Source organism: Lactuca sativa, chromosome 2, assembly GCF_002870075.4.
Source record: "Lactuca sativa cultivar Salinas chromosome 2, Lsat_Salinas_v11, whole genome shotgun sequence".
In the NCBI taxonomy this organism is placed as follows: Eukaryota; Viridiplantae; Streptophyta; class Magnoliopsida; order Asterales; family Asteraceae; genus Lactuca; species Lactuca sativa.
Genome location: NC_056624.2, coordinates 154,452,624 through 154,596,802, shown reverse-complemented (window position 1 = coordinate 154,596,802; position 144,179 = coordinate 154,452,624). Strand labels below are relative to the sequence as shown.

General features: G+C 37.3%; 5 protein-coding genes across 5 annotated transcripts; 2 read left to right on the top strand and 3 right to left on the bottom strand.

The window, feature by feature from the left end:
* Positions 1-61,866: 61,866 nt before the first annotated feature.
* Positions 61,867-69,890, bottom strand: LOC111883428 (potassium channel SKOR). The gene is made up of 11 exons (XM_023879760.2): positions 69,391-69,890; positions 64,631-64,855; positions 64,501-64,564; positions 64,072-64,411; positions 63,705-64,000; positions 63,420-63,599; positions 63,112-63,333; positions 62,835-63,023; positions 62,691-62,766; positions 62,401-62,608; positions 61,867-62,307 (listed from the first exon to the last, which is right to left on the bottom strand). Exons 1-11 carry the CDS (start codon positions 69,621-69,623, stop codon positions 61,938-61,940), a joined length of 2,403 nt encoding a protein of 800 aa, XP_023735528.1. The 5' UTR covers positions 69,624-69,890; the 3' UTR covers positions 61,867-61,937.
* A 23,096-nt stretch (positions 69,891-92,986) lies between these two features.
* On the top strand, positions 92,987-97,358 carry LOC111883402 (sporulation-specific protein 15). The gene is made up of 18 exons (XM_052768466.1): positions 92,987-93,279; positions 93,836-94,057; positions 94,128-94,223; positions 94,305-94,357; positions 94,449-94,545; positions 94,618-94,691; positions 94,793-94,910; positions 94,990-95,100; positions 95,194-95,270; positions 95,348-95,414; positions 95,507-95,572; positions 95,664-95,771; positions 95,867-95,997; positions 96,113-96,179; positions 96,324-96,391; positions 96,477-96,576; positions 96,655-96,725; positions 96,798-97,358. Exons 1-18 carry the CDS (start codon positions 93,130-93,132, stop codon positions 97,174-97,176), a joined length of 2,055 nt encoding a protein of 684 aa, XP_052624426.1. The 5' UTR covers positions 92,987-93,129; the 3' UTR covers positions 97,177-97,358.
* A 3,407-nt stretch (positions 97,359-100,765) lies between these two features.
* LOC111883400 (DExH-box ATP-dependent RNA helicase DExH18, mitochondrial) lies at positions 100,766-103,782 on the bottom strand. Its single transcript, XM_023879729.3, has 2 exons — positions 101,320-103,782; positions 100,766-101,064 (listed from the first exon to the last, which is right to left on the bottom strand). Exons 1-2 carry the CDS (start codon positions 103,572-103,574, stop codon positions 101,013-101,015), a joined length of 2,307 nt encoding a protein of 768 aa, XP_023735497.1. The 5' UTR covers positions 103,575-103,782; the 3' UTR covers positions 100,766-101,012.
* Positions 103,783-107,056: 3,274 nt separating this feature from the next.
* On the bottom strand, positions 107,057-108,096 carry LOC111883472 (uncharacterized). Its single transcript, XM_023879797.3, has 2 exons — positions 107,946-108,096; positions 107,057-107,701 (listed from the first exon to the last, which is right to left on the bottom strand). The coding sequence occupies exon 2, from the start codon at positions 107,652-107,654 to the stop codon at positions 107,247-107,249; it is 408 nt and encodes a 135-aa protein (XP_023735565.1). The 5' UTR covers positions 107,655-107,701; positions 107,946-108,096; the 3' UTR covers positions 107,057-107,246.
* Positions 108,097-120,322: 12,226 nt separating this feature from the next.
* LOC111883480 (potassium channel SKOR) lies at positions 120,323-126,532 on the top strand. The gene is made up of 13 exons (XM_023879805.3): positions 120,323-120,917; positions 122,190-122,414; positions 122,622-122,685; positions 122,938-123,277; positions 123,370-123,665; positions 123,749-123,829; positions 123,924-124,022; positions 124,107-124,328; positions 124,433-124,621; positions 124,723-124,798; positions 124,894-125,188; positions 125,293-125,414; positions 126,026-126,532. The coding sequence occupies exons 1-13, from the start codon at positions 120,670-120,672 to the stop codon at positions 126,277-126,279; spliced, it is 2,511 nt and encodes an 836-aa protein (XP_023735573.1). The 5' UTR covers positions 120,323-120,669; the 3' UTR covers positions 126,280-126,532.
* Positions 126,533-144,179: the final 17,647 nt, after the last annotated feature.

The window sequence follows — 144,179 nt, the reverse complement described above, 5'->3', positions numbered from 1 at the left end:
TTTATTTGCAAAGATACAATTTAAAATTTTTAAAACAAAGGAATGTTTTTTTGTTTAATTGCTAAGCGTTTATACACTAACATTGCTCAATTACATTTAAGTTGTGAGATAGGAAAGAAGATTCATCAGATGATTTTACCCTTCCTTGAATTTAAGGAGGATGAGGTCATAGCAGAATGTGAATTAGTAGTGTCAAGCCAACACCAAAACCAGGAGATGTAAATAATATGAAGATGGGCCAAATAGATTCAACACATCTCACTGTAATGTTTATCAAAGGCGAAGCTCACAGATTTTTATTCGCTCTTGTTGATAAACATTTATTTTCAACTGACTGGTTGGAGCACATCATCAACATTATTCATCGGTGCAAGCAGAACTCAAAAGAGGACAAAAAGAACTTCACGGACATTCTTCAGTGGTACATAACGTTCCGTTATCATCTTTTGGCTATCATTCCGAAGGTGTTCAAAACAATAAAGAAGTCTTCTGCAGCTCAACCAAAGTGAGCTTTCGGTTCCATTGACGGAAAGGGGGAGATTGTTGAGTTTAAATGTGTTGCGTCATGGGCTTTATATTTTGTATCCGGATTGGGCCTGTCCATCCGTGATTATCTAGTAGGGTTATACTATAAGTATGCATGCATGTATGCATTATACGATGTCGATTATTACGTTTATTGTTTTTTTGTAACCCTAAACACCTCTACAGTCGAAGTTCTTAATCGAGCTCTTCTGAAGTGTTGAAGTATCAATCATACGACATATTCAAAGCCAAACTCGTGTTCATATTTACGTTCATAATTGTTTGCTTGCATAGAATCTAACGATCCTAATTGAACTTAGTTCTAACAAGTTCGTTTATGTTCATTCATTTAATTTCATTTTATGTTCATATTTGTTCAATTGTTTTTAGTACATTACTATATTATATGTTCATTATATTTAATTATGGTTTTTTATCTTCGTTCTCTTATGTTCGTTTAACATGTTCACGAACATAAACAAACGAATATCAATAATTTAATTTGTTAAACGAACAAATATAAAGAATATAATTTGTTAAACGAGCGAACATGAACAAGAAAACTCGTTTGTTTATTTGTTCGTGTTCATTCGTTTGTTTGGCTAACTTAAATGAAAGAACACAAACAAGCCCTCTTATGTGTTCGTTCAGTTCATTTACCATCATAGTCATTGTGTACCCGATTCGCAAACATTTGTTGCATTCCCTTAGAGGTGTTAGGGAAAGGGATAATAAATAGACAAAATCAATAAAAATAGTATGTTATTTTTCAATTTTAATATTGTATTATTTTTTTATTTTTGAAAAGAAAATTATATTTTTCAGTTTGATTTTTATTGTTTTATCGGGACTTTCGTTAGCCATGTTGAGTTAGAACATGCGATGTCAAAATTGTCAAAAGATAAAATTGTATAAATGGTCTATACGGTTTGCTCATTCCTTTGGGAAATGTGCAAAAAAAAGTTACTATAAAAAAATCATTTTTGGTTGTTTTGTTGTTTTGATCCTTATCTCGTTAATATATAGAAGTTATCATTTTTAAAATAATAAATTTATCTTTAGAAACTATTTCTAGGAACATTTCTTTTCATTTCAGTTTTATGGAATTATTATATATTAATTCTTTTGTTTAATTTTTTTTATTAGATTAGATTTTTTATTGAATTATTATATATTAACAAATATTATTTACAATATATATATATATATATATATATATATATATATATATATATATATATATATATATATTACTTTATTGAATTATTAATTTGTTTTAATTAATTTTTTTATTTTAATATTGGAATAATTCTTTTTATATTGGATTATCACTTTTAATTTATTATTTTCTTTATATAATAAATAACATTTTATTGGATATTTAATTTATTTTTAATGTATAATATTAACTTTTTTTAATATTATTGGTTCCACCACAAAGTCGTCGTAATGCGCAAAAGCGATGCCTCCCATTGTCAAAAATCATTGCGACCACTGCTAATCGCCTTCATCGGAGGTCCCACAGAAACCCCACCAACCTGTTCCATCCAATGCCGCCAGAAGACACCTGCGGGAATCTCTTCACAATCCGCTGGAAACCTCCATATATGCCACTAATCTATCTATTTTACGCTACAACCACTATCATTCGTACGACAAGGAGGTCCGATCAAAACACTCTAGGTCAATTCTTCCATTTGTTTCCTTCTAGCACCTTGCATCGCCGCATTATCTCACCATAAAACTCCGATCATCGCATATAATCGAGCATTTTTTACGAAAACTACACCGGTCGACTACCCACATAATATGCAACAAATCCTTGAAAAGAAATTGCCTCCATCTGACCATTCATTACCGACACCGTCATCGATGTCGACAATGTAAGATATAGGGTTTTCAAACCACCTAAGTTGTCACCAGAACTTTCTGATAATGCAGATTTGAAGCTTCAATATTATAAGGTTGTGTAGGGGTTGTAATGAAGGACGGCACATGTTGTGGTGGTGGTGGTTTCGAAGCTCCGGCAAAACAAAGAATAAAGAGAGATTCAATGGAATGTTTATCAGTGATGGTCTTCTTACCTATAGCATTTTAATATGGAGTCGGTCCAACGATGGAAATGGTAAGTTGGAGGTAGTTCGCCAGTGGTGGTAGTGAATAGGTGATGGTGATGGTGTTGTCCAAAATATGTTATCTTCCAAATTTTTAAAATCAATTAGGAAAGGTGGGTGTTAGGGAGCATTTTCAATTCCACATCGGTAAAAAAAGAAACTACACGCCAGCATATAAGACAATGGGTAATCCCTTCCATCACTAATTGAATTTGGAATTTATAACATCATTGTTTGTCACAACTAGCAAATTAGGGTTAAGATTTCTATCCTTGTACAAGATAACTTCTTGTGTAACCCTGTAACACTACGTTTAGTATAAATCAAACTTCAATACTATTTAAGTTTATACAACCAAGAATTGTGATTCAAATCAAAACCACCTCGTATAGCCCAAAAACCTAACCCAATAAGCTAAGTTCACTCAACTTTGGGCATTAGACCAAGCTTTCTCGTCCCAAGCCCTATTTGGGCCAAGACTCTCTCATTGGGACCTAATGGGCCGATAACCTCTAAAATTGGACCTTTTGGGCCAAAAACTGTCTTTTGGGCTCTGTTGGGCCGAAAACCTCATTTTTAGCATTAATGGGCGACAATTCACTATTGGACTTTCCATTTGGCCGAAAACCCTCTAATGGGCCTTGTAAGGCCGAAAACCATTATTGGACCCCCTATTGGGTCAAAAGTTCTCATCGAAATTCCATAAACTCATACTTGAGCCGAAAACCCCTTAACTGGGCCAATGCCCTTTCTAGAACATTATTGGGCCACAAACTCCTTGGACCAAGTCAAGTTAAAAGCCCACAAACATTTTTTTGGGCCAACCTTGGGCCGAGACCCCCCTTGGGCTGGTTAGGGTTTGGTTAAACAAAAAAAAAGGAAAATGAGAGGAATTACCTAAGCATGCCACCTCCATATTACATATCATGTAACCATGTTAATTACCCTAAATACTTCCATGCAAGAGATTAATACCCAACATGTTTCAAGGTTAAGCTCTCTCTCTCCTCTCCTCTTCATCGGCCGACCCCCCCTCCTTCCCCTCTCTCCACAATTCATTTCAAACTTCACACTTTCATATCATCTTCTCTCAAGCACCCAATAAATCTCGCATCTTGTTTTGAAAATTTGTGGGTTGTGTGTATGTTCTTCCAAGGAGTTTTCTTCAAAGATCATAAGCTTGGTAAGTAATAAGTTAAACTCCCTTGCTTTGTTTCAAGTTTATGTAAGATCTTTCCCTTACTCTCTTGTTTTCGTGAATAAGGATCTTAGAAAAACCATCATTTCGAAATCTCTTCAAGGCACAAGTTAGGATTTTAAAATCCTTCATCTTCTTCCTTCTACATCTCGAAAAAGGCCCCAATGTGAACTTCATACCCTACGTTTTCGAGTTTTCATTCTTTTGGGGGGGGGGGGGGGGGGGAATACAAGTCAAAATCTTGTTTAAATCCTTGAATATTTGCCTGTATGTGTATATTTTATGTGCTTATGTGTGTTGAAATGTTGTGATCTCATGCTAAAAATCCACAAACTTAAGATTTGTACAAGTCTCAAGTTGTTGAAACAAAGTTATCTTGTGTACCTTACATATTTTGTTGTTATGTTAAAATGTTTTCTTTAATGTGTGATAAAATCACCATGTTGTCAAGGAAAATGTTAGAACAAATTTGTTGGTCATGAAAGCTTGAAAAAAAGGAAAAATATGGAAATTTACACTTAAAATGGTAAATTTTTTAATATAGATATTTTTACCACAACATTTGTAAAAATGGGTTATTTGTGAAAATGTTGGCAAAAATGGGTCATTTATGACAATTTTGGTAAAAATGGATCATTTATGACAATTTCAGTAAAAATGGGTCATTTATGACAATTTTGGTAAAAACTGGTTATTTATGACAATTGTGGCAAAATGGGTTACTTTTGACAATTGTAGTAAAAATGGGAAAATTCATCTTTTTCCACAAAAGTTGTACAAATACATAAAATAAAATAAAACTTTAAATTATATATGTTTTATGGAAAAATCGAGATATGTAAAAATTATTATTATTATTGTTTAAAACCAAAGGTAATACGTTATTTTTACACCTTTGAAGGTTATCAAGATATTAGAAAGCATTCATAACTATCGTTATAAATAATTTAATATAACCGGTAAGCAAAGAAGAGTTTTTACGACAAAACTATGCATGTGTCACAACCTGACTATCAAAAAGTTGTTAAAATACAAGTGTTAAATTGTATGTTATAAAGTTGTAAAACGCGAGTCATAAAACCGTAGTTATAAACTTACTTTAAGAACATCATATACATTATTCCATAAATTCGCGTAAATTTGGTTGTGGCTCTTGTGAGACTGTAACGACCCGTCTCCGGTATGAAGATTCCATAGTATTTAATTAGAAGTTTGCAAGAGGGACTCGGCGAGTTCATGGCCTGACTCGCCGAGTAGGGACGGGATTTTATGCACGTGTTAGTCGGCGACTCGGCGAGTCCATATTCGGGACTCGGCGAGTCTGCCTGCCTGGAAGAAACCCTAAATCCCCGGGTTGCTCACTATTTAAACCACCTTATAGCCCCCAATCTCGCCTCCTTCACCCTCATAGAGTTGTGAGAAAACCCTAATCCATCCTTGAGTGATTTAAGTGTTCTTGTGTGAAATTTTGAAGGCTTGAAGAAGAAGAAGAAGAAAGGAGCAAGGAGAGGAAGTGTAGAGCAAAGATCCAAGGGCAAACCAGAGTTCATTGAGGTATTCTTCGGATTTCCTCTCGTTTTATGCTTTAAACCTCCATTAGAACTCTTCTAGAAATAGTTTGATGCTTTTCTCAAGCCTTATGATTGTATGGATGCCCTAATAGGCCGAGATATCCTTAGATCTGTTCATTTAGGAGTTGTAGAGCCCGGATCTATTGCCTTTTTGAAAATACTTTGCATGAAAACCCTAGATCTAGCCTTTATTATGCTTTTTGAGCCATTTTAGCTTCATGGATGCATATGGGCACGTAAAGATAGAATCTTTACGTGCTAATCGAGTTAAGGGAGCCCAGATCTATAAGTTTTATACACTGGATTCAAGCATAATCGAGTTTAGAGTTGCTGCATGCAAGCGACTTGGCGAGTCGGAAGAACGACTCAGCGAGTCGAGTCACGAGTCCCCGATTTTTCCCTTTTGGAGTGATGCCGAGTGGGACCAGTGAGTGGTAGAGTGGACTCAGCGAGTTTGAGGTCAAACTCAGTAATGGAGGGACTCGGCGAGTTGTTCATACAACTCGGCGAGTCCAAGGTAATCTTCTTAGCTCGAAGAACAACTCGTCGAGTTGTTCATACGACTCGGCGAGTCGGATGCAGATTGCATGAGTTTTAGATTCGAAAGGAGACTCGTCGAGTTGATGCCATACTCGACGAGTAGCAGCGAGTAGGGTTGAGAAATGAGATTAGGGACTCGGCGAGTTGGCGGCCCAACTCGGCGAGTCAGGTCAACTGTAGGTTGGCTTTGACCAGGAGAGTTGACTTTGACCAAGGGTAAAAGAGTCATTTTACCCCAGTGCAGTGATTAGCATTGATTGAGTGTGTTTATGGACTTGTAGCCGGGGAGATACCGGAGCAGTAGCAGCTAGCTTCCAGAGCCATACATACAGCAACCAGTTCACGAGGTGAGTTTCCTTCCAGTAGGAACGGGTCTAAGGCCACAATGCCGGCCCGTTCAGTTAGCAGTAGTCGTGGACTTCGGTCCAATGCAGTAGTTAGTATGTTTGACGCCTCCGTGGCTCAGACAGGATTTATGTGTTTATGCTCAGATGAGATGTTATGCTATGTTGTGATCAGTTAGTCCGGACTTCGGTCCGATGCAGGGGACGGGGTCCCAGTCAGCCTCGGGCTTCGGTCCGATGTAGGGGATGGGGTCCCAGTCAGTTTCGGACTTCGGTCCGATGTCGGGGACGGGGTCCCAGCCAGTCAGCTTCGGGCTTCGGTCCGATGTAGGGGACGGGGTCCCAGCCAGTTAGTCTGAACTTCGGTCCGATGCAGGGGACGGGGTCCCAGATAGTTAGTCCGGACTTCGGTCCGATGCAGGGGACGGGTCCCAGTCAGTGGGCAAGGCCCAGTATGTGCTTTATATGTATTGTATGGTATGTGGTAGTTTGGGGGAGCTCACTAAGCTTCGTGCTTACAGTTTCAGTTTTGGTTTCAGGTACTTCCGCAAGCAAAGGGAAGAGCTCGGGATGATGGCATCGCACACACAACAACTTCAGTTTTTGTCCTGGGAGTTGATACAGTTTTCTTAGATATGTTTTGATACAGTTGTGACTCAGTTTTCTCACAGTATTTGAGTATGGTTTGAGATACATAGTGTATGGTTTTATTATATGATACTCAGATTTATGATTTTCGGTTATATTAAAAATGAAATTTTCGGGTCGTATTTTTGGGTCGTTTCAAGTTGGTATCAGAGCCTTGGTTTGAGGGATTCGGATACACTTCCGAGTGTATCTGAACTCAAACTAAGGGGAAGATAAAAAGATTTTTTTTAAAGGAAAGTGTTTTCTAAAGAATTTTGAAAGCACTTAGAAAGAAAGAAATTTTTAAACAAGATAAGGGTGTGGTGCATGCGATCAGCCGAGCTCAAGTAAGTACTCCCAAATTACCCATACAAGTTAATTGTTCAGTTCCAGTTTCAGTTTCAGTTTCTGTAGAACCGCATGCTAGTATAGGACTAAGGATCTAGGAGGATGCCTTATGTGCCTGCTATATGTGTTTCAGTTTATGAGTATTGCATGCTAGTATTGAGTAGACAGCAGTAGGATAGCCTGTTTAGGTTATGCCTGATAGTATGAGCTTAGCATTGTATGCTAGTACAGTTTCCTTGTTATGGGGATAGAATTGCTTGAGTAGTTCTTGTGTCTGAATGCTGCTTGCTTTATGCTTTGTGGGACTCTGAGTGATGGGAGTTAGCCATTAGTTGAATACGTCACACCACATGCGATCAGGGTTGAATAATCTTAGAGTGATGGATTTGGCCCTATTGCGCAACTCTTGTTTGAGTCCAACCGTTGTAGGGACGAGTCTTTTACTTGAAGGATTATCTGAGCCTCGTCGCATGTGATGGTATTCAGGTGGTGGCTAATTAGCATTATAAGGAGGCCTTCAGCAGCTGAGGACTGGTTGAGTGGAGTCAGAGATTTCCCTAGGGCAAGCCTAGGATGAGAGTAGCAGAGATCAGTAGTAGTAGAAGTGACTTGGTGGAGTCAAGGCAGTTCTGGAGGAAAGTACGGATAGATGTGGAAGGTAGTATGGGCCCGTACTATTGAAAGCAGAGGGTCCGTACTCGAATCAAGGAAGGCCGAGACGAGACCAGGAAGCTAGTTGTAGCATCAATGATCCCTCGAGATATTTCAGTTTTCTGATGTCGTTGTGATGTGTTTCAGAATGGTGGTTTTGCGTTCGAGACCAGCAGCCGGCAGTGGAGGTGCCGGGGAGGGGTCAGGTTCAGGCTCGGGGGACGAGCGCATGGATGAGCAGACCAGAGAGTTTCTCTCTTCGTTGATTACTCGTATCATTGTAGAGCATACTCCTGTGATCTTCGGTTCGATCAAGGAGGGTATCCTAGAGCTGATGGATGAGAGATTGGGCACCTTCCGTGCCGAGGTGGTGGCCATGATGGGGTCGCGTACGCTTACGTTTAGGGAGTTCAGGGCATGTGGAGCTCCGGACTATCATGGGGCGCGGGACCCCATAGCGAGTACTAGATGGTTGGCGGATGTGGCCAACGCGTTCCGCACTAGCAGGTGTCCCGAGGTCGACAAGGTTAGATTGGCGTCCTGTCTTCTGAAGGACAGGGCACGGGATTGGTGGGAGGAGGTCGGACACACCACTGGAGATGATGCAACATTGGATGCCATGACCTGGGCTGACTTCTCTACCAGGTTTAGGGCGGAGTTTGCACCAGTTATTGAGGTGCAACAGTTAGCTAGAGAGTTTCAGGACCTCACCCAGACTACAGAGACCGTGGCGGAGATCACCGCCAAGTTCAGGGAGAGGGCTCTTCTCGTTCCTCAGTATGCAGCCGATGAGGAGATGAAGAAGGCCCGTTATCATGAGATGTTGCGGAGCGATATCCGCCAGTTTGTGAGCCGGTCCAGCTGTAAAGCGCTGGATGACATGATTGCTAGGGCTCGGGAGAGGGAGATTGATCTCGAGATGGAGAAGAAGAGGAAACCGGAGGCGGTTTCGGGTACAGGCAGTTCGGGCAAAAAGCCCAAGGTTTCAGATCACAGGTCCAGGATTCAGCCGAGCCACGGTCGATATGGCAAGTGTGGGAGGATGCACGATGGGGTGTGCAAGGCAGGGAGTTCCGGCTGCTTCAAGTGCGGTCGGACTGGGCATTTAAGCAGGGATTGTACGACCCCTGCTATTGCCATTGCAGCATTAGATCTGATTTGCTTTCAGTGCAATCAGAGGGGACATAAAAAGTCCCAGTGTCCGAGTTTAGCTGCAGCAGGGAAGGTGGCTGCACCTGCCCCTGCTATCTTGAGGATTACAGATGGCCGGCAGGGCCGAGCCGAGGCGCCAGTGGCGAAGAGCAGGGCGTTTCAGATGACAGCAGAGGAGGCGCGAGCGACTCCTGATGTGGTGACGGGTATGTATCTTCCCTTCATCTCTATTTTTACTGATTGATAGTTGCTTATGATTATATGTTTTGTATAGGGTCGTTCTCTATGAACGGCATTTCTGTTATGGTATTATTCGATTCGGGGGCTACCCAATCATTCGTATCACTTGCGCTTAGCAAGAGATTTAGTAGAGATCCAGGGGAGCTGGATTGTCCACTAGAGGTTGAGATAGCAGACGACAGGACCGTGAGGGTCGACAGAGTATACAGAGGGTGTTCGCTTGAGTTGTTTGACGAGCAGTTTTCGGTGGACCTGGTTCCTATTCCCCTGCGAGGGAATAAGGTTATAGTAGGCATGGATTGGCTGAGCCCCAATGGGGCGGTGATTGATTGTGAGCAGCAGTTAGTGAGGGTTCGCACTCCTAGTGGGGGAGAGTTAGTGATTCAGGGCGAGAGGCCACAGCGCGGACTGACCTTTTGTTACGCCGCGAGAGCGAGACGTTATTTCCAGCAGGGTTGCGCTGGGTATATAGCTTACGTAATAGACGCCCGGGAGAAGGGTAAGGTAGCAATAGATGATGTTCCGGTAGTGCGAGACTACCCAGATGTATTTCCCGAGGATTTACCGGGAATACCTCCTGAGAGGCAGGTTGAGTTTAGGATCGACCTGATTCCTGGTGCGGCTCCGATAGCCAAGGCACCGTATCGCCTAGCTCCCCCTAAGATGCAGGAGTTGTCTACGCAGCTGCAAGAGCTGCTAGAAAAGGGTTTCATTCGGCCGAGTAGTTCGCCTTGGGGAGCGCCGATCTTGTTTGTGAAGAAGAATGATGGGTCGCATCATATGTGTATAGATTATCGGGAGTTGAATAAGATAACGGTGAAGAACCGTTACCCACTCCCGAGGATAGATGATTTGTTTGACCAGCTTCAGGGAGCGTCTTGGTTCTCCAAGATCAATCTACGCTCCGGTTATCATCAGATGCGGGTTAGAGATGAGGATGTGCAGAAGACTGCTTTCAGGACCAGGTATGGTCATTATGAGTTTGTGGTGATGCCATTTGGGCTCACCAATGCTCCAGCCGCGTTCATGGATCTCATGAATTGCGTGTGCAGGCCGATGCTGGATCGGTCAGTGATAGTATTCATAGATGATATTTTGGTGTATTCCAAGACGCAGGAGCAGCACGAGGAGCACCTGAGGGAGGTGCTGGAAGTTTTGAGGAGGGAGAGACTTTTCGCAAAGTTCTCCAAGTGTGAGTTCTGGTTGCGCGAGGTGCAGTTCCTTGGTCACCTCGTCAACCAGAAGGGTATTTTGGTAGATCCGGCCAAGATAGAGGCCGTGATGCAGTGGGAGGTCCCGAAGTCTCCATCCGAGATTCGGAGCTTCCTAGGGTTGGCAGGGTATTACCGGAGATTCATTCAGGATTTCTCCAAGATAGCGGTGCTGCTCACTCGACTGACCAAGAAGTTGGTGGTATTTCGTTGGGGGCCTAAGCAGCAGGCAGCGTTCGAGACCCTCAGACAGAGATTGTGCGAGGCTCCGATTCTTACCTTGCCAGAGGGAGTAGAGGACTTCGTAGTTTACTATGATGCCTCGATCACAAGTATGGGAGCAGTGTTGATGCAGCGAGGCCATGTGATAGCCTACACCTCGAGACAGTTGAAGCCCCACGAGGCTAATTATCCTACCCATGATTTAGAGTTGGGGGCAGTGGTGTTTGCCCTCAAGATTTGGAGGCATTATCTTTATGGGGCCCGTTGTACTATCTACACAGATCACAAGAGTTTGAGGTACCTTATGGATCAGCCGAGTCTGAACGTGAGGCAGAGGAGATGGTTGGATGTGCTGAAGGATTATGACTGTGAGATCCTTTACCATCCAGGGAAGGCCAACGTGGTGGCCGACGCCCTAAGCCGCAAAGTGTCGGCAGCCCCTATCAGATATTTTTGTCTGAGGATGACAGTGATCACTCCATTGTTGGAGCGGATCAAGGAGGCTCAAGTTGAGGGCCTCAAGGAGGAGAGGCAAAAGTGCGAGAGGATAGTGGGCCGAGTAGCCTCGTTTGATTATGACAGTCGGGGGTTGCTGACGCTTCACAGGAGGGTGTGGGTGCCGTAGTGGGGTGGAGTACGGCAGGTGTTGATGGACGAGGCTCATAAGTCTCGATTTTCTATCCACCCAGGTGCGACGAAGATGTATAGAGATCTTCGACCCGATTATTGGTGGCCCTGCATGAAGCGGGATGTCGCTTGGTACATGGAGAGATGCCTGACCTGCAGGAAGGTCAAGGCGGAGCACCAGAGGCCTCACGGCAAGATGCAGCCATTAGACATTCCCGTGTGGAAATGGTAGGACATCACCATGGATTTTATCACCAAGCTTCCCAGGACCGCACGAGGAGTAGATTCGATATGGGTAGTAGTGGATCGATTGACGAAGAGTGCTCATTTTATCCCGATCCAGGAGAGTATATCGGCAGAGAAGTTAGCCAATATCTATGTGCGTGAGATCGTGGCACGTCATGGAGTGCCGGTATCGGTGGTGTCAGATCGAGATGTCTGTTTTACATCTAGACGAGATGGGTATTCGTCTCCATTTCAGCACCGCTTTCCACCCTCAGATGGACGGGCAGAGCGAGAGGACGATCCAGACCCTCGAGGACATCCTCAGGGCATGTGTTCTGGATTTCGGTGGCAGTTGGGATACGTATCTTCCGTTAGCGGAATTTTCGTATAACAATAGTTATCATGCGAGCATTGATCGACCTCCCTTTGAGATGCTTTATGGGAGGAAGTGTAGGACCCCGATTTGTTGGAGCGAGGTCGGCCAGCGAGTCATCAGGAGCACAGAGGTGGTGCTCAAGACGACCGAGTTGATCCAGCAGGTCCGTAGTAGACTGCAGACTGCACAGAGTCGGCAGAAGAGTTACGCCGATAGGAGGCGTTCAGACTTGGAGTTCCGGGTAGGTGATATGGTCCTTCTGAAGGTCTCACCTTGGAAGGGTGTCATCAGGTTCCGGAAGAGAGGCAAGTTGGGTCCCAGGTTTATTGGTCCTTTCAGGGTTTTGGCCCGGGTGGGTCGGGTTGCTTATCGGTTGGATCTTCCTGAGGAGCTTAGTCAGATCCACAACACTTTCCATGTGTCTCAGTTGAGGAAGTGTTTGGTGGATGAGTCAACAGTTGTTCCCCTAGAGGACATTCAGGTTGATAGCAGCCTGAATTATATTGAGAGGCCAGTCGCGGTTCTGGACCTGAAGACAAAGACCCTGAGGAACAAGGACATTCAGTTAGTGAAGGTGCAGTGGCAGCACCGGAAGGGGTCTGAGTGGACGTCGGAGGCTGAGGAGGAGATGAGGGAGCACTACCCGGAGTTATTTGCAGATTCAGCCGTAGCAGACTTCGAGGATGAAGTCTGAGACAAGTGGGGGAGAATTGTAATGACCCGTCTCCGGTATGAAGATTCCATAGTATTTACTTAGAAGTTTGCAAGAGGGACTCGGTGAGTTCATGGCCTGACTCGCCGGGTAGGCACGGGATTTTATGCACGTGTTAGTCGGCGACTCGGCGAGTCCATATTCGGGACTCGGCGAGTCTGCCTGCCTGGAAGAAACCCTAAATCCTCGGGTTGCTCACTATTTAAACCACCTTATAGCCCCCAATCTCGCCTCCTTCACCCTCAAAGAGCTATGAGAAAACCCTAATCCATCCTTGAGTGATTTAAGTGTTCTTGTGTGAAATTTTGAAGGCTTGAAGAAGAAGAAGAAGAAAGGAGCAAGGAGAGGAAGTGTAGAGCAAAGATCCAAGGGCAAACAAGAGTTCATTGAGGTATTCTTCGGATTTCCTCTCGTTTTATGCTTTAAACCTCCATTAGAACCCTTCTAGAAATAGTTTAATGCTTTTCTCAAGCCTTATGATTGTATGGATGCCCTAATAGGTCGATATATCCTTAGATCTGTTCATTTAGGAGTTGTAGAGCCCGGATCTATTGCCTTTTTGAAAATACTTTGCATGAAAACCCTAGATCTAGCCTTTATTATGCTTTTTGAGCCATTTTAGCTTCATGGATGCATATGGGCACGTAAAGATAGAATCTTTACGTGCTAATCGAGTTAAGGGAGCCCAGATCTATAAGTTTTATACACTGGATTCAAGCAGAATCGAGTTTAGAGTTGCTGCATGCAAGCGACTCGGCGAGTCGGAAGAACGACTCGGCGAGTCGAGTCGCGAGTCCCCGATTTTTCCCTTTTTGAGTGATGCCGAGTGGGACCAGTGAGTGGTAGAGTGGAGTCAGCGAGTTTGAGGTCAGACTCAGTAATGGAGGGACTCGGCGAGTTGTTCATACAACTCGGCGAGTCCAAGGCAATCTTCTTAGCTCGAAGAACAACTCGTCGAGTTGTTCATACGACTCGGCGAGTTGGATGCAGATTGCATGAGTTTTAGATTCGAAAGGAGACTCATCGAGTTGATGCCATACTCGACGAGTAGCAGCGATTAGGGTTGAGAAATGAGATTAGGGACTCGGCGAGTTGGCGGCCCAACTCGGCGAGTCAGGTCAACTGTAGGTTGACTTGGACCAGGAGAGTTGACTTTGACCAAGGGTAAAAGAGTCATTTTACCCCAGTGCAGTGATTAGCATTGATTGAGTGTGTTTATGGACTTGTAGCCAGGGAGATACCGGAGCAGCAGCAGTTAGCTTCCAGAGCCATACACACAACAGCCAGTTCACGAGGTGAGTTTCCTTCCAGTAGGAACGGGTCTAAGGCCACAATGCCGGCCCGTTCAGTTAGCAGTAGTCGTGGACTTCGGTCCAATGCAATAGTTAGTATGTTTGATGCCTCCGTGGCTCAGACAGGATTTATGTGTTTATGCTCAGATGATATGTTATGCTATGTTGTGATCAGTTAGTCCGTACTTCGGTCCGATGCAGGGGACGGGGTCCCAGTCAGCCTCAGGCTTTGGTCCGATGTAGGGGACGGGGTCCCAGCCAGTCAGCTTCGAGCTTCGGTCCGATGTAGGGGATGGGGTCCCAGCCAGTTAGTCCGGACTTCGGTCTGATGCAGGGGACGGGGTCCCAGTCAGTGGGCAAGGCCCAGTATGTGCTTTATATGTATTGTATGGTATGTGGTAGTTTGGGGGAGCTCACTAAGCTTCATGCTTACAGTTTCAGTTTTGGTTTCAGGTACTTCCGCAAGCAAAGGGAAGAGCTCGGGATGATGGCATCGCACACACCACAACTTCAGTTTTCGTCCTGGTAGTTGATACAGTTTTCTTAGATATGTTTTGATACAGTGGTGACTCAGTTTTCTCACAGTATTTGAGTATGGTTTGAGATACATAGTGTATGGTTTTATTATATGATCCTCAGATTTATGATTTTCGGTTATATTAAAAATGAAATTTTCGGGTCGTATTTTTGGGTCGTTTCAGAGACACTCCTTCACCGTACCTACCTAGCATACACTGTAAGTCCTGTAAGTTTTAACCAAAGTCTCCTGGCGGGAGAGCGAGATAATTGTGTATAGATTTATACGGGGTTGACACCCCCACACCTGAGCTGATCGCTACTGCTAGACGGGTCAGTCTAAGGTGACAAGTATCTTTAGAACTTGATGCCTGAAGAACGTCAATACAAGCACGTTAGTCATATTAGTATGGTTATAACGACTCACATAGAGAATAACAATATTATTTGAATTTACGAAGAATATGCACTCTACTAGTTTTATAAAATACACAACCATGTTTCATCTATTATGTAAACTAATTTCACCACTCCGGACTTAGGGTTTGAAGATCCACAACACTTTTATATACAGAAAATATAGGATTTTCTGGAGTCATACTCTTTTTAAATACAAACAAAGAAAAACAAAGAACATGCATGCAAATACACACGGTTTTGGAACATGATTCCGGAACTACTTTTATAGAAAATATTAGATTTTCTGGAAGTTTACAAACTATAACCAAGTTTTCTTATAACAATTCTTATGAACTCACCAACATTCTATGTTGACGCTTTTTAAAAATGACTTGCATTCTCAGGGACACGGTGAACAGGTACTCGAGCCTTAGATTTGGATATTTTGCCATCTTTTTGAGACATCATACTTATTGTTATTTTTGTGTAATTGAACAACAAGTACAATTTGTAAACAATCAATTTTGGTATATTGTAATGTATGATGTTTAGTTACTATGTATCATTTATATTCAACTGCTATGATATTACACTATGACGTCATCTACCCCGGACGTTTCCGTCGTCCTGGTTCAGGGGTGTGACATTGTTCTTTTATGTTAAGTATGGTTGGGCTAGTAACGGTCCTTACAAATGGTATCAGAGCTACCGTAATAGACCGAATCACATGGTCGGCACAGATGGTGCAATCCCCAATAATTCCTAGTTGTTATGGGAATTACGAGTTTGTGTTGATTCCATTTGGGCTCCCCAACACATCGACAATATTTATGGATCTCATGAATCATGTGTGCAGGCCAATGGTTGATCAGTCAGTGATCGTTTTTATCGATGATATATTGGTCTATTTAAAGACCAATGAACAATAAGAGGTGCAGTAGAGAGCAGTTCTTGAGACTCGAAGGAGGGAGAGGCTTTATGCCAAACTCTCCAAGTGTGATTTTTGGTTGCGTGAGGTCCAATTTATGGGGCACCTCATCAACCAAAACATTATCTTAGTAGATCCGACTATGATTAATACAATGATGCAGTGGAAGGTTCTGATATCTCCATCCGAGATTCGAAGTTTCACTGGGTAGGCTGATTATTATAGAAGGTTTATCTAGGATTTTTCGAAGATCGTGGTACCGTTTACCCGGTTGACGAAAAATAGTGTGATTTTTCAGTGAGGGCATGAGCAGGAGGCATCGTTTGAGACATTGAGAGAGAAGTTGTGTGAGGCACCGGATTTGATCCTTCTTGAGGATGTTAAGGATTTCGTGGACTATTGTGATGCTTTGATCACATGATTAGGAGTTGTGCTTATGTAGCCGAGGAGAGTCATTGCGTATTCTTCGAAGCAGTTAAGTCCTCATGAGGCTAACTATCTGAATCACGATTTAGATCACCACCCATCACCACCATCCACCTCCACCACTTATCACTACCACCCCCACCACTATCCCCACCCACCACCTACTAAAAACACTACCCACCACTACCACCATCACTCACCACCACTACCCATCACCACGCACCACCGCCTACCATCACCACTATCCCGTTTCTACCACCCATCACCACCACTTGCCACCCCACCGACTACCTATAAAAACCACCACCATTCACCACTAATCCATGTAGCCACTTCGTAAAATACTAGATCTTGGTCATTTAAAGGTCCAAGGGTATAAAGTTGGCAACTTTATACCTTTGCGTGCTTCATGGGAGCCCAACATCCCATTTTGTCCATTAATATTTACTTTAAGAATTTAATCCAATGCATGGTGCCATATCGACCATCAAGATAGCATTTGTATGCTTCTAACATGCAAAAGGGACTTGGATCTAACACTTCTAACCTGTGCAGTTGCTCAAACTCCAAAAAGAGGATCCATGGACCAAAAATGAACTCACTACCAAAACCTAACTCAACCTAGCAAAACGATTAGAAAGATATGAAATTTTTACCTCCAAAAGCTTCTTAAGGTGAAGTAGATACAGGATCTCGAAGCTCAACCACGTCCAAGACTTGATCACCACCTTCTCTTTCTTGAAAACACACCAAAAAGGGCTACTTTTGACACTTTAAGCTCAAAGATAACCTCCAATTGCAACTTAGCATTTTTAGAGACCTTTAGAGGCAGTGGAGGCTGATTATAGTGAGGTCCAAATGTCATAAGTGAGCTTAAATAGGGATCATTCCCTAAGATTAGGGTTTATTCTCAAGCCACATACGCCCCATGTACACCATAGTACGCCCAGTGTATGTGGTACAAGCCCACGTCCACTACACCCCAGTATTCTAAGAGTACACACATTTACGCCCAATGTACGAAGGGATCACTTTGCAAAAAATAATCTTATCCCAAGGGATAAAAGGTAACATACCTGGATTCTGAGTGTTACAAATCTCCCCCACTTGAATTAGACTTTGTCCTCAAAGTCTGTTGTCGTGAACAATTCTGGGTAGTGCTCTCTCATCTCTCCCTCTAGTTCCCACGTCCACTCATAGCTCTTATGGTGATGCCATTGCACCTTCACTAGACTCACCATCTTGTTACGAAGAGTATTAGTCTTTTTATCCAGAATCGCAATGGGCTTCTCCACATAATTCAGGCGCTCATCCACCTGAATGTCATCTAACGATATCACTACAGAATCATCGGCTACACATTTCTGCAACTGAGATACATGGAAAGTGTTATGGATCTGACTAAGCTTATCCGGAAGATCCAGCCAATATGCAACCCTGCCGATCCGGGCAGAAATCCTAAATGGACCAATGAATCGGGAACCCAACTTGCCCCTCTTCCGAAAACTGATGAAACTTTTCCAAGGTGACACCTTAAACAACACAAAGCATCCCACCTAAAAATCAAGATCCAAACGGCGTCGGTCATCATAATTCTTCTTCTGACTATGTGCGACCCACAGTCTGTCGCGTACCTGCTAAATCAGCTCGGTGGTCTTAAGCACTATCTCAGTGCTTCCCATGACCCGATGTCCGACCTCACCCCAATAAATCAGGGTCCTACAACTTCTTCCATAAAATATCTTGAATGGTAGTCAATCAATACTAGCATGATAAATGTTGTTGTAGGAGAACTCTGCTAGTGGCAGCTAAGTATCCCAACTCCCTCCAAAATCCAGCACACAAGCCCTAAGCATATCCTCAAGTGTCTGGATCGTCCGCTCGCTCTCACCGTCGGTCTTGGGGTGATATGCGGTACTCAAAAGAAATTGAGTACCTAAATCCTCATGGAACTTCCTCCAAAATCTGGAGGTGAAACAAACATCTCGATCCGAGACCACAGATACTAGCACCCCGTGCATAACTACCACCTCCCGAACATAAATATCCGATAACTTTTCTATGGATATGCTCTCGGCCATCGGAATAAAAAGCGCATTCCTGGTCAGTCTATCCATAATAACCCATATAGAATCAACATTGTGCGCCGTCTTGGGTAACTTGGTCCCATTTCCACATAGGGATGGGTAACAGTTGCACTTTTTCGTAAGGTCTCTGATGTTCGGATTTGACCTTTCTAAAAGTCAAACACCGCTCAACAAACCAAGAAACCTCCCTCTTCATACATGGTCACCAATAACTCAACCACAAATCTCTATACATCTACATGGCCCCCGGATGGATAGAAAACTTGGACTTATGTGCCTCCGCCAAAATCATCTGTCTCACCCTACCTGCTTCTAGTGCCCAAATCCTACCATACTGAGTCAATAATCCCTGACTCTCTCTAACAAACAATGGAATCTGCCCCCTAATCCGCTCAGTCTTCCAATTTTCCTTCTATCTAAGCTTCCTTGATCAAATCCATCAAGGGTGAAGTAATTGTCATTCTCAAACAAATATTCTGAAGCGGTGAGCACACCGCCTTACGGCTCAAAGCATCGGCCACCACAATGGCCTTCCCAGGGTGATACGAAATCTTGCCATCGTAGTCTTTCACCACATTTATCCATCTTCGTTGCTGCATATTCAAATTCGGCTAATCCATCAAATACTTCAATCTTTTGTGATCGGTTTAGATGGTGCATCGGACCCCGTATAAATAGTGCCTCCAAATCTTGAAGGCAAACACCACCGCCCCCAATTCCAAATCATGCGTGGGGTGATTCGCCTCATGAGGCTTCAGCGGCTTCGAGGCATAAGTAATCACATGTCCTCTCTACATAAGGACAACTCCCAAACCCGAAATAGAAGCCTCGTAATAAACCACAAAATCATCCAATCCCTCGGGTAACGCAAGAATCAAGGCCTCGCACAATCTCTGCCTCAAAGTCTCAAAAGGCAACTACTGATCTGAACCCCACCGAAAGGTCACATTCTTCTTGTTCAGGCGGGTCAAAGGCACTGCAATCTTAGAGAAGTCCTAAATAAATATCCGATAATACCACACAAGACCCAAGAAACTCCGAATCTCACATGCGTTTTTCGGGACCTCCTAACGCATCACAACCTCGATCTTAGTCGGGTCCACCAAGATACCACCCAGGTTGATGATGTGCCCCAAAAACTGCACATCACGCAATCAAAAATCGCATTTGGAGAATTTGGCATAAATCCTCTACCTCCTCAAGGTCTCCAAAACCTCTCGCAAATGCTTATCCGGTTGCTCCTTAGTCTTAGAGTAGACCAGAATATCATCAATGAAAACAATCACAGACCGATCCTGTAACATCACTCAATTTTCAACAAATCTAAACTTTTCAAAACAACCCATTTATTAACAAAAGTGTTTACAAAGACATTATCTACAAAACATGATTTAAAAATCAGAGTTTCCCAAGATTTGATCCGTTGTAAAACCGAGAATGTGTACGGTCATGCCTTGGCCTTGCCACGAATCATCTGAATAGCCTAAAACCACAAACAAAACTATAAGCACAAAGCTTAGTGAGTTTCCCCAAAGTACCAACACACAAGCAAATATCATATATAAATAACAGTATGGAATGGGTCCATAACTAACTGACTGGATTACCCCTGAGCTCACAATATGAGTTTGGCTTGCCTAACGGGCCCACAGCTCATATATGGCCTGCTCTTGAGCCCACATCATAATTTTGGCTTACCCCCGGGGCCCACAGCTTATGCCTGTCTTGCTCCAAACTAATCAGTCATCGGACTGGAAAACCAATGCTTAGCCCTCAATATGAGTCTATTATACCATTCAGGTCCTCATCTCGTATCAGGAATGCTACTAAGCCCTCAGTATGAGTCTGGCATGCCCACCTCATATATGGTTGCCTCCATACCCTCAAGCCCTTAATACAAGTCTGGCATACCAACTAGGTCCTCAGCTCGTATCTGGAATGCTATTGATCCCTCACGATGAGTCTGACATGCCCAACCCGGCCCTTAGCCATATCTGGATTGATCGAGGGTTTGTTGGCTATAACACAAAGCAGTACAACCTCAACTCAACACCATATACCGACAACTAACAAACATATGCAGCTAATCATGCAGACAGAATCATAGGTAGTCCTACAGATCCACCATACTAACATATCGGCAACTAGCATAATCATGCAGATCTATTCCATACTCAACATATTAGCGATATCAGGTTATCAACCCAAAGGGGTCGGCCTTGGTTCCTTCAACCCGAAAGTACACGGAGGAAAACTCACCTTGAATGCAGAAGCTCACTGAAAGAAATCCCTAGCTGCTGCACTGACGACACTTCCGACCTATTAGATCAAATAACACCCAATTAGCAATTGGGTTCCATTCTAAGGCCCACCATCCATACTTGGGGTTAAATGATCATTTTACCCCTGACCCAACATGAACCAAAATTGGGGCCCAAATCTAATAACCAAAAAGCTCAAAACCAAAAGATCCACAAAGGCACACTAATGGCCCAATTTCCAAATTGGGCCCAACCCCATATGGGCCTTATCCTAAGCCTATTAATTTCCTTAGTTACAATTCAAATTACCTCAAGAACCGCTTAGGGCATACTTGGCCAAGGACAAAAGTCAAAATTCAAGATCAACAATCCATGTTGACCCAACACGCCGTGTTTCTCCATCAGCTTCAAATCGGAAAAACCCAAGCCAACACGCCGTGTTAACCAACAAATACGTTGTGTTCGCCGAAGACCCAACAGTTTAATACATTAAGTTGCCTTCATCGATTCCAAGAGCTCCAAAGATCAGATCTCGACCAAAATGAGATCTAGAAGGTTAAAGTTTCTAACTTTACCTCTAGGAACCATCGAAATGGGTCCATAACCCAAACCCTAGACTTAAAAGAGTGAGGGCTTAGCCATTAAGCACTTAATATTCAAAGACAAAACCGCCAAAGTGCAGATCTGGCACCCTAGCCCTGGAAGACCATGTAAAGTTGCCAAATTTATGTTCATGAATGCCTAGGAGAAGCTTAAATGCTCAAGAAGGGCTTAACAAGGGACTTAATGCATATAAGAGGCCTAGAATCTTATAAAGCTTGCACCTTTTTGCCAAAGGAGTCCATGAAACCCCTAGATCTGAAAGAATAAGGCCTTGGGATGCCCTAATCCCAACATCCTTCCAACCCATGGATAAAACATAACAATTTAACCCAAAAGAGAGATCTAAGCATCTAGCAATCAAGATAAGAACTTGATACCTCAAGCTCCTTCCAAAATGGGTAGTTGTTATGGATCCAAGACTTCCTTCTCCAAGCTTAGAAATTTCAAGATCTTCTAACTCCTTCACAATGCATAAAATGAACACCAAACTTTCTTCCAAGGCTCAAATGCTTGATAGTGGAGGATACAACTTGATTTAGGGTTTTGACAACAATGGGGGCTGATAAGGAGGCCAAAAAAAGGGACATAAGGCCTTTAAATAGGGTGTCACTCCCTTAAAAAGTTAGGCTTTTCCTCCCAGCTGCCAACACGCCATGTTGGGTTATTTAATCTTCGCGATTATTCCATTCTAGACATGCCGTGTTAGTTCCTCCAACACTCCATGTCCAACCCAAAAAGAGGCTTTACTCCCAAAAATTTCTCCTTAATATTTTGGGTGTTACAGATCCATTATTGGCCTGCAAACATGAATCATGAGATCCATGAACGTTGCTGGTGCATTAGTGAGCTTGAATGGAATCACCATGAACTTGTAATGCCCATAACAAGTTACGAAGGTCGTCTTCTGCACATCCTCATCCCTGATCCTCATCTGATGGTGTCCTAACCTAAGATCAATCTTGGAGAACCAAGATGCACCTTGAAGCTAATCAAATAAATCGTCGATCCTCAGAAGTGGGTAACGGTTCTTCACCTTCATCTTGTTCAATTCCTGATAATCGATACAGATCCTGTGTTACCCATCCTTCATTTTCACGAGCAGCATCAGTCGGGGAACTGCTCGGGGGAATAAAACCCTTGTCTAGAAGCTCTTGTAGCCAAATAGACAAATCTTGTATCTCAGGTGGGGCTAGGCAATACGGTGCCTTGGCGATCGGAGCCAAACTAGGCATCAAATCAACCAGGAACTCAACATTGCTCTCGGGAGGCACCCCCGACAACTCCTCGGGAAAAACATCGGGAAAATCCTACACACCCCGCTCAACTCTGTCATGGTCTCATCCCATGTATCTGAAACATAAGCCGAAAATCCAGAACAACCCTGCTGAAGAAACCTCCTAGCCCTCGCAGTTGAACAAAGAGTTGGCCCATGCGAAGCTTTCTCACTAGTAATAACCACTTCTCCCCTACTTGGGGTTCAAACTCTCACCAACTGCCACTAACAATCAACCATGGCCACATTGGGCCCCAACCAATCCATCCTGATGATCACCTTCAATCCCCTCAAGGGAATTGGTACCAAGTCGATAGGAAACCTCTCAGTGAACATGTTCAAAATATATCCTCGGAACAACCTCGCAATGCTCACAGTACGATCATCCGCAATCTCCACCTCCAGATGGGAATCCAAAGTCCCTGGAGCGTCTCAAAACTTCTTGAAGAGTGCAAGAGATACAAAGGATCGGGTAGCCCCCGAATCAAATAATACATGAGCCGACAACCCACTGACCAAAAAGGTCCCTATACAAGATTATAACAAATATGAGCATAACAAGGAAACAATAAAAGATAGGGTTAAGACACATTCCAGTAACTATGTACGGCGTTGCTCAGGCCTTATCAGTGGTCAACTAAAATGCTTTGCTCTTCACCGCAGGAGCCTTCGCCTTACCTTATCGGCCATCAGTAATCCTCAAGGTGGCCCACTGCTGTCTGCACTTGCTCCAGCTTCCGCCTTGTCCGAAGCTCCAACTCCATCTCCCGCTCACGGGCCTTCTCAATCATATCGTTCAGGGTTTTGCACCTTGAAAAGCTCACGAACTCTCGGATATCATCCCTCAGCATAGCATGATAGCTCTCCTTTCTCATCTCCTCGTCCGCAGTGTATTGTGGAACAAGTAATGCCCTCTCCCTGAACTTGGTGGTAATCTCTGCCCCAGTCTCTATAGTCCGGTGAAGGTCCTGGAACTCCCTCACCAGCTGTTGCATCTTAATAGCCGGTACAAATCCCGATTAAACCTCCACATAAAATCCTCCCATGTCATTACCGTCACACCTACCGTCGCTACCTTATAGGTAACCTCCTCCCACCAGTCCTGCCCCCAGTCCCTCAGCATACAGGACATGAACCCACCTTTTTCGCCTCGGTGCAAAAGCTCATGCACTGAGCATTCTCCATGTCAATGATCCAGCAACGACTTTTGATGGGGTCCTTAACCCCAAAGAACTCAGGCGTTCCACATGCCTTGAACTCTTGGAATGAAGGAGTCTGAATCCCAATCTGGCCCGCAGCAATCTCGACTCAAAAAGAACTTAGACGCTCCTCCATGATCTCCATAATCCCCTCCTTGACGGTACCAAAAATCAACGGGGTAGTGTCAAGGATGCCACACATAACCTCGACTATGATAAGCACGTTCAACCTTTCATCAATCGACTCAAAAAGAACTTAGACGCTCCTCCATGATCTCCATAATCCCCTCCTTGACGGTACCAAAAATCAATGGGGTAGTGTCAAGGATTCCACACATAACCTCAATTGTGATAAGCTCGTGCAACCTTTCATCAATCGATTCCACGCCGGAACCCAAAACTGAACCAGAACCCGATCCCAAACCAGAACCTCCACGTGTAGCCATCACCATCCTTAAACTGAAAATACAACATGAAAACAATCGATAAAGAAGTTTGAAGGGATTTCTCCCCACTGGATTCCTTAGATTCCCCAGGTCTACTCTTGTCTTGGGTATAGGTCCTCTGCTTCCAGTGGTATGAGCCCAATTCTACCTTCTGCCCCTACCTGTACCTTCCTCAAGGTTATACCTGATACCTCTAATTTAACCAACTATACTCGAATATATAGATCATATAACATAGCACATATACATTCTAGACTCTTCTAGGATTTTTCAATCCTCATCTAACCAGAAACCTCAATCAACACCGCAGGTTTCCTTATGCATGCAAGTTATACAAAAATAGGATCACATACACTGTCAAATAAAGTTGCTACCCTAAGTCCACAACGAAACAAGGAACAATAAATGAGGGAGAATCCATCATTCTAGGGCTATGTACTCCTAAGCATATATAACTTTAAAATCATACACTTAGCAATAACAAAGTCAATATTCATTTCAAGAATATATAATGTCACACTTTCCTAGGTTATAAGGCATCACACAGAACATGCAATTTTTCAGATAATCCTTGAAGGTATCCTTAGCCCTACACTAGCATACACTTCTCATATCAACATACTAGTTGCAATACATAAACATGGTTAATTTTAGGAAACATCTACTTGAGCTCGGCTAGTTGCACGCATTGCACTCTCCCTTTTACTTAAGAAAACCCTTTTCCAGAAAAAAAAAATTAGATTCCTTTTCTTTTGAAAAGGTTATCATTTCCTCATATTGAGTTCTGACACACTTGATGGTGTGCCCGAATCCCTCAAACCAAGGCTCTGATACCAACTTGTAATAGCCCAAAAACCAGATAAAAGTATTCATTTTAAAAAGTAGGAATTGCAATCAAAGTTTGTTTCCAAAAATCCATTACATCATAACATGTCAAACTATCAGAGTATCCAAATCAATGAGTGCGGAAAATGTTGGAGAGTGAGTGTTGCGCCATCAAGACGGGCCATTCCCTTTAGTACCAGAAGCACCTGAAACCATCATACAAACTGGAAGCAAAATCTTAGCGAGTTCCCAAAATATCACATAACATACAATCACAGAATACCATGCAACATACATATAATTGTCATGGGCTGCCCCTATGGTCTTTTCCTGGAATGCCATGGGCTACCCCTATGGTCTGATATACAAGTGCCATGGGCTACCCCATGGTCTTCCATGCCATAGGCTACCCTTATGGTCTTCCATACAAGTGCCACGGGCTACCCTCGGGGTCTTCAAACAATCAAATACATAAATAACTACCAATCCACATGTCAAGTAATACAACGACATTGGTGCCTTTGACCCATAGACACAGTGAGAAGACGCACCTCAGTCTGCTGATAAATAATACTTCTCGGCTACCGATCCAGAAATCTCACAGTGAATGTATATAAATTACCTTAATTAGAATTATGACACAAACCCAATCATGGGCTCAAAATCCTAAGTCCAAACCCGTCAAACAAGGCCTAAAGCTTTTCTCTTTTAATGGGCTCAACAATCCTTGGTCCAAAAGCAATAACGGGACATAAGGCCCAAAAGGCCCAATAATGCCACCTAAGGTCCATTCCATGACACACAAGTCCCACAAAAGAAAATTGGGCCCACCTATCCAAATGGGACAAGGCCCAAAACTAGATAAGGCCCAAGAGTCCCAAAAGTCCAAAACTCGCCCCATCAACCTAGAGGACGTACATGTAATGTTCACCATCGGTATGCTTAGCGTACTTGCTCTTAAGTCAGTACGCGCAACGTACATCCTAGTACGCCCAACGTACTAGGCTACTAAGCATAATCAACCATAAAGAGCTTAGTCCATGAAGCCACTTCGTCAAATTCTAGATCTTGGTCATTTTAAAGGTTCTAGGGCATAAAGTTGGCAACTTTATGCCTTTGCATGCTTCATGGGAGCCCAACATCCCATTTTGTCCATTAAGACTTACTTTAAGAAATTAATCCCATGCATGGTGCGATATCAACCATCAAGATAGCATTTTTATGCTTCTAACATGCCAAAGGGACTTGGATCTAACATTTCCAACCTCTAAAGTTGCTCAAACTCACAAAAGAGGATCCATGGACAAAAACTGAACTCACTGCCAAACCCTAACTCAACCTAGCAAAAGGATTAGCAAGGTATGAACTTTTTACCTCCAAAAGCTTCTCAAGGTGAAGTGGATGCAAGATCTAGAAGCTCAATCACGTCCAAGACTTTCTCACCACCTTCTCTTTCTTGAAAACACACCAAAAAGGGCTACTTTTTCACTTTAAGCTCAAAGATCATCTCTAATGGCAACTTAGGGTTTTTAGTGACGTTTAGAGGCAGTGGAGGCTGATAAGAGTGAGGTCCAAATGTCATAATTGAGCTTAAATAGGGCTCATTCCCTAAGATTAGGGCTTTTTCTCAAACCACGTACGCCCCACGTACACCTTAGTACGCCCAATGTACGTGGTACAAGCCCATGTCCAAAACACCCCCAGTACGCTAAGCGTACGCATATGTACACCCAATTTATGGAGGGACTGTTTTGCAAAAATAATCTTATCCCAAGGGCAAAAAGGTAACATACCTAAATTTCAGGTGTTACACACCGCCACCGCCACCACCTACCTATCAACAACACAACCACCCACTACCCACCAACCACCACTACCACTCACCATCCTTCACTAATGACCACCGCCCAACCATTTATCACCGGCCCTCATCACCACCACCCACCACCACCACCACTACCACCCACTAACATCACCACCACCACCACCCACCCCACCACCACCATGCACTACTACACCACCACCACCATATGTGATTAAATTCATATAATCACATAAATCTTATATGATTAAATATGTATATAATCACATATGATTATATGTATCTAATCGCATATGATTTATATAGACAAGATTTGTTTTAATATTCCTCATTCAATAATTTTTCTCATGTATATAATGATACCTAATTATATAATATTTAATCATAAATGATTAATATGGACAAAGATTTGTTTTTGTGTTTTTGTTTTTCGATTCAAATGTTTTTCTCGTGTTTATAATCATATGTTCTTATATGTATTGAATCACATATGATTATATGTATCGAATCACATATGATTTGTATGTGATTAAATACATATAATCACATGTGATTAAATACACGTGATAAACTAGTGAATCGATTATGCGAAAATAAATATTGTCCCCATAAATCATATGTGATTAGATACATATAATCACATGTGATTAGATGTATTTAATCATATATGATTAAAGTTAAAAATAAAAAAGAACAGTTATTGAATCGAGAACGCAATAATGAATCATGTTCACATAAATAATATGTGATTCAATAGTTACTCTTGTGTATTTCAATACATATAATCATATAAATCATATGTGATTATATGTATCTAATCACATAAAATTTATATAGATACGATTCATTTGTGTATATATAAATCATATATGAGTATATACATATAATCATATGTTATTAGATTTATTTAATCACATATGATTAATGTTGACAAAAAACAATTATTGAATCCAGAACGTGGCAATGAATCTTTCCACATAAATCATATGTGATTCGATACATATAATCATATGTAATTATATATATATATATATATATATATATATATATATATATATATATTCTAATATGATTTATGTGTATAATATGTATTTCGTGGTTTCGATTTAATAACTGGTATCATGTATTTAATCACATATGATTTATATGGACAAGATTTGTTTTTGCGTCTTTGATTCAATTGTTTTTCGAGTGTATATAATCACATGTGATTATATGTATCTAATCACATATGATTTATATAGACAATATTCTTTTTTGAAAATAAAATCATATATGATTAAATACATATAATTACATGTGATTAAATGTATTTAATCACCTATGATTAAAAGGGATAATGAACAGTTATTGAATCGAGAACGCGAAAATGAATCTTGTCCTGATAAATCATATGTGATTAGATAAATATAATTACATGTGATTATATGTATCCAATCATGTATGATTTATATGAACAACATTCATTTTTGCATTTTTGATTTAATAATTATTCTTATATATTTAATCACATGTGAATGCATGATTAAAGACATATAATCACATGTGATTAAACCAAACACCTACTACCCACCCACCCACCACCACCTATCACTACCCACCACCAAGCACCACCACCCATTTTATTCACATTTGATATAAAACACATATGATTTAAATCATTAGAAAAAATTATTGGATCAAGAATGGAAAAACGAATTTTGGGTGGTTGAAAGTATTGGGTGGGTAGTGGTAGCTGATATGTGGCGATGGTGGGCGTTGGGTGGTGGATGGTGCATGGTGGGTGGTATTTAATCATATATGATTATATAATATTTAATCATATGTTATTAATTTGGAAAAAGATTTTTTTTGTGTGTATTTTTGATTTAATAGTTGTTCTCGTGTATATAATCACATGTGATTATAAATATATATATATATATATATATATATATATATATATATATATATATATATATATATATATATAATGTATGATTTATATTGACAAGATTCTTTTTTCTCCATATAAATCATATATGATTAGATACATATAATCACATGTGATTAGATGTATTTGATAACATATGATTAAAATTGACAAAGAACAATTATTAAATAGATAACGTGATAATGAATCTTGCCCACATAAATCATATGTGACTGGATAAATATCATCACCTATGATTGTTTGTATTTAATCATATATGATTCATATCGAAAAGATTTGTTTTCGCATAATTAATTCAATAGTTGTTCTCGTATATATAATCATATGTGATTATATGCATCTAATCAAATATGATTTATATGGATATGATTCACTTTTTCCAAATAAAGTTGTATGTGATTAGATGCATTTAATCACATGTGATTAAATGTATTTAAACACATATGATTAAAGTGCACACATAACAATTATTGAATCGAGAGCGTGGAAATGAATATTGTTCACATAAATCATATGTGACGGGATACATATAATCTCATGTGATTATATGTATTTAATCACATATGATTTATTGAAGTATATTTATTTTCGTGTTTTTGATTCAATAATTGGTCTCATGTGTTTAATCACGTGTGATTATATGTACTCACATATGATTTATGAGTACAAGATTTATTTTACGTTCTTGATTCAATAGTTGTTCTAGTGTATTTAATCAATGTGATTTTATATATATATATATATATATATATATATATATATATATATATATATATATATATAATCACATATGATTTATACGGAGAATAATCAATTTTGCGTTTTCGGTTCAATAGTTGGTATTGTGTATTTAATCACATGTGATTATATGTATTTAATCACATATGATTTATATATATTTGTGTGATTAGTAACAACCGTGCATGAATTCTCAACCTTAAATAACCAATAAATAAAGTAATTACTAATTAGTAAGGCTTTCGTGTAATAATAGAACGATTGTCATCATTAAAAAAATAATTTTGTTTCTTAATCACCTTACTAATGTTATTGTATTACATATAAGATATAGTTAGTTTTAAAAGGTCATTTTCCACTTGGATCAAATCCAAAAGCACACCACCAAATTCATAATTTAGTCAATTTTATTATTAAGCTACATTTTTTTTCTTTTATAGACAAATTAATTGCAATAGTTTATAATCTTTTACATTAGCAATCTTATTTTAAAATAATCAGTAAATTTTTATTAATCATATAAAACTAACAAATTTGTTTTTAATTGTACTAATAATAAGAAGATAGAAAATGTAGGTAACACCTAATTTTGTCAAAAAATAGAAACCACGGGAACTAATACTTAAGTAGTTCGATTTCATGACACAATGACCAAAACTGCAACAAAATGAAACCACAAAGCAAAATTTATGACAAAAACAAATGAGTATACTAAGGGACCAAATTTGTAATTTTCTGTTTAACCATACAACACTAGAATAAAAAAAACAGTAAAATTGGGCTAACCTTGTCAAAAGAAGATGGATTTCCTATATCTCCTTTATTTTTATCATTCATGTTGGCTCTAGAAATGACAGCATTCGGTAAGGAAGAAGAAACATTATGGTATGCTTACCATCTATAGGTGTCACATTTGGGATTTGACTAGTTTGACCAGGCTTCTAAAGTTGACGAATTGAGAAAGCTTCTCTAGATCATAGCAAAATACTTCCATTTAGAACTTTTGATTTTTTTTCTTGTCTTTAATGGAATCAGGACACTTATAACTACCATCAAAAGGCTCATCCGATGACCCTTCATCCACATGCTTTCCAAATTGACAAATATTATGTTTTGAACCATATGCCCATGACCAAAAATCAAATTACATTTTATAAAGTGTGTTAAAAAATAATAATTCATTACTAAAAAAGACATATTATGTATGTTCATTCCACCAACAAATGAACTGAAGCTTGACGAGCCCACCTTTATAGAAAAAGAGTCACATTTTCTTTTAGGAACTTCGTCATGTCTCCTATCACTTCGTTTCCAAAATATAATTGTTTCTGTTTAGCTGCAAGTATTAAAAGTGAGAAACAATATGGGGATAATTACTTTTCTTGATGACTTGTTAGTTCCTATTTTACCCTTTTATATAAAGAAAAAAGATAACCTAGATTATTTTATTCTTTAAAGCTTCATTGTCTCGTTTATATACATGATCACAACTGTCAGGTCTTAAACCCTTGAATCGAATTCGTATCAATTTTATTGAGAAAAACATTGGACGTACCTGATGAGGTTGGGATGGATAGAACCAAATTGGTTTACATTTGAGGTGATTGCAACAGGTAAGAACATCCAAACCTGATAATGCATGACAGTCCGCCAAAATGCTTATTGAAATGTCTCAAGGAATTGCTTCAAAACCAGTGTCATGAACTGAGTTTCGACTGCATCTGATAGCCAGTAGTTAAGTTTAATCCTTTTCAATTATTGAGCCAACAAGTTAATCACCATTGAGTAATGTTGTCAATAAGGTCGACTATAAGTGAGAGAACCAGGAATAGTGAACCAAGAAGTTAGCTTCTTTTGCAATTGTTATCAGCATGACGATATATGCTTTGAACTTTTGATCGGAACAACAATTTGTCATCAGCATGATAAGGAGAGTGAAAAGGAAATTGTCAGAAGGGCATAGCAGGAGGGGGCGGTGTTGGGCGGAGGGCAGATCTGAGTGGGTGTCGTTGATTTTCTACGAGAAGAAGCAAAGCATATGTAATCGTTAGGTTAAATTATACATAATCACTTTAATTACTAAAACTTAAAAGATACATATGAACCAAGTTTGTTCTCAATTTAAGAAATGTTCTCATTTGAATATATATTCGATTAAAGATGGTCTAAATTTATATTCAAATCACCTTGTAATTATTGGGGAGAGATAGTGATCTCATTTAAAATATTTTTGATTTTTATAGATAAAAAATTAAAAAAAAATAAAAATAAAATAAATTAGAGAGCACGAATATGAGCACTTTTTAGTGTTCGTGACGAGCTCCTTGACAAGAACCAAACCAAGGAACCGTGTTTGTGTGAGGTTGATGAGTCATATCTATTAGTGAAATAACGATTCAAAACTTTCCGATTAGAATGCTAGTTTCAACTACGTGTTTTCTTTTGATCATTTGTTGTATTATACATAGTGACATCAATCATAGCAGGGATGAAAGACATGCTTTATTGCTTCCAACACGGTACGATATCATTTTTCCACCAATATCTCCACCGTCGACATTTTCCATGGGTCTTTATTTTTTGCTTCTGGCAACGAACCTTAAAACACAAATAATTTCATGAAGCAAACTAGCAAAACAATAAATGTGTAATAAAAGACCGACATAAAAGCTAGCTGGCCCAGAACCCATAACCTTTTAAACAATTTTTCCTAGAAAAATAATAATAATTAACCATAATATTTTGGACTTCTTTCCGAAATGGGAACGGCTATTTTATAAAAAGTGATGGACTACTAATATAATCTATGCAAACCTTATCTCAAATTTCCATTTTATTTGCTTTATTCTTTTGGCAGGAATCAAGTAAGACCATGACTTTTGTCGTGAAATAGAAATTATAAACAGGATTTTAGTTGTTAGCGTAGAACTTGATTAGGAATCAAATTAACTTATAACTGTTACAATAAATAAACATTAATAGATACCTTTCGGTTGTTTCATGTTTGTAAATGAGATGAGATGGCATGAGACCACCCTTCTCACGAGACATAATTTGTAAAAATGACAAATCTAAATGTTGGTGGGTCCAATTGTTGCTTCACTCAAACACACAATGTGGCACCAAAATCCAAAATTTACCACAAGTTCAATGTACCATATATATATATATATATATATATATATATATATATATATATATATATATATATATATATATATATATATATATATATATATATATATATATATATATATATATATATATATATATATATATACACACACACAAGTAGGTTCATGCGAAAACATAAATATTTTACGAAAATACGAAAAAAGATTTTATCTTATAAAAATCAAACACATGTACTATAGAAATTAAATTTATTAGAAAATATAATAAGTTTATATGGAAAACTGTTATGATAATACAGATTTAAAGGTGGTTTTAACAATTGTTTTTTTTTTTTCACGTCCTAAACTACTTTTAAATTCATATTTTCATAAGAAAAAAGTCAAAAAAATATGTTATACTAATATAAAATAATTTCTCATTTATCATCGATTATCATCATTCACTTCAAAAATTGGAAAAATTATTGTCCAAAATATAAGATTGATGTGGCACAGTCTCATAGGTTTTCTTTGTTTTCTCATTTTCGTAAATTATTTGCATTTTTACATGCTCTCCCGTATGTATATATATATATATATATATATATATATATATATATATATATATATATATATATATATTATTAACGTTAAAAATAAAATTAGTAATTTATAATGATTGACTGCTAACTGTAACACAAAGATCATTAAGGTTAAAATATTATTTTGAATTTTCATAAAACGTTATTAAATAAGGCAACACTTTCAGGAAAATGAGACTTACATTTTCTAGTATCTAGAAAATTCTCAATAACTCTTTTACTTTTCAATTAGAATCACTCATTTCAATTTTGGATGTATCCTTATATATATATATATATATATATATATATATATATATATATATATATATATATATATATATATATATATATATACTCTTCAATTAGAATCATTCATTTAAATTTTTACCTTTTTGATTTGTTTAGATTCAATAGTGTGAATCTGCACAGGTGACGAGAAGTGGGTGGTGGTGGTAGTAATAGCAGCAATGGTAGGTGGTGGTTGGTGGTTGGTGATAGTAGTGGTGGAGGCGGTGGTGGTGTTGGCAGTAACGATAGCAGGGATAGGTGGTGGTGGTGGTGACAGTAGGTGGTAGTGGCGGTGGTGGTTGATGGTGGCATAGATAGGTAGTGGTGGTGGTTGTGGCAGGTGGTAGGTGACGATGGCACTAGGTGGTATTGGTAGCGGTAGTTGACGATGGTGGTGGTGGCGGTGACGGTAAGTGGTTGGTTCTAGCAATGATGATGACGGTATTTGTGGTATGTGGTGGGTGGTAGTGTTAGTGGTGGAGATGTTTTGTGATGGTGATGGTGTCGGTGGTAGGTGGTGGTGGCGGTGGTGTCAATGGTAAGCGGTGGTGGTGGTGGCGGCGGTGGCGTTAGGTGATAGTGGTGGTGACAGTGAGGATAAGTGGTTAGTGGTGGGAATGACAATGACGGTAATGGTAGCATGTGGTGGGTGGTAGGTGGTGGTGGTAGCGGTGGTTGGTGGTGTTGGCGGTGTGGTAGATGTTCGTAGTATCGGTGTCGGTGGTAGGTGGTGGTGGTGATGACGGTAGGTGTGGTGGCAACAGTGTTAGTGGTCAATGGTAAGTAGTGGTAGCGGTGGTGGTGGTGGTAGGTAGTGGTAGAGGCGATGTCGGTGGTATGTGGTGGTGGTGGTAGTGGCGATAGCGGTGATAGGTGGTGGTGGTGGTGGTGGGTATTGGTGCGGTGGTAGTGGTAGGTAATGGGGGTCGTGGTTATGTTGTGAAATAAAATAAAGGTAATAAGGTAAAAGGTCACTTTCTTTCCTAGGATGGAATTTATTCCATCATCTTCTTGAAGGAAAGTGTTTTCCCTTATTTGAAGGAAAGTTTTTGCATTTAGGATTTCAATCCCATCACACAAAGTGGAACCAAACACTGGAATGTGGTGGAATTGGAATCCTTTTCCCCTGAATTCCATTCCATTCCAGCGAACCAAACACACCTTGAGAATTTCGTTGATACCATGTTGTATGGTAGGACAACGATCACTGTGAATGATTTGATGGATTCCTTGATGTCCATGGAACCGAAAAAAGAAAAGTTTCAACTGGAGAAGAAATTTCAAGTTCTGTTGCAGAGGAAGAACATCTGATAGAGGTGGAGGTAACAAAGGGAAATCAAGTTCCGAATATAAAGCCAACATCAAATTTCATAACTGCAAGGAAAAGGGGCACTTCAGAAGATATTGTCCATTGTTGAAGAAAGGGGATAATGGTGTTAGACCAAGTAACAACAATGTTGTTGTTTTCAACGAAATTCTGATGAAGGGGATGATGGTGAAGTTTTGACAGTATGTACATCAAGTTCTGTTGATGCTTGGATCCTGGACTCTGGAGCATCTTATCATATGACATGCAATCATGACTGGCCCGACTCCTTCAAAGAGTGGAATGGCACATTCAAGATGGATGATGATTGGATGAGCAGTATCAAGGGTAGTGGCACGGTGCAAATCAAGATGCACAATGGTATGGTCAGGAAACTGGATTGTTGGTTCGTCCCAAAGCTTCGAAAGAATCTGATTTCTCTTGGCACTTTGGCAAAGAATGGAATGAAGCATTCTGGAGAGGGTGATTAGTTAAGAGTCTCCAAGGGTGCTCTTGTAGTTATAAACGACGATTGTATCCCAATCCTTGGATTAGTATGAGGATGAAAGGAAGTTGTGGCATATTAGCGAGAAGGGTTGTTTCGTGGAGATGCAACTGGAAATGTTAAACCTAGTGACGCTTGTGTTCAAGAAATAAAACGCAGGGTGAAGTTCAGTTTGATTCAACACTCAAGCAAGGAGATCCTCGATTGTGCTCACTCAAATCTATGGGGTCCCTCTCCTGCGAAGTCTCATGGTGGATGTCAATACTTTGTGGCTTTAATCGATGGTTACTTAAGGAAGACATGGGTGTACTCTCTGAAGACAAAGGACCACGATGAAGTGTTTGGGCAGTTCAAGGAATGGGTGATGATGGTTGAGAAACAGACCAGAAACAATGTCAGGTCACTTAGAACAGAAAATGGGTTGGAGTTCTGCAAGAATTCAGTTGACAAATTCTGTAAAAAACATAAGGTATAGTGAGGCATCGTAGTGTACGGATAACATCATAGCAAAGCGGGGTGGTAGAACAGATGAACCAAACACTGGTGGAGCATGTTCAGTGCATGCGATATTCTGTTGATTTATCATAGCAATTCTGGCTGGAAGCAGTCAATACTGGTTTCTATCTGTAGAGTAGATCTCCATCAACTGCAATTGATTGTAAGACTCATCAAGAGGTGTGGTCTAGAATACCCTTTGAGAATTCTAGTTTATGAATGTTTGGATTCCCTGATTACGCTCGTGTGAATGATGGTAAACTGGAGTTGAGGGAAAAGAAGTGCATATATTCTAGGATATGCATTTGGAGGCAAAGATTATCGTCTGTGGTGTACAGAAGAGGGAAAGACTCCAAAATTCGTTATTAGTAGAGATGTGACCTTCGAATCTGCTATGTGTAACCAAAGAGCAGGTGGTTCAAGTGTTATAGAGAACGATCTGGATGCTAGCCAGAAGGTGGAGTTTGAAACAGAAACCCCACACAGTTTTGTGATAAATGTGGGATAGCAGGGTGGCATGGATCAACATAGACGTGAGGAATCGCTTGACCAACCCAGGGAAGAAGTGTCTGGTGATGTTGATGCCAGGAAAGACAACTTGAAGAAGCTTCTTGAGAATGATCTTATGATGAATGATTTAGGAGCTGAAAAGAAGATAACAAGGCTAGAGATTTGGAGTGATAGAACGGCAGGGTGATTATACATTTCTCTATATATTCATAAAGTCTTGCGGTCATTCTATCGTTATCAGTCCAAACATGTTGGTACTTTTTTTGTGGTTCAAGGAAATCGAGGAAAAGCTCATTGGGAAGTGGTCAAGTGGATCTTGCAACACTTGAAGGGAACACTTGATGTTTGTCTGGTGTATAGTGCTAATTCACGACATACGAACTTGGTTGGATTGATAGCCTTGGACCAAGAAAGTGATCTGGAGATAAGAACATCATTGGTGGTTGGTCTCGTTCAGAGTCTTCTTTTGAAGGTGGAGAAACCTATCATGTTCTATGACAGGTTACACATTCAAATGTCTGGTGCCAAGGTGAATCCGGAAGACGTGGTGACAAGGTCGTTGCCCAAAGAGAAGTTCAATATTTGATTGGACTTAGTTGATGTTCTTAGGAGGTAAGCCCCTTCGGAGCTTGTAGGTAGGAAGGAAAAGGAAGCTCTTATTTGAGGTGGAGTTTTGAGGATGCTCAAGTCAAGGTGGAGATTATTAAATGGGGCTTAAGCATTTAGAGCATTCTCATGGAGTAATTGACTTTAATGGAGCACTTGAGGTTCATGGAGCATGTGACAAAGGAATCGATCGTCTGAGAAAGGAATGGATCATCTGACAAAGGAACGAATCTTCCAAAAGTGGGTTTGGAGCAACTTGGAGTAGTATGCAACAACTTGGAGTGGTTTGGGTCAACATGGAGAAACATGGAGAATCATGTTGCGCCATGTAGAGAAAAGTTGCGCCATCCTTAGGGATGTTGCACCATGAAGGGAGGATTTATGCCATTTGGGTTCATGTTGCTCCATATAGGAAGGAGTTGTGCCACATATAGGAGATGTTTCTCTATAAGGAATTCATGAAGGAGATGTTGTGCCACATCTAAGAAAAGTTACACCAAGAGGATGAAGTTACGCCATTCAGAGGAGAAGTTGTACCATGGAGTAGATGTTGCGCCATCACGGACCATCTTGGTACATGATATGCCATCTTGATTCCTTTGATGTTCCATGTTAATCCACATATGCTTAGAAGATTATCATGCTTAAGAAATACACCATGTTCTGCCACCACGATGGATGTTGCACCATTAGTGATCATGATGAGCTACCTATGCATTATGATGCTCTACTATGATCAAGGTTCTCTATCATGTGTGCTGCCGATAATCATGGGTTGTATGACATGGAAGAATGTTCTAGAAGATGCTACATGGCGGAATATGATTGGTTGTCACAATTCATGGGTCTATAGGCCAATAGGCTTGGCCCATTAGGGTTTTAGGTCTGATCCCTCAAATATAAATAGGGAATTTAAATCTCTTGTATCTTGTATACCTAGTAAGAAAACAAATCTATGTTGAGTTGTACTTGTAACCTTTGTTTGAGAACTCTGAAATAAAGAAAACTCCCCTCCTGCTCGTGGACGTAGGTCACCTTGACCGAACTGCATAAATACAATGTATTTGTGTGATTTTATTTTTGCTTGTTATCCACATTACTTCTTATCAAAGTTCATTAGAACATGGAAAGTGGCATCAAATTTGTTCTGATTCTTGACAAGTATTGTCTGATTTCCTGATAGTACTGTTGAATTCCTTATTGTGTATGAGAATTTAGGATGCACATATGCTAAATTCTTATTTTGATATGAGAGGTGTGTTAGGTCCATAATATAAAAAGAGTATTGTGTTGATTATGTGTGATGTATGCATTCTATGATTTCTTGGAATTACTTATCTTTGATGATTAGGAACAAATCCGGTTAGTGATGTGATAATCCATAATGATGATTTATGCATGAGTCTATATGTGATGTAAAATGTTTTAACTTGTATTTACTAGTTTTCATGTTTACATAAGCAGTAACTTTGGATGTAATGTCTTTAATTATAATCACAATTAGCATGATTACTTAGTGGAGGTTTATAGCATATTTCCTTGAGTAGCAAGTTAATAATATATTAATAAAAATAGGAATACACTTAGAATGGTTAAGGGTAGCAACCTAGACATGGGTGTGTAAGCTATCTATTTTGTGAGGTGGCCTAATAGGTTGGAATATACCTATAGGATAAGAGCTTAAGCCAAAATAGGCGTCGAGTGGTTCTTCTAGACAATCGCTCGGGACATGGTCCTTGCGGTGGGTGGACTGGAGTGATGTTGGCTATGCAGTGGGGCCAACGCAAGCATCATGTGGGATTTGGGAGGTGTAACACGGTGGAATTAGCATCGCTTGTATCCTTAATAACAACACACGTACTAGTATATGAAACATCGGATTAGCGAGCACATTGAATCAGAAGCAATGTTACGGGTGAGATTCGTGCCTCACTTAGTGCATTGGGTCGTGTCGGTCATGTTAGTAGCGAACAATATACTTGCCTTGGAGTTTGTGATGAACATATAGACCCATCATAGGAAATATTATTATAATAATTATAAAGGTGATTGGACGAGAGTAATTATTAATGATGAAAATAAAGATTAATATTATCCCATAATATTATAGTGATGAATGAAGTAATATTTAGTTACAAAGTTCAATAATGAAAAGTAACTAAAAGGCTCTAACAAATAATTATTACAATGACCATTATTGTTATGGTTATGTGATGTATTTGCTGTTATGCTATGTGAGTGATTAAATGCATGTTTATGTGAGGTTTCGTTTGACCCATTTGGGATATATGCGTTCTATAACATTATATAATGATTGACTCACTTAGTGTACGCTAACACTAGTTTCTTTGCTTGTTGTTTTTATTGCATTGGAACATGTAGTATGATATGATGCCTTGGAGAGGATGGGGCTTTTGGGGTAGTTACATTTAGTGTATTTTAGTGATGATACCACTTTTGACTTGTCATTGAGAGGTTTTTCAAATAAACTATTAATAAGACATTTGTTGCATATTCTGCTAAATGTTTTTTTTAAAATAAAAAATGTTGGATGAAAAATCATGAGGTTTGATATTGCCATATTTATATACATTTTTAGACAATAATTTAATACATTTTTATTTAATATTTTGGTTATTTGAAAAGATATGTGGTACTTATGAGATTAAATTGAATTTTGCAGCCAAAAGGAACACTCTTGAAGATAAAGGACCAAAATTGACAAAAATTGGAACTTTGGAGAATTGAAGCTTAAACGAAGGAAATTCTAGCTGAAAAGTGAATCTCACGACCAGAGGGATCAAAGCTCACGACGTGAGTATCAAGTTCAAGAAGATTAACATACGGGAAGTCAGAATCCGTGTTCATTACGGATAACTAGCCAACTCACGACGTAAGACATTAAAGCTCACGACGTGAGCAGCGTATTTCCAAAACTATAAATACTCCTTCACTTTTACGATTTTGAGAGGTTTTTAGAGAGATTTTTGGAGGAGAATTATTCAGAGGAACTGAAATTGAAGCATTCTAGGAAGGAGATTAGCTTGAATATCAAGAGATTGAAAAACACATTCACATATTGGTTTAATACACTATAATCATGTCGATTTTAATTGGATTTGTGTTTGTGTTTTCAGCCATGAGTAGCTGAATTTAGCTACTTTCGTTTAGTTAGATGAAGCTTTAACTCTATGGTTTAGTATATTGAATTATGGATTTTACTAGTTAGTTTTGAGCTTGTGTTCGATTATCTTTACCTAGCATGTTAATATTTGATACTTTTATTCCTTGCATTCAGGTTCTGTGTAGCTTAGTGATCATTAAATTACATAAACTTGTTACCTACTAGTTTAGTGACTATTAAATTGCTAGAGCTAGGATCGACCAAATCTTAGATAAGTGATAAAAGTAAATAATTGACCTGAGTGTGTTCACTAGGTGTTTTTGAACTATGTGCTCATTAGGTATTTTTGAATTAAGTGTCCAATAGGTGTTCATTAAGTATTTTTGAACTAAGTGTTCACCAGGTATTATTGAACTACGTGTTTACCAGATGTTTTGAACTATGTGGTCACCAGTTATAATTTATAAACCCTGGTAATGATGGACTTCGTGCCTATTCCTTAGGAGAATCCTTAAGAGTGAAAAAGTGAATAATAGATGATTCTTAGGGTAGATCCTTAAGAAATAAAGAAGACAATGGGGACGGGTAATTGGGTTGATTGTTTGATGATTAAACATAACAATTATATTATTGTTGGTTGAAAACCCTATGTACTCACCAGGTTTCCCAAACCTGACCCACTCAATATATTTGTATCACAGGTATCGATATAAAGCTATATTACACTAAGAGATTATAGGAGATTTAAATCACTAGTGTAAATGAATGTAAGGTCTATTTATGCTTATATTTCTATATTGACGATGACATCCCAAAGTTTTAATATAAACAAAATATATTTCTTCGGAAATGCTTTGATAAAGTATTTACCATGTTTTCTGGGAACAAATTCCGCAATATATTTCTTTAAAAATATACTCTGATTTTCAAATAAAGCATAAAGAAATTGGTCTTTTCTGGCCGTGAATTTGGGGATGTCACACGGTGCGGCAAAAAGGATTTGACGGTTATGATTCTAATAACTCTTGGGTTCGGTATAAACCTTAGACTGAATCCGAAGTCAAGAAGTATGAAGCTTTCAGAAGGGCTTTTCAGGCCCAAAAAGATCAACAGAATAAGAAACAACAACAGAAGGAGCAGGAGATTCAGACTGTAGCCAAGTACTGGACGGATGCGATCAACAATGCAAACATCGTGGCCACAATTACTAAATTTCAAGATTGGATGGCCTCAATGGATGAAACCATTCAAAAGGCTCAAGCTCTTCAAAGTGGTGCAGGTCCTTCCAAGCGCACTCAACCTGTTGAAACTCATGCATCCAACGAAGATGGTACCGCAATAGAAGTCAGATCCGGACCAACCTTTCGTCTGGATGATATTGATATGACTAAGATAATCAACTACCTCAGTCAGATGACTTCATGATGGTGTTCGATAATGAAGTTTCTAGCGGTTCCCAATCTGCGGGTTGGATTAACCCATGAGTTAATGAGAGTTTCATCCATGACAGTTTCGAACCCATGGTCTCTCTATATTTGTTTTGCGAACTTGGCTACCTTCATGTCCTTCTTTCTTTGCTTCGTAGCAGGGGAGTCATCTGAGTGCTCTGATAACAGATTTGGTGCCAAGTTTCTAAATTAAGGTGGGATTTCTTGGCGGGGAGGAGATTCATGTTGCTAAATTTGAATTTGTGGAGGAGAAGGGACCGGAGTAGGAGGTTTAGCTTGACCAGGGGTTAAAATGGGAGATTGGTGAGCTTCAAGGGTTGCAATTGGTTGTTTTGGAGCGAAGTGAGATGGACCGAAGTCTGGGGTGGCCAGAGACCACAGATTGTTTAGATATTGAAGATATTCCCCCCACCGCAGGGCAATTCTTTAGCCCTAGCCAGAACTGAGCCGAGGCCAAACTTGACTACATGTCAAGGAGACCGAGGAAACTCAGGAAATCCTACTCTGGTCACCATACAATCAGGTGGTTTAGGCATGGTGAACACAAACATGCAAGGATCCATGAACCCGGGGGACACCCCGGTGCGACAAAAAAGATTTGACGGTAATGATTCTGATGACTCTTGGGTTCAGTATAAACCTCAGACTGAATCCGAAGTCAAGAAGTATGAAGCTTTCAGAAGGGCTTTCCAAGCCCGAAAAGATCAAGAGACTAAGAAGCAACAACAGAAGGAGCAGGAGATTCAGACTGTAGCCAAGTACTAGGTGGATGCGATCAACAATGCAAACACCATGGCCACAATCACTAAAGTTCAAGATTGGATGGCCTCAATGGCTGAAACCATTCAAAAGGCTCAACCTCTTCAAAGTGGTGCATGTCCTTCCAAGCCCACTCAACCTGTTGAAACTCATGCATCCAACAAAGATGGTACCGCGATAGAAGTCAGCTCCGGACCGACCTTTGGTCTGGATGATACTGATATGACTGAAGTTAATCAATCACCTCAGTCAGATGACTTCATGATGATGTTCAATGATGAAGATTCTAGCAGTTCTCAGCACTCAACTTCCAAACCGAAAGAGAAAAAGAAAAAGAAGAAAATGGTTGTGACATGAAAAGAGTTTCTACGTCTCCAAGAAAAGGTTGATAAGATTTTAGTTGCAGTGTCAACCCCTCCTCAATCCAAAGCTGCTGGTCCTCAGTCTATTGTTGAACGACTTGAATGAATGGAAACTAGAGAACGTCTGACAGCTAAAAGGATAGCACTGAAAGTCGAAGTGGGAATCCGAGGTCTTGATAACAACCAGACCGCAGACCACAAGGAATTCTTAGCCGTTGCTGAAAGACTCATTCAAGAGGTCACCGCACTCAAAACAGAACTTCAATCAACAATTGTTGACCAGGCAATCCAATCTAAAAAGCTTGTTGAGGAAACTCACAATGCTTACGAGTCAACCATTTCAACACTCCAATCAACGATCAACAATCTTCGTCGATCCCTGACCGCAAGCTCTCATGGTCAGGAGATCCTCAAGCTCACCAAAGATATTCATCAATTTCGGCTCAACACCAAAATTCCCGATAATCAGCAACTATCTGATATTCTGAAGTCCCAATTCAACAATGTATTCACAAAGATTGATGGACTCTGTCAGTGACTTGAGGATCAACAGGTTGTTTCCTCAAAAGGGGGAAGTGAGCACTCTGATCTGCAGCTTCATCAATCTCTGGCCACACCAGACTTCAGTCCATCTCACTTCGCTCCAAAATAACCAATTGCAACCCCTGGAGCTCACCAATCTCCTATTTTAACTCATGGTCAAGCTAAACCTCCCACTCTGGTCCCTTCTCCTCTAAAATCCCCTCCACAAATTCAAATTGAGCAACATGAATCTCCTCCCCGCCAAGAAACCCCACCTCAATTCAGAAACTTGGCACCAAATATGTCATCAGAGCACTCAAATGACTCCCCTGCTACGAAGCAAATAAAGAAGGATTGGAAGGCAGCCAAGTTCGCAGAACAAATATGGAGAGACCATGGGTTCAACACTACCATGGATGAAACTCTCATTAACTCATGGGTTAATCCAAACCGTAAGCTGCTGGATGATGACTACTGGGACATTCCCATTTCTCCGAATGCCATGTTTTTCACAGTGTTTAAACCATTTGACATAAGTCTCCCTGATGACTAAAGACCACGTCTGGAGTTTGAACATCTCAACAAGTTCCGTGGAAAGCATGGATCCAAATTCGAGGACATGTGCTCAAGTGATAAGCCTTCCAGAGTCAAGAACTACAAGGTACGCAAATTCATGAAGTCCGAGTTTATTCAATACACGTAGACAAGAGGAGGTTGTGATTACATCCGAACTCAAGCTAACTTTCTGTGTATGAATCCGGAAGAATTGTTTTTTATCGCAAGGGTGTTTCAACTCAAATCCGAAAACATGTCAAAATGAAGATGGTGTATGAAAAAACTTGCGAGCATCTACGGTGTGCAGTATGCGACTTTGCTAAAATAGATGTTGACATTCACCCGGCCCTAGTTCAGAAGTTCAATCTACCTCCCCTTGATCCCGCACCAGTCTACACTGAAGGATATGAAGAACGATCCTTGGGTGCAACCAACTTTCCAGAGTTAGGAGTTATATACAAAAGGGAGAACAACAATGTCAAATACTTTGTCCCTGTCACTGCCATGCACCACATGACTCGTAGGCAACTGGAAGTCACCTTGACTTCCGTGCAAAGATCAAAACACACAACGGATGAAGTTAAATTCGAGCTCACCCGAAGGATCAACTGGATGAGAAAAGTTAGAAAATTCTGGTGGCTGCTGATAAAGTTTTTAAAGCTCAATAAGTGAGAAGGTTAAAGAGGTCACTTAGGGGGAAATTGTTGAAGCAATAAGTGACCCTCTTGAACCTCACATCCGAAGTCCCCCTCAGCATTACGGATTCAGCTACCGCAAAATGAATTGATGCCATCCTTGTTATGAATCAGCCTAAGTGTTTACTTAATCACTTTGAGCTGATCACACTCATTAACTTGGTTCTATTTCATTCCTTGTTACGAATCAGCCTAAGTGTTTACTTGATACAATATTCGTTGTCATTTATACTTTCTTATATTTCCGCACCTAACTATCTAACTATCTAATTCTAACTTATTATTGTTGAGCTTTATGATCCTTTGAGTTAAACTTTATTCCGCAATATTACTTGTACTAACGTTTGTTGAAGTGTGTTACTCAAGTTTTTCTCTCAACAGTATGTGATTAAATTTGAAAAGGATAAGAAACCAAAAATATATATAAAAAAAATAAAAAAAAAACTAGAAGAATCAGGAGCATCATGTTACACGACGTGGGAAAAGAACAGCCATGTCATGGAACACGGAAACACGTGTTTTATTAAATTATTATTTTTAGGTTCTCAGCAGCAGACCACAAGTGGTCAAGAAGCGACCACGATGTGGATTCGAAAACAATCGCGATCCAAGTTCGGCACCTAGTAGATACCACAACGTGGTGCAGAGGCAGAACGACCAAATATGTTGTTTTTCAAGAATAAACAAAATTAACTTCAATGAAGGCAAATTTCTAGACTTTTAAAACAATTTAAAACATAAACTCTACATATTCAAACCCTAACATATTTAAAGGACAAAGTCTAAGTGCAATCGACTTTGATACCACTTAAGGATTTCAAGCCTCATTAGAACAAACAAAATGGCAGTAAAAACAACAAACAATTTGATCTAACACTTGAAACATATTTATTTAAATTCAACTAATCTATACAACTTGTTATAACTCAATAGAACAAAAAACATACCTTTGACTTCTTTGTAGGTTTCTTCTTTTGACGATCCATTTATATGGACTAGAGAGCCCAACGAAGAGATCATCTCTTATAATCACACCCAAGAAGCAAAAACAAGCAGATTTGAAAGTACCATTGAGAACCGACACGAAACAGATCTAAAACGATGAATTTGATCATCACCACGCCGTGGAAGAAGAGGTGCCACAACATGGTATCAAGACTTCGATTTTTGTAGGGTTTTTTCAAGGGTTCTAAACTTTGGTAGTAGAAATGTATATTTCTCATGTGTTAAAACCATATTTGGAGCGTATATTTATAGGGAGGTGATTTGAAGCACCAGAGATAATTACCAAATATAATAATAATTATTTATGGTATTCAAATCATTGTAGAATATTCCATATTCCTTTACTTACTATTAATTAATTAAACTAATAATTAATTACAAAATAAGTCCCTCAAATAAATATATTTTCAGTTTTTCTTAATTTTGTCTGTGCGTGTAACCCAAAATGACACTGTTATTTATAGTTATATTGTTGGGATTGTTATGGCTATAGGCACTATTCTCCATCAACAAAAACAGTCTTTCTAATTTGCTTATATAAAGACTCTAAAAAATAATTATATTATAAGATAACTACCATAAGTTCATCTTTCTATCGTCCTATCCAAATCTTTATGAAATTAATTTGAAACTACTTAGAAAACCCCACCACATAAAAACATACAATCTAAATGATTAAACTATATCCAAAAAAAATTGAACCGATGAAAACTAGAAACCAATAAACCTAGACTTAAAGAATCTAAGTGTTGAAAAACTGAAACAAAGGGCTTATTTATAGGGGTTGGAAAAGCTCATGACATAGTTTGATCAATTAGGTGTTGCCACGTCGTCATGTAGTCATCAATTCACACCTTGCCCTACTTACGGCTAATGGATGGTACATTCCAATTTTGTTAAGTTTCCATCCACATCTTGAGTCTTGAATTCACTTGAGTATTCTCGATCAACTTCGAGAACGTGCTGAGCATCATGGAATACGTTAAGCATCATGATGCTCTATTATCTTTTAAGAATGTCATTGTATAGTAGAGATGCTCATGGTAGAGAGAAGGAGCTCCATTATTGCAAATGTGCTTGTTGGACTTGAAGATGCTCTAGTACCATTAACTACAAAACATTGCTTGCTTCTATAGGGTCATAGAGATTATTCAATTTCTAGTTTCTTTTTTATTCCCATTTCCTTTTTTTGTTTGACTTTTAATTATTATCTTATTGGTTCTCAACATAATTTTGGGCTTGAGAAATAGAAAAAATGTTTTATATATGGTTGCTACTACAGAAAGGCCAATACTTTTGGGCCCTCTTAAAAGAATGAGCCCTAGGCGGTCGCATATGTTGGTCACCGTTAGATATAACCCAACTTAAGTTTAATGATATTTTGGAGACAATATTTTATAGGTTTTAAGAAAAAAACATCATTTTTTTCATTATTTAGTTTGTTTTATAGAGAAGAACATATTAATAACATTGTTTTAAAGTTCTTTTACAAAAAATTATTATTAAAATACAAAATGTTAAAAAAAATTATAAGAAACAGCAAATGATTGCTTCGACTTGTTAATCTTGAAGAGTGACACCGTAGACACTCTCCTCGGAGGAATGGTATCAAGGCGTATTGAAGCCACCTCCTCCTCCATCTTATTTTAACCTGCTAAGCTTTGCAAAGAGAGTGACATGGTAGACATTTTCTGGAAAATTTCAAATAATTGATATTTATTACGAATTCATCACCACCTATTTTCTTTTATACAAAATTAAAACTTTAAATCTCATATTTCATTTGATAAATGGTCAAATATTTGTCATTGCACTATTATCATTTTTTGAATTATTACCATGTGTATATGTACATATATTATTTCAACTTCAGATTGTGTCAAATAACAAGTAATTTTGTTTGTAGTGTTTGGCAAAAAATAAACTAGAAATCATGTTTATTGATTTGAAATATAATTTCAAGCTTCGTCCATTTTTAGATCAAGACAGATTAATTTGTAGTCCAAAATATGATATGGAAAGTGGAAAGTAAAGATTTTTGAATGCTGTATAATTAAATATCTAACTCATCACCATCATCAATTAAGTTGGATAATTGCATGGGCAACTTGGCAAGTAGGGCGCAAGCTGGCCATGCATGGGTTTGGCCGTGGCTAGGTAGCTAGATTATAGATAGATATCACAGGCTCCTAATTGTATCTGCCCATGCATTTAAAGACCCTGGCATGGGCGTAGGTCCATGTCTACAACTAATTAAGTCTGGTTCATCCGGTTCATGACTCATGAGTCTTTCCTTTTCCTTCCGGGTTTATTAAGTCAGCCCACTTCACATGTAACCGGTTTCGATTGGCAAAGTCAACAAAGCGATGGAGGGACTAAATGAAGTCTTCTAGAAGACTAAAAAATGTAGTTGTCTTCTGTTAAAGTTGTTCAGAAATTTAGTTAAATACTACGTATCAAATTACTTTGTTGACATTAAAAATATAATAAATTATAAATTTTATGCATGTGATTCCTTCCTGAGAAGTTATGAATTCGATGTAGATGTTTTATTTTTTGTGATCCGTGAAACGTAATTTCGTTGCATTACCTATTGCCTCTGGCTTGAGCGACATTAGAAAATGGACGTTAAATCCAAAATAATTTATATTTTGTCCCCATCTTCATATGCTTCATCCTCTTTATCTCTTTTTTATTTTATTTTTTATGTAGGCGACTCTTAGATCAACTATTATGAACAGTTTTAAGTCACTACTAGCATTTTCTAAACGACGTTTACCTGTGATGGTATTACAAAACTTTTTCAAACGATTTATGTTGTCATATTTTTTAAATTGGATACAGGTGAGTTTGAATCTTAGATTTGATATTAATGGGTGGACATCATCTCAACATTATATATGGTTGGACTATAAGTCTTTTGGTATATTTTTTTAAGATGTTATTATATGTATGTCCATAATTCATAGAATTCCTACAAGCATCCATATTTTTTTGTAATTTTATTGTTTTTAAAACCTTTTTTTATTAGACATATTTTGTCTTTTTTTGTGTCTTTTTTGTATTTTGTCTTTTTGTTGTCTTTTATTATTATTATTATTATCATTATTATTTTAAAAAATTGATTTGATTAGATGTTTCTTTAATAGTCTGAATGAAAAAAATAATATATGAATATTCCGAATGGAAAAATAATCCATAGATAGTTAGAATGGAAAAACAACATATGGATAGTCGGAACGAAAAATAGTAACATGCTGATAGTCTAAATGAAAAATAAAAATAACACAAAAATCATCCGAACCAAATATATATATATATATATATATATATATATATATATATATATATATATATATATATATATATATATATATATATATATATATTTAATAATAATAATAATAATAATAAAATAAATAAATAAAAAACACGACGGTAGTCCCAACAAAAAAAATAATATTATGCATTTATTAAAAATATTAATAACAAAAAAACATAAAAACAAAAAAAAACAAAAAAAAATTCAAAACGGAAAAACAACGCAGGGATAGTCGGAACGAAAAAAAAAAAAAACTAACATACTGATAATTTAAATGAAAATAAAAATAGCATATAAATAATCTGAACGAAATATATATATATATATATATATATATATATATATATATATATATATATATATATATATATATATATATATATATATATATATATATATTTGATGATGATGATAATAATAATAATAATAATAATAATAATAATAATAATAATAATAATAATGGAAACAAAAAATAACAAAAATAAATAAAAAAACATAAAGATAGTCCAAACAAAAAAAATATTATGTATTTACTAAAAATATTAAAAAAACAACAAAAAAGACAAAAATAAATAAATAAATAAAAACGAAAAAGACGAAAAATCGGCATATGAACGAGGAATTTGGGGGTGCATTAAAAAAAATTAATGCATAACCTAAAAATATTCCACCATCAAGTTGTTAAATCATGAAAATTAGTGGCGTTTTAACAAACTGATGATTATATTAGTTAAATTACACCCATCAAATTGTAAGTTATAAATAAATAACAACTAAATTTGTTAAAGCCATTAAAACCCAAAGACCTAAACTAAACATAAAGATTAAAAAGTACATGCCAGGCAATATCTTATGGACATATTGACTCAAGAAAAGCTTTAGTTGTTTTCCCTGGTTATTAATTAATGTCGTAAATGATAGTGATTGTATTGTCAACCGGCTCAATAACTAGCCTTAAAACTTGAATAACCTAATTGCTGTTTTTTTTCTTATAGTACATTCATCAATACATGATTTTCGTTTTCAATAATCAATGACAAAGTCTTGGATGAAAGGTGGGAGTTATTACAAAACAATTTTCCTTCGATCAAGAAGATGATAAGAATAGCATGCATAAAAAGGTGGTGTTGGAATAAACTATAGTTTTCATGTCTATATTATTGGTTATAATTAGTAGTGGAATCAGAAAGTCCGTAAAAAAGGAAATGAACATTCTGTAGTTTATTAATTTGTATTAAAAAATTTATTAAACATGGATATTTATACGTAGAAATGGGTGGGCATCTAGATTCTGGTATTTCATCCTTTGTGACTCAAAATGAGTGATGGGCTCCCAATAACCAGACCACCATGAGAATTGCAAAGTTAGAGGCCCAGTGGCTTTAAATATGCCTTTGCAATCTCAGTCTCAACTCTCAAGTCAATTTTTTTTTTCTTTTTTCCCAATTCCATGTACTTGTTGAGTTGTTGTTTAGGCTAAGAGATTACCATTTCCTTTGTTTTAATTTGCTTCCTTTATTCATTAGGATTTCTATCAAGTTGGATTTTTATAAATAGGATGAGAGGCGTCAAGGTACTATATATCGTGATAATTCTTGGCAACTTCAATGAATGGATTAGCATCGTTAAGTGTTTTTTTAGATATATGATGTTCCCAATCACCTCAAGGTCAAGTTCGATGACATTAAGCTCGAAGGATACGCTTTACTTTGGTAGGATCACTTGAAAAAGTAATAACGTATGGAAGGAAAATCCACGATCGCAACTTTGGAAAAGATGCAAAAATATATCCGAATTTTATGCCCACTAATTTTTCTCATTAAGTCTTCCCTAGATTATCATAATTTCCCAAATACACTCCATTGGTCAGATATTTTATGCATGAGGTGTGATGCAATCCAAGAAGAGAAACAAGGAATCGTGAAGTTTTTAGGTGGTTTTGGACCTTAAATTTTTGACATGGTTAGTTTGCAACCTTCTTGGGAGAAACACCTCTCGTATGTTCGAAATCGAGGATGAAAATAATTGCTTAGATTCTCTGAAAGTCGTAAAACACTATCAATTGAAGTATTTCGATGGTAGAAATTAAACACTCAATTGGTTAAACTTCAGAGTTTTTCAAAATGAAAGAATGTTGGTGTAAATGTTCTTGAAGATGTACCAAAAAATGAACCAGAACGGATATATGATTTCTGTCTGAAAGAATGTTGGTATCAATTTTCTAGGTGCATTGACGTGCTTAGTTATATTCTGATGTGTTTTTCTATTCGGTATATATATATATATATATATATATATATATATATATATATATATATATATATATATATATATATATATATATATATATATATATATATTCTGAAGTGTTTTTCTATTCAATATATATAGATGTTAGGTTCCTGTAATTATTTTTAGAGATCGGAGTTGTTGAGTTATTTTACTTCAATAAAGTGTTTATGTGATTTATGCAATATAGTATCTTTTGTTCTGATTAGCGTTAATATGCTATGCTCCCGACATGATTGATTTGTCTTTGATCAAAATATATAGGTTAAATAAAATATGCAACTAATAACATACTATAATAACTTAAATTCACAATCAATATAGAAACAAAACAAAAAACATAAATTTCAGTTTTCTTTTAAGAGTTAGAAATTCTTTGCAAATTGATATATGTGTCCCTAGCAATTTACTAAGAAACCCCCAAACTCTTGCGATGCATAAAACCTTGTGATACATGCTCAAGAAACACATAATGATCATCATGCATCTGATCTTGAGGTATGTCATGTACTTCTTCTATGCATGGAATTGGCACATAACATCTTAATATAAACACACTTGGCCATGCTAATGTCAACTTGTAAACCCTGATACCGATCTTTCGAGCACCCTTTTTCATCTTTTCCTTCAGACTCAAGCGTGCATACGAAAACTGATAGCTCTTGAGAAACTCCCTTCTACTATGCCAACGATCTATGTCCTGACATTGTCCTGATCTAATTGTTAGGGCGAGTGACTCTTCATCTTCGTATTTGTAGGTCGGGTTCCCAAAGGAAAAATGTGGTGATGGTGAAGTGGTCATGGTATTTGATGAGTTTAGTGAATTAGGTAAAAATGGTGTGAAGGTATATATAGGTGTAGCCACCAAAGTGGTTGAACCCTTTGTAGAAATATAAGGGTTGGTGGCTTAAATTGGTTGCACCCATGGTCTATCTACCTTCGATTAAAGCATCTTTATTCTCTTAACTATTATTGGAACACTTGTATGCGCCTTTATCTTATTGTTACATATGCAAATTTTTTTAAAGGCTAATTGCAATTAGTTGGGAGCACCTTGTGAAAGAATAGAGATGCGGCTGACTCTAAAGATGGTCCTAGTCTCCTAGAAAGGTTGAGAAAGTGGCAAAAATCATATTCATCTTTTTTAGGTTAGTTTTGTTATTGTTATAAACATTACAGAAAATTAAACACACGTAAACATCCTTAAAAACTTGTGTATTTTGTAGATAATTTCATTTTAAAGAGTATTTATTACAACTAACTTTTTGTAATTAGTTCACCAAATATTTCCCTCCAAGTGTTCGAAAAGAAAGGAAATAAACATTCAATTAAATTTTCTGTCTCTTTCTGGAAAAGAGAGGACAAGACATCAACTATTTTTTTTTGGACAGCACAAGACATCAACTATTTGTTTTTTTATAATTTGTTGAAAAAAAATTATATAATTTGTTCTCGAGATATTTCATTCCAAATGTTGGAAGATTGAAAAGAAAGAAGATAAACATCCAATTGATTTTTTTACTATTTAAATATATTTATAAGAGTTTATTTTTAGAAAGTCTATATACTTTAAGATTATTGTTCAATAAAACCATTATATATCAGGTATGAGACTCATGTATTATATGAGTTTATTTAAAAGAAAAAATAAAATATAAAGACAAAACTACAAATTTTGTCCTTGTGGTTTGCAAAAAACTTTGGATAGGGTCCAAGAAGTTTCCAACTTGCATTGAAGGTCCAAAATCAAAACTTTTCTATGGTTTTGGTCCAAATAAATATGAAAAGACTATTTTACCCTTATTATTTCTTTTTTACATTTTTTATTTATTTCAAAATTTAAATAGTTATAAAAAATAAAATAAAACAACACCACCATCCCTCTCCATCATACTCATCCCCTTTTCTCTCTCCTTTTCTTTTTTTACTCTCTCTCTCTCTCTCTCTCTCTCTCTCTCTCTCTCTCTCTCTCTCTCTCTCTCTCTCTCTCTCTCTCCCCCCCCCCCCATATCTTCGTCTTCATCCCGAAATTTCACCTGCAATTTTTAGATGAAAAAACAGACCAGATCCATCAACACCCACCTCCAACAACCTCGCCAATCTCCATCCACCTCTCTTATCGTCGATTTCCACAGCCCACTCGACCCCACCTAAACCCACCATAGCCTCTATATCTCTCTAGATTTCTAGGTATGAACATACAAATTCATATGAAAACATTTCTTGTTTTGAGTACCAAATACTCTACTGTAATATCGCCATTCTTCACCCTATTGAACGGAACCCACAAATCAGCTTGTCTCCCCAATGCTCTGTCCTGATCACAAAGAAACACTGTCCCTAAATTTGAAGCTCTAGCCCATCGCAGCATATCCAAGAAATCAGAATCATTAGAAAACTCGATTTTTCAAGAACCAACCTATAACAACAAAATCCTTTGAAAACTCCCACTTGAAGTGCTTTAATGACGACATCAATTCAGTCTCCTTCAGATCAGAATAAGAGGAGAAGTGGATATAAGGGATGGGAGGTGGGTGTTGACTTCGATCTCAATTTCAGAAAGAGACAGACAAAGCTTTTTGATTTGGATCTTATGGGGGATCCGGTGAACTTTAGGGATGAACATATAGAAAACAATTTCCAGAAGGATACCTACACATACACACATATATAAATCGATTGTAGATTGGATTGTGTGGGTTCTCTTTTATGAGAGAGATTTTTATGTGTATGTATATTCATCAGAAATCGATGGAGTAACCAATGAAATGAGAGAGAAAGAGTCAAAGAGAGAGAGGGGGAGGGGATATATATATATATATATATATATATATATATATATATAGAGAGAGAGAGAGAGAGAGAGTATGGTGGGGGTAGGGTGGAAAATTCTTTTTTTTTCTTTTGTTTTTAAATCAAAATAGCATCAAAATACTTATAGAAAAAAGGAAAAAAGAAATAAAAAGGGCATAACCGTCTTTTAAGTTTTTTTGGACCAAAAACTCAAAAAAAACCTTGATTTTGGACCTTCCATGTAAGTTGAAAACTTTTTGGACCCTATCCAAAGCTTTTGAATACCACAGGGACCAAATTTGTAGTTTTGTCAAATATAAAGGACAAAATTGCAAAAATGATCCCTGTGGTATGCATTTTTTTTTGGGTTTCAGTCCAAACCTCGACTTTTTTGGATTCATGGTCCTTTTAGCCTAGTTTGTACGTAGAATTGGTCCACCGACTTAACTTCCGTTAAGTTATTGTTGTTAACCCCCTCATGTGCCTCTCACATGAGGTATATTTGTCTTTTCAATTATAAGGGCCATTTTTGCAGCTAAAAAAATATATCCCCCTTTTAAAAAAAATAATACCTATTAATTTATTTTAATAATTAAAAAGTTAATACCTATTTTTGAAAAAAAAAATTAATACCTAAGGGACCATATTTCTCTCTCTCTCTCTCTCTCTCACTCACTCACTCACTCTCTCTCTCTCTCTTCCCTTTTCTTCTTCCCAAACACCATTATTAAAGAAGCATCACCCAAAATCCCCTGTCGAGCATCAAACAAACAAACACGCCCGTGGATGGTTGTTTCCAGAGAGATCAAGAGGAGCTACAACCCTCTCGACGACTGCAATCGATGTTCAACACCTCGTCAACCCTCCTACAGTCGAAAAAGCACAACCCCAAACACCCCACCTCAATCGTTGTTGCTTCAGTTGCTCTGATTCCCTTCTGAATCGTTGCTATCGATGACGAGAAAGAAACCACAACGAGAATCATCGGGGAGCAGACGATGGGACAACTTCAAGAATTACACCAATCGTTCCATCATCTTGCCAATCGCAGGTGTACTTCAGACGTATCGTACTCCTCTAAACGTTCCGTTATTTTATCAGACATATTCTAAAGGCAAGATACCACTCTTACGATATCCTTCGATAGGTGTCATTCAACACATCAGATAACAAAACCAGGGTTTATATTAATTCTTGAAACTATTACACAAAAGTTCAAGTTCACCCTATACTATGCCTCTAATAGGCTACACTTCCTGATACTAGCCATACCTTGATACGAAGTCTTCATCCTTGATTCCTCGCTTTGTCATCTGCTTCGTCAAGGATCATTTAAAATACTTTTGCCTTTGGCTGTGGCAGTGCATTTGGTTTTGCTCCCTCATTCTTTTTCGGGCAGTCCCTAGATAAATGCTCTTCTCCTCGGCATTCATAGCACACCCTCTTTGTAACACCGTAAAAATTTAAACAATTTTTCACATTTCCAAAACACATTTCCATTCATAATTATTATAAGAATCTCAATGTATCACATCTCAATTCATAAAACATATCCCAAGATCTAAAGAACGTATAAAACTCCGTGTGTGTGTACGGATCATGTCGGCGCCTTCCCACGATCGTCACTAGTACCTGGAACACATAACACAAAACACTGTAAGCATAAATGCTTAGTGATTTCCCCAAAATACCACATATAACACATATTAGCCACTCGAGGCTATAACTCTATGGGCCCTTGGGCCCTAACTCTGTGGACCCTCTGGTCCTAGCTCTGTGGACCTTCCGGTCCTAACTCTGATATACACACAACATAAATCACATAGAAATAATGCAGTGCAATACATCATATAGATAGCATACAATAACTCCCTCACATGGCTCTAATTACCACTCAAGGCAAAGTATAGTGAGAAGACTCACCTCGGGTGTCTCGGTAAATCTCTGACTCGGTAAAATATGGTCTAGCCTTCGCCTAATCACATGGACTAAACACCCTAATCAATGCCACTCTCAAAGGTTAGACTAAACTCTCTCTTGGCCTCTCAGAAGGGTAAAAAAACATTATACCCCTCTCATGGCTCAACGACCCAAATATTAACCAAACCCTAAAAGTCAACAAAAGTCAACCCTCTCCGGGTTACGCTGCGCGTACCAAACATGTACGGTGGGCGTACCCGACAACCTCATAGAAACGGGGGAACGCGACCCCTATGCTCCGTGTACTGGGATTACGCCCGGCGTAACTCCCAGTTTCAGTCTTCTTTGATTTTTGGGTCTTAATCAGTTAAGACTTGCATCCAAATTCCAGATCTCGCTTCTCTAATACGACTTAATCCATAAAGTCGGTGACTTTAAGCCTTTGCATGGCTGTGGAAGTCACCAACACCCAACCCACTCCATTTCCAACCTTTAAAGGTCCATATCTCATGCATTAACAACTTTTGACAACCAAGACTGGATTTTTATCGCATATCAACCCTAAATGAGCTAGCATGGGGCAGATCTCGGCTTCCAAGAACTCAACAACTCATAAAGCCATAAACTTGGGGGGACCAAAACCTTAAAACATCCTTCTTATGAAACAAACAGAAAAGATGGAAAACATGAAGCTTTATACCTCAAACTGGAGCTTTTCCCACTGCTAAACTTGGATCTACAAGCTTGAGCTCTAACTCTTCCTCTTCCAAAGCTTTTCACTTTACTCCAATGGCTAAGAACACACCAACAAGCTCTCCAAGGCACTTCCTTGCTATATGAACGAGATCTAGGGTTTTGAGAAGATAAGGATTTGGAGAAAGGTGGCCAACAAAGGGCCATAATGCTCTTTAAATAGGGAGGCTCAAAGGATTAGGGTTCCTTTTCTGGGTCGGGTACGCCCCACGTACCTGGAAATCCTTCACGATCAGAACGCGGACAAGTACGTTGAGCGTACACCCCAGTACGCCCCGCGTACCTGTCAACCAAGCATCTTCTTATCAAGGGTTGAATATGACAATTACTCAAAGAAGAAGGTTCACAAGGTATACCTGATTTTTGAGATGTTACACTCTTTTTGGATGCACACTTGTTGGCGTAATGCCCTGTCTTTCCACATTTATAACAAGTCACATCTTCGTCGCATCTCTCATATTTCTTTAGCGGTACACTTGGCTTTGTAACTCTCATAGGGCACTCTTGCTTGAAGTGTCCCTCTTTACCACACTTAAAGCAAACTTCTTCCTCGATTGGGCATTCGTGGGCATAGTGACCAGTCTTCCCACATTTGAAGCAAGTCACTTCCTTAGGGCATCTCCCGTTGTGTTTTCTTCCATACTAGTCACACCATGTTGCTTCACCTACTCCTCCATACCTTGAGAACATGTTGTTATTGTCAGACCTTGATGACCCCTCAAATTTCCTCTTCTTGCCAACTTCAACCTTGTTGGCGATACTACTGTAGATCACTTCTTCAACTGACTTAGCAACCCCGATAGTTATCTCAAGAGTAGGCGTCTGGCGTTCTGGCACAGTAAGTTCGTCCTTACTTTGTTGAAGTAAACGCCTTGTTTCTTCCATCTGATGATCCAACATCATTCGCACCATTGCGTATACTCCCGCCATTGTGATTGGCTCAGGTGCAGTTGTTAGTTCTAGTGCACTCCCAAGCATTTGTGGCTCAGATTGCGGGTTGTCGTCTCCGCAACGTTTACATGCTAGTTCTAATATCGTAGTCGTACGCTTAGAATCCTAAACACATAAGGTTTCCAGATCCGGTCGCAACAAACCATAGATCCGAACAAACAATTTCATATATGTCAAACATTTAGCATTTAGCATGTAAAAGCATTTTAGACATCTTTCCTAAAATATACTAGTGCTCATGTCTAAAATATGGTAGACACTCATCTCACAATTATCGCTTAGCATTTTAAGTTTAAGTCTAGAAATCCTACAAATTCCTAGTTCGCTTAAACTAATGCTCGGATAAAAAACTGTGACATCTCCAAAATCACGACCAGAAAAGACCGGTTTTATTTATGCTTTTAAAATAAATTCAGAGTAAATCCATTGATTTAAAAGAGTTGCGGAATTTGTCCCCAAAACAATACATGATAAAATAAGGTTTATCAAAGCATTTCTTAATGAAATGTATTTTCATTATATATCAAAACTCGGGATGTCATGTTCTGATACAGACACAAAAGCATAAACAACAAAACATAGACCTTACACAGTTACATATAACTACTGGTCTATAAACAAAATATCTTCACAAGTTCACCAACTTATGCTCTCGCGCCACTACATGTAATACAAAGAAACTGAATGGGTCAAGCTTGGGAGCCTGATGAGCATATAGGGTTTTCAACCCACAATAAATAATTATATTCAATTCACCAATCAACAATAACCCGATTACCCATTCTCGTTATCCTCACTTTACGTCCCTATGCCAACCACTATTACTAGGGACCTAATCTAGTATTTTCATCGGGACGGACATTACTGCGGAGGGGTTTCCTCAACAATAGATATCCTAAAGGCAACCATGAGGGGGATAGAATACAACAAATGAACACCCAATTTCACCAACACCTACAGGTTATGAGCCTGTCAGCATTCCACAGGACAGTCTAGAAAGAGTCCGTGGTCGTCATCCATATTCTGCTGAATGACTAGATCACAATCACATCGAGGCCTCTCATCTATTTATCACACATCAAATATCTACCCATGTTCTACCCAACATATTAGTAAATAAAAATATATATTTTTATGCATAGTTTAAAAACTATATAGCATTCTCATTCAATACATATTCCAAACAACAGATGAGACACATACACATAACACGTATTTCATAGAGAGTAATCATATCTATGAGATAGAAGAAAGTGAATATACATTCACACATATAACAACAAAATATACATATAACATGTATTTCATATAAAATACTTCATAATTGTGCGTTAGAAGAAAGTAACTACACACTCACTTGATCAGAAGATGATCGGACAACACTACAGCTTGTAGAAGTAGTATTCTTCGGTAGATCTGGAAGATCTTCACAAAAATTGGCTTCTCGCGGGTAGAGCTTCGACTCGGGAATTGCAATTCTCAGGATCTTTGGGGCTTCAGGACTTGCTTCGGGGCTCGGGATTAATATCGGGGATTTGGGATATTTCTTGCACGAAAATCGAGGTAAAACGGGAGAGAGAAGAGAAAATGAGCAATGGAATCAGCTGCCTTCGCATGCTATTTATAGGGGCTGAACTTCGGGGTTACGTTGGGCGTAATTTCGGAGTACGCTGGGCGTACTAAGCCCTACGCTGGGCGTACGCTTCGGATAAGACCAGCCTCGTCACTCCTTCGGATATTATCCGAATTTATATTTAAATTTAATACTTTAATTATTTAATAAACTTCAAAAATTCATATCTTCCTCATACGAACTCCGTTTTCGACGTTATTTATATCCATGCGTAGGTGAGACTATGTTTTACAACTTTCGTTTAGACTCTGTAGGCTGGTTCCGAATTTATTTTTAGTAGGCCGGGACAGGAAAACTCCGTTATAAATTCATAACTTCTTCATCTGACGTGCATTTTAGTGTGTCTTTTTATTGTTGCACTACTAATGATGATATCTTCAATTCTCATTTAGATTGCTTCGGCTAAAAACCGCTCTATCTCAAATGCAGTATTCAGGCTGCATACTGTTAAGCCGAAACTTAGAAAAATCATAACTTCGTTATACGAAGTCAGATTTAGGCATTCTTTTCATGGACGCTCTCGGTTTAACGAATTCTACGACTTTTGTTTAGATCATTAAGACTAAAAAGCACTTTATCGTAAATTCACTTTTTACGTCGCACAGCGTTGTGCCGATTCTGTCGAGAAATTTCGACAGGTCATAACTTCTTCGTTATAACTCGGATTTCAGCGTTCTTTATATATTCGGAAACCTCGTAACTTATACTAAAACTTAGTTAAGATTACTATTTCTAAATAATCTTCCATCAAAAGGTCATTTTTGACGTTCATCGTCTCTAAATTGACTAGCCCTGATCTACGGGAGTTACATAATAGTGAAGGAGGGCTCGTCGGAGATCAACGTCACCCCTCTTCACAACTGCCAGCCACTGCCGGAGACTCCAATCGTTTGCCTCACTCGTTTCTTTCCTAACTTGATCTGAAAACCACATTTACTACAAATCTGAAAACCAGGGTTGGAGATGGTGGTTGAAACAAAACCCAGACACACCTTCAAAAATGAAAACACACATAGACACAAATCAAAATTGTAGATGAATATACACCCATAAATCGATTTGCAGAAACAAAACCCATACACAAATCGATTCTAGGGACCATCATCAAGAAAAAATGGAATATGTATGTATATGTTCTTAACTGTGTTTTTGGTATATATATATATATATATATATATATATATATATATATATATATATATATATATATATATATATATATAGAGAGAGAGAGAGAGAGAGAGAGAGAGAGACATTTTTATTTTTTAATTATTAAAATAAATTAATAGGTATTAATTTTTTTTAAAAAGAGGGATATATTTTTTTTAGCTGAAAAAATGGTCTCTTATAATTGAAAAGACAAATATACCCTCATGTGGGAGGCATATGAGGGGGTTAACAGCAATAACTTAACGGAAGTTAAGTCGGGGGACCAATTCTACGTACAAACTAGGCCAAAAGGACCATGAATTCAAAAAAATCGAGGTTTGAACTGAAACCCCAAAAAAATGCATACCGCAGGGACCATTTTTGCATTTTTGTCAATATAAAATTCTAAACATTTGAGAAGTTTGAATTTACAAGAAAAATTAGAAAAATATTGAATTATAAAAATTAAAGTGTTTTTTTCTCTAAATTTAAACAAATAATTTAAATAAATAAATAATGAAAATTAATGAAGCTTTAGTTTAGTAATTTTGAAATTAAAAAGAAAGTTCATTAAGAAAATTAATATACATTTATTATTGCATTTAAATATTAATTCAAAATAACCACAAAATGATATGTGGAATAAAAATTAATTCAAAATAACCACAAAATAACATTTGACAAATTGAATGAGAGTGTGACAAGTATAAAAAAAACTTCATTTATTATAGTAAAGTATATATATATATATATATATATATATATATATATATATATATATATATATATATATATATATATATATATATATATATATATATATATATGACTTGAAATAAAACTCTTAAAACATTCATGGATTAAAAAAATCATAATTGAAATAGCACTCTATATATATTTGTCATGACACTGATAAAAAAATTATGGATCCGCTATGTTGTCTCTTATCCAAAACACTTTTTCAATCTGCATAAACAATGTTTTTCCCTAAAGTTCTTATAGACAACTGTGATTCATAATACTAGAAGAGCCTTGTGAGAACTATCACTATTTTTTTTTTGATTATTGGTATAACAATTATCTATTAATAAATTTTGTTTATATTATAAAAAAAATTGTATTTGTATATACAGGGCCCATATTTTACTCTTCACACCGAGCCTTCAAAATTAACAAACTGCACTGACCCTGATAGCGGGGTATTATACCTGTCTTTTGGTCTTAATTCTAGTATATTCTAAAGATCATAACTTCACCATTCTTTCTGTTCGAAATGACTGAATTTTATCTAATTGAACTTTCGATTTGTACTATCAAAATACTTTAATTCGATAGTGTTTTATGACTTTCAGTGGGTTTCAAGCAATCATTTACCCCCATTTTTCTAATAGAACGTTTGATGTTAAACCATTTAATTATCAATAATGATCATTAAAATTATATTTAATATAGTTAAAAATAAAAATATAATTTGAAAATCTTGCATTCGAGGTAAAAATAAAGACAGAAGACTTGTTAATTTTCGTATTTTACAAATCACGTATTAAACTTTGGTCTGAATCATTAAGATTTAAAACTTTAGATTCATTTTTTTCAATTTTTTTGTGTTACACTACTTGATAGATAAGCTCTACGCTGAGACTTTAGCCGTTTGAGGTGCGTAATTTCAAATATAAAAAAATTAAATTAAAACATTATTTCTTCAAAATTATGACCTGAAATAGCACTCTATAAACATTCAACATGGATTAAATAAATCTTTTCTTTTATTTCTTGAATTGAAAACGCAACATTAAACAGTTTAATCAAATTCTCCAACTCATGCTTCCATAGTTATTAAATATAGCTTCTGTCCATCTGTAATCATATTTACATCAACGATCTTACCTACATCTTTCGTTACAATACAAAAACTGGTAGAAAACTCCAAATTCAAATGATCAAATGATGTTTTCATGAGTTCATCAATGGTGTCCGGGACCCACAACACAACTCCATACTTGCTTTCATTTTTTAATTCCCATGGATGAAACGGGTATACAGTACATTTCTTTCGTGACATTTTATCTCTTGTTTCTTGAGAACATGAAGGAAATTCTAACATCTGAAAAGATTTTGCTTCTTCTAATAATTTCATCAATATCATATTTCCAGATAATCTTGCTTCATCAAGTGGAGTGTTACCCCATCTACACATTCACTCCATAAATGTAATAAATTAGAATTCATCACCTTTAATTAACTGGTTTAATCACAAACTTATTATATTTAAATTATAATACCTGTCTTTTGAAAGAACACTAGCACCAGATTCAAGTAGCAATTTTGCTACAACATAAGATCCTTGTGAAGTGGCTACATGAAGTGGGGTCCTCAAGTCATAGTCTTTTGAGTTTATCATCAATGAGTTACTTTCTTTAATTAGTAAGGATGCAATGTTATCATACCCCCTCTTAATGGCTTCTAACAAAGGCGTATTTCCAAAATTATCTACCAAATAATTAAAGTTCAAAACTTCAAATTACAACAAAATGTCAGAATCTAAGTTGAAAAGAGAAACAAGTTTAATTACCTGAAATGTCAACATCAACACCTTCATGAATAAGAAAAGCAACAATATCTTCATGTCCTTTCGATACAGCAAGATGCTGTATCATGTTTTATTTCATTAACGAGTTTTTAAAGTTGTCAAAAGTCAAAAAGTCAACAAACATACCAAAGGTGATCTTCCATCAAAGAGTTTTTTATTTGGATCAGCTCCAGCTCGGATTAAGCTTTTAAGCTCAAATAAATCTCCATTGTAAACTGAAATATTTACTCTAAGTGAAAGTTGAGCATCTTGGAATCCAATATGAGTTTTGATATCTCTCACCATATCCTTCATATGCACATCACTTTCTTTACCCTACGAGCATTTAAATATATCTCAAGTTATCTAAAAATTAGTTTAAAGAAAGTAGTATATGTAATTAGTTTTAGTTATAAGTTATAACCTCTAGTAGATTGTTGAGAATCTTTTGTTTGTCATGAAAATATATCTTGAGAATATTGGAGAAAGATTGATGATCAAGTTTCAAAACTAGACAACTTTCCTGAACTCGAATTGTATATGGCAAAGGAATGTTGCATAAAATGGAAACATCTCCAAATGAGTCATGAGGGTTTAGAATTGATATTTCTTCTTCGGGCCCACCTTCATATACAACCACTTCTTCCTATATCAAATTTTATTCATCAATCTTTATAATATGTTGTTGAATTGAATCTTGCATTTATTAAATATAAAGAAGGAAGTTAATACCAATTTTCCATGACAAATGAAATAAATTTGATCAACAACGCTCCCTTGTTCCATTATTATTTTCCCAGGTGGAAAAAACTCTTCATGAACTCTACTCACAATCTGATTGATGAATTCCAAAGAGCATCCTTTGAAAAGAGGAACTTTTTCAATGTGTGGCTTATAAAGAGTCTCTGTTATCTTCAAGAAATGTATGAAAAAAAAAAGAGTCAAAAACACTAAAAATCTGTAAATTGACATGGAAGAAAGTGAAATAAGAAATTAAGAATACTTTTTTTTACATACCATGGAACGAATTGAGGTTGGAAGGTCTTTAAGATCAGCAGAATCAGTGTGGGTTCGATCATATGGTAACTGTAAGTGATATTTGATGTCATCACGTATATCTCTTCCTAATCTGTTTCTATCCATGTATTTAAGGAGATTTTTGATTCTTTCTCTGTATATTTCTCTTTTTGATCCTTTCACAACTAAAGCTGTTATGTTCCCAACCAAATAAGCACCAAGAACCATGTCAAATAACACATAAACCATAACAAATATCATCTCTCTCAAGTTCACTGCATGAATGTCACCATAACCTGTACAAAGAAGGTACTCCACATTCATATTAGATGTCAACAGTATGAAAAAAGGGTAAAATGAAACTTACCGACTGTTGCCATGGTAATAATTGCAAAATATAAGGATGTTATATAGCGTTTCCAAAGATCAATGTCTCTGAAGTTTGAGTAGCTATAATCACCAAGTTTTAAGCTTCCAATCCATGTGTATTCTTCTTCATTAGCTGGAAGAGTTGTAGCTAAATAGTAGAATATGCAAGCTGCTGTATGTGTGCAATAGAGTTCAACAACAAGTAGCTTTAGAATCCTTGAAAACAAATACTTGACACGTATGTCCTTCTCCATTTTTGAGAAAAACTCTAGAACCTTCCGTGTTCGCACCAATCTAATCAGTAAAAGGTATCTCACTTCTTCTTTTCTCCCACATGCCTGATTAGGTTAATATGAAGAATTTGAACAAAATGCATATGGGATTATGATCGATCTTATGAGCATTGATGTTGAGTTTGGAGTGATACCTTGTAAATAATATCCCATGGAATGCAGGCGAGTAAATCAAGGATGAAATGAGATTGCAAATACCTGCAACAAGAAGAAATTAGAACTTCGTGACGAATTTGATGAAATCAGGATTAGAGTAAAACTGACCGAAGAGAAATTAGGTTTGGGTTGATGATCATCTTCTCGGTGTCGATGTCTCTGTAAGCTATAAAGAATTGAAGGACAATGTCGATGAAGAATAGCGTTTGACAGATTATGTCTAATAAATAGAGGTGATTTGGTAATCCCCTGAAGAACCCAAATTCCATTGGTGTGAAGAAAGAAGAGTACATCGCCCATAACAATATGAATTTCTCCCAAGCTCGATACCACCTGCGATTACAATTGCATCAAAATAATGAGATTACACAACTACTTTGGGACTACTCCATTTTCGTCGTAATTTGGTGGTGAGTTTATTGCGTAATCAAGCATGTACACTTGTGATGTATGTTGGACAACAAGAATGTGCATGATTATTACAAAGAATATGATCAAGCTTTTAAGATATAGTGCCCAATTATTACAAAGGGATTTGAAAAGCATGAAATAATACAAAAAAAGGTAAACGACATATTTGTTATAATATAGATTTTTAAATGTTCATTTTAACCTTTTTTTAATTAAAACAACAATTAACTGAAAATACTTTTAAGAGTAAATTACACGAATGGTCCCTATGGTTTATGGTGATTTGCGTGTTTAGTCCCTAACTTATTTTTTTTAACTCGGAAGATCCCTACTATTTGTTTTTGTTACGTGTTTGGTCCCTGTCTTACCTAAAAATACTATTTTCTCGTGATTTTTTTAATTTAAATAAATAAACACACCCCCAACCCCACTCTTCTAACCTTACCTTGCCTACCCCGCTATTTTTCTCTATTTAAATAATAGTTTTTTTAGGTAAGACAGGGACCAAGAGCGTAATAAAAACAAATAGTAGGGACCAAACACGTAACAAAAATTAATAGTAGGGGTCTTCCGAGTTAACAAAATAAGTTAGGAACCAAGCACGCAAATTAACCCAAACCATAGGGACCATTCGTGTAATTTACTCTACTTTTAATTTACATGTAATTTATTTTTACTTGTTGCCCGCATAGGCAAAAACTCATTTATGATTAACCCGTTCTATTCGTTAATTAAAATCCAACTCGTTGAATCGGCCGAATCAACATAGCTTCTAACATCAAGAGTGAGAAGAATATCTTAGGTGGACGGAGTGGTGGAATGAAGCCTTGTTCTTATCGGACAGCTATTTTTGTGTGACTTTAAATAGAAAGAATATTTATTGAATAGTTTTTACATATTATATTATGTTTGGTGTATTTCATGACCGATTAAATATATTTTTAGAGTTTGAGGTTAGAACCATTTGTTCAATAATGATCATTAAAATTATATTTAGCAAGCAAATTAAGTAAACTAACCAAAATAAATGTGGTTTTTAAAAGAAAATAATTATTTTTTTTAGTTTTGGAAAAATAATCACTTTTTTCGGAATGTCCTCATTCCGGAATACTATTCATATTCATACTCTGAGTTTTTTTCAAAGAAAACTTTTTATTTTTATTTTTTTTATTTTGAATGTAACATTTCAAAATGTTTAATGTCATCGTTTTTCAATAAAGTGTATGATTTTATCCATTGATATCATATATAGTTCATATGTTTGTTTAACTTTTTGTTCAATTTAAGTTAAAAAAAACGGATTTTTTCTTGAAATTCTGGAGTTATTCTTTGGATATCAAACTTGTTCTTGAAATTTCGGAGTTGTTTTTTTTCGAAATCCAAAATTTAGTCTCGAATCCGTAATGTTGGTTTGGAATTCGGAATACTGTTCTGGAACCGGAATCAATCAAAAACAATGTTTTTTCTTAGCCTGGAATACCCATTCCAGACCAAAATGGTTACTTTTATTAAAAAAAAATAGTTATTTTCTTTAAGTAAATAATAATATAATTTCAATCTAACATTTGTGGTAAAAGTAGAAGAGTTGATTAACTGTGATATTTTACAAATGTTGTGGTTGTGCAAACAAATTGTAAACCCAAGAGGTTGTACGGGTAGAACTAGGGTTGTAAACAAACACGAACGGAACTTGTTCATGTTCGTTCGTTTAAGTTAGCCGAACAAATAAATGAACACGAACGGATAAACAAACGAGTTTTTTTTGTTCATTTTCGTTCGTTTAACAAATTACATGGTTAATGTTCGTTTCATTTATGTTCGTGAATATGCTAAACGAACATAAATAAACAAAGACACTAATGTAATCAAACACAATTAAACATATGTGAACATAAAATGAACGAACATAAACGAATGTTCACGAACATAATTAAACGAATGAGATCATTGTTCATGTTTGTTCGTTTAACTTAATGAACGATAATTTGTGTTCATGTTCGTTCGTTTATTAAATAAACGAACATAAACGAACTTCCCTCCGAACGGTTCACGAACAGTTCGCTGAACGTTCGGTTCGTTTACAGCGCTAAATAAAACGGATGCTAGCTCTCAAATTTTTCGATGCAATGTGTTTTTTTTAGAAATTATCCTATCTAGTGTGATTTTTGTTGGAACTTTGTTAAATGGAAAACACTCTCTTTGGGACACATTGGAAGAAAGAGGAAACTTATACTCCCTTAAAAAGCCTCCTACTAGTTATTTACTAATTAGATCAAAGGCTTGGACTAGAAGGATTGGGTTAGATTTGGTGATTGGGCTAGTCAAATTGGTCTTGAAAGCTTATATTAATATATATATTTAATGGTCAAAGATTAGCCTTGGACCTTAGGGTCTCATTGACTAGTTACAATATTATATATATATATATATATATATATATATATATATATATATATATATATATATATATAAATTCCGATTTTGACTTTTATTATATATTAAAAATCTATTAAATTCATTTTAACTGTTTTGACAGTTATTTTCGATTAGTAGTTTTGGAGGGAAAAAACCTGTCAATCTATATGTATAAATAGATCACCAAAGACCAGATTTCGGGTTCAGAAAAATTGCATACAGATTCCTCTTATAATTTCGTACTCTAAATACAATGAAGGGAACATAGAGAATTTCGTCAGAATCAAAAGAAGTTTTTGGTTGATTGTTGTATCCTCTAGACAGATCCTACAAGGGAAATTTCTGTCTTAGGACACTGCAATTTGCAGGCCTCAATCTACATAATTTCGTTTTTTGTGTTTCTATTGTAAGCATAAACCATCAAGTATGTTTTCTGTAAACTGATTCTTATATATATATATATATATATATATATATATATATATATATATATATATATATATATATATATTTCAATTTCGTTAGTTTTATTTTTGTTAATCTTGTTGATTGTATACTTCTGTCATAACAATTTTTACAGGTATGTGCTATCCAGATATCCCACCATTATCCCATGTAGAGTAATTTTTCGAGGTAATTTTTTTTAATAAAATGATATCAAAACATTTATCTGAGTTAAAGGGGTTAAGTGAAATTTGAATGATAGGTTTTAAAAGTAATATTTCAGTGGAGTAAATTTTTACTCCACGTTGTCTCTTTCTTACTCTATGTGATATTATCATGTATAATTTACTTACTTTAAATTTTAAACGATAAAATTTTATACACCACTAATGTACCGATCGATTCGATATGAATAAATATCACGTTCTTGTTACATTTTATAGTTAATAAAGGAATTTAAATGTTGGTCGGATTAATGAATATCTAAAATTTTATCAATCACGTTCTTGTTACAGTTTATAGTTAATAACATAATTTAAATGTTGGTCGGATTAATGAATATCTAAAATTTATCAAATATTATAAATATATTTGGAGCCCAATATTATCTTTTCAAACAAATTCGTTAGTGATTATACATCATAATAAAAACTTTACTTACATAGTCACATACATGGTTTAAAAATGCGGCATGGCATGCCTCAAGGCTTGTAATGACGTGATATATGGTGTAGTCCTTACGAAAACATTCAAGATGTGTTTGTTAAGCGTGTCATCCAGATAACTTGTCAATGCGTGTCTTATCACGTTATGATGCAAATTTTTTTCAAGGCTCCGTTTTTTTTATTTTTTATTTTTATTTTTCTAATGGGGCCTAAAATAATTGAGTTTTTGTTAACTTTTTTTATATTAAATATTAATATAACACTTCTAAAAACTTAATATATTTAATAAAATTCAATAATTATATGATTTATCTTTTTTAATGTATATAAAATAGTCACGCCTTGAAAAATGTATTGATTCGTCGTGGCTTAACTTTGACCTTATCATCAAACTCACTGCTCACGTTATTTAGAACATTAGTTACATACAATGGATTAGATGCTTTAATTATTTATGAAATATTGAATGTTTTTTAATGAATAGAGAATAGAAGAAGGTAACTAACGTAGTATATTATTATCTCCTTTGAAAGAGTAACTAGTCGATTGCATTATGAACTTGTGTTCCATTTTGATCATCACAAAGTCAAAAAAAAAAGCATTAACGATCTAACTTAAAAACAAAATTAATAGTTACTGAATTTTAATTTTAATATTATCTTCCAAATTGATTAAGATAATTATGGATGAAAAAATTAATATACTATGATATCGAAATCGAAATCGAAATCGAAATCAATTCTAGTGGGTAATGCTTTTAAAATATATTAAGAACTGAAATTGGAACCGGTCTCAATCAAAATTCCAAACTTCAGCAATCGAAACCAGAACCCCTCACATTGTACACATAGATAAAAACTTTGATACCAATGCTCACTCTTACATTGTAGAGAGACAATTATAAAGGCCTATAGAGAGAAGGTTGAAGGAAACCTGTTTCGAGGGTGAATAATGAAACCATGAGAAAAGCCTTTTTTGCCATTAGAGACTTTGTCTCCATTGAGCCCCAAGTCCAATGCACCCCATCGTTTTCCTAACCTCCTGAGATCTCCATGATCCCCGACTCCATACTCCTTTACCGCTCCATCCTCCGCCTTCCTCCGCCTCTCATCTTCTCTGTCCTCCTCCTCCTCCACCATAGTCCTCCGGCCGATCTCACTCCTCATCTTGTATAATCGATAAATGTATTAGTTACTTGATTGGGACTGGATCCGAACTATATCTATGTATGTCCTAGATCATAGCTACTTGATCAAATGATAATGTATATATCAATGAGTATGACTCTAGAACACTATGCATTTGAACTAGCTAGTAGCGAGATATCGATCCAAATCCACTAACATCGGCTCAAATCACGACAAACGAAAAACTGAATTTGTGTTGTGTATGGAAGAGATGTGTACACGAGGATCATAGAGCTATGAGATATGGAGAGTAACCATTTATAATTTCTAATCTAGAACAACAGTATTACTGTTTTCCTTTCTAAAGGAACTTTTTATAAGTGTACTACAATATTGTGTACAATGTGTTTATCATTTTTTATTTGAAAATCTGAAAAAATTTAAATGATCGTTTTTTAGACCGAGTTACGCATTAAAGTTTTATTCACGACCACTTATTAAAAAGTATACTTTTGGGATTGTGAAAACATTTTTCTTTGTAAACAACTATGTACCTTATTAAAGAATATTTATGTCACTTCGATGAAAAATGTTATCCTTAAAACTTTGGTGTCATAACGATCTTAGTGTTTCATTGAATTAGTTTCTTGTGCACTTAACATGTAAATTATTATGATGTATTTACTAACCTTTGAATTTTTTTTTTTTTTTTTTTTTTTTTTTTTTAACCGGCAAATCTAATCTACTCTTAAGCTAACAACACTTATTCCACCTATGTCCACGACGGGACTTGAACCTTCGACCTCAAAGAGGGAGGACACCACCTGATACCGCTGGGCTACAAGCCCTTTGGTAACCTTTGAATTTAATATACAAATTTGTCCGATCGTAATATTAATGTAAATTGTTACCGATATAATAATGAAAATCGTTATGGGATTAATCGGGTTATGATATCGGATCTATACTTTGATGTCGCTAACGAGCCTTGATTTAATACATGCTACACTTATCAATAGGATCGTTAGAGATGCCCAGGACTTAAGTCCTGCCAACAACCTCCAACGATATAGTTAGAATCGATACGAAATAGGACCGGTTCCTTCGAGTGGAAGAGAATCATATCGGGCGTGCATGGGTGTGATCTATGTGAGAGAGTCTATAAAGCTTACTTGGCATCCCCTTTTTAGGTTTGTTAGAGAGTTATATTTATAAGGCTAAACGGCATCATGGTTTATTTGCCACCGACAAGCCTACATGGCTTGGTTTACCGCCGGTGAACACCAGCCTGTGACACAAATTTTGCCGACAGTTTTCTATCATTGGTGAGATTATACCGGTAAGAAAAAGGAACGTTGGAAAGAATATAAGAGTTGGCTATACGACTGTTGGGGCTTTTGATTAATTTTTTTTAACCAAAAACATTATAAATACACATACATATCATCTCTTTAGTTCACACCAAACACAACCATTTTACTCTCAAAATATCAAACAATTAAAATGCTTCCAACTCTTCCAATCCAATTGCGTTTTTCAGTTACGATATGGCTTCACCACCACCTTACTGGTCACAAATGCCACAACAAAACCAAATGTTTGTAGGTGGTGTTCCTACCTACTATTCGTCGTTCCATATTTCACAATAATTCTAAACCCAACCACCACGACAAACACCTTCAACCGAAACACAAACTCAATTCCAATTCTAATCTCAACCGCCTTTCACACCCTCATCGGAACATGTTTATGATTTCGGACCCGAACAAGAAGTTCAAAAAAAAAAAGAGAAGGCTGATCCAAGAAGATGGAGTCAAAAAGAAGAAACGGAATTAGCGAATGCACGAGTTGACATATCCAAAGACGGTGGCACCTATAAGAACCAATCATGCGATCAATTTTGGTTGCATGTTACGGAGCGATTTTGTAGGGGTATGGTTCGAGATCTGGATTATCGGACGAGTGATCAATGCAACTCAAAATGGACTAGTTGGTGGGTTGTCAAGTCCACCAAGCAAATTACACTTTTTTTTTGCAAATAAAACGTAATATAACAGTAAAAAGGGGTATCGATCCTCGAGAAAATGGTTGTATTCAATCACCAATGCAATCTAATAGAACTAGTGTAAATAAACTAACTAACTACAATTAAACTAAAAGGGGGGGGGGGGGGGTGTTGTGATTGCATGAAAACTAAAAGACTTGAATAACTAAAAAGCTTGCAATTAAGCAGGATGATGAGATGCTCAAATATTTGAGAGAATTGGTAAACCAAGGAAATTCAACACAATGAACATTTGTGTGTTTATCATTAGGATTTAATATGAAGCTTATCATTCATCCCAAATTGATTATAGCAATCATGAAGCATGATATGTCAAGATCCCTCATAAGTTGTATGGAGGTTGGGGAAGCCCACAACACACCTTCTTAATCAAAATCAAAGATCCAATTGAAGCAATTGAACCCAAGAAGTTGATTAGCCTTAAGAATAAAGGAATCCCCAATTCTTAGAGGATGTCAATTCTTACACATCCATAAAGAAGTTATGATTCATAAGCTAGAGATGATTTCTACCATCATAAAGCCCTTATTCTTAGTAAATTCAATGATTCAATGCTAAACCAAAGAAATAAATCAACACTTGCTTATTAAAGTACCAAGCTCATGATCAAAACATTAAACAAGCATACGAAATATGAACTAGAATCATAGACATAAGATAAATGATAAATAAGCATAAATCCTTCAAAAACCCACAAACATTCAAAGGTTCTAGCCAATATCTACCAAAATATAGGATTTAGCCACTCATGGCAATAGAATAACAATCACAAAAGTCTAATTGCATTAAGAAACTAAGAATTACTTTGGAAGATAAGAAGGATGTGTATCCAAGCTCCCAAAATCGCCTCCTATGGTCTCTAATGGTGGAAAATCGAAGTGATAGCTAAAATATCCAATCCCCCAAGGTAATGGCAAGCCAAATGACCAAAATGCCTAAAACTAGGCAGTTGCGCGGGTACCCACGCGACAGAGATTCCACCCACGCAAGTGCTGCTGGAATGCTATTAGCTCATTTTTCCTCCACTAACCATCCCACTACCACAGATTCCCTTGGTCCCCTCCATATCCCACATGATTCAAATTAACCAATCATCTTTTAGCTTCAAATATGGATGCTCCAAGCCCAAAATAACAATCCATGATCCATCTTCACTAGCCCACTTCATCTAAGTCTTTAGCCTTTTAAGCCCGAATCTCCTTTAATGGATCCGCAAAGCCCAATAATGTCTCGGAAGCCCACAAAGCCCATTTCCAAGCTAATCCATAACCGCAACAAGCTCCAAAACCCTGCAAAATACCTCATGCAACATAAAAAGTCCCTGATACGATCCATGATAAAGAAAATAAATAAAATACAATGCAATGTTAATAAAAAGATCTAAAAATCTAAAATAAGCTAATAAAAATAAGGAAATAAAATAAGCTATCACTAATGTAAACAAACTTGTCACGCACTGGAACATAATCTACACAAACTTTCAAAACCAATAGGCTAATGGACAAAATGAGGCGAGTTTATTGCGAAAAAGACATGCAACATTCCTAGATGACATGGTAAAACCTTTTAAATTCATGCATGTTTGGGATGTTGTTAAAAATAGTGTTCGGTGGAAGGAACATGGAAAATATGAATACATTCTGAGACCTTCAAAAAGAAGCAAATCGGATGATCACATCGGTGTTGATCTTAATGATGATAATGATGACATTGAAGAAATTGAAGCTCCTCGTCATCCCATGAGAAGGGACAAAGCAAAAGCAAGAGGAAAAGGAATTTTGATGTTTTATTTTTCTAATTATTTTTAATTTTATGTTTTTTCTAGATTTTCCGGAATGTAGTTTTTTAAATTTCATGTTGTTTTAATTTTCTAGGATTTCAAATGAAATTTATATTTTATTTAACTAACATGATTATAGTTTTTTTTTAAATCTTATTTTTAAATTAAAAAGAAAAAAATCATAGGCAAATTCATCACCTCACCATGGCTATCGGCAAAAATTAGCAAAAATGATAAAATCTTACGTGACACCTATATGACATTCATTTACCATTGGCAAAAAAATCATCATACCCTTTAGTCTAAGAGAGAAATACCTTCTACCTTGGGAAGGAGCCTCACAATTGTTCGTTGGGAAGGAACACAAAGTTGAAACTTTTGTCTTAGGAAGGTGCAAACATCCTCAATAGAATAAATCAGATCGGTTGGATCGAATGGTATTGGTTGAACCGAGTCGATATGACATGACCGAATAGTATTGCTTGGACCTAGTTGGCATGACAGGACCAAACTGTATTGGCAATAGCATATGACATGACGGGACCGAGAGTGTTGGATTAGTGTTAGAGTGATTCAACAGGATTGCAGGAGTGAAGGGCTAGGTCATTAATACCCATGCTTTGGCAGCTCTTTGAATGTCCAGATTTAATAATATGACAAGCAATGACTTTGGATCGTCAAAGGGGGTCAATTCGATTAAGATTTGTTTAACCGTACCTGTCATATATGTAGTTACGAAGTGTTCACCATTTGACTTCTAAATGTAATATTTTTAAATGTAATATTTGATTTTTATATACATAATTAAAGAACATAACGATTGATCATTTGACCAATTTTATTTTATTTTTTAAAAATGACCATGAATTTCAAATTATACATTTTGAAAATCTAAAACTATTTTATCTAAGGGTATTTTCGAAATGACAGTATTTTCAAATACCATTTGTAGTGATTTCTCGATAATGCAAAAAATATTTTTGAAATATTAGTAGTTTTGAAGTACTATAATCTAGGGGTGTTCAAAACCGGATATCCGAAAATTCGGATAGTTGATTATTGATATCCGAATCCGTATCCGAAATTTCGGATATCCGAAATTTCGGATACGGATTCGGATATTAAACCGGATATCCGAATTTCATTAGTTTTAAATAAAGAAAATAAACCCTCCAAGAACAAGAACGTTTCCGTGCATTTGTTAGGTATAATAAGACTTCATTTGGTCCGGTTAAATGCAAGTTACCTCATGATACCTAAAGATCTTGAGAAATCAAACTCAAATTACTAAAATCAACATAAAAAAGGTAACATTTATACCATTGTCACTTTGCGTACCAAGTAAAAATATTAATAATTTGTCTTTTTGAATTTCAAATGAAAAAACTCAATGCATTAAAACTATTTTTAATAATTTTTTATTTTATATATTTCGGATTTCGGATATCCGAAATATCCGAAATTTTCACATTTTAATATCCGTATCCGAATCCGAAAAACCGGATATCCGAATTTTGGGTATCCGAATTTTCGGATATCCGATTTTTCGGGTATTTTCGAATCGAATTTTCGGATTTTTCGGATCGGATGTTCGGATGCGGATATTTTTGACCACCCCTACTATAATCTATAATTTTCAAGTGTTCTATTATTTAATGCTGTTATAAATAGGTAAACCTAAATTGTGAGAGAAAAATAATTTTAAGGTAGTGTCTTTAAGACAAAAGTACTTAAACATAAGGAAATACAAGCATTACTTAAAAAATGATACATAAGAACAATCACTTGTCATCTAATTTTTCCCTCTATAATTATGGATATCCATACGATAATTTTGCTTTTTCCCCGTCGATCATATCTGATAGCTTCATTTTATTTACTTATTTTTATAGTTTATTTTAGTACATTTCATTCGCATTTTAGTTAACTTTCATGCATATTTTCCCTTTTGTTATTTTTATGACCATTTCGGGGTACTTTCTAGTTTCTTGAGCATTATTGCAGATTTTCTTGGAAACTAGCGGGGCGGCACTTTTGCGAGGCGATTGGGCTTGAAGGGAATTGGAGGTTTCATGCTTGATGGCTATGAAGGTGATTCATGGGGTGGACTTGTCAATTGCTTGAAGGCTTGGAAGAATTGAGCTTTAAATTTGAAAGATGCGGGGGAACATTCAAGCGTATGAAAATTATTAATCGGACGAGTTCACGAGCATTGGAGGATTTAGAGAGGTCAAATTGGGCTTTAAATGAAGAAAAACTTGAAGAAAATGGGCTAGGAGGTGATTGGATTCGATCTGGGCTAGTGGGATATGCTTTAGAGGCCCAAAATCTCAAAGGAGCCCATGTCAGGTACCACCCGCGCAACCCACCCGCGCAGCAGCACGCGGGTCGCGCAAGGCCCTGCAGGGGCAATTTCGGGAATCCTTCTTTTGAGCTATTTGAGGAAGGTTGGTGCCCATCTTTTGTATACTCTTGAACATCCGATTTTTGAAGATTCTCTCTGGAGTTTTGGAGACTTTTGAAGGCCAAGAACCCTTGAAGAACATCATATTTTTACCTCTTGATTCTTGCTTAATGTTTGGTACAAATTTCTCTAACTTTGTTTCTTTGGGTTTAGCCATGCTTGGCTAAACTAATCTTGGTTGACTTTTGGTTAATCCTTTGAACTTTTGTTGAATGTTGAAGAACCCATGAACATGTTCTTAAATCTTTATGGGAATGTTTTGTGTTTTAACATCTTATCACTACTTGTATGTTTTAGTTCATGAGTTTAAATGTGTTTGTGGTGATTAGTTGGCTAATTTCTTGATTAAGTAAAGGATCCTCAAATTAGCAAGCAACAAATGATTTTTGTGTTGTTTTTGCTTCACACAATCATAAAAACATTTCCTCCAACATGGTGGTGAAAGCATTTGACCCCTCTTGGATTTGGTGACTTTTTGGTTCTTAATGCTAGTTGACTTTCACTAATTACATGCTATTTGGAATTAGTGACTTTGACTAAGGAAATTGTTATGAGCTTCTCTAGCCATTTCAACAATTAAGAAAAGTCTAGGTAATCTCAAGCTCCTTGGATTACTATAGCCAAATTAAGGATTTAAATCAAAGTATTGCACCATTGGATTCTAATGATATGTTCATCAAAAGTCAAAGTGAGGAAACTTTAAGTCAACCATCTCTTCCTTATTGATTTTACATCAAATTCTTATTTTTGTTGCATTTGTCTATTTAAATCATAGTTGATTCTAGTTTGTTTCAAGTATTTCAAAACACCAAAACCCCCCATTTTATTTTTATTGTCATTTTACAAGTACTTTTGCAAAGAGATTTTTCATAGAGTTATAAATTGAACCAATCTCCGTGGATTCGATCCCTTTACCACTATACACTATTTTAGTGTGTAATATTTAGGGTTATTATTTGTGTTGGCCTCGACAACCACCAAATTTTTGGCGCCGTTGCCGGGGATTGGTTTATTTTTAATCAATTTGTTTCTCTATGCCCAGATCTCAGCGTACAGGTGACTTGATTTACAACCCCGAAATCGAAAAAGAAGCAAGGCGTTTGGCTAAGGAAAAACGAGTTGAACGTGGTCAAACTTCTAACCCCCACGGGGACCCGGAGGTTGAAACCGCTTCATTAAGTGATATAGAACCCGATTCTAGTCCCGACCCTCGCCAAGAAATTCCCGAAACACCACCCCTACAACAAAATCCACCCATTATTGAACCAATTGTAATGGCGGACGGAGGAGAAGTTCCCGAGAGAACCTTGAGGCAAATGATGGAGACCGATGTTACACAAACTCCAAAACCGGGTAATTGATACCGGTTGGAGTTATTCCCGGGCAAATTAAGATCAAGGTGGATCGGCCCATTTGTTGTAATAAAGACTTTTGACCATGGAGCGGTGGAAATCCAAAGTGAAGAAACGGGACAAATTTTCAAAGTCAATGGGCACCGATTAAAGCCATTCTATGAAGGTTTTAATGCAAGTGTTATTGAAATCATCCACTTGGATGTCCCGGTGTGTTGAACCAAGATAGAAGGACGTCTCGCCTAAGACGTTAAAGAGGGGCATTTTTGGAAAGCTTTATGCCTTCATATTTCTACGTTCGAATAAAGAAGTTTTGAAAATGTTTTGATGCAATCTTTGAAGTCATTTTTGAAGAATCCAAGAGTTTCTAGGTGTTTGGGGCCTTCCGAATCAAGAACTAGTGAAGAAAACGAAAAAAAATCGCAAACCGGGACTGCAACATGTGCGCGACCCGCGCATGGGTGCGCGGCTGGTGTGCGCGGCCGGTCTTCAATTCGCAACAAGATCAAATCCCAAGCTGCAACATGTGTGCGACCCGCGCGCCCCCTCTGCGCGACCCGCGTGATGCCTTGACGATCATCCCTTAATTTGTTGACCAGCTTTGACTTTCGTTGACCAGGTGGTTTAATGAGTTGACCAACATTGACCGGGTGTTGACCACACTTGAATATGGATTGAAAACCTCCAGCAACTCTCCTTCTTCATTTCATTCTCTCAAAACCCTCTCATTCTCTCTCAAACTCTCAAGAACACATACACCCACTTTTCACAAAAATTTGATTTCCCGGAGTTCCACCGGTCGGAATTCGACGAGACCACCACCATTCTTCACCATTTTCCGTGCTCTACAAACCCCACCTGAAGTTTACTCCGATCCATCGCCGGGTTTAGGGGCGCCACCACCACCCACCTCGCCACTTTCCGGCCATTTTCCGGCCAACTCCTACCACCTCTCGCAATTCCGACACCACCAAAGTGTTTCTTTTTCGGGGATCTTTACATCTAACCAAACAAAACCTCAAAATCTCACAAAAAAATTTTCCATAATTTTTGAGCCACCACGAGCCGCCGCCGGATTTTTCACACAAATCAAGTTGAAAATATCCGTTCAATGAACAAGTCTTGCATTTAGGCACCCACGAATAACCAAAGCTTGGGGTGCACGGTAGCGGATTCCGGGTTCAAGTTCAATTTTGGGATAAAACGGGTATTCTCTTTCCTTGGTTTTTATTATCTTGCATTGTTTCAATTCAGTAATTGCATGCAATTATGCTTTGGAAATTGCCTAAGATCGTTAGTTGTTGCCCGGTTTATTTGGAAACATTGATTTGAGAAAGGTTGAGATTGGTTAATTTGTTTGGAAATTTGTTCAAAAATTGTTTAAACTTTGGTTGAGATTTCCTCATTTTGTCTCGTATTGCTGCCGAATTTTTGTTGGAATTATCAAATTAACCGAGTGTTGTTGTTGGAACAATTTTACATTGTCAAAAGTTGGGTGTCATTATTTCTTGGATTATTTTTTTTTTTTTTTTGTGTTCAGTCTAAAGATAGTTGCATTAATTTGAGAGTGGTGAGGTGAGGGGTTACGTTGGTGAAGTTGTTTTTGATATTGTAGGTTTCGAAAATGGGCAAAACCACGGCTCGGACACGCACCCATGGATCATCGATCGATCCTAACCCGCAAAAAGATACCGCCGGTCCATCACGCAAAGCAGCCGGTAAACGGAAAAAAAGAGGAGAAGAGGGAAGCGATCCTTCCCTTACAAATGCTGAGATCAAAACCTATCGCTCCAATCTTCGGGGTCGCGCAATCCGGCCGACAAAATTCTACCATAAAAAGTCCATGAAAAAGCTTGGGGTGCATGATGGTGTATACCATTTGTTCATAAAACTCGGTTGGCGTGGTTTTCTTCGACTTTGTGACAGAACTTACGAGGAGCCCACAATGGAATTTCTTAGCACATATGCACGAGATGATGACACGGAAGTCCTCACGTTCCAGTTGAAAGGGGAGCATCATAGACTCACATACGCAGAGCTTGATTCTATCATGGGTATAGACGATCCGTTCCGCATCAGCCCCCAAAGTCAAGAGTACCAAGATTTTCTGCGTTGCCCTGATGCAAACTTCTGGATGCAAATTTCCGGTCTCCCAACCTTCAACCCAAGCCGACAGCGAGCCAAGCACATCGTTCACCCCTGTTGGCGAATTGCTCACCGAGTCCTTACGACGAGTATCTTCGGGCGTCTCGAGCCCGGTCAGATCAACAGATGTGAGCTATTTTTCCTCCGAAGCATGAGGCATGCACTCTCCCTCAGTTTTTCAGGCTTCTTTTTAGACAAATGTGACTCCATACGCCAACGTTCCTCAGGGGAAATTTTCATCGGGGGACTCATCACGATCATAGGTCGAGCCGTCGGCCTAGACTTCCCGGCCCCCGAGTACATACCTGTCGACACCCCACCGAACTTCCTGCTAGATTGTGATACTCTCATCCGGATGGAGATGTTGCTCGATCGGGGAGCACGCACGTACAATTGGTTAGACTCTGACAAAGCCCCGGTTTACATCCTGCCAAGTTGGATCGGTTCTTCATTCGATACAGACGACCCCGACACTTGGCTTCCTCCAGATCAGTTGACCCAAGCAGGTGTATTCCCAGAATTCGGTGATGATGAGGGTGACGATGCAGATGAACAAGAGGAAGAAGATGAAGAAGAGGACGATGAAATGCCCGAAGCTGAGGACCATTTTGACCAGCCTTCGATGCAGCAGCCGATGTTTCAGCATAATCAATTCCAGGCCCCTCCACATCATTTTGACCAGCCGCATCAGCAGGAGGGACATGAAGTCCCACCATATTTCCCTCCCACGTTCTTTGACCAATTTGCCACAATGTTCTCCACGGTGCAGCGTATCGACGCCCAAACGCAAGAGAATTCGAGAGCCATTCTAGATGTGGCAAGCCGTGTTGATCGATTGGAGCAGTCCTCCTCTCACACTTCCCGCCAGCTCCAGGATATGTGGGACTACCACCATCGCCACGGGCATTTCCCGCCGCCCGACCCCCCGATCTAGGTCCTTTCTGCCCTTTCCTTAAGCATTGAGGACAATGCTTGTTCTTAAGCTTGGGGTGGGGCATTTCCCTTTTTTTTCTTACTCTTTTTCATGCATTTTAATTAGGTTGCATAACATTTTAGATTTAAGCTAATTTCATTCATTTTTTTTAAAATCCAAAAAAAAAAAAAAAATTATTTTTTCTTTTTCACCTTTTATATTTTTGCATAACATTTAGCTTAGGCATTAACATTCATGCATTTTTGTTGTCTGTTTATTCTCACCCCCTGGATGCCATGGAATAAGTTCACAGTTATTGTATCATTATTGGTCCAGGATCTTGTTGTTATCTCACCCATCGAACCGGGACCATTAGCTGCAGTTTGGGATCTCATACTTGGGATCAGATGCTGGTAGCTTAAAGGGGTAAGTGATCATGGACAGGTAGTTTTCATGAAGAACTATGCATACAATACTAATGACTGTAGGATATACTATAGCAATGGATGTCTTAGCCTTGCGGTCACTACCGCTGAGAGGATCACACTTGATCACGTTTGAACCGTTAGGATGAAACACTAGTGCTTGTCCCCGAGTAGAATCCATATCCGGTCTCTTTGCATCACCATATCTTTTTGCGATTTTCTTAGGATTTTAGAGAAGTCTTTTAGTCCGCATGTGGACATTTTCATTATTTGTTGAAAAAAAAAAAAAAAAAAATCACAAATTTGAAGAGGAGCTTGCATTATATATTTATGCTCCACACATGGTCATTTTCTCGCTTAGACCATTCGGATTATATTACTACCCTTTCGGTTCCACTTACACACTTTAGGAACCAAATTTTGAGTCAAAGGGTTGTTATTACATTATCTTAAAAAAAAAAAATAAATAAAAAAAAAAAAAAAAAAAAAAAACAAAAAAAAAAGGGGGCAGGCAAATTCCCAGCTGCAGAAATCTGAGAAGGGTGGCCGGTTCAATTATTGAACTAAATCTTCCAACATTTTGGTCACCCGACGTTTGATATTCATTTATTTAGGAATGTTTTATTGTATATAGATCGAGTTGTTTTTCGCAAATTGGTGATGTTAGGGAGACTGTCGAGTCGGATACTACGGGAGGTTTGGGCCAACACCAAGTGAACCGATTCCTACAACGGTACCTGAGCGATTAAACCAAGTTACACATGAGAGAAACCGGTAAACGTGAGATCAGAGTGTACACTTAAAGAAGAGCTCCACCCGAGCCCATCCAGCTGCTTTCTCCCTACTACAGATATTCTTCATTGTATGCATGTTCCATTGAGGCTGCGACTGCTCATCCCTCCTTACTCACCTAAAGGAGTTATCCTGGCTGTGGTTTATGGTACCATTGTCATCGGATGAAAAAGTTGTGAGATAGCAGCGAAATCAATTCTGACCATGTTGACTAACGTCGAACAGGTTCCATGGTTCTATCCATTCTTTTTATTTCTAGGGTAGTTCATCCCAAGTTCATTTAGTTTTGTCTTACTTGAGGACAAGTAAGGTTTAAGCTTGGGGTGATTTGATAGCTTCATTTTATTTACTTATTTTTATAGTTTATTTTAGTACATTTCATTCGCATTTTAGTTAACTTTCATGCATATTTTCCCTTTTGTTATTTTTATGACCATTTCGGGGTACTTTCTAGTTTCTTGAGCATTATTGCAGATTTTCTTGGAAACTAGCGGGGCGGCACTTTTGCGAGGCGATTGGGCTTGAAGGGAATTGGAGGTTTCATGCTTGATGGCTATGAAGGTGATTCATGGGGTGGACTTGTCAATTGCTTGAAGGCTTGGAAGAATTGAGCTTTAAATTTGAAAGATGCGGGGGAACATTCAAGCGTATGAAAATTATTAATCGGACGAGTTCACGAGCATTGGAGGATTTAGAGAGGTCAAATTGGGCTTTAAATGAAGAAAAACTTGAAGAAAATGGGCTAGGAGGTGATTGGATTCGATCTGGGCTAGTGGGATATGCTTTAGAGGCCCAAAATCTCAAAGGAGCCCATGTCAGGTACCACCCGCGCAACCCACCCGCGCAGCAGCACGCGGGTCGCGCAAGGCCCTGCAGGGGCAATTTCGGGAATCCTTCTTTTGAGCTATTTGAGGAAGGTTGGTGCCCATCTTTTGTATACTCTTGAACATCCGATTTTTGAAGATTCTCTCTGGAGTTTTGGAAACTTTTGAAGGCCAAGAACCCTTGAAGAACATCATATTTTTACCTCTTGATTCTTGCTTAATGTTTGGTACAAATTTCTCTAACTTTGTTTCTTTGGGTTTAGCCATGCTTGGCTAAACTAATCTTGGTTGACTTTTGGTTAATCCTTTGAACTTTTGTTGAATGTTGAAGAACCCATGAACATGTTCTTAAATCTTTATGGGAATGTTTTGTGTTTTAACATCTTATCACTACTTGTATGTTTTAGTTCATGAGTTTAAATGTGTTTGTGGTGATTAGTTGGCTAATTTCTTGATTAAGTAAAGGATCCTCAAATTAGCAAGCAACAAATGATTTTTGTGTTGTTTTTGCTTCACACAATCATAAAAACATTTCCTCCAACATGGTGGTGAAAGCATTTGACCCCTCTTGGATTTGGTGACTTTTTGGTTCTTAATGCTAGTTGACTTTCACTAATTACATGCTATTTGGAATTAGTGACTTTGACTAAGGAAATTGTTATGAGCTTCTCTAGCCATTTCAACAATTAAGAAAAGTCTAGGTAATCTCAAGCTCCTTGGATTACTATAACCAAATTAAGGATTTAAATCAAAGTATTGCACCATTGGATTCTAATGATATGTTCATCAAAAGTCAAAGTGAGGAAACTTTAAGTCAACCATCTCTTCCTTATTGATTTTACATCAAATTCTTATTTTTGTTGCATTTGTCTATTTAAATCATAGTTGATTCTAGTTTGTTTCAAGTATTTCAAAACACCAAAACCCCCCATTTTATTTTTATTGTCATTTTACAAGTACTTTTACAAAGAGATTTTTCATAGAGTTATAAATTGAACCAATCTCCGTGGATTCGATCCCTTTACCACTATACACTATTTTAGTGTGTAATATTTAGGGTTATTATTTGTGTTGGCCTCGACAACCACCAATATCAATCATAAATGGTTTCCCCTATGAAGGCACTGTGTGGTGCATTTTTTTTATGATGGCAAACCGACATGGACACTATTACTGGCGGTGAACACCGCCTTTTTTTTTTTTTTTTTTTTTTTTTTTTTTTTTTTTTTTTTCTTTTTTGCCGACGGTAGATACCACCGGTGTGTTTGCACTACTAGGCTTACCTGAAAGAATGAATTAATTAGGCGGTTTTATTTGAAATTCATGCTTATTATGCTGAAAGTAAAACAATGCCATTGTAATATACTTATACATTTCTTTTACAATTCTATAGAATATATACATAAAAACAATCGGATATCTCAATATATTATTATTATGGAATCTTATATGAAATTTTGAGCAAAACTAAATATGTATACATTATTTTTTGGAATAATTAAATTTTATATATTAATACAATGTAAAAGCTATTATTTAGGATAAATACTTAATATTTATGTTTACAAGTATTAAAAGTAATTGATATTTATTTTTTTGTTTTATGTGATATTTATATTTTTGAATTTAAAAAAAAAAATCATATGTGAAACCATCACCATACCCTAGTTCATAGGTAAAAATTATAAAAAATGTAAAAGTGTAACACCCCGACTCCCATGTATAAATTTTAAAGTTTTTATATTCATTATTAGAGACCTACTCGACGACTTGGCTGCCCTAACTCGTCGAGTAGAGACCGATCAAGTCGCGTGGTTTAGGGAACCTACTCGACGAGTTGGAGGACCCAACTCGATGAGTAGAGGCTGTGCATGAAAACCCTAATTTTTAGGGTTTGCACTCTATTTAAAGGACCTTAAGTCCTTTCCCCCAACCACCCTTGCCACTTTCACGTCCAGAGAGCAAACCCTAAGCGAACTAAACCCTATTTGAGTGTGTGTAAGGCTAAAAGAGCGGGTTTGTTGCATTTCTTGAAGGAGGTTTGAAGATTTGGAGGCTTGGAACGGGAAGAAGCTTGTAGATCAAGCATCTACATCGTGTTGGCACTCATTTGGAGGTAAAAAGTTTTTACCTTCACTTTCCATTTGTAATATACACGTTCAGTTATCGTGTTTTATAATGAATAATATTATGAAATATTTTATGAATTTGAGTATTGAGTTCTAACAGATAGTTTTTACTTGAAATGAAGTAAAACTATGTTTAGAATCATTCAGAATGTTTTGGAAGTTTTATGAAATTCCAAACAAAAGTCAAATATTGAAATTTAACGAAAATATAAAATTCAAAATAAGTATAATTTTATTATTGAAAGTTGTAAAGAATCTCGTTAGAAACATTTAGGCGAAAACCTCATCGAAATCTGAGTTATAACGAAGAAGTTATGACCAATCGAAGATCCGCGAAAAAACCGGCAAACACTATTTAGCGTAAAAAGTGAGTTTTCGATAAACTATTTTTTGGCTTTAGTGATCTGAACGAAATTCATACTATTCATTAAACCGAGAATTTTAAAAAACGTCCAAATCTTACTTCGTATGAGGAAATTATGAGTTTCAGAATAGCAGTAGACAGCTAAAAACTCGAAATGAAGATCGAGTGATTTTTAGCTAACACAAGCTAAACAAGAATCGAATGTCTTGTTAATAGCAGTACAACGGTAAAAAGACAGACGAAAACGGACGTCGGATGAAGAAGTTATGAATTTTTAACGGATTTTCCTGTCTCAGTCTGTTAAAAATAATAATATTAAAAATAAATTCAAAATTAGCCGACGAAGTCTAAACGAAAGTTGTAGAGCATAATTTCACCTACGCGTGCATATAAAAAACGTCAAAAACGGAGCTCGTATGCGAAAGTTATGGATTTTTGAAGATAGAGGAACAAAAACCAAGAAATCTCGCATAGATAAGGTCAAAATTCGGACACGTCACCCGGGTCCTCGCAGCTCGCCCCGTGTTTGAGCTGCGTGTCACAACCCCTCGCACCCGAAGGCACGGCCCAATCCGAGACCGCCGCGTGTTGCGTCCGAGACTTCGACGCGTGTAGCCTGCAAACGTTCGACACCTTGCCCTTCCCCCCTTGCATGCGAGCCACATGCTCCCCCCTTCGGCCGAACCTTGCACTATAAATAGGGATGTGCGAACCCTCCCGGCTAAGTTAGAAATTCTCACATTTTTCACCCTTAAACCTTTATTTTTGCTTTTTCAACTTCCTAAAATCCCCGGGATCATACCAAACACCCGAAAAACATTCCAAAGTGCCTGACGACCCCAAAAAATTTATCTTTTCGGTTTTGAAGCTCAACCCTCGCAAGGCCCGATTTTCAATAAAGCTTCCGGTTTTCATCAAAGAAACTTATTTATTAGAACACAGTGCTGCCCAAATTACTATTTTAACCTCCGGTTAATTCACAGTGAGTTCAATATATAGGAACAATTGTATGTTATGTGTTATATGTGTTATGTGCTTTTCCGTGTTATTATCTCGTGTTATTGTTTCATGCTATTATGGTAGCAAAGTTGTACCTCTGACCATGTGATCAGTGAAAGGACTTAGATTTATGATGGTATTAGTATGTAGCCTCTGACCGTGTAGACCATGCCTCGTAAGAGAATAACTTCTACCCCTATGGCATTGGCAGAAGGTTAGATAGGGCTAAAATCCTGAAATCTACCAAAATATTTAATCAGAAATTGTATGTTTTTTGTGCCACTTGGGCTGAAGTCTTATTGATGTATTTCAAGTTGAAATTATTGTATCTCATTGATTGTATATCTTTGAATCAAATAATTGATTGATATGTAAAGCTTGTCACATTATTCACATATGCCTTTGTTGTTCCTTGTTCCTCTTTGCTTCTGCCATATTGAAGTATATATATGGCATAATGTTACATTGTATCTATTATTGAACTCACTAAGCGTCACCGCTTATCCCTTTCAGTGTTTAACAATTGCAGGTAATAAGGATCCAGTATAGGCCAATAAGGATCCAGTATAGACATATATTGTTAGAAGATTTTAAATAGATAATACTAATACTTTTGTAATAAGTGTTCATGTATGTATAAAACTATAATATCCTGGATAGTTATGTAATAAATATAATATTTTGTAATATTCTTAATAGTCTGTTTGTATCCAATCTTTGTAATCAAATTATCAATGTAAAAATTATTGTTTATAAATATGCATGTAGCATGTTTTGGAGTAATATGATGTAGATCAATTTTAGAGAGGGGTTCTCTCAATCATATGAAACTATGGGTCTTTCAATCATGGTATCAGAGCAGTAGTTTAACTGAACTAAATTCCACTGATTGGTATTTAGACTTAAACCGTCAAAAGTTCAATATATGAACATATTCATTGTAAGTATATGGATACAAACCATAGGAAAGACTTAAGTAAAGTATTAGGTAATTGAAAATATAATATTTTGTAATAGTTTTGTTGCAATGAATTCGACAATGATCCAGTGTGGGCGGTCTGTCAGGGAGCCAGAACGTCTCAAGACTTCAGATTTCGGATTGAGTAAATGTGATCATATTGCAAGGAGTTCGTTTATCTTCTGGTTTCAAGACCCTGCGAAGGTTGGATACAGCTGCCTTGGAGAGAGCTAGGGTATGCTGGTTGTTGTGGCCATGTAGTTCAAGTTGTCTGGCGTGTAAGGAATGATAAGAAACGATTTTGAGGACAAAATCAAATTTAAGCGGGGGAGAGTTGTAACATTCTGTTTAAAATAGAATGATTAAATAATAAACCCGAAACCCCGAGAAGTAATTTTTATTATTATTTTATATTATTATTGTCTAAAACCAAATATAATTAGTGGGGTGTTGGTTTCGGGAAGCCAAATGACAAGATTTGAATCTCCGGGGGTTAAAGTGTAATGTCGGGATTTATTTTGAAAATGATTTCAGAAATCGGGATGTATTTGGTATCATTCGAACTTAGTTTGTAAGGATTTTTAAAAGACATGGACTAAAGGAGTAAAATTCATAATCAAGTTGAAAAGATTCTTATGGGGAGGGACCAAATGTGTTAATATGCACATGTTTGATGGTGGACACGGGTTGAACCCGTCACCCTCTTTCAGCCTACATATATATTCATAATACACCCCATACAAACCCTAACCCTAATTGAGATGACAACCGCCACCACCCTCCTTCTCCAACTCTGGCGCCGCACCACCACTCGTTCCTTTCGTGTTTACGACCAACGAATACAAATGGTGCCGCCCATCGAATCCAACCACCGGTGCAACCACGACAGCGATGAAGAATCTCACGTGACGTCGGTTTTGTGGGTCGCCTGACCGTTTAGCGTCGCTGCTGTCGTCGCGGTCAACCTTTCTCCATCTCCTTCTTTATATCACCGTCTGTAGCCGCTCGTGACATCATCAGTGCTGTTCCAACGATCCTTGTCTTCAACTCTATTCCACAGCAGGTGGTTACCACCGTTGCGCCGAAACCATTGAAGAGGTGACTGTTACCATCGTTGCCGGTTGTAGCGTCGTTGTTGATGTCGTTGCTGACTGTTCTAACGAGATGGCGGCAACACTCGTGGCTTGTGATGCAGATGATCGGGCGTGTGGGTTTTCGGTCGAGTAAAAAGCCATGAAGAACCACCATGGCAGCTGGCCAAGGTGGCAGCCTCCAAAGACGAAGCTATTACCGCTGTTGCCCGCCTTATTGTGTCACCATTCGCTGCCGTATGCTACCAGGTGGGTGGCTTGACTCCTTTTTACGAACAGAAGAGTGTGTGTATGGGTGATGCATGTCCGGAAAGCACAAGAGGGCCACCACAACCACCGTGAGGTGGTGGCTAGCACCTCCGACCACCACTTGCCGCCACAGAGCGGCTGTGTGTGTAGCTTAGTGTGTGTGTTATTTGAGATTTACATTGTAAAATTGTAATAGGGTAGGAATAATCAAAAGAAAAACTCAAAAACCACCACCGTAGGGTGGTGGCTGCCGCCGCCAACCGACGTGTTGGGTGGCAGTGTGCTTAGTTGTGTTTGGATTGCTTTTGGAGTACTTGGACACGATTGGACTAGAACCCTAACCACCACCATGAGGTGGTGGCCGCCATCGTGAGCCGCCGTTGACCACCACTACCCGAGGTGGTAGTGGGTGGTGCCCGACTAATCAAACCCTAGCGGCCTAATGAAACCCTAATGGGCCCAATAAAGCCCTAATTGACCTAAAAGCCTAACCATGTGACTAATGGACTAGTATTGGGTAGGAAACTCTAATTAGGGTTTGGAAAACCCTAATGTCATGAAACCCTAATTTTGGGGATTGATCGGGGCATGCACGAGAATTATTTAATAAACCTAAAATATTAAATAATAATTATCTACAATTAACCTAAGGCAATATTGGAATTAATGGATTAAGTCCTTAATAGGTTAAGTAGGAACACTTAACTCTAATCGTCATTTCATGTGAAAACCCTAATTTGACTTAGGCCTTGAGTTGGGCCTTCCTATTGGGCTTTGGTGATTGGACTATTGATGGGCTATCCAAGAACAAGTAAATGAACCAAAATAATTGGATGAGATTTAGGATAAGGTCCATGTGAAGGACTTGGGCCTAATTTGGAAAATTGGGCCATAGATGGGCCATAATTTGGGCCTTGATGATTATGAGATATTGGGCCATTTGAATACCAAGAGTTTGGACTAGAATAAACGGATGGGCCTTAGAGGAAAACCATGTAGAGGTTTGGGCCCAATTTGGAAAATTAGGCCATATGATGGGCTTTGACTCATAATTGACCATTGAGTCTTTGGAGTGTGAGTTGGACCTTGGGATTGGGACCCAATTATTAATTGGGGTATTGTTTGATGTTGGCAGTTCGGGAATCTGTCAACCAACAACTGTAGTTTTATCTGCGGGACTTTCAGCAGTGTCGGGTGAGTTACCCTCACCATACTAAGGGGTCTAAGGCACCAATGTCGGCCCATTAGATCTGATATTCTAGTAGTTAGTGATATTTTGAGTATGGGTTAGTTATGCATGATAGTGCTATGCCAGGTTGGTAGATCTGCAGGACTACCTGTGTTACTATCTGATTACCTGTATGTGCATTAGTTATGTTATATGTTGACATATTATGTAGGTTGGGTTGAGGTTATACTGCTCTGTGCAGTAGCCAACAAACCCTAGAGTATTATATATATATATATATATGAGTTGAGGGCCGGACGGTGCATGCCAAACTCATACTAGGACTCGGGAGCATTCCAGATACGAGCTGAGGGCTGGGCTGGGTAGGGTATGCCAGACTCGTACTGTGGGCTCGGGAGCATTCCACATACGAGCTGAGGGTCGGGTAGGGCATACTAGAATCGTATTGTGGGCTCGGTGGCAATCCAGATGTGAGATGTGGGCCCAGAAAGGCAAGCCAGACTCACACTGTGGGCCCACGAGTAATCCAATCTGTAAAGTTGTGGACCCAGTACATGTTGTTATTCGTATATATGTTATTTGTCTTGTATCGATATTTTGGGGGAACTCACTAAGCTTTGTGCTTACAGTTTCACTTTTGGTTTCAGGTACCTCAGAGGATTGCGGGAAGGCAAATGCGTGATCGTACAACTCCTCACATTTTATGACTATGTTTCTGGGAGAATCTGATATTAAACTATTTTGAAAACATTTTGTAATAACTAGTGGCTTTCAAATATTTGAAAATGTTTTAAATTGGCCTGGTTTTTATGGGTGTTACAAAAACTGATGGTTTAGGCCTTTCATAAATTAAGGATTTAAGTTTGGAAGGTTTTAAGGCAAAGGATAGTTGATAGGAGTGTAGTGCTTCTTCGTACCTTTCCGAGCAAATAAAGAATGTTTAAAACGGATTTGGGATGTGGAAGTTATGGCCAGAAGAAGTTATAAATACTTTAGGTTATGATGAGTACGTTGGGTGTACTGGGCAGGAGTGATCGTAGATGACCAGCCTGGTACGTCGGGTGTACCAGGAGTATGCTGACGTATACGACCCAGACTCAAACCCTAATTTTGGGTCTTGGACCCTATTTAAAGTCCTTAACTCATTCCTAACCCTTCTTATCTTCAGTCTCCATCCTCTCTAACCTTAAATTCGAAACCCTAGCCTCCTTTGAAAGATTATTGAGCCTTTAAGGGATTTTGGTGGGTTTTTGATGCATTTGGAAGAAGAAGAAATCATTGGAGAAGTGTTGGTTGTCTTGGAGCTTGTAGATCCATGCCTTGTTCACCTTGATCTAGCTTCTGTAGGTATAAAGTTTTAATCTTGAGAGTCTCTAATGTAGATCTAGTTTGGGTTATAATTTGTCATGTTTTGGTCCCATGGTTGTGGTTCTTGTGAGTAGAAGTTGCTCCAAATCCTTTGAGCCTCATTTTTGTTCTTATTGAGGTCATTAACTCATAAAAATTAGATCTTGATGAGTATTATCCTTCCATGCACGAGCTAGTGACCTTTTGATGAAGTTATGAATCTAGGGCTTTGGTTTAGACCCCATTAAGCCATGAAAAGTCATAAAGTCAGTAACTTTATAACTTAAGACATCCCGTAGAGGTTAGATTTGTGTTTTGAACGATTTGGTCTGAAGCATTAAGAGCTTGGAGTAGAGATTGGACATCAGCGTCGTACGCTTGGCGTACCAGGTTGGTAGGCGGGGCGTACGCACCTGAATGGATTTTGGGCCATTTTTGGGCCTTAAGTCATTTTAGGGTTTGGGTCTTACTTTGTTGGGCCAAAAATAAGAAGGGTAAAATAGTCTTTTACCCATTGGTATGAGAAGATATGAATTAGACATTGGATTATGGAAATTGTATTAATCATTGATTAAGGATATTTTGGATGTGTTCAGTGTGAGGATCCCGGTAGCAGTAGCGTGTGTGTGTTTCGATTATCTCAGGTTAAGGTGAGTCTCCTCACTATATCCATGGGTCGAAGGCGCCAATGTCGGCCTACTAGGATTTGTTATGTGTTAGCTGTCTTTGTGACGCTTGCATGGTATGTTGGGCTAGGCCTTGAGTTGACGTATATGTATGGTATGCTGTATTTTGGGGATCTCACTAAGCTTTGTGCTTACAGTTTTATGGTTATGGTTTCAGGTACTTCTAGTACAAAAGGGAAGAGCCTAGCTTGATCACAACGCATCCACCCATATTTCCGCACTTTATGATTTTAGGATTGTACTCTGATAACTATTTTTACTTTGACGTACTTCTGAATGGTTGATAAGAAGAAATGATGTTTTGGGTTGAATTAAAAATGAAAAATTTACCTTATGAAGAGTGGGATGTTACACTAACATAACATGCAACCAATCCTAGTCTCTACCGTCAAAACAATATTGTCGAAAAAAGTGTACACCATGGTATCTTCTTGGATATCTTGACAAATCTCCTCCATGATCACAACAAATATGTAAGGGCTAAGCGTCGATCCATGGTAAACATGATTTCCAAAGGGAATGACTATGTTGCCTACTTTAGTATGTACATGTATCTTAAGACTGAAAATACATGTTGCAAATAGATATGCCATAACTCTCATATACCTATCTAGCTTCCAGATTCCTCCATACTGCATCCTTTGGGACACTATCATGTACGTTCTCCAAGTCAATGAACAATATTTGGAGCTCCTTATTTCTTTCTTTATATTTATCCAAAAGGCATCAATGTAGTCATTTTGTCGTGAGTTGTCGACCTCCTATGCATGAAGTCAGTTGGTTTTCATATACTGTTGTTTCCTTCCTTACACTACCTTCCATTATTCTCTATCTCTTAGCTTCATGACTAAACTAAGTAGTTTAATACCTATATAGTTGTTGCAACATTATACATCATCTTTGTTCTTATATGTCGATATCACACATTTTGATATTTATTTGTATGGAATCTTGGATGCCTTTAGGATGATGTTAAAAAGATTCGTCAACCACCGTACGCCTTTGTTCGATAGACACAACCACATTATGACAAGGATTTGATATGGACCAACGACTCTGGCTTTACCTATCCTCCTTAATGCCCTTTTCACTTCCTTACTTTTAATCTCCAAGTTGGGACAATCATTGAACAATTGTCAACACCCTTAAATCCCCTCCATATTTCAATCCTTCACCAAGGTAGCCTCATTAAATATAGAATGTAATTAATTATCTCATTTCCTTTACTATCCCGATATTTCACTAGAACTCAACAATTCTCATCCTTAATAAACATCATGTTATTTATGTATGTTTTCAAACTCTTTATGACTTTAGAAAGCTTCAGTCCCTTTCTTTTGTATCCAATCTGTTCTACATCTCTATGTGCCTCTCGTTTGACCTCATTGTATATTTCCTTCGCTCCCTCTTTTTCCGTGTCCTCACTACTCAATATAAACTCCTTAAAACAATACTCTTTCTTCTACCCTTTAAGTCATGTCCAATTCATTACATATCGACATGAATGAACTAAAAGTGTAAAGGAAAAAAATCAATAGGTCAAAAGTGAGACAAAATTATAGTTAAGGGACTGAACCTGTAATTTACTGTTTCTCACTCCCCCAATTCAAGTCTTCACCGACGGCCTGGTTGCGTTCCATAGTCGTTGATCACGAAACACAAACTGTCCAAAACAAAAACCCTTCACACCCTAGAAATTGACACTCTACCAGTTCCAATCTCAGCATCTCCCAAACGCTCTGTGGCAGTGAACACGAATCGCCGTCATTAGCAATGTCGTGGTTGAGATCTGCAGTCAACAAGGCCGTGGAGGTCGGGAACAAGAACAACCTTACTCGCACCGTCAAGAATTACGCTGATACGGTGGTCCAACATGCCGGTCAAGCGGTAGCCGAGGGCGCTAAAATCTTCCAAGACCGAATCGTAACGCTCTTCCTTAGCTTCTAAATCTCCCTTTGGTATTTTTAGCAATTTTTCGGTTTTTAATATCTTTGCATTTTAAGAACTGGCAATCGGAGTGTTTGTTTGCCGAATTGGTATAGACTTATTGTCATCTTGCTGCTGAAATAAGTTAAATTTTGGATAGGCAAAACTGTTCTATTTAAAGCTAATTTGATTAGGTTTCAAATTTGTTTTGTATGCGATTAAGATGGAATCACATTTGGTAAACATCTATCGCATGTCATTGTAGAATCATGCTACAACAAAATGAAATCGTAATCATTTCCACGGACATTTGAAAATACTCTTGGATTAAAGTTTCTTAAGTTGGCTAAAGAGGAAACATGGTTTTCTTTACTGTGTTGGATGCTTTAAGAAAGTGAATAAATTGTAATCAATTATCAATTTGAAAAATGATTGGCTGGACCCATTGAGTTCCATTTGGGCTTAAATAGTGGTATATAAGCCATTAAGCATATAAGGACCTGTTATTCTATAGCTATTTCTTTCAATTTTATGATGAAGCTAAGCATTACAGGGAGCTCGAAGTTTCAAAAGCTTTAAACTGACTGTTAAAAGATTGGAAGAAGCATCGATTTCTGTCAGAGGTCCAGAAAGGATACACTTAATGAGAAGATGGCTTGCTGCTCTGAAAGAAACTGATAAACTATCAGGTGGTTCTTTTGAAGATGATGAGAAGAATCATGAACAAAATCATCATCCTGAAGAACTAAAAGACAATCAGAAAAAGCCATCTCTAGTGAGTAAATTTACCTTTTTTTATACCTTTCCCTCTTGCCACCATAACATTAACACCTTCCAATTTACAGGTTCTGTATTATGACTCTGATATGGTGGGAGATCCAATGAACTTTCGTGATGTTTTTCTCTATAGTCAAGCTTTGGAGGGCATCACAATATCTATGGTAACAACAAATGCTTTCTGTTATATCTATTGACATTTGTTTATCTTTCTCATGAACTAAAATCAAGATTCCAATTCATAGATTCTTGAACCACCAAGTGAGGAAGAGGTTTCTCTACTTCTGGAATTTTTCGGGTGAGATATTACCTATTTTATATTTTATATTTTACATAATCTCTTAGCTTTACCTCAAATTTACAACTTATGCTCATTCTCATGTTTGTAGTTGCTGTCTTACTGGAGGAAAAGAAGTTCATAATGCCATAGTCAGCAGCATTCAAGATTTGGCAAAAGCTTTTTCAAGCTACAAAGATGAAGTTTTGGTACTACATGTATAAAATATCTCCATTTTTTATAAGCTTAAGATTTACATTTTTTCACTTTTTTCCTTGTAGGTCAAACGTGAGGAGTTACTGCAGTTTGCACAAGGTGCAATCACTGGGCTAAAAGTCAATGCTGAGCTTCGAAGGTAATAAGTCAAAATGTGTGTTTTATGATTTATCACATAGTTGCATATATGGTGAGTTATATAATTATATTCCCTTATTGCCCTTCATATGGTATTCACAGAATAGATGCTGAAGCCTCTATACTGAAGGAGAAGCTTGAAGGAATGGAAGCAGGTGGAGAACTTATTGGTGATGGATATGAAACAGCCTCCAAAGAAGCAACCATTGCTACAATAGAGGTGAAGAACCTTGTTTTGTTTTGTTAAAGATTTATAATCTATAATCAAAATCTAATTTTTTTTAATGTTTTATTAGTAGGCTTTGAAGAAGGCTCTAGCTCATATTCGAGTTTGTTCTAAACTAGAAGGCCTTCTATTGAAAAAGAAGTTGCTTTATGGTGGAGAAACTCCTGAAATCCATGATCAAAAAGTACCTTTTTTTAATCATTTGATTCTTATTCTTTTAGAAAGTTATCTTTAAAATGTTTTGCTAAAATTCTTAGTCTTTTTGATTCCAAACAAGGTGGATAAACTGAAAGTGTTAGCTGAGTCTCTTGTTAGCTCCTCCACTAAAGCTGAGAAGCGTATTTCTGATAACAGGTATTTATTTATTTATTTATTTATTTTTATACATTAATATGTTCTTAATTGTGTTGTTTTGATTACAACTTTTGCAGAGTTCAGAAAGAGGAGGCTTTAAATTTCCGTGTGTCTAAAGCTGGTGAAGTTAGTGAATTGGAGAAGGTATTTTTCAGTTGAAAATATTTTCTTCATTTTATATAATATAAATATATTGTTTAATATCTGTTTCTCTCACTATTTTGATTCTGTCGTAGGAGTTAGCTGCTGAGGTGGCAGGTCTTGAGAAACAAAGAAACGATCTTGAAGCTGAATTAAAAAGGGTTTGTATATCTATTTAATATATATAAATGATTTGTTATGGTAATTAAAATTAAAATAAGTAATAAATAATAAGTTTGACTTATGTTTTAGGTCAACATATCATTGGCAGCTGCTAATGGACGACTCCAAAATGTCAGGGAAGAAAGGGATCAATTTTATGAAGCTAATGATCAGCTTGTTGCTCACTTGAAAACAAAGGTGGTTTTTTGTTTTTTTGTTTTTGTTTCCGTTATCATTTTAATCAATTCTACATTTTTTTCCTCTTAAATAAACTTTATTTTCTTATTATATAGGAAGATGAGCTAGTGAAATCCATAGGGTCATGTAAACAAGAAGTCAATGTTTTAAACACTTGGGTCAACTTTTTAGAAGACACATGGGTTCTTCAACGTGCAAATACAGAAACTAAAGAGAAGCAAATCAGGTACATTTTTTGATTTTCCATCATTGAAAAATGAAAATCTTTATTTATATTTTATAAATATTATTTCTTGAAACATTTTATAATGATGTGTACTTTTTCAATCTAATTTCTCAAGCGATGATTTGGAAAAGCATGAGAGTTATTTTGTGGATTTGGTCACTAAGTTGCTTTCAGCTTATGAGGTATATATATATATATATATATATATATATATATATATATATATATATATATATATATATATATATATATTTTTTTTTTTTATTTATTTTTAACAGTTGTGAAATTTATCACTAATATTTATTTTTTATTTTTGTTGTGTTCAGGAAGGATTGAAGCCATCTGTTGATCGTATCGAGAAATATGTCAAAAACTTGAAGAGCTTAAGTGAAGGGTAAATTATAAATTAATAATTATATATATAGTTTTTAAATTTTTTATGATATGATTATTTAATTATTTTAATTTTCTTTTTACAGGTCAAATAAAGATAAACCATCTAATGTGGATAAAGAAGATTCCAAAGTTATAAATCCTCGAAGAAGTCTAGAGGAGGAATACCTGGACTATGAAGCAAAGGTATCGAAAAATAATAATTTGTTTTTTTTTAAATAATTAATACGAATTATATTTTTCATGATATTATTTTTATTTCAGATAATTACAACATTTAGTGTGGTGGATAACATGAAAGAACAATTCTATACTCAACAAGGGAAAACTTCAAGGTATAATATTAATAAAGTTCCCAATCCCATTTAAATTGTAATAAGATAATAAGTATTTTAATTTTGTTGCAGGATAGAAAATGCAAAAGTTAAGGAACTTTTTGACAATATTGAAAAGTTGAGGGTGAAATTTGATTCAATTGAGAGACCAAATCTAGAAATGGAGAATCCAGAGGAGATATTAGAAGAAGCTGAAACAAGCACCAAGGAAACTGAAAGTACATTGCCTTCAAAGGAAAAAACCGAACCACAGTCACAGACACAGACGAATGAGAAGGTGAAGGTGAAATCGCCGGGTGGAAAGAGTGATTCCGGAAGTGGTGAGGGGATGGACGCACAGTCGGAATTGGAAAGGTTGGAATCGGAATTCGGGAAGGTGAATCGGGAGTACACGGAGGAAGAGATAGGTGATTGGGAATTTGATGAGCTTGAAAAGGAATTAAGCAAATAGAATGTTTTTAGGTTTACATTAATAATAATAAAAGCATAAAGTTAAAGAAAGATTTGAGTTTGTTTTTGTTTTTGTTTGTATATACATAAGATAACTGGAATTTGGATTTGTTGGAGATTTGGATTACGTTGTTTGCATCTTTTTTCATGTAATTTATGAATGACTAAAGAAGCTTTTGTACAGTGTAACATAGCGTCAGTCATAGCTTATATATGTCATGGTTGATTAATGCTTATAAGTAGATAAAATGTGTAAAGTTTTACATAAATATAAGGGAAAACGATACTCAATAGTAACAAACATTGACAATCGCTCTGTTTATATGTGCACTAAACTATATTTTATTGCTGAGGATAGATCAATCAAGTCCTGTATCCATAATAGAGGTGGCAAAAATTTGACACGACATGAAACCCGACACGAAATAAACGGGTTTGGGTAAGATATTTCAATCCGTTTAAATAAACGGGTTGACACGACACGACACGAAAGTTAAATGGGTAAGGTTAGGGTTGAAAATTTCAACTCGAATATGACTCGAAAATGACCCGTTTATTTATATGCATGTTTTTTGAATTATTTAAATAATCTAGAAAGATACAAAACCAAAACCATAAGCAAAATAAAACCTTCGAATTGAATTGTTTTGTAATGTTGAAACGACTTAACCGTCTAGATCAAGACTTCATTTCAGTTTTTTCATTCTCTCCTAAACTACACAGTTTCTTTCAACACTTTCACATCCTCATGACCTTGTCATCCGCCTCCCCAACTCCCACTCTTTTAATTTTGTCATCTGAACTTGCTATGATTTCATCTATTCTGCCTCCAAACTATTAGTTTTTCCTTTCCGCCTACCCAACTCCTACTTTTTCAACATGCTCAATCTTTTAACCTCACATGACATGACATATTTCAAGATATAGCCCTAACCCGAAACTCGACATGAACTCGACATGGAAATAAACAGGTTGACACGAAACGACACGCTAAATAAATGGGTCGGGTTAGGGTCGTGCACTTTCAACCCGTTTAGTGTTTCGACACGACACGACACGATTGACACCTCTAATCCATACCCATGAAGCTAAGTGAGAGAGGGAGGCCTAATGATTCTACATTTTTGAAACACTCGGTTTCCATTTCGGTTATAGGTGTAACCAACTCACTATTAAAGATATGACAGAAATAAGAAAAATGATAATGACTTAAAAGAATAATATACTTTTCGATTTGTACACACTTGGTCACTGAGTATTTTTTTTGTCCACATTTGCTCCTTCAACTTGTTTAATTGTACACATTCAATCCTTATGACCGGCTACTCTTTGCAAACAGGAAAAAATGACTTAATAGGGTAATATATTTTTCTCTTTGTACAAATTTAGTCTTTAATATTTTTTTGCACATTTAACCCTTAAAATTTTTTGTTGCAAAATAAGTCTATTTTTGTACATATTCAGTACTTACGACCAGTTTTTTTAAGTTTTTTCTCATAGTATCCTACGTGGAATAATCATTAATGATGTGTTCATTATTGTTGATGCTTATAACCACCACGTCCTCGGCTGCTTCGTTTGATCTTGATGTAATTTGTTACTATTTCACTTGATAAAAATGGCAAATTGTAGAGAAGAGCAACATACTTTTCTCTTGCTTCCAATATGGACAATGTATTTTATTTTGATCCATAATAACTTGCATATACTATTTTACCCATAATAACAATGTACATGTACATTTTTACCCATAATAATGCTACTTTATCTTTTACCAATAATGAAAGGGAAAGTGTCACTATAGCACATTTTTGGTCACTAAAGTAATTTTCTTACGCAGTAGATCCCTAAAATATCATTTTACATGTTAAATAGGGGAATTATGGGATTTGATTCCGGTTTCACCGGTTATACTTTTAGTCTATGTGGCTTTTTTTTTTTTTTAAATAAAAAATTAAAACGTGGCTTTTTTATTTTCTCTTAAATATTGAACCCTATATTAAAAATTTCCATGGTCAACGAATTGGTTCATCATTGTTGTGGTCTCTAGGATTCCAGTACGTGTGTTGGACTAAATTCACTGGTGTTGCTTTGTTTAGGGATTTTGCTTCCATTTTTGCTTGAAGTGTGTGTACTTTCCAACGAGTGAAAAGGTCACCATTAGTTTGAGATCTCCGGAAAGCCCTAATTCATGTGAGAAATTGAACTGTAATTCATGAGAATTGTGATACTCATCATATCCATTCGTCTACTTCATCCTAAGCTCCATAGTTATCTTCGGTGAAAAAAAAAATGTTTCCCATGTTTGCATCTTTGTCTCTGTCTACAAACTACATTCACAAAAAAGGAATGTCAAGTGTGCATCTTTAACTCTGTCTAAGACCTACACCCACAAAAAAAACCCATATCATTTTTTCAATGCGTGGACAGTATTCTTTTAGATGAGGGTGGTTTGGAGTTTCCAGAATAAAGGGAAAGTCAAATAGGAAACAATCCTACAATCGAAAGTAGGACGAGGAACAGTGGGAGTCTACCTGTGGGTTGTCGTGTTCATCGAGAAATCAGAAGAGGAAGAGTTAGAGGGGTGAGGGTTATCAGAGGAAAGAGAGCTACATATACTTATGGTTAGTAAGGGGGAGATGAAGGAAAGAGATCAACCGGAAACATAGAAGTCCCCTTATGGATTGAGCCACCAACGATCGAGATAGGAAGGGCTAGCAGCTCACAAAGAAGAGAGGATGAGATGTAAAAGAATGGGTGTACGGTGGGTCGTTGAAGGACCAAATATATAATTTTATTAGAAGTGTAAAGATGACGTGGAATATCTTTCTCTCAAAAAGTAATTATTAATGACACTTACTCAAAACAGTCGGCAAACCTTTTAAAATTGGGAAAAATGGCTTCATTAACAGGTCAAATACGACTTTAGTGTGCTATTGTGCAAGAAAATTTACTTTAGTGATCAAATTGGACAATTGACGAAACTTTAATGTGCTATAGTATCATTTTCCCATAATGATAACATACTTACATTTCACTACCAATATGAGCAACTTATTTTGTTTCTTACATATGGCTATTATTGATAAAGAAATGTAAGTGTGTTGCAATTATGGGTTACTTATTGCTATTATTGGTAATATATATATATATATATATATATATATATATATATATATATATATATATATATATATATATATATATATATATATATATATATATATATGCTATTATAGATTTATGGGTAAAGAAATGTAGATAGATTGCCATCATCTGACACAAATAAAGTACGTTGTCAACATTGATAAGCGTAAAACACATTTCTTTCTAGCAATCTGCTCCATTAAAAATAGAATGCAACTTAAATTAACTAATTCAGATAAATGGATCAAATATCACCACTTCTAAATATTGCTGCAAATATGAATTGCATTGTCAAGGAGCCAAAATATCATATTCAAGAACTGCATTTCATTCGTTATATTTTTAGAGCAAACTATAACAAAAAGCAAAGCAACATGTTTACATGTTTTTCCTGATCAATTTAACTTTTAAATTACCATTTAGTGTAAAAAATTGCAATGCTATACCCCTTCAAGATTTGTAATTGCTTTCATAGCACAAAGTATTCTTGATAACTTTTCGCATTTTGGGGTGTTACAAACAAATATCTAAATCTACCAAAATTTAACCAGAATAACTATTAAATTGTAAACATCACATCATATCTCATTTTAACACTAAGCCCATTCCAATAACTAATACTACAATAAAAATAAAAAATAAAGTTTTAGAACTTATATGAATCATCACCTCACTTCTTTTGTCCATATCTTATACAGTTACCTTCTCTACAGACCCTGAATTTTCTTTTTCTTGCCTTTTCCTGCACCAAAATCACACAAGTTACAAATTAAACCAAAAAAAAAAAGCAATTATGTTAACAAAAAACAGTAAGTTACACTTTTGGTCCCTGGGTATAGCTGATTTTTTCAATTTTGGTCCCAAACTATAGTCAAGAAACTAGAAACCGGGACTAAAAAGAGGACGAATATTGCAAAAGAAAACTTTCCGATACCAAACTTTAGTAAATCAACAAAACCCAGGGACTAAAAACGTAATTTACTCCAAAACAACTTACTTCTCTTGCATCTTAACCATAGATCTCGGCCTCTGATACCCCTCCTCCCTATCCTCCCCTTTCTTCCCTTGATTCCTTGATTCCGGTTTCCAATCCGCCTTAATCAGCGATTCCCCCAACAACTCCGCAATATCCGATGCCATTCCTTCCGCCTTCTTCACATACGGAAAACTCTCCTCCTTAAAATGATTCGATAACCACAAATACATTGACACAACTTGATGCTTACTTTCCAAATCCAACAACTCCATATCATTTCTAGCAGAAAATTTAGGAACCCCCATAGCCAAACTCACAGGAACATTCATAGAATATGACTGAGCAAATCTTAACAAATGATACATTGCTTTCGGGTCCCGTATATTCACAGGGGCAAAACAGAAATTAAACCGATCTTCCAAAGATAACCCTTCAACTTTCTCCAACATGTTAGCAACTTTCTTTATATGATCATGTTTACATAAAAAGTAACACCCATCTAATCGACAATTCTCACTGAATTTTTGTAAAAGTTGTGAAAAGGTGATGTCAGCAATTTGACCTGCGAATAATTCGACTTGTTCGAAAAACGGGAAGAGGCCTACTTTGGTAATTTCATCGAATTCTTTTTGTAAACATTCGATTAAGTAATCTAAATCATCTAAATGTAGAGTTGTTGTAAGTCCATCTGGATATATACTTCCTCTTCGACCTGCCCGCCCGGCTATTTGCTTCACTTGTGAAGGTGGGACCGGGACGATTTTGTCCCCGTTGTATTTTGAAAGAGAGTAGAAAACGATTCTTCTTATGTTTAAATTTAACCCCATTCCAACTGCATCACTTGCTACTAATATATCATACTCATTACCTTGTTCATTGAAAAGATTAGCTTGATGTCTACGTGTCTCTGGTGGCAATGCTCCGTAAATAACACAACATTTATGGGTTGTATGTTTTTCGATTGCTAATTTCACTTCGAAAATCTCGCGTCTTGAAAATGCAACTACACAATCACCTGAACGAACGTTTTTTATGTCGCCTAATAAGGTTTTGGCTTCAACTACTAATGGTTTGAATCTTTCATAATGGTTTTCGATTAATTCGTCTCCTGTTTCTTTACAGATTTTTCTTACAATTGATAGAACACTTGGGTCTCCACATAGATGGATTTCATCAGCTTGTAGACCTAATAAAGCGCGTGTCCATGCGTATCCTCTGTATAAATCTGACATCATTTGGATTTCATCTATCACTGCTACTTCGTATAGTTCTTCTGTGGACACCATTTCTACAGTGCAAGCAGTGTGATTTCCAAATGGGACATACTTCTTTTCTTGACCTGTGAGGAGGCTACAGTAGACACCTAGAGAGTTTACTTTATCGAAAACTTCCATGGCTAGAAGGCGAAGTGGGCTACAATAGATACCCTTTTTTGCTTCCATGAATCTTTGTAATGCGTTGTAGGTTTTACCACTGTTGGTTGGGCCACAATGGTAGATGATTTTGCGTTTGATGGCTCTAGCGAATGGGAACCAGGTTTCGGGTTTTGTTAAGTCTGCAGAGGCAATCATGCTTCTGAACTTTTTGATTTCATCTGGATGCTGTTCTAGAGCGTATTCAACGAAGATTGGGAAAAGAAATTTGTCGGATTCAGTACCAGGGCCCAGAGATAACAAGTGATCGACGATATCACGATCACATTTCTTGAAGAAAAAGTTTCGGAATTGATGAGCTGCTGTTGGGAAAAAGGATGCACCGATGTAGATACCTAGAGCTTGGTTTGAAGCCCAACCAGATCTTGCAAAGCAGCGGAAGATTTCTGAAAGTTCCTCGCATTCTTCTAGCCCTAATTTTATCGAAATGGGGGCATCACGAAGCCGACGGTAAATTTCTTCAGGATCGAGAGCTGAAACATGTTTAGATCCCTCGTTTGTTGACGGAGATACTTGATCTTTGATTTTGTTGTCGTCACCATGTTCTGATGCAATAGGCTCTGTAGATTGTAAACTAGAACTAGAATTTCCAGTTTCATTGGATGTACAATACAATCTCTTGTTGAAATTAAGAACCCTAAAATCTAAACCGGAAGAGGAAGAGGAACATTTATTGAGCTGGGTTCTTTCGGGGTTAGTGAAACCAACCGATTGGTGCATTTGCGTCGATGGATTATGAAATTCATTGCAAGATAAAGTAAACCGATTAGAAGATGAGATATATCTGACCTTAAATTGGGAAGAACAAATGCGGAGAAGGCGTGTTGCAGGATTTCTTGCCATTGCGATTAAAGAGCAATAGCATTACATAATATGCACAACCGAAGAATGAAGATAGATACTAAGATACAGAATATACGAAGGTAATGAGAAATCAAAATTGTGGTGAATTGAGAAAGAGGTGAAATGGAGGGAAAGAAATGGTTACTACTAGAACCCTAGAAGGATGAAAATGGGTCGGTTAACTAAAACCCTAATGCAACCACAACCGTTGGCGTATCGGCAATAGTGGTGATGTGATGACTGCTAAGGGGATAATTTTGTGATTAGTCTAATTATGTTTTTTTCTTGCTCATAAGGTCATCTAATTTTTACTTTACATGTCAATTTGGTCATTATCATTAGTTTTTAACCGTTCATCCGTTAACTAGTTATCAAAATTACACGAATGGCCCCTATGGTTTAATTTTTTTTCGTAATTGGTCATTATCAGCCATGTTTTAAATCATTCGACTAAAACTACCACAATCCTGAAACTCTAGGGACCAAAGTGTAACATTAGGGATTTTAAGACCCCATTTCTTTTGTTTGATCGAGTATACAACAGATGAATGAAAGCAGTGGCAAGTCGATCGGAAGGAACACGAAGCAGTCGTTGAGGCAAAAATGAAATCGAAGGAGAATCTGATTTGGGGTTTTGACAGTGGTTGGCGATTCGCGAGGGGAAGGAAAGAAAGGCTCGCAGGCGGCTAGTCCCGTAGGTCATGGGTCGATTGATAGCAACGAGGGAGATCGTCTCCGGGGTTTACGAGTCTACGCAACGAAGTGAAAGGAGCAGCGGGGCTGCGCTCTTGCTTCTCCGTCAGTAGGGTGCGAAGAGGAGGGTCAAGTGAGACCAAAGAGAAGGAAATGGGAAAGCTGTGAAGCCTTCCTCGTCTCTTCCGGCTACGAGGTGTGAGCCACGGCTTTGCAAGCAGTGGTGGCAGCAAGGCGAGACTTTTGGGGCATTGGGTTGATGGGAACAACATAGAAGGGAGCGAGGGGCAAAGGATTTCTGGTCTTTGACCATTCGCAAGGGAGAACGAAGGCAGAATCATAAGGAGCTTTTTGATGGGGCAAGGCAAGTTGCGATATTTTAGGCGGGGACGGTTTGGCAGCAAGGATCGATGGAAGGAAGAAAAGGTTCGAAGATAGATACTAAAACTACCACAATCCCCACCTAAAACTACTACAATACTGAAAACTACTACATCAATTTTTTTTTTATTTTTTTTGCCTATTATTTGGTTTGGTGCTTATGAAATCCAATGGTATGCTTCGAGTTTCAACCAGATTTAATGGGGAGAATAATGACAATATTACACTTTGGTCCCTAGAGTTTCAGGATTGTAGTAGTTTTAGTCGAGTGATTTAAAACATGGCTAATAACGACCAATTACGAAAGCAATTTAAACCATAGGGGCCATTCGTGTAATTTTGATAACTAGTTAACGGAGGAATGGTTAAAAACTAACGATAATGACCAAATTAACATGTAAAGTAAAAGTTAGATGACCTTATGAGCAAGAAAAAAACATAATTGGTTAAGTCGGACAAATCACAAAAGTTCATTGTGCTACAGTGACATTATCCCTTTCTAAAATTGAAACTACACATTTTTTTTAAGGATTAAAATTTGTTAATGTTTTTAAATTTAATTGAATTTAGTTTTATTATGCATTTAATAAAAGATTACATAGATAATAGATTCTTATGAGTTTCTTGAGCCCTTCAATTTTTGTTACTGGTTATTTTTATTCCTTCTATTGTTTTATTTGGCTATGTTTTGGATATTTTGATGAAATAATCGGAGAAATTAGTGGATCTATATTATAATGGTATTTTTCCAAGTGAGAAACTTGAAACAAATTACAAAAAGTAGTTTAACATTATGGAGTTATACCAATCAGACCAAGTAATGTAATTGAACTTAGAACTATTTCTAATCCAATTGAAAGTATTAGTGTTGATACCATTCATCGTGAGCATAACAGCCCGTCTTTCATTACTGAAGACAATAGAATTACGTGATTTTCAAATCGATCGTAAGGCTTTGTAAGCTAAGGACAACCTTAACTTCAGAATCATTTTACTACCATCATTCGAATACAACAAATCCGTTAGCTCACTACAAGAACTAGGTTGTCTTGGAAGATCGAGGACAACGACACCAACCACTTCCAGATCATCAAGGCAAAGTGACATGAAAAGAAAATGTGATTGATGCATTCCTCCACAACTCGACAAAAGGGACAAAAAGTGGATGAGACTGTGATACCACGTATAATCAGATTCGAAAAAATAGAGATCGTGTTCTTGAAAGTATGTCAAACAAAACATGTAGTTTTGATCGAGAACACCCCACTACCATCATAAATCCCTCTCCACCTCTCTCAACCTACCGCACAAATGGAAGCATTCAAGCTATTGACCAAGGCCGACAACCAGTTAGATTCATGACCTCTTTTTGGTTGTCCCGCCCACTCTCAACTACATTGATCCACTAAATCAACCCATATCTTGTATAATTCACGTGCATTGTTGTTGGTTTTTAAGTGACAAGTACTTCTCCTAAATTGATCTCACATGAAATATAAATAATACCAAATGACTTTAACCTAGTGATATCTAATGTTGCATGATATCTAGGGTTGTAAACGAACTGAACGTTCAATGAATTATTCGTGAACCGTTCGACGGGAAGTTCATTTATGTTTGTTTATTTAATAAATGAACGGACATGAATACGAATTCTTGTTCGTTTAGTTAAACGAACGAACATGAACAATTGTCTTGTTCGTTTAATTATGTTCGTGAACGTTCGTTTATGTTCGTTTACGTTTGTTTATGTTCGTTTATGTTCGTTCATATAAGTTCATTTTATCTTCATATATGTTTAATTGTGTTTTATATTACTATATTAAATGTCAGTTTATGTTAATATATGTTTGTTTATCTTTGTTCGTTTATGTTCGTTTATCATGTTCACGAACATAAATGAGCGAACATGAACAATGTAATTTGTTAAACAAACGAACATAAACAAGAAAACTCATTCGTTTAACCGTTCATGTTCATTCATTTGTTCGGTTAACTTAAATGAACGAACATGAATAAGCCTCGTTCGTATTCATTCAGGTCGTTTACATGGTATCCCTCAATCAAATTGTTGTGATAAAAAAAAGAGATAAATAGATAGAATCAATACCCGATATGTTTAAGGTACAATACAAAGAACTCTAGATTTATATATATTGAAATTTAATTATCCTTTATACATATCCAAAATTACGAGTATCCAATTTAAAACAGCTTCTATTATACTTTTATAGTTAACAAAAAAAAAAAAAAAACAATTTACACAAAAACGTATTATGATATTATCATTATTCTTGTTCCATTGTTTTCTTAATGCATTTGATATTCGATGATGTCTATTGTTTCCAAGCATAAACATCACATGAAACCTTAATGTATTTCCATTTAATATATCAAAAACATAATAGTTTTTGGTAATAAAATAGTTTTGATAGGGAACACATGCAATCAAAATTAATACATTCAAAGTTAAGCATAAGAGATTTTAACAACATTCATCGAGTGATTAACATGATAACACATTGTGCTTGATCCATATGCATCAACCACAACTCATATTTCAAAAAGATACCAATTAAGTCTCTTTAGATTTCAATCTTACTCCTTAGAACACGAAGAAATGCCAGTTGACTTGTGTGAATTCTCCCAATTAAGTCCATCAAAAAGCTTAATCTCCACATGAATTAGGGTTCCAGGATCAACACACTTGTATGTTATCGCTATTCCATCTGGGTTTGATCTTGGCCTATAAAACGAAGTTATGCCACACACTTTACAAAACATGTGTTTTGCTGTGTGTGTCCCAAAAGTGTATGTCGTAAGAAACTTGTCAGAGTCCCCCAAAAGCTCAAATCTTTCAGAAGGAACAATGAAGTGAGTGTTTCCTCTCATGGCGCAATCGGAGCAGTTGCACTGCCACGCTACAACAGTCGCCGGAGATTGAACTCTCCATCTCACATTTCTACAGTGGCATCCACCATTGTGTGTCACCATCTCCGGATTCATCTTGTTGCAGGTTCTATCTCTGTTCTATACTATTTAGGCGATTTAATCTGCAATTATAGAGAAGAATAGGTAAGAAGATAGTCGTTTACAGATCATCAATCAAGATATGAGCTGCGATTGGTGATTGTTGCTCAATTAGGGTTTCGATTCTGATGCCCTTTGTATCAGCTGAAACCCTTATTGTGAATACTTGTAGAAAGATAAAAAGGAATTTCGGTGTTCAATATGTAGTGATTATTCTTCAAAATAGATCGATGCAAAACTGGAAGTGAAGGTTTAAAAGAAAGTTACCAGATTTTCTTCTAGCAGACAAATCCCAAAGAGACGTGTTCAATATTGACCAGATTGAGGTGGCATGTCTTGGATGTCTTAAACAATTAAAATCAAAATCATTAACAAAATTCCATTTTTGAGCAAAATATTATTAAAGGCTTTGTTGGTTTTTTGGGTTGATTATTAAAATACCACATGTTTTTGTTCTATGTTGAAAAATATTAAATTTTTATAAGTTTAATGAAATGGTATTTTTATTTCCAAATGATACCATTTTGGAGTAAAGAGGTATATGAAATGTAATTATTTTATTTTGCTTATATATATATGAAATATAGGAATAATAATTCTTTCTCCTCGCTCATTAGCATATATATATATATATATATATATATATATATATATATATATATATATATATATATATATATATATATATATATATATATATATATATATATATATATATATATATATATATATACTAGCAATGTTTCAGCGTCGTGATAAGCACGACCCACGAAGGGTAATTTGGGAATTTCTATAAATATAGTTGTCCACTATTTAATATTTTTACCAAATGATTTTCTAAATGTCATGGAGCAAAAAAGTGAAAGCTAATTCCAATGCTCTAATAGAACAAATGAAAGAAGAATGTTATAAAAAAAGTAAGGTGTTTCTTATAAATATCTTCATTTGTCTTTACAAGAATACAAATGACACTAAAAATACATGATTATAATAAAAAAGAAGGGACAAGCTCACCATTCTTTGATATTATGAAGCTAATGGCCACTTGGTGGACCTAAACTTCACATACCTACTCCTTGTCCGTCTTCTTATTCCGTGACCAACATCCCAATGGGCTCCGTTAGACTTGATATAGTTAGACTTCATATAAGAGGCTTAAAACTAAGAAAAAATAACTCACTAGGTACATATAACTCATATTTAGAATCAAATCATATGAAAATAGAAGTAAAAATCGACATTGAAGTGATAATGGATGACAAAAATCGAGGATACTGGTGAACCGAGATACCGACTAACAAAACTTAACAAGTTTCATCAGCCTACATCAAAACAAGTTGTTATTATCCAGCGATCAAAAACTTAACCACAAACATCAAAATTAGAGATAAATAGGGATAAGTAGCAACATACATTTCATTATCAACATGGTCATAACCCCAGAAAAGGGTGTCATTTTATTCATTCATTAGGTGCATAAGAATCAAAATAAATAAATAATAATAATAATAATCAATATTGTAAGTACGAAAGTTGTCTGAGAAAATGGTTTGCATTTGAAGCTGAGCATTGTAAAAAACTGCAAAAAGAACCTATGTGCTTTTTCCCATTTCAATATCATATATTTTTTATATTTGAGGGTAAAATTATATAAAAAAAAGTCAACCATTATTCATGCGTGTGTGCTTCTTCCTTAAAGTTAAAATCGTTGAAACTAAACCTAGAATGACCTTTACAATTTACATATATGGAGTAACTACCAAAAATATATAGGGGTAAAAAATTTGTTCCAGGTTAAAATTTTAGGGGCTTCAAAGACATTATCATTCTACGAAGAAGCTAAAAATATCAATCTACATTGACAAAGTCTTCGATCCATTACAACCTTAGTCTTGCCCATACTGAATTTGAGAAACTAGGAAAATAACATTAAACTTTAAGGATCATTGATGAAGAAATAATCCACCCTACAAGGAACAGGAGGTAGCAAGGTACTTTCCGAATGGAACTGCAACTATACTACATCGACTTCTACTACCATTAAAACCTTTGAAAGTTGAGTGTCATGAAATGCATTATCGATCATGAAAACCAATAAGGCAAAATAGTTTGCGTATGCAGTGGCAATAAGCATAAAATAGCAACATACTTTTAAAAAAAAATTCATCCAACTTTTTTTTTTTGTTTTTATTTTTTGTCAATTACATGTGTCCCACTAAGCTTTTGAAACTTCTCATGTCCATCAACCTACATAAAGGAGAAATCTAAACATTTATTATGTGGAACTGAGCACAATTTAAAAAAAAAGTAGTATCTTTATCATTTTAATCGAAAAGAATTTAGCCTAAAATTTTATGTGGTTGCTAGTCGGCCCTGCTGAAAAAACAATTGAAATGGACATTAACAAGTTAGTAATTTTCTATACACGTACCCTACAGTTTGAGTAGAACAAAATCATTAAATTACAAATTTGGATTCTAAATAGAAAAAAAACAATTATTTTACTACCAACTACAACATGGAACATTCAAAAATAAAACAAAAACAAAGTATCTCACCATCCACTACATGAAAGAAGTAGTCTTTAAAAAAATTAGTTTTACCATACAAAAAAGCTTAACGACATAGTTTGTTGCCCTTTTGCAATCTCACTCATTGTACGATGATAATTAAAATAAATCATAGTTTTCAAAAAAAAAAAGTTGCTAACTGCACATGGTTTCTTTTGATATCAACAAACATTGTATCTAAATCTTCATCTTTAAAAGTAAAATACAAAAGATATTGTACAATAAAAAATAAATAGGGTACCGGGTCAAGAAGATGAAAGCACAAATACTACAATTAACAAATATAACCCCTTAACAACCTATATTGCAGCAAAATATCAATTAAAAATGGAAGTGTCAGAATATACATGTATGAGGAAGCATATTAAAAATGGAACTTCTCATCTCCATCAACCATTGCACGCCATCACCAAATACTATTTTGACTTTATAGTATTCTGATTAAGTTATATTAAACTCTATTGTAAGGAACCGATAAAAAAGAACTTCATCGTACAAAACACATACCAATATTTGATGGAAACTAAAATGTGTTGACACCGCAGCTTACTATTTTTCTTCAGAGGCTAAACATGAAATCAATTTCGATTCTCCTTTCGCTAATACAAATGGAGTGGCAGAAATAGTTTAGAGAAAGTGAACGATGGTATCATAGTGGAGCGTTTTTTGCCATGGACAAATAACAAAGATAAGGGAAAGAAAATTTGGTGTGCAATTGTTGGAAAGGAAATTGATTTTAGGGTTGTTATAATCTTGAATACCCGATGCTGTGTATTCACACATTAACTCGATTATACTGAACTGGGATCGAGAAAGAGAAAATTTTGAAACCATATGCGTCAATATGCAGAATCATCATTTAAACAAGCATGAGGTCTAACGACCCAATTTTCACGTCCAAAAATTTTATTTTTGATTAAGTGATTTGCAAACATTTGTAACAAAATATCATCCGATCATATCATTTAATAAAAACATGTCTCGTATCTGAAAACCGAATCGTAAAAACATAATAATGTCAGAGTACAAATCCCAGAATAACACATAGTGCGGAAAACAAAGAGTGTGTGTATGATGTGCCGCTACCGCGCCAGCTCCTTCCCCTTCGCTGAAGAGGTACCTGAAACCAAAACTATAAACTGTAAGTACGAAGCTTAGTAAGTTCCCCCATTGTACCACATAACATACAATCTCATAGCATACATATTGTCGGGCAATTCTGGGGTGCCCGAACTACCCGATACAGCCGTTCTGGGGTGTCGACCTACCCGTACGACCATTCTGGGGTGTCGACCTACCCATGCGGCCATTCTGGGGTGTCGTCCTACTCGTGTCAAGCCATTCTGGGGCGCTGACCTACCCATGTCAAGCCATTCTGGGGTGCTGACCTACCCGTCGGTCCTAACAACCGACCCTCGGGGACTATTCCACCCCTACTGCTACTATCACATATATCATAACATAAACATACTATCAGACATATATGGGGTGTCCGAACTACCCTTCGGTCCTAACAACCGAACTTGGGGACTATTCCCCTCCTACTACCGCTATCACATATAACATATCATGCCAGCATATAACATATAATCGCATAATGTCAGACATATCTGGGGTGCCTGACCTACCCTTCGGTCCTAACAACCGAACTCTAATACTATCACATATAACATATCATGCCAGCATATAACATATCATGTAGTAGCAAACCTAGATGATATCACAAAGACAATCATCTAACATACAAATCCTACTGGTAGGCCGACATTGTGGCCGTAGACCCACTGCTACTGGAAGGTAACTCACCTCGTAGTAGCTGCTGATCTGTGCGGGAATCCTCTGACTGCTACCGCTGCTGCTCCGGAAATCCTCCGGCTATAATTCCCACAAAACACTTAGTCATACACTGCTAACTGTTCTTAGGGTAAAAAGACCATTTTACCCCTGACCAAGTCAAAGTCAAAGTCAACTTCCAGTTGACCTGACTCGCCGAGTTGGCTCGCCAACTCGCTGAGTCCCTATCCTTCCATTTGTCCTTATACCCGTCTCTACTCATTGAGTTAGGCGATGACTCGACGAGTTTTCCTTCTAATTGAACATCGACTGAATCCTCATCCGACTCGTCGAGTTGTATGAACAACTCGTCGAGTTCATCTTCAACTGATACACAGGTCTTGTCCTTGACTTGCCGAGTTGTATGAACAACTCATCGAGTTCATTTTCATCCTTAGAAGATTGCCTTGGACTCGCCGAGTCTGCTCATGCACTCGCCGAGTCCCATGAATTTCCAGAACAATGGCTTAGTCCCGAACGTTGGGTCACTCCCCGGGACCCCCTAAAACCTTTCCACACTCAACTGGGTCCTTTTGACCCTCAACTGATATGGGACAGAAACCTTGGACTTGCCGAGTCCAAGAATGGACTCGTCGAGTCAGTCACATCCACTCACTAAATCTTCGATTTTTGATGTACAAACCTTGATCAAAAGATAGATCTATGCTTCTACAATCGATCTAGCACATAAAGTTACAACCTTTACGTGCTTGCATGGGACTTTGAGCTCAAAAGGTCCTTAAACAAGCTCTTTCAATGCATGGGGCCTTCTTTGAGTGCAAGAGCCACTCCTTTCTGCCTTGTAACCTCTCTAAGGACCTAGATCCGAAACATCAACCCCAAACCATGCTTGGAATCATGGTTGGTGACCAAAATGGCTTAGAAAAGCCCTAGAACTCCACAAAATGGGATCTATCAAAAGAACAAACAAGGTATAGACTTTATACCTTCTGTAGACTGCAAATGATGCTCAAAATCGGATCCTTCTAGCCTCCTCTTGATCCTTCAAGCTTTTCCTTCCTTCCTTAGGTCACAAAAGCACCAAAATCACTCCAAATGCCTTAGATTGCTTCAATAACGGCTAGGGTTTGCTATGGGGGTCTTCTGGGAGCAAATGGGACGAAGGAGGCCGAGTTAAGGTGTTTAAATAGGGTGCAAACCCTCGGGTTAGGGTTTTTGTCCAGATAGGGCCTACTCGCCGAGTCCACTGCTTAAACCCCGCGTCTCATCCCGCTTCTACTCGACGAGTTGGTCCTTCAACTCGCCGAGTCCAAGGCCAAAATGCAAAACATTTTAAAGAATTAATAAAAGAATATGTACCAAGAACCAGGTGCTACATGAGGCGTCCCACTTTTTCAGCCTCTAATATTGGTGAGGAAGAAGTAGGCATGTTGTTAGAGAAAAAGAAAGTGATGGTACGGTGAAGATAGAAATATCTAGTCAGGTCTGGTGTCTAAAAAAGAGGAAAATAAGGAACGATGGAATGGGGAATGGTAGTATATTGAGGAAGAAATGTCTTCGTGGTCGGAGAGAGGAAACGATGAAATAAATGGGGATTGGATAGAGGTTGAGAAATGAAGCGTCTAATGGAAGAAACATGAATGTAGGAATAACAAACCTGGAAAACACATATCCCGAGAGAAAGGGAGAAGGAAGCATGTGTCCCAAGCTTTGGAAGATGAGCCAATGGTGGTATACAGTTGTTAAGAAGATAGAGAAGCGTCAGTTGTGGAACTACAGATAGCTTCACGCGCCAAAGACTTATGGTTGAAAAAGGCCTAACGATTGTGCTTCACGCGCTCACGACAATCCTCCTCATTTCAAACGAAGAGCTCTCAATGTAGAGGCTTTACATATATATATATATATATATATATATATATATATATATATATATATATATATATATATATATATATATATATATAGGGAACAGTTATTTAGAAAATAAAAAACCTTAAAAATTATAAAAATGCATAAAAAAATATACTTAGAGATCACAAAACTTTTTTTTGAACTTTTTTATAAAAAATCGCACATTTCTATACAAATTCGCTGAAGAAAATTTTGAAATTTTTTTTTGTAAAAAAAATAAAAAAAAATTTTGATTTTTTTATTTTTTTTTCAGAGAATTTTAAGAAAAAGCTAAAAAAGTTTTGTGATCTCTAAGTATTTTTTTATGCATTTTTATGATTTTTAGGGTTTTTTGTTTTCCATAGAACGTAAACCTATATATATATATATATATATATATATATATATATATATATATATATATATATATATATATAAAGGTTGTAGAAATCGCTCGACGTAGGCTAATCGACGGACTGGGTCAAGGGATTAATCGGATAGGTGGAGATTAATCGAAGACCATTAATGATTAAGAAAATTATTCAGAAATATTAAATTAAATACACAAAGTTCAACATATTTTTCTTTCTTAGCTCCACCAAAATAAACTAGGCGGGAAAGTGTAAAAAAGTGAGGTGGCAAACATTTGTCAACACAATGTTAACATGTGGGGTGCTTTTCATAGTTTCGATGCACTTTCGATCACAGTGAACAATCCAATCAAAAAATCTTAAACAAAAAAAGATATTGAGTTAATAAGCTATTTCTAATAAACATTCAATAAAAACCAACAAATTATCAAATATGTCTTCCTCTGGATAATCTCCTAGACAATCTCAGATCTGTTAACCAAAACGAAAAACTAAATAATATAAGATATCAAACACATATAAAGATCTGGAACAAATCAAACAAAAATTATATAATGTTAGTAAAAATATACATTGCATGTATGAATTCAATTAAAAATTCTGTTATTTGGTCCTCAATTATCTTGTTCTTGTTCTTGCTACTTCATCTACACATACTGATACACATCTACACAGAGATTAAAATAGATACATTTGAATACATATAACCAAATCTACACACATAAATACACACAAACATACCTGCACACATAAATACACCCAAATTTGTGAAATTTCATTCCATGATCTTCAAATCAAACCATACAAGCCCCAAATTGAAATTTGAAAATTGAACACATCATATTCGTATAAATTTCTAAAAATACAAAAAAAATGCCTTTCATTTCATTTTTATCAAAACAGTAAACAAAGTCAGGTTCCTACCTAAAAATCAAAACCTTTTGCATCAAATATTAGAAAAATAGCGGCCAAATTACCGATAACGGTTTGGGGTTTTCTGTTATCTTGTTGTGAGTGGCGGAGAAGAAAGCTTCGGTGAGTGTGGTGTTTTGATCTAGGTGATATAGGGTTAGAGTGTTGATGGTGGGTTGTTAGAGGTAGTGAGAGTAGCAATGGTGTAGAGGATTTACAGATCGATGAGGAGAATAACCAACCTTTAAAGATTAAGTGTCGACGGTGTAGAGGATTTACATATTGAAGGAGAGATTGGAAGCATTGATAACAAACACTGAAATCAATACTCAAAGATTAATAACAAACAGCGTACAGAAGAATCAACTAACCTTTGTAGATCACGTTTTAGGTTTCAATGGGATCCCGAGGATCAGATACGGGATGACGAACCAGAAGTCGTCGTCGTCGAAAGAGGAGCAGAAGTTGTCGCCGCGATGATCGGAAGAGAAGCTAAGCTCGACAACGTTTCACTTCATTCGTTGAGTTGAGAGAGGGATTATGAATATTCTTTGACTGCACATAAGATTGAATGAGAAATGGAACGAACCCTAACATCATTTGTTACATTTGGACAATTTTGCCCTTAATTTTTTTTAAAGTAGGTTGACCTAAGTTGACCGATTTGAGCGCCTAGCTCCGCCTAGGTCCGATTATCTCCGTCTTTGACCAAATTTGACCCCTACGATTACACAAGTCGATTACCTATAAATCTCTTCAGTCGAGGTACGCCTAGCGCCTAGGCGCCGATTAATCGGCCGCCTAGGCCAATTTTTGCAACACTAATATATATATATATATATATATATATATATATATATATATATATATATATATATATATATATATATATATATATATATATATATAAAGTGTGAGAACGTAAAAACATTATTTTTATGTTATTATTCTGTAGTGAATTTTATATTAATAGCTTTATGTCATTATTCAACAATGAATAAATAAATAGTCACATGTTAAAACTAAAATTAGAATTTACTACAAAAATACACATACATAAATTTATAATAGAATAATAACATTCTAATGCATATATGAATAATTAAACGTTAATATTCATATTTGAATTACTTTAACAATACAAATATACAATATTCATTACAGAATAATAATATAAACATAGTGTTTTTACGTTCTCATACTATTTACTGTTTTTATTTGAACTTACTTCTCTCTCTCTCTCTTTCTCTTTCTCTTTTTTTTTTCTCTCTCTCTCTCTCTCTCTTTCTTTATATATATATATATATATATACATATATATATATATATATATATATATATATATATATATATATTGGAGGGTTCACTTGAGATTAAAAAAATTAGAGATCTTGAGATTAAACTTCAGCTACATATTTTTAATATGTCGTTCTAGCGCTCCAACGTACAAACAATAGCAGCGGGGTAGACCTAATTATAAATAATTATACATATATGTCCGCTCACAAATTGATTAATCATATATAATTATGACAATTAGCAACATAAAATATGGTGATGACAGAGTTGGTGGTGATATAAGTGGTGAAGGAGGCAGTTGTGAGATCGAATGGTGGCAGGGGTGATGGTGACGGTGACAGTAAAGGTGGTAGGGATGGTTGCAGAAGAGAAAGGAACGGACGACACTATATAATCATTTATGATTATAACTGACTCGTCGCACCGGTACGCCTTTTCGAAGTGCCCACATCCAATCAATATGTATGGGGTTGAAATCAAAGACTCTCCACGATGTTATGTCCTCTACAGTTGATATCTCACATAGTACCGCTCATCTTAGACCTGCATCAATAACACTCAACTACTGTCTCTCCTATTACTCGATCCTCCCATGATTGCAAAATTAACCAAAATAATAAACACTATCCATATAATTTTACTTTTGTTCCGTATGATAATAATAGTTTATTTATTTCTTTTTTATGTGTGTGTATAATAATATTATTTATTTATTTACTTATTTTTTTTATGTGTGTGTATAATCACTAAAAGATTTATAATAGGCTCACTTCGGCCTTTCGTATCTCTAATGCGTGAGTCACTTAATTAATAATAAATAAAGATTATAAACACTATATATATATATATATATATATAAGTTCCTTAGAGAACCATTATCAATGGTTGTCCAAGGAACCAAATATTTTCTCAAAATTTAGAGCTTAGTCTTTATCGAAAAAAAAAACTAAAAATATTTAAATTCATAACTTTACATTGTGAATGCTTATATATTTTTCGGATTCACCGAGTGAATTTAGATTCACATTGTGAATTTTACGAGTAGTAATTGTCATACTTGATAGTATCTGAATTATTGAGGATTGCCTTATTATGATACTATTGAAAATTTATGAGTTTTTAAAAAGTATATCAATGTATTTTGGATTGTGTTATATCTATCCCTGAATTTAAGCTCTATTGTTTGGTGATTTTTATAAGGTACGAGTTTTATATGTAGATACAATTTAAGTGTTCAATCATATTTGAGTTTTATAATGTTAAACCATAGGATTGTGCCCACTAGGCTCCCCAAAGTCTAACCACTTGTTGATAAACTTTTGTAGGTTAGTCGATCTTGTCAAAAAAAAAAGACTTACAAGCTTGGACATTTAGAAGACTTTTGGTTGTATTGACTTCTTAAACCTTTGTTTTGATATATGTTGAGACATTCTCGTATGTTTTGATTTTTCCAGCTTAACTTTATCTTGGAACTTGTGTTTTGAGACCGTAATCTACATTTGAACTCTGAAAAATAGTATTATTTAATCTTTGGGATCGTTTCCCATAAACTTAAAAATCCGAAAATATTTTTAAAAGATTTTATTAAAGGCTATTTCAAATGGGACCATGCGATGAGTGTTTCATTAAAAGAGTTTGGTGATCCTATAAGGGTTTTTAGTCATTTTAGTAACCTATATTATATCTTATAGGTGGGGATTAAAGAAGGGTTTCACTAAGGATGAGAGTTACTTCTTAAGCTGAGGATTGGTGTGATGTTATCAAGACTGCACATCCCTAAATCTTACTTCATGTGTTTTGATGCGTTTTGTTTGCTTTTCATTATATGATATTATATTTAAACCTTGACTACAATGTGGATTATATGTGCACTCATGGCATCATAATTTATGAAATGTTTTTGGTTGATATAAAACTAAACTGCTTATTTTTGTAAAAAGAGTTTTAGCATCCTACTTGTTGCATTCATGTTAGGGTGGGTGACTTGAGTGGCCACAAGACCCTAGGACCCCACAAATGAGAAATGAATACCCAACTTGAGGGTTGTGAGTATATTTCTAGATAATCCTCATGTACACATGTGAACTCGCAACCACTTATGTGGTATATGATGATGTCTCCTTAACCGCCTACCGTCGTATGACTGGACAACAGTTGGGTGGTGGTTTCATGCAATATGACACCATTCATGAGTCTTGACTCTTGATTATTAACCATCAATATTAGTGAGTTGGACTTATGAGATGGACAATGGTGGGTGTAGTTGCATACATTGCATATCTTTTGGAAATCATTTCTTATTTTTCCCTTATTTTTGTTTGACGATCTGCTAGCAATAGCTTAGCCTTTTGGTAAACTAGGAACTTGGGTGGTCTCAAACCCCTTTGACTTGATTTGGATCATTGAATTCCAATACTTTGAGATGGGTTTTTAAATACTTTTAAAACTTATTTTTGGAAGTTCGATTCGAGTAAGATGGGTTGTTATCATCACTTTAAATGGATCAACCTTGGGTAACTCATTAGGCAATTCCATTACCTAACTTATTTTGATGCGTGATTATAAGCTTAGATTGAAGACCTATAAACTTGAGGATGACAAAGACTTTTAAAAGGCCACACCGTGTGTGGTATTTAAATTATCATGTTGTGATACCTTATACTGATACCTCATATTTTTTTAATAACTAAATCATTGAGGTATTTTGGGACAATTTGTTATGCACAAAACTTTTAAACTTTGAATTTTAAAACTAAAAGTATTTAAAAAAAATATTTTCAAACTAACCGGGGAGAAGTGTTTCATATATTTTCTTTATTAACTATTGTTATAAAGCTTTATCATTTTATGTTTTAACAAATTACACTTACTAAAAGATTCAAGTTATATTCTTTATTTACTATGGTTTGGTTCAGCATAATACTTTATATATATATATATATATATATATATATATATATATATATATATATATATATATATATATATATATATATATATATATATATATATATATATATATATATAAAAGCTTTCAAAAATATGATGTTACGGGTGTAACTGTAACTTTCAAAAAATGAAAAAGATTGATAAAGAAAATTAAATATAACAGGACAATAATTGTATGTATAATTCGACTTTGCCGGCAATCAATAGGTACGAGAGTCATGGGCAAATTATAAGGAGCTTTTTGAATTAATTCTTTGTATTACTTTTTTATTTAGATAATTTCAGAAATGTAATATTAAATTCAGAAAAATATAAAAGAAGACAAAAATATATTGGTATTTTAATAAATTTTAAATTTTTTTTAATCATAAAAGATTTTATTTTTAAAAATATGGCATAGTTAAATAATTTTTTAAGAAAATGATTAAAATGCAAGAAGTTGATTGTTGATGTAAATAAATAACTGATTTAAATTACAAAGAGTAAAAGTAAATTGATTATTATTAAACTTTATTTTCTCCATGATTTCCACCATAGTAAAGATATGGTTTTTGACTTGAGAAAATGGTTTTTCCCCTCTTGCCCATTTGTAAAGAAAATCCGAAAGTAAAACATTCAACTTTCTTATCCATTTATGTTATAAATGACCTTGTTTTTTACAACATCATAAGCTTAGAAATTTTAACTATTTAAAAAGAGGGTTGTTAGAGAAAATAATGTTTTTTAAAACTATTTAAAATAATATCAAGGTTGGAGATAACTTGACATTTTCAGCAAACCCAATTTAAAATTTTCCTTATAGAAAATCAAGCGAGTCATATTGTTATTCTAAGACAGCTATCAACTAAATATGATTGATTAGGAATTTATATTTCCTCAATTTGACTTATAAATTGTACTCTCATTGTCATGGCTCTCTCCGATCATCTCTTCCATTGATCACAACATCAAGTTTCTCTTTTATTCTCATGATTTGAGTGAAGGTAAACAGCTCTTAGATCGATTGCCATGATGCATGGCATTCTGCAAGCATCTCCTTCTACTCTTTCTACATAAACATGAATATTAATCTTCGATTGCTCCAAATAACTTCATCTCGTGATCAATCAGTTAATCAAACGGATTTGATCTAGGATACAAGTGATCCTTATTGATTTAAGTGGTCAATCCATTGATTATTGTCACCCTTATCGATTATATCAAATGAGTAGCGAAATCCAGCAGAAGACTGAATTGGAGGAGAGAGAAGACGAGAGGCTGAGGAAGGCGGCGGTGGAGGAGGATGAAGTGGAAGTGGAGGATGTCAGTGATCATGGGATGTTGGGAAAACGACGTCGGAGTGTGTTCAAATTATTGGCATGGGACATAGGGTTCGAATCGAGTACGCACAGGGGTTTCAACAGAGAAAAAGATGGCATCCCTCAAGGTTTCTACATCCATCCACGAGACAGGTTTCTTTCTTACGTACTCTCTCTCTCTCTCTCTCTCTAAAGTTTTCATCATATAAAAATTATAACTTAAATATTTTAATGTGCGAAATAATTTATGCTTGAAACAAGCTACATATGAAGGAAGAAAGAAACAAGAAGTTAACAAAACCTGCAAACTGCAATATAAAAAAAGTCAAATCTGTAGATATAGAACATGAAGTTCTAAAGTCAAATGTACAAAACGTGATGACAATTAATGCCACGTTTTATTATCTAATCATCTTCAGATATAAACAAAAAATAGAGTAGATTATATTGTTTATTATATGTATAAAATTAATAAAAAAAATAATTACAATATATAAAAGAAAGCTGATTAGTAATTAACTGACAACTTATATATAAGCTTATAATTAAAGCATGCGTTAATTTATTACGGGTTTTAATTTTTATATATTTAGACAATAAGTTTAAATGAAATGTACTTCTTATGACATTATAAACACTATACGTTTTTAATTATTTGCCGCTAGATTTTCATGTTACTTTGATTTTATGTGTAATTAATATATGAAAATTATTTGGTCGTTAAATTAGTAGTATCATAAATATTTTTTGGAAACCATATCAACGTTATATATGATTTAATTAATTTATGGGATACACGTACCAGATAAAATAAAACAAAAACAAACATTTAATAGATATTAATTATATTACAAGGCACGCACAAAGACGGCTGTTGTTCCAGATCGATGGTTGCATTATCGATTTAATTAGCATGTTGACTTCTGCAACCTGTTAAGAACCTTATATAGAACGTTATGTTGTTCCAGATCGATCATCTCTTCCATGAGGAACTTAAAAGAAAATAAATTGTGGAAAAACTAAAGCCCAAAATTCACTTTACGATCATCTAAATTAAATATGGTATATAGATATCGTCACTTTGACTTTTCCTAATTTTACACTCTTAACCTTAAACTATAGTATGTATGTCGCAAAAAGGCCCTACAATATCATTAAATCATCATCTATCATCCTACTTCATACACGCCATTTTTTATTATTTTATATATATAATTTCATATCTAAAATATCTTTACGTGGTCTTCTATCATATGACACCGGATCATGCACTTTTGTACTAGTGCATGCTCTCTAATCTGTATCAATATCATTTTATTTCCCAATCTTCGTTTCATGAACCAATCGTTTCACATATTATAAAAGAAAAATGGAAGCTTTTTAGTGCAAGAATGTATAACATGCAATAAAACTCCGATGATGCAGATGGTATCGAGCATGGGAGAAATTCATATTGTTATGGGCAGTGTACTCTTCTTTTTTCACACCAATGGAATTTGGGTTCTTTAGGGGATTGCCTAATCATCTCTATTTCTTAGACATATTTGGTCAGGTGGCTTTCTTCATAGACGTTTTCTTCCAGTTTTTTGTTGCTTTTAGAGATAGCCAGACCTACAAGATGGTCTCTAACCGAGACCTCATTGCTATTCGGTTAGTTTTCACTTTTTATATATCCTCCAAACGAAAGTTCTTAACAGTCTTTACTCTTTACTTATTTTTCGGGTCAATCACTTTTTCGGGTCATAAAATGGAACCCTCAAAATAGAAATTACGTTAATAACATAATGATAGAGTCTTGTTATTGTTTTGTATTTCACTCCATAACTTTAGGCGTTCCATTCAACTTTCTTGTTACAGGTACTTGAAATCTCATTTCATCTTTGATTTACTTGCATGTATGCCGTGGGATAATATTTATCGGGTATCACTCTAAACTCCATATAAATTCCAAAATACTTTTACTTAAGAAGATCACGTCACCACAAGCATTTTCAAGTTTATTACATCGATCACTATTAATAGAATGCACTTTTAGCGACATAAATCCTACAAATTCTAAAACCATATATTTAAAGACAATTCTGACACGGATTGGGACGTCGCTGATAGTGCTTTTTGATGTAGTTAACCAATTATTTTCATCATCACGAAGAAGCTATTTGTTGTTCATTAGGCATCTGGAGAAAAAGAAGAAGTGAGATGCCTTATACTCATTCGGTTGGTGAGGGCGCGAAAAGTTCTAGAGTTTTTCTCCAAATTGGAAAAGGACATACGTGTCAACTATTTGTTTTCAAGGATTCTAAAGCTAATTGTAGTTGAGCTCTATTGCACACATACAGCAGCATGTATATTATACTATTTGGCTACAACACTACCAGCCGCTGAAGAAGGATACACGTGGATTGGAAGCCTAACACTTGGTGATTATAGCTACACAAACTTCAGAGAAATCGATCTTTGGAAGCGCTATATAACATCTTTATATTTTTCAATCGTTACTATGGCAACCGTAGGTAATTAGTTTCTTCACCCCATGGAAATCTTTTTGCATATAAAATTACTTTGATAATGTGAAGGTTGAATGAATGTGGGTTTCGTTGTACAGGTTATGGTGATATCCATCCAGTGAATTTAAGAGAGATGATATTCGTAATGTTTTATGTCTCATTTGACATGGTTCTTGGTGCTTATTTGATCGGTAACATAACAGCTTTAATCGTCAAAGGATCAAAGACAGAAAGATACAGAGATAGAATGAAAGACTTGCTTAAGTATATTGATAGAAACGGATTAGGGAGAAACATATCAAATGAAATAAAAAATCACCTACGATTACAATATGATAGCAACTATGAGGATTCTTCCATTATTCAAAACCTTCCAAGCTCTATCCGTGCTAAGGTTTGGAAAAAAAGAATTATGTTTATTATCATGATGTCAATCATGTCATCTATATTAAACAATGTCATGATCATTTCTTGTAGATATCAGAAACTCTATATAAGTCGTACATTGAAAAGGTTTCTCTTTTTAGGGGATGCTCTTTGGAATTCATCAATCATATTGTAAGTTCTTTTCTACGCCATTTTGGAACACTAGTCGCTTCTTCTTCATATGTCGTTAGCATATGCATCTTAATGAGTCACTCCTCTCTTACAGGTAACTAGAGTGCAAGAAGAATTTTTTCTTCCAGGGGAAGTCATAATGGAACATGGGATTGTTGCTGATCAACTTTATTTCGTTTGTCATGGAAATCTGGTATGACGTCACTACATAGTTATTAGGTTATATATACTATAATATTTGGGACTCTATAAGATTGATGAATCAAAATTGGTACAGGAAGAGGTAGTTATATGTGAAGATGGATCTGAAGAAATAGTATCAGTTCTAAAACCTCATGACTCTTTTGGAGATGTTTCCATTCTATGCAACGTTTCTCAATCATACACAGTGCGAGTTCGTGACCTTAGTCGACTTTTGCGGATTGATAAACAATCTTTCTCTAATATCCTTGATATATATTTTCATGATGCGCAAAAGATTCTGAATAACCTACGAGAGGTGATAACTTAGTTAAACGTGCATAGCCTTTAATATTTAGCTAACATCTACATTGTTTCTTTACATTTATGTCGAGTGCCATCTAAACTAATACATGCCACCAGGGAAAAGAAAGTGATGCTCAAATGAAGCATTTGGTGAAAGATATCACATCTCATATTCGAATGCAAGAGGCAGAACTTGCACTCAAGGTCAATAATTCAGCTTATAATGGAGATTTATCTCAGCTAAAAAGTTTAATTCGAGCTGGAGCTGACCCAAACAAGAAAGATTATGATGGCAGGTCACCACTGGTATTTTTTTTTCATTTAACAACCCTCAAAATCATATATGCACGTAGTATAAATTAAAGAAACATGTAAAACGCTAACTAACAAGTTTTTGGCATGAATAGCATCTTGCTGCATCAAAAGGACATGAAAATATCACGAATTTCCTCATTCAACAAGAAGTGGAAGTTAACATTTCAGGTAAACTTAACTCCCTTGCATTTTGATTTTTTATTCTAGTGTTTGAGGTTTTCCACTAATTTGAACTACTCTACTTCATTTCATCTTACATATAGATAATTACGGAAACACGCCCTTATTAGAAGCCATCAAGAGGGGACATGATAAGATTGCTTCCTTACTAATCAATCATGGGGCCTCATTGAAGATAGATGATGCTGGTAGTTTCTTGTGTTTATCTGTGGCAAGAGGAGACATAGATTTGATCAGAAGGATGTTGTCAAATGGTATTGACCCAAACTCAAAAGACTATGACTTTAGAACTCCACTTCATGTAGCCACCTCACAAGGATCTTACATTATAGCAAAGTTGCTAGTCGAAGCAGGGGCCAATGTTCTATCAAAGGACAGGTAGAACTTTGTGATTGTATCCACCATGTTTTAAACTGATAATATTAATTAAAGATAGAATACAGTATATATAGCATACGTTTATGATCTATGTGAATGTGCAGATGGGGTAACACTCCACTTGATGAAGCTAGATTAACTGGAAACAAAGTATTGATGAAATTATTAAAAGAAGCCAAATCTTTTCGGTTGTCAGAATTCCCATCAAGCTCTCAGGAAACAACAGGTATTCAAAATCATTGACTTCCTTTGAGTGATAAACTTTCTCAAAACATCAATTTGTGCTAAAGATTGTTACCTGTCCAATACTCATGTTTTCAAACATTCAAGTACAATATGAGAGAAAAAATATCGTCAAACAAATCATAGTTGCAAGAATGAATAAAGTTTGGACAAACTGTGGAAATGTAAATACAAAAGAAACAGAAGGCATCATACTTGACAGTTTGTCTAAATCACCTATTTTTTTGAAGCTCTTTAGAGTTCTTTTGTTTTCGCAAAAAATATAAATATATGATATATATATATATATATATATATATATATATATATATATATATATATATATATATATATATATATATATATATATATATATATATGTGTGTGTGTGTGTGCCCAAAAAATCAATTATGATGGTTTGATAAGTTAGTCACCCACATCGTACAACAAGAAAGTTGTGCATGCTATAGTTAGCATGTTTGCCCATTTTAACTTGTCATTTTTCTTTGATATATCAATCATGCTATGGACGTTGTCATTTCTCTTAATTTTTTGCTTCAAGTTTTGTTTAATCTGGACAATGAGCTAGCTAACTATGAGTTTATTGGCGTTCAGTGATAGATAAAACTACACAAAAGAAATGTACAGTATACCCATTTCAGCCATGGGAACCTCGGGATCAAAACAAGCATGGAGTTGTATTATGGGTTCCAGACACCATTGACGAACTCATGAAAACAGCAACCGATCATTTAAAGTCGGACCTCCCTCCCACTTCTTGTATCGTTACAGAAGATGCAGGTAAAATTCTTGATGTGAACATGATTACAGATGGACAGAAGCTGTACTTAGTCACTATTGAAGCCTGAGTAATTATGTATCGTTTTCTGCATGCTATGTTGCAAATTTTGCCACTCTTGCAATACAAATAAAATATAGGAGTGTTTGTGATAGATCACTAGGTGAGATAAGACTTGTATATGTTTTTTTCATGGTTCTCCATTTCTATTTTATGGTTCTCATGGGTATAAGTTGTGTACAATTGGTTTGTAATATTGAATTATATGAACAATCTTTCATATAATTGACATACATATTATTGAAAAGATATCAAATGAGTAATTTTTTGAGATGCTTTTGTGTGCAATATATCAAAATAAATAATTATGCAGTTTCTACAACTCTCAAATCTATATTCTTCTATAATTGCGATCTCCTTTAAACGATAAAGCGACATATTGATATGGAATGTCGGTAATTGACCCAAATTTAAGCATTTTCTGAAATGATCATCCGACCCAAAATTACGTTTAAGTCTACATTAGCTTTGTTTTAAATTGTAATAAGACAGTTGATATTTGATTAAAGAAATCCAAAATCTATAGACTTTGACTATTTTTCCTGAAAGCACATTTCAGACTAGGTCTAAGATTTGGAGAATTGAAAAATAATGACTATTTAAATTCTTTCTTAGTAATCGGCCACTTTTTTAGTTTCCTTTTCGACTATTACCGACATGTATAACACAACTAAAGAATACACAAGTTAAAACATAGGACTTTTGTAACATCTCATTTTTCACTCTAAATATTTTTCATTTCTAAAACAAAATAAATATCAATTTTCATAAAGTGATAATCAAAATAAAACCATTGTTCCTTAACCAAATTCCAAAATCAGAGTGTTAATAGAAAAATAACGTGGAAATCTCAAAACATAATCTGCTGATGTATTTGTACACTCACGCATTTGACTTCCCACGATCCTCAGAAGTATCTGAAACATTTCAATCCACAACTGTAAACACAAAGCTTAGTAAGTTCCTTAAGATATCAATAATATACACACACAATACATGCAAATAATGACCTTCAGCACAAAGCTGGTCCGCCCCTTTTTGCCTTTAGCATAAAGCTTCATGCTGGTCCGCCCCAACCTTCAACACAAACTTGGTCTGCCCCGAGCGTATTGGCCTACAACACATAACTGGACCACTCTCAACTCAACATAAGATATGTTGACATATATAACAGACAAGCAAACAAACAATCAACATCAACATGCTACTGGCTAAACTAGTCTACTTGCCTCACAACATACTACACCATAACCACCATATCCCAACATACTAAAACATATATATTATAATGTATAGTATAGCGAGAAAAACTCACCACATCAACATGCCACTGACTAAACTAGTCTACTTGTCTAACATCATACTACAACATAACCACATCCTAACATACACATGACACATATTGTAATGTATAATATACTGAGAGAAACTCACCGCATCAACATGCCACTGAATAAACTAGTCTACTTGCCTAACAACATACTACAATATAACCACATCCTAACATACAAAGGACACATATCGTAATGTATAGTATAGTGAGAGAAACTCACATGAATCAATTAGTTGAAAGACCAAAACTCAAAGTATCGCCATGTCAGCTACACGAACCTCCTAAACTTAATAGAGATCAGACCTCGTTTTACAACTCAAAACCCTCATTTTGACCAAAAGTCAAACTAGTCAAAAAGTCAACAGTCATTACGTCATGACCACAAGACGACATGATAGTCGGGAAAGACTCAGATGTCGCGTTGCGAACCCTTGACGTCGCGTCGCAAATACTAGCTTAATAGCCTTCCTTATTCAGACATTAATCCTTAAAGACACGAGTTCCAAATTTTAGATCTAAAACTCCCAAATTTCTTAATAGATAAAGTTTCCAACTTTATCCATCCTAATGACTTAATCATCCTAAAACTCAAACCACTTCTAAAAGTCCAACAAAATGCCAACACCAAGTGCATGGCTCAAATATAATCACATGCAAGGTCTTTTTCTCCAAGAATCAAGGTCCATAAACATCAAGATGAAACCGATTAGTTCTAGAGTTCTCCAAACTCCAAGAACACAAGGATAAATGGACTAGAATGACCATAAAGTCATCAAACACTTAGATCTAACAATATAAAAAACATAAAGGTGGAAGCTTTACACTCACAAATGGTCCAAAAGATGATTTTCTTGCTGGAGGCTCACAAAAGAGCACCAAAACACATGAATAATAAAAAAAGAGGCTAAGGTTAGATGGGATAATGTTCTCTGGGGTAGAGGTTGACAAATGGCGAAACCCTAAGGAATTATGAATTAAAAAGGCCCTAATCACGAAACTTCTAGGGTTTAGACCATCAGGCCTATTGCGTCGCAAGCTTTGTTAAAGGTCACACTGCGAACTCGCCGCGCCATGACCCTTATTTTGTCACATTGCCACTTAGAGAAAATCCCAAAAACTTATTTACTCAATTAAAGGCACAAAAGTATACCTAAAAAGTTGATGTTAAACTTTAAACTTTATAATCCAAAATATGAAGAACTTATATGAAACAAAATTTTGAAATGCTAAAATTCGGGGACATCGATGTGAATTTTAGAAAAAATAGTAAAGAAACAAAGTGAAATTTAGATCATTTCCACTAACATAAAACGTACATTTAAAAAATTTCCACTTTAAAGTTAAGAATTTATAACATGTATATTCAAATCAAATATATTTAACAATATAAATTGTCGGTTGTAGGTAGGTCCAGGTCTTGTATGTTCTAAAACTGCAAAAGGTCGGGTTTATTATGTCGCAAACATCATATCAAAATCTTGAAAATAGTATCTTCATATTATACCACATTCAAGAGAAGTTTACTCAAGCATGAGAAAAATATAAGAGAAATCAAACTTTTGACATCTTGTGTGTTAGTAGGTACATGTTGATGGGTTTTAGACATTACAAAACAATCTTAAAATCCTTAAGTGTGCATGCAACCTAAAACAAGATCTATGTTTTCACTATTGAACTTATAACTATGAACATCAAATAAGACCATAGGATCCCTAGAGTATTTTCGAAAATACTAAAGAATGGGGTACATACCTTTTAGTTGTTGTAGTAAACAACTAGTAATCCTCTTGTTGATCTTTTGAAGCAAGAACCACAAGCATCGTGCCTCTAATGGTTCACACCCAAGCTAGCAAAAAGGAGGCTACAGAGAGAGGAGGGAGAAGGAATTTTTGGTTTTCCTTAGGGAATAGTGTAACGTCCTAAAAATAAGACTCAAAATTTCATTTTTTGAGATTAACAAAACCAGTATTTCAAAACATTTTCATACAAATTCAGATAAAAATATGTATCAATCATCATGACATATCAGAATAAACCAAGGAAATGATGAACGAGGTGGTGTGTGCCCTGCAATCATCATGAGCCCTTTCCTTTGAAAACAGAAGTACCTGAAACATAAACTGAAAACCGTAAGCATAAAGCTTAGTGAGTTCCCCATAGTACCACATATCATACATAATAAATGACATACTAGGCCCCTGCCCGATATCGAGTCCCACTCGGCTTCGGGCCCCGCCCGACATTGAACCCTGCTCAGTATAAAGATTTGTTAATCATAGGCCCCGCCCGTTATACACATAGACATATATCACAATGTAACAACCCAATTTTTATGACGAAGGTTTTCATTTAATTTAAATAACATAATGACATAAAACCATGAAGCACACATTTGGTTAAAAACATCATCTTTTACATTATATGAAATATCAGAGTGTGTCCCCAAACATATTGGTAAAAAGAGAGATAGATAGAGTGCACGTCGCGCCATCACGCCTTGCCCTTGCCTTTCGGCTCCGATGTACCTGAAACAAATCAACAACCTGTAAGCGAAGTGCTTAGTGAGTTCCCCAGAGCATACCACACACCACACATACACCAATACTAGTACAAGTCATATAAGCCATGCATACAAAGAACCAACAAGAATGTCATGGGCTACCCCACATGGACTTTACCTAGGACTGCCATGGGCTACCCTACATGGTCTTACATCTGATGCCATGGGCTACCCCACATGGTATTTACTTGGGCTGCCATGGGCTACCCCACATGGTCTTACACCCAAGGCCATGGGCTACCCCACATGGTCATTACTTGGACTACCATGGGCTACCCCACATGGTCTTACACCCAAGGCCACGGGCTCCCCCCGGGGTCTTCATGCAAAACATACGATCACAATACATATCAAGACACAGAGTAATTGAACATATATCAAAAACACATAATGGGCCGGCCTTGGTGCCGTAGACCCATGGGTATGGTGAGAAGACTCACCTTCGTCCGAAGAATACGAACACTGCACTCCTAATGACTCGCAACCCCCCGAACTGAACAATAATAACAATAATAATAATATCATGAATGATTGTACCATAAATTATCCCAAGGGAGGGTCCAACCTATAAACCCTACCCTAAAGGCCCAATCGCCTTTTTGTTGCAAATGGGCCCAAGATCTAAGTCCAATATCCCTAATGGGCCCGCTTGGCCCAAAAGGCCCACCTAATTAGTCCAAGTCTAACTGATAGAAATCTTTTAACTTACAAAATTCAATCAGGCCCAATAACCCAAAAGAGGCCCAACAGTTCGACATCCCAAAACAAGCACGGCCCAACTGCCTCGCGTACGCCCAGCGTACAATTCAGGTATGCGCAGCATACCGGGTCTTCAAGGGTTACGTGTAGCGTACTTGGAGTATGCCCGGTGTAAGTCTCCATTAAGCACTTTCTCCATTAAGTGCTTATCACTTCGTTCTTTTACGTCCAAAATCTAGATCTGAGTCCATTAACACCTCCTAGGCCATATAGTTGCTAACTTTATGCCTTTGCATGTCCATTAAGTCCCCAAAGTCACCATTAAGACCTTTCCCAAGCCTATCATTCATGCACAAGGTTAAGACTTCCACCAAGATCCTATTTTTATACTCTTTAATGGCTTAAGGATCCCACATCTGACCTTATTCACGAGTGGGGACGATCTAGCCAACAAATGAGGCCCAAAATCCATCAAAAGGACCAACTACAAAAACCCTAGCTATATCTCAAGAGCAAAAAGGAAAGGTGCAAGATTTTTACCTCTAAAATCTCTGTAAGATGATTATAATGCAGGATCTTGAAGCACCCTCTTGATTCAAGCTTGCTTGGCCAACTCCTCTCTTTGAAATGAACACTAAAGAACACCAAAAGCACACTTTTAAGGCTCAAAAATGGTTTCTCAAAGCTTCCAGTAGTGAAATGACGTCTAAGGGCAATGGAGGCTCTCTAGGGTTTAGTCCCAAGGGCTTAAGGTCGTTTATATAGAGCCTCACGTTCGAAATTAGGGTTTTTGGTTCCTGGCGTGTACGCCCCGCGTAATCCCTGGTACGCATAGCGTACCTTCAAACACCCGCGGCCAGGAAAGGGTCTAGTATGCTAAGCGTACACTTAAGTACGCCCAGCGTACTAAGGGACTACTAATGTCCAATTTCTAATTTAAAGGGGGTCAAGTCGTACCTTTTATTTCTGGATGTTACAACTCTCCCCCACTTGAACTAGACTTCGCCCTCGAAGTCCCTGGATGAAAACAGATCAGGGTAATACTCCCGCATCTCTTCTTCTGGCTCCCAAGTCCACTCGGAGGCCGTTCGATGTTTCCATTGCACTGTTGCCAACTTTACTTCCTTATTCTGAAGTGTTTTCGTCTTGCTGTCAAGTATGGAAATCGGCCTTTCGACGTAATTCAGTCCCCCATCCACCTGAATGTCGTCCAGAGGTATAACCGCGGACTCGTCAGCAATACACTTCCAAAGCTGAGATACATGGAATGTGTTGTGAATCTGGTTAAGCTCCTCGGGGAGCTCTAATCGATAGGCCACCTTGCGTACTCGGGATAGGATTCTAAATGGTCCTATAAATCGAGGGCCCAACTTGTCTTTCTTACGGAACCTGATAATCCCTTTCCAGGGCGACACCTTCAATAAAACAAAATCCCCCAATTGGAACTCAAGATCCGATCGTCGGCGGTCAGCATAACTCTTCTATCGGCTCTGCACGACTCGCAGCCGGTCGCGTACCTGCTGGATCAGCCCGGTGGTCTTGAGTACCACCTCCGTGCTCCCTATGACCCGATGGCCAACCTCGACCCAGCACATGGGGGTCCTGCACCTCCAACCATATAACATCTCGAATGGAGCTCGATCGATATTGGAGTGATAACTGTTATTGTATGAGAACTCTGCCAGTGGAAGGTATGTATCCCAACTTCCCCAAAATCTAACACGCATGCCCGCATCATGTCTTCTAATGTCTGGATCGTCCTCTCACTTTATCCGTCGGTTTGAGGGTGGTACGCTGTACTAAAATGTAGCTGAGTACCCAGTTCTTCGTGGAACTTTTCCAAAACCTAGATGTAAACCGAACATCCCTATCCGAAACTACTGACACCGGCACTCCGTGCGTGGCCACCACTTCCCGAACGTAGATGTCCACTAACTTTTCTGCGGATATGCTCTCGGGGAATGGGATGAAATAGGCACTCTTCGTCAGTCTGTCTACAACAACCCATATGGCATCCACTCCCCTTGCCGTCCTCGGTAACTTCGTAATGAAGTCCATTGTGATCTCCTCCCACTTCCACATGGGAATGGGTAACGGCTGGACCTTGCCATGAGGCCGCTGGTGCTCGACCTTAACCTTCCTGCAGGTCAAGCATCGCTCCACAAACCAAGCGATTTCTCGCTTCATGCAGGGCCACCAGTAACCGAGTCTCAAGTCCCTATACATCTTTGTTGCCCCCGGATGTATAGAGAACTTAGACTTATGAGCCTCCTCCAATAACCTTTGACTCACTCCCCCTGCTAACAATACCCACACTCACCCACACAGAGTCAAAAGGCCGCGACTGTCCTTAACGAACAGTGGATACTGGCCCCGTATCTTTTCCGATTTCCAGTTCTCCTTCTTTGCCCCCTCAACTTGAGCCCCTCTAATCATATCTAACAAAGGCGACAACACCGTCAATCTCATACACATGTCCCTAACCGGGGACCCCGCCGCCTTGCGACTCAAAGCGTCAGCCACCACATTCGCTTTCCCTAGGTGATATAGGATTTCACAGTCATAATCCTTAAGTACGTCCAACCATTTCCTCTGTTGCATATTAAGGTTCTGCTGATCCATCAAATACTTCAGGCTCTTGTGATCGGTATAGATGGTAAACCGCACCCTATACAGATAGTGCCTCCAAATCTTGAGGGCGAACACCACCGCCCCCAGTTCCAGGTCATGCGTGGGATAATTTGCCTCGTGGGGCTTCAATTGCCTTGAAGCATAGGCGATCACATGACCCCGCTGCATCAATATTGCACCCAATCCTGAAATTGATGCATCACAATATACCACCATATCGTCCAACCCATCGGGCAGTACGAGGACTGGAGCCTCGCATAACCTCTGCCTTAGAGTCTCAAAAGCCTTCTGTTGACCCTCGTCCCACCGAAAAGTCACATTCTTCTTGGTCAAATGGGTCTATGGTGTAGCAATCTTGGAGAAATCCCGGATGAATCTCCGATAGTAACCTACCAAACCCAAGAAGCTACGAATCTCCGAGGTGTTTCTCGGCACTCCCCATCGCATCACCGCCTCCACCTTTGCTGGATCAACTGAAATACCCTTTTGGTTGATGACATGCCCCAAAAATTGTACCTCCCGTAACCAAAAATCACATTTGGAGAACTTTGCATAAAGTTTCTCCGCCCTCAATGTCTCCAGTACCTCCTTCAAATGTTGCTCGTGCTGCTCCCTGGTTTTGGAGTAAACCAGGATATCGTCGATAAAAACGATCACTGACCGATCCAACATCGGTCTGCACACCCTATTCATGAGATCCATGAACGCTGCTAGGGCATTGGTGAGTCCGAATGGCATCACCACAAATTCATAATGTCCATACCGAGTTCTGAAAGCTGTCTTTGATATATCCTCTTCCCTAATCTTCATTTGGTGATACCCGGATCTAAGATCAATCTTGGAGAACCAGGACGCACCCTGGAGCTGGTCGAACAAGTCATCGATCCTTGGGAAATGGTAGCGGTTCTTTACTGTCAACTTGTTCAGTTCTCTATAGTCGATGCACATCCGGTGTGTCCCGTCTTTCTTTTTCACGAAAAGGATCGGTGCGCCTCCCGGTGAACTACTCGGACGAATGACCCTCGATCTGAACAATTCTTGAAGCTGCACTGACAATTCTTGCATCTCGGGTAGCGCCAACCAATATGGCGCCTTTGCTATTGGGGCGACACCCGACACCAAGTCAATACGGAACTCCACCTGCCTTTCTGGAGGCACCCTTGGCAGTTCTTCGGGGAAAACATCCCGAAAGTCCAGAACAACTGCCACACTACCTACATCCATCACGGTCCTTACCCTTGTATTCGCGATATAAGCCAGAAATCCCATGCAACCCCTGGTGAATAAACCTCCTTGCTCTCGCAGCCGAACAGAGGATCAGTCCCTACAAGGCTCCCTCGCCATGAATAACCAGCTCTCCCCCACAGGGAGTTCGAACCCGAACCAACTGTCGCTAACAACCGATCATAGCTCCATTGGCCCCCAGCTAGTCCATCCCGACAATCACCTTTAGCCCTAGTAACGGTATCGGGACTAAGTCGACTCAAAATCTCTACCCAAGCACATTCAGGACACAATCCTGATATACCCTCGCAGCACTAACAGTGTGATCATCTGCAATCTCAACCTCGAGTGGGGAGTCCAAGATCCCCGACGTATCCCGAAATTTCATGCTAAGCGCAAGCGACACAAATGATCGGGTAGCACCCAAGTCGAACAAAACATGAGCAGTCATACCATTGACTAAAAAGGTTCCTGAACAACCATGATATAACATAAGCCATACAATTACAATAAGCAGTAAAGTAATAGATACGTACCAGCCACGACGTCTAGTGCAGCTCGAGCCTCCTCAGTAGTCAGCTGGAACGCGTGGCTCTTCACTGTCGGGATGTCCACCTTGGCAGGGCGGCCATAAGTGGTCCTCAGTGTGGCGGGCGCGGGCGCCGCCACTGCTCATCCTCTCCCCTGTAACCTAGGGCATTCTTACTTCTTGTGGCCCGTATGGTTGCAGTGGAAACATATCAAGCCTTTCTTGGGGCAATCCTTACTGATGTGGCCCTGTTGGCCACAAGAGTAACATCCTGTCGTCCCAACCTCCCTACACGCCCCGTTATGGAACCTTCCACACTTGGCTCACTGACCCCGGCCTTGCTGGCCCTTTCCCGAAGAATCAGAGGTATTAGGTTTCTTAGCCTGACCCCGTGCAGTTTGTGCTTGATCAATCTTCCGCTTCGTGCGGGTATCCAACTCTATTTCCCTCTCGCGGGCCTTCTCCACCATCTCGTTTAGGGTCTTGCACCCTGTAAAACTCACAAACTCTCGGATATCGTCCCTCAGCATGGAATGGTATCATGTCTGTATCATTTCTTCATTGGTAGCATACAGCGAAATCAATAAGGCTCGTTCCCGAAACTTGGCGGTGATTTCCGCCACAGTTTCGGCGGTCTGCTGCAAATCATGAAACTCCCTCACTAGCCGTTGCACCTCAATGGGCGGTGCAAACTGCAAATCAAACCGTCCAACAAACTCAGCCCATGTCATCTCAGCCACTCCGGCTGGCCCCACCTGGCTAGCCACCTCGCCCCACCAATCACGAGCCCTATCTCTCAACATACACGAAGCAAACCCAACTTTTGCCACTTCCAGGCATGAACTCGTGCGCTGAGCGTTCTCGATATCTGCCACCCAGCGACGGCTGACAATGGGGTCCGTGACCCCCGCAACATTCCGGCGCCCCACATGCCTTGAACTCCCGGAAGGAGGGAGTTCGCGTCCCAATCTGTCCTGCTGCCAACTCTGTCCTGAAGGATCTGAGCCTCTCCTCCATAATATCCATAATACCCTCCTTGACCGTCCCAAAAATGACTGGGGTCGCGTCAAGGATGCCCCTGGTAACCTCGACTGTAATGAGTTCTCGCAGCCTCTCATCAATGATATCAGCAGTGTCTCCCGATCCTGCCCCAGATCCCGATCCCGATCCTGACCCTCCTGCTCCAAATCGTGTCACCACCATGATCACTGAAATTCACAAATAGCAAAGATCAAGGTTTCCATATAAGGTATATTGCCCTATTGGTCTCCCCCCTTGGGGTCGTTGGATCAATCAGTGGTTTGGGTACAGGTTATGTGCTTCCAGTAGTACGGGCCCAATACTACTTTCCACACCTACCTGTACCTTTCCCCACTGCTCGATTCGACAACTCCAATTTGATCCATAATCAAACCATACTCCGCATTTATGACACAGCACCATCTCAGACCCTCCTAATGGTTCCGCTACTTATAGCAATCACATCATCATAACAGGTTGCTCTTATACATGCAAATTATACACAGATAAGGGATCAAATAGACTTTCGAATAAAAGATTCTACCCAAAAGCCACAACCAAACAAGGAACAGGAAATAAGGCCAAATCAATCATTCTGAGGCTATAAGCTCCTAACCGTATACAATTTTAAAAGCATACATATAGCAAGTTTCACATAAGCAACATGGTTCAATTCAGTATAACATGGCAAACACATAGGGGAAACTACTTACGTGGCTCGAGAGTGTGCCTGAATCTCTCAAACCAAGGCTCTGATACCAACTTGTAAGAGCCTAATTTTTACGACGAAAATTTTCATTTAATTTAAATTACATAATGACATAAAACCATGAAGCACACATTTAGTTAAAAACATCATCTTTTACATTATATGAAATATCATAGTGTATCCCTAAGCATATTGGTAAAAAGAGAGAAAGATAGAGTGCATGCCGCGCCATCACGCCTTGCCCTTGCCTTTTGTGTCCGATGTACCTAAACCAAATCAACAACCCGTAAGCGAAATGCTTAGTGAGTTCCCCAGAGCATACCACACACCACACATACACCAATACTAGTACAAGTCATATAAGCCATGCATACAAAGAACCAGCAAGAATGCCATGGGCTACCCCACATGGACTTTACCTGGGATTGCCATGGGCTACCCCATATGGTCTTACATCCAATGCCATGGGCTACCCCACATGGTCTTTACTTAGGCTGCCATGGGCTACCCCACATGGTATTTACTTGGACTGCCATGGGCTACCCACATGGTTTTACACCCAAGGCAACGGGCTCCCCCAGGGTCTTCATGCAAAACATACGATCACAATACATATCAAGACACATAATAATTGCACATATATCATAAACACATAATGGGCCAGCCTTGGTGCCGTAGACCCATGGGTATGGTGAGAAGACTCACCTTCGTCCGAAGAATACGAACACGACACTCCTAATGACTCGCAACCCACCGAACTGAATAATAATAACAATAATAATAATATCATCAATGATTGGACCATAAATTATCCCAAGGGAGGGTCCAACCTATAAACCCTACCCTAAAGGCCTAGTCACCTTTTTGTTGCAAATGGGCCCAAGATCAAAGTCCAATATCCCTAATGGGCCCGCTTGGCCGAAAAGGCCCACCCAATTAGTCCAAGTCCAACTGATAGAAATCTTTTAACTTATAGAATTTAATCAGGCCCAATAACCCAAAAGAGGCCCAACAGTTCGACAGCCCAAAACAAGCACATCCCAACTGCCTTGCGTACGCCTAACGTACAATTCAGGTATGCGCAGTGTATCGGGTCTTCAAGGGTTACGCGTAACATACTTGGAGTACGCCCGACGTAAGTCTCAGTTAAGCACTTTCTCCATTAAGTGCTTATTACTTCGTTCTTTTACGTCCAAAATCTAGATCTAATTCCATTAACACCTCCTAGGGCATAACGTTGCTAACTTTATGCCTTTGCATGTCCATTAAGTCCCCAAAGTCACCATTAAGACCTTTCCCAAGCCTATCATTCATGCACAAGGTTAAGACTTCCACCAAGATCCTATTTTTATACTCTCTAATGGCTTAAGGATCCCAGATTTGACCTTATTCACGAGTGGGGACGATCTAGCAAACAAATGAGGCCCAAAATCCATCAAAAGGACCAATTACAAAAACCCTAGCTAGATTTTAAGAGCAAAAAGGAAAGGTGCAAGCTTTTACCTCTAAAAGCTTTGTAAGATGATTATGATGCAGGATCTTGAAGCACCCTCTTGGTTCAAGCTTGCTTGGCCAACTCCTCTCTTTGAAATGAACACTAAAGAACACCAAAAGCACACTTCTAAGGCTCAAAAATGGTTTCTTAAAGCTTCCAGTAGTGAAATGACGTCCAAGGGCAGTGTAGGCTCTCCAGGGTTTAGTCCGAAGGGCTTAAGGTCGTTTATATAGAGCCTCACGTCCGAAATTAGGGTTTTTGGTTCCTGGCGCGCACACCCCGCGTAATCCTTGGTACGCCTGTAACAACCCAAATTTTTACAAAGAAAATTTTTCGTATTAATTAATTAACCGATTACATATTCCATAAGTTTTCAAAACATTTGTTTCCAATTCACATTCATTACACCAACGTTGCGTTTTTATGAAATCATCAAGAGTCCCCAAAACTTCCAAAAGAGAGGTAGAGTACACGCGACATCATCACGCCTTGCCTTTGCCCTTAGGCTCCGTAGTACCTGTAATAATCAACAACATGTAAGCGAAATGCTTAGTGATTTTCGCAGAGCATACCACACACAATCATATATCCTGATAGCCATAAGGCTACACACATAACACATAAACCATGCACACATAAAATCTATAATAGTGCCATGGGCTACCCCACATGGTCTTTACCTAGGACTGCCATGGGCTCCCCCACATGGTCTTACATCTAATACCACGGGCTCCCCCCGGGGTCTTCACTTAGGACTGCCATGGGCTACCCCACATGGTCTTACATCCAATACCACGGGCTCCCCCCGGGGTCTTCATACAAACATGCAATCTCATAGCAAAGCTAACACAAAGTATCTAGCACATCTACAATAATCACATAATGGGTCGGCCTTGGTGCCTTAGACCCATAGGTATGGTGAGAAGACTCACCTGATACGAATGTTGAACTAATACTTTTTCGACTGGATATGCCCCGCGAACTGCTCCAACTCACTACCTAAAAGTGACATATAATACCCAGTCATTAACCTTAAAGTCCGCCCTGGTCCACTTCAATTAGGATCAAGTCAACAGTCCATGTTGACCCTAACTCGCTGAGTACAACAAGTGACTCGCCGAGTTTCCCGGGATAACATCTACTCGCCGAGTCATCGAGATTACTCGCCGAGTTCATATGGTCTTGACAGATAATCTAAGGTCCACTCGTCGAGTTTCCTTGCTTGCCACTCGACATGTTTATGAACATCGCATCAATTGGGGAATCTTACTTGACTCGCCGAGTTGTTCCTTCAACTCGTCAAGTTCTAGGCAATCTTTGTCCGGCTCGCCGAGTTGTTCATCCAACTCGTCGAGTTCAAAGCAATGTTCATCAGGCTCGTCGAGTTGTTCATCCAACTCGCAGAGTCCATGCCTATCTTCATATGACTCGTCGAGTCTCCCTTTGACACTCGCCGAGTCCTATCAGATCTCGAGTCATACAGACTCCTTGGAGCCATGCAATGCTTCCAAATTACAGATCTAGGCTGCTGAGGCATCCTTTTCACGTAAAGTTGCAAACTTTACGTGCATGCAAGGCTTTAAGGCCTTAGAATAGCAAATCTAAGCTTGGAATTGAGTCATACACTTTAGGGGAGGCTCATGCTAGGCTAAATGAATAACTTTATGCATCTCAAGGTCAAAAGGAGTCCAGATATGAAGTTACAACTTTAGATCTTGGCTTAAACACAAAAGCCCTTTCCTAGAATCCATGCACAAAATGGTTTTGGAAGGAATGAGTCAAGGAACAACTTAATACCTTCAGAAAGTGCTCCACAGAGGCAAATCTTGAATCCCCACGAGTCCTTTTCTTCTTCTAACTTGTTTCCTCAAGTGCTTCCTTCACCAAATCTCTCCTTCAAGCTTAAACCACCAAGAAACACACTCACACTCGAATTAGGGTTTTTGGGAGGAAAGGAACTGTAAAGGGGAGGCTAGGGGAGGCTTATGACCCTTTAAATAGGGTGCAAGGCCCCGAAGTTTAGGGTTTCATCTGCCAGCGTCTACTCGTCGAGTCCCATAGCGAACTCGGCGAGTAGATCATTAAACTTCACGGGCAAACCCGCTACTACTCGACGAGTAGGGAGGCCAACTCGCCGAGTAGGTTCTAAAAGACAAACCAAAGTATTAATATTAATACCTGAGGATCAGGGCGTTACAACGCCCAACGTACCTTCAAACACCCGCGACCAGGAAGGGGTCTAGTACGCTAAGCGTACACTTAAGTACGCCCAACGTACTAAGGGACTACTAATGTCCAATTTCTAATTTAAAGGGGGTCAAGTCATACCTTTTATTTCTGGATGTTACACACAAATTCATACTAACACATACAATGATCATAAAACCATAGCATACGATACAGTCATCGGGCCTCGCCCGACATCGAGCCCTACCCGGTATACATAGCAGCGCATATTACATGCAAGGGTCACGCAGACTCCTAGCATCCTAACATAAATAACAAGGGCCGAAATTGGTGCCTTAGACTTGCTAAACCCAATGTGGAAACTCACCTCACACTACCGAATCTCACATAAAGAACCGCTGGCTGCTGCCCAGCTAAAATCCCTGTGCTACAAATCACCAAAATAATCATCCATCAATAATCGGATCTGGTCCACGCTAAGCGCCCAAACTAAAGTAAAAGACCTTTTTCCCCTTTACTCATCATGACCCAAACCTAGGCCCAAAACAATAATCCAAAGGCCCAAAGTTTGAAATAAGCACTTAAGGCCCTAATATGGCCCAATTTTCCAAATTAGGCCCAATCCCTTTCATGAGCACTCACCTAAGAAAGTCCAATAAAGTTTCAATAGTCTAACCCTAAAAATTCTGATGACCCAACATGGTCCAAGACAACCAAGTCCATCCTAACCCAAAGATGAAGCCCAAAACAATGAAACGCAAGTCTGCTGAGTACGCGAGGCGTACTCAGCCTGTACGCCCAGCGTACTGCATAAACGGCTTGTATGCGCATCGTACAAACTTGTACGCCCAACGCACTCACTAGCTTGGCCAACTTTTCCATTTCAGCTCTTAACCCATTAAGACTTCGATCCAAACTCAGATTTGGCTTCCACAAGGTGGTTAATCATATAAAGTTACCAACTTTATGTCATGCATGGCTAAATGGGGCTCTAGAGCTCAAAAGAATAAATGACTTAATACATGCATGAGCCCAAACCACCATAAAGTTTGCACCTTTATGCCTAAGGAACCCTTAAAATGTCTAGATCTATAAGGTTAAGCTCCAAAAATGGCCTTAACCTCCAACAACCAACCAAAAAGTACCAAAATGACTAAAATATGGCAATAAGTAGATTTAAGAAATGAAATAGCAAGGTTTGAACTTTATACCTCAGTAGCCACCAAAATAAGGTGCTTAAGCTGGATCGCAAAGCCCTCCTCCAGAGAATGAGTCTTCAAGCTTCACCTTCCTCCTCTAGATGCACAAAACCCTCCGCAAAAGCTTCACAAGAGCTCAAAATCACCAAACATAGGCTAAGGAACACATTAGGGTTTTCAAGGGTGAGGATACTGATTAGACAAGGCAACACGAGGCCAACATAAGGCTTAAATAAGGTACAACCCCTAAATTTAGGGTTTCTTGCTGAAGGGAGTACGCCCCGCGTACCCCTTAGTATGCTTGGCGTACTAAAAAAGGGAATGAGATCATTTAACCCTCTATTCCCAGCGTAATTGGTGAGTACGCCCTGCATACTTGACCAAGCTCCAAATGCCATGATCTTCAATTAGCCATAACTCTTTCGTCTTAAGTCCATTTCCAAAAAACTTTATATCCATGGAAAGGAGATGAGAAGCCCAACACTTTTATTAACTCACCCTTGCCTTAAAACTTCCCGAGCAAGAACCCAAAATTCATAAAGGACTGAGCTGCCAAATTACGATTATACCCTTAGGCTCCAAAACACACTCGAACACTCGAAACACTTAATCTATAACTCCCCCGCTCAAAAAGGTCCAATTCCTTTTTCCCCAAGACCCTAAGCCTTAGGATAATCAATGATCGAGTCACGACCCCGAATAATGAAACAATTCAAAACCAAGTGTTAAAAATAGGAGTTGTCGAAATACGCAAGGGGTAAACCCCTTTATATAGTGCAACAAGGAAACCCTATATAAGCCCCAAACCAATATAATAATATTATCTTGTTTTGGTAATTATCTAGCTTCCTAATTATCCTCCAAGGATAATTCTAGAGCCACAAAAGACCTTTAAAACTGTCCACCTTAGGGGTGTAAACGAGCCGAGCCGAGCCTGAGCCTGACCAAGCTCGAGCTCGGCTCGTTTAATTTTGAGGAAGCTCGAGCTCGATTCGAGCCTTAAAATGAAGCTCGAGCTCGGCTCGTTAACAATATAGTGGGCTCGCGAGCCTAATCGAGCCTAAACGAGCCTCTCTCTCTCGTATTTAGGCTTGAGCTCCGCTCAGGCTCGTTTATTTCGATCTCGAGTCGAGCTTTTAACGAGTCGATCCCGATTAGCTCACGAGTAGCTTGGCTCACTTACACCCCTAGTCCACCCTTTTGGTGGAAGGTTCTGGAGCCTTTTCCTCAACTATTTAGTCCTTACACTGTTAGTTAATTCCATTAATCCCAAAATTAATTACAGTTAAGTTATGATTAATTATTAATTAATATTACCATTTCTAATTAATATATTAAGCTCACAATATATTAATCAATTATTCATTTCAATTTATTATGTGACAACCCGAAATTTATTCCGTCATTGTAACCCACTTCCGCTAATAAAATTTATTTTTATTAAAATTTTCCGTTAACTTTTGGGTTAAGTAAATCAATTAGGATTATTGTTGTAATTTCATATGTGTCGGAAAACAATAAAATCACGCGAAAAACCCTCGATTCCTTTGGAAAGCCTCTAGTTCACGGCCAAGACGGGTTTACGGCTATAAAATCGGGTATGACCGTAAACTCCGTTTGCTACCGGTGTTGGGTGGACCCCCACCTCCTGGCCGTAAACTCACCCTATATAAGGGTTGAGTGGCCTTCTTTTCCTCCTTTTCACACTCTAAGAAGCTTTCTCTCTCTACTCTCTCTCTACAAATTCGGGTTTTGATCAAGAAACACTCCTTCAAGCTTCACATAAGTAAGTAAACCCCTCCTAGCTAGTTGTTTTGCTTAGCATACTTGCAAATCCATGGTCTAAACACCCAAAAACCCCAAGAACATGGGTTTACGGTTTGGGAATCTCCCAAAACCGTAAACACCCCAAAAGGGGGTTTTAATGCCCCAAACTCCTTCCAATGCTTGGCTAATGAACTAGGAACTTGCATGAATGATCTAAGAACCCCAAAACATGAAATGAAAGGAGTAAACATGAGTTTACGGTTGGGGAATCTCCTAAAACCATAAACACCTTCTAAGGGTCTTAAAATGCCTTTAACACCTTCTATGACTTGTATAAGTGGCTAGAACTTTGCATGCTTACCCTAGAAGCACCAAATCATGAAAGAAAGAGACAAACATGAGTTTGCGGCCGTAAAATCATTTGTTTATGACCGTAAACTCCCCAAGGAGTGGTTCAAAAACCGTGAACCCCAAAGAAGGGCTGATTTGGAGCCCTAGTCACTTCCTATGCCCTTGATTCGAGTCTAGCATATTTCCTTGAGTAGTTTAAGACCCTT

Excerpts from the sequence above, each read along its gene's own strand:
- LOC111883402 (XM_052768466.1), top strand. The coding sequence starts at position 93,130 with ATGTCGTGGTTGAGATCTGCAGTCAACAAGGCCGTGGAGGTCGGGAAC. Across the intron at positions 94,358-94,448 it reads CTACTTCTGGAATTTTTCGG|TTGCTGTCTTACTGGAGGAA; the intron begins GTGAGATATTAC and ends TCATGTTTGTAG. Across the intron at positions 96,392-96,476 it reads TTGAAGAGCTTAAGTGAAGG|GTCAAATAAAGATAAACCAT; the intron begins GTAAATTATAAA and ends TTCTTTTTACAG.
- LOC111883480 (XM_023879805.3), top strand. The coding sequence starts at position 120,670 with ATGAGTAGCGAAATCCAGCAGAAGACTGAATTGGAGGAGAGAGAAGAC. Across the intron at positions 123,830-123,923 it reads TGGAATTCATCAATCATATT|GTAACTAGAGTGCAAGAAGA; the intron begins GTAAGTTCTTTT and ends CCTCTCTTACAG. Across the intron at positions 125,415-126,025 it reads AAGCTCTCAGGAAACAACAG|TGATAGATAAAACTACACAA; the intron begins GTATTCAAAATC and ends ATTGGCGTTCAG.
- LOC111883472 (XM_023879797.3), bottom strand. The coding sequence starts at position 107,654 with ATGAATCCGGAGATGGTGACACACAATGGTGGATGCCACTGTAGAAAT.
- LOC111883400 (XM_023879729.3), bottom strand. The coding sequence starts at position 103,574 with ATGGCAAGAAATCCTGCAACACGCCTTCTCCGCATTTGTTCTTCCCAA. Across the intron at positions 101,065-101,319 it reads ATGGTTAAGATGCAAGAGAA|GAAAAGGCAAGAAAAAGAAA; the intron begins GTAAGTTGTTTT and ends ATTTTGGTGCAG.
- LOC111883428 (XM_023879760.2), bottom strand. The coding sequence starts at position 69,623 with ATGAGGAGTGAGATCGGCCGGAGGACTATGGTGGAGGAGGAGGAGGAC. Across the intron at positions 64,412-64,500 it reads CATGGGATATTATTTACAAG|GCATGTGGGAGAAAAGAAGA; the intron begins GTATCACTCCAA and ends TAACCTAATCAG. Across the intron at positions 62,308-62,400 it reads AGTGTTCTTTCAAAAGACAG|ATGGGGTAACACTCCACTTG; the intron begins GTATTATAATTT and ends GTGAATGTGTAG.